Raw genomic sequence first — 144,179 nt, forward strand, 5'->3', positions numbered from 1 at the left:
TGGAGACAGAAAAATAGTTGGGTCCAAGGACAGTCTCTTGAGGAGGGAATGTCCTTCAAGGCAGAAGGCAGCACCTCTTCTCTGAGAGGCTGACAACACTGCATGGACACAACTACCGGTCACACCTCTGGCTACCTTAACGATCCAGGAGGGGGCTGGGCCCAAGAAACAGGTGGCAAACTAACAGTTCAGGGAACCCTGTCCACTTCCTCAAGAGTCACCATCTCAGACTCATCCCAGATCACACCATCAGGCCCTGTACCAGCACGTTGACCAGACCTGCCAGACAGAGTCCAACTCAGCATGGATGTCAACAACTTTATCCACCAAATAGCCAGAATGTTCATCTGCAGCCCTGCAGATGGTCCTGTGGTCCATTCCTACCTAGTGGGGACTGGGTCACCTTAACGAGACCTGCTGGGTAGCTATCAGCAGGTGCAATAAGGGCAGAGAAATATTGACATTTCACCACCCTTATCACCAGAAGGTAATCCCTAATATAAGCTCTTACCAGTGTTCAGCTAGACACTCCCAATCCTTGAAAGCTCACATTGAAGCCTCCAGTTCTTTTTAAGATTGAGATTGTTGACAACTGGCTTTGACGTGAAGGATCTATCTGAGAGTTCATGGGATCTCCACAATTCACCATCAGCAATCATGAAAAGTCATCATAATGTTATTTTTGTTTTCTCATTATATTTTCACAAATTTACATATTATCTTTGATTTCCAAATCAAATTCTACAACATTATTTCAATAGACTAAGGATTAATACTGTTAGAAGTAAAAGGAAGGAATACAAAGTCGATTTATTTGATCAAGGTTAAAACAAGATACGTTGTTATTTCTCGTGAACCATGATGGAGTTTCTGCTGACACCAAGACTGAAAAATGATGCTTTATGAATTTGTCTATCGATAAGAGATGGGATATGGGATGAAGAGATCATTGGTAGTAAACTAAGAGGGGGTGAAGAATTACTAAATTTGTTTATACTCGTTGTGATGAAGGTTGGAAGTCACTTCTTTATATATTTCTTTTTTTTTCTTTCTTTACTAAAATCTTTTTTCTTTTTTTCTTTCTATTTACTATGTTTTTTCTTTTCTTTGAACTTTTCACTCTCTTTCTTTCTTTCTTTCTTTCTTTCTTTCTTTCTTTCTTTCTTTCAGTTTGCATTAGATTTTACTATTGTAATTACAATCCTTAATAAAATTATACATAGATTGATAGATAGATATTATCTTTGATTTCCCCGCATGTAAGACTCATAGCCTTCAGCTTTGAATAACCCACTCCCCTAAACAGGAACACCCTCCTATCTTGCCTGGCAATGTGCAGTCTATGCAGATTATACTGATGTGTTTGGGAAGAAGGATGCACAGAGTTTGCCCTCACATTATTATCTCTGGAGCCCAGATTCCTACAAAGTGCCATTATCCGGTGTCAAATACAGAATTAGCAGGTGTAGAGAAGAAATGTATTAACAAGAACGTACATAAAGACTTTATATGTCCCTCCTTCACCCCTGCCAATGCCTCTAAATTTTTTAATCAAATGATTACCAGTACCTAAATGTCCTAAGTAATAAGGGTCACTATCTTCTTTTCCTCATTTCTGAATTCTTAGAATGGTTGCAAGCACTTTCACGAAAAAGAATATGCTACAATATGCTATGACAAGAATGTGCTATGATGAATGGAGAGAAGACTCTTACAACCTGCAAGATTTAACTATTAACAAAACAAAATAAAATCATGGTCAAACGTTCCTTTGTGATTTCAATATCTCCAAACAAACAGTTCACTCCAGAAGGAATTACAAGGTTGCAGATGTAACTGAATGTGAAATATTTATGACGCAAAATACAAAACATTTGTTATGGCTTCTCTATAAGTTGCTGCTGAAATACTATTCGAAGACCAAACAAGTTAAGGATGTCATGATCAAATGGGTGCAGAACGTAAGTAGGACAGCTGATATGTAATAATGGGTGTATCCATGGAAAACAAACAATTCACTGTGCGTAATATACCACGAGAAAATTGGTACAAGATGTTATCTCCCTGGCACACTGCTCCAGGGATGATTGCTAATAAGGGCAATGCATATTTAGAAAATTGTTGGAGATGTAAAATCAAGATGGAATGTTTTACTCTACCTGAAGGCGGTGTCATAAAGTTCAACTATTCTATTAGATGATCTGCTGCAGGATGAAAAGTCCTAAATGCTGACTCCTGTTTCTACCAGTTATTTTCTGTTAATCCTTTTATACCTTCAAAATGCAATGTTAAGTATTGCCCGGATACTCATCCTTTTCACTGGAAATCACATTTAATCCCTTCATTAGAGGTATCTTAAACTATGGAATTCTTGTCAATATCTGAGATAACCTCATATATGAAAAACAGTCTGATGTTAGTTTGAATTTAATCTGGGAATGGTTGTGGAGTACAATTCTGTGCAAGGTTTGCTGCCATACCAAGGTCTGGGTTCTCTTAAAATAAGGTGTTTAAGCTCTTTAATTATGATTTAAAATTAAGAATTGATTTTAAGAATAGTTAAAATATAATCATTTTGAAAGTGCTAGTGTTAAACTATCATTATTTTTATATTTGTTCTAAGTCAAGTTGATATGTAAAACAATTTTATCCAATGAAACCTTTTGTACTTTCTTTTAATTTATGTTATATTACTATGCAAGCTTTTCCATATACTCTTTGTATTTTGGAATTTTTATGAAACGTTCTTTTTTTCTGTCTTCTTTTCCTTTTACAATAAAAGAAGGAGGAAGAAGAGAAGGAACATTTTTACCAGACTGGATCTCAGAGGAGCTTACAGTCTGATTCACATGAAAGAAGGACAGCAATGTTTAATTACCTTGGATTATTGCTATGGAAAATTTGAATATATAGTAATGTCCCAGAGATTGGTAAATAGTCTATTGTTCTTTCAAAGATTTGTGAATCATATTTCCCTTGATTTTCTTGACAAGTTCTTGATTATTTATTTATTATTTACTTATCATACAGATTTAGATGGCCACCCATCTCACAAAAAGTGACTCTGGGTGACATACAAGAATTAAATAAATCAATAAATATATAAAAAACAATCATTATTAAAAATATAAAACAGCCATTATTAAAAATGGAAACATCCAGGCACAGGAGAGAGTAGATATTAACAATGATGGAGGCATCTTAGAATGTCACCTGTCTGACAGTTTTGTTTATTCAGATGAATTGTTGATTTATTCTGAGATCCTCTCCTCTCTACTGATCAAGTCTGAGCAGTTTTCCAATGCCTCTAAGAATATAGGCACTGGGTTAAGCTAGAAAACTGTGTCTTTGATCTGCTTATATTAGGTTGTTGGGTTATCATTTTCCATGGAAAAGCAAAAAGCTAAAAATGGGAGCCATCACTACCAGAAATGTAACAGATTTGGGGGGCTTTGCTAATGTTTATTGTAAATTTATTCCTATTTTTTCTGCACTGATCACACCATTAACTGATCTTATGAAGATGGGAGTTTCCTTTAAGTAAGTCCCCCAAACCCAACAAGCTTCCTTCTGTTCAAACGTGCATTCACTTTTCTCAGCTCATTTTCTCCATCTCTTTGTTCTATAGGCTGATTATTGTGGTTTCACTTTGGGACCTACGCTTGTACAAAACATTCCAGAAGTTGAGAGCAGCTTCCTCCCCTGTGAATTCCAGCAATATTTACCAGCTGCCCCCCCCCCATGATATTTTTAATGAAGCGTTTTTGGCCCAATAAAAAAGCTTTTCTGTATTGATACCATCTTCTCAAAGGTACTGAATGTCCTATAGATATCTGAGTATACCACAACAATCAGGAACATTTAGAAATCTTTTACAAGTTCACACAGTGCAAGTTAAGGGAAGCACATTATTTTTCTCATGTTAACTTTCTAATCACTTACATTTCTGGCTTGCAGAACAGGCATGTTCTGGTAAGTTGAATGCAGTAGGATTAGAACACTTCAGAAGTTTGTGTCGTAAAACAAGAAGCAAGATAGTCCAGAATGAAGAGGCCCCGAATGGTAAGATGTTTCTCAGAGGGCTCCTGCCAACATAGCAGGGAAAATGTGACTTTCAAGACAGAAGACCTAAGAGGCTATAGCCTACCTGACACTGCTTCAGCAGTGGTCTGGCAACAAGATGGAGGTTTCATTGTGATGACATGTCCTCAGCAAACAATTAGTGAGGCTTTGCATTGTGGTAACTAAACAAAATAAATGAGCCCATTGAAAAGTTAAATCAAGTCTTTCCAGGTTGAGTTTTGCCCTTGGTGAGTTTGTGAACACATTGCATGGGAACAGTACCAAAGTGGTTTCCTATTTCCTTTTTTGAGGACTTTTTTTCAATTTCCTAATTTGGCCTATAGCCTTCATATTCCCCAATAGCCTCCATTCAGTCGGATGTAACTCTGCTTCATTTGCTAGCCCAGAGAAGTCAGTCAGGTGCTGCCACCTGCTGAAGTTATAAAGATATTATCCAGTTGGATTTAAGATTTTGTTTCTCCTTATGGATCATCATAGTTACATGTAACAGTATGTAATTTTTAAGTAATTTAGTAAAAACCCTGAAGATTGTTACTGATGCCGTGAAACAAAGAAATCCTGGCTCTTCCTGCCTTCTGAGCGTTTTCCCCCCCATAAATCAGTCTTGACTCCCAGTAACTACATGGATAAGTCCATGCAATTTTCTAAGCAACATTTTCAGATATTCTTTGCCACTGCTTAGAGAAGATGACTGGCCCAAAGCCATCCAGCTGGCTTCCATATCTAAGATGTAACTAGACTTCAGGTTTCCGTATAACTAGTCCAGTGTCTTAACCATTAGACTAAACTGCTTCTCAGTTCTGAGTGTACATACCTCTTATTTTTGAAGGTAATACGTTCCCCACCAACATCCAAACTGGTGGAATTAATCCCAGAATGAAAACTATACCTTCAATTTCTAATGAATTATCTAAAAGCTGTGGCTGAATTTTCAGGATATGCCTTTGTATGTTGTAAATTTAGCTCTCAGCTTAAAATAATGATACATGGAGGACCCAACACTCTGATTAAGTGGATTTGTTGCATAAATGCAATTGTCTTCTGTGGCATATGTCACTTGTGGAAGGGGGTAATACAAGCACAGTACAAACTGGATTCGACTGAGAAACCAAAATATAAATTCACGTGCTTATGAATTGCAGAATGCAATGTGGTCTATTTTTTGCATATGGGTGAAGATATATATCTGGTCATGGAAGAGCAAGTAATAAGCTTGGGATACAACCCGTAGAAGTTCTTTGCCACTTTTCTGCAGCAGTGTTCTTACTTGTACTGTTGTTAAATTCAAATAACACCCTCTCTGAGTCTCTCCTCCCCGCCTCTCATGCACCCCCACACACCCTCCCCAAGCCTTGCCACGCCTCCCTCACACACCTCCGTGCCCCCCTCTCACCCTTGAGCAGCCCCCCACGCCCTCACATACCTGGCAGCAGCAACTTACCTGTGAAATGCCTGGGACGTGCAACTTCCTGCCGGCTTCCCCATTGACTTGGTTGTGGGAAGCCGGCAGGAAGTTGCCTTGCCTAACAACCATGGGATTCAGTTAATGCATCACATAGTGACAGAAGTTCTGGTCCCAATTGCTGCCATAAGTCGAGGACTACCTGTAATTAATTTATGTAGTTTAGGATGGACTTGAATCTGGGTCTCCAAGGTCCTATCCAATACCTTCACTGTAAATCACACCACTTCAGTGTCCTTTTCATTATGTTTATTTTTCATATATTTTATTGGTTCTTACCAATGTTAGCTGTTCTAAGTGGTTGTTGTTTTGGTGTACAGCTCCCCAACATTTGAAGAGTATCAGGCTGCCAACCTGTTCTTTGGAGAGTAGACTGTGCACAATATTGTTTTAATCTATTCTTGATCAGTTTTCACTGGCTATGGATCAGATAATTACAACTACTCTTACTCTATGACTTTTCTTTATCTCTCCATACATTTCACCTCAGCAAAATGTGAATTACTGCTTGAATTAATTATTCTACATTTCATTAATTTAAGTGAGTTTAAGTGAGAATTTTAATTTATTACTCCCAAATTAAGAGTTCTAGGCAGCTAATCTTAGATTAGTGGAATAACAGTGCACAAATGTGCACATGCATACCAAACCTCTGTATAAAAATTTCAGTCTTCTGATCATATTTGGGTACACGTGTGTATTTGAGAATGGATGATGATTGATTGATTATGTGGCATCAAGCCATTGTCGACTCTTAATGACCACCTTGATAGATTTTCTCCATGATGATCTGTCCCTAACCTCGTCCTTCAGGTCTTCCAGTGGTGCATTCATTGCTATTGTACCTGAGTCTATCCACCTTGCTGCTGGTCATCCTCTTCTTCTCTTTCCTTCCACCTTTTCCAGTATTTCCTTTTCAGTGGAGGAAGAAAGCCCAGATGAGCCGACTTCCCAGCAACCGCTGCTGGCCAGTAAAGAAATTAGCAATTGTTTAAAAAGTTGTACGCCACCCAGAGTCGCTTGTGTGAGATGGGCGGCTATATAAATGTGATATATAAAAATAAATAAATAAATAAATAAATAAATAAATAAATAGAACCTTCTCCAGAGAGCTAGGTCTTTGCATTTGTGCCTAGAGTGAGAACTCTGGGTTGATTTGTTCAATGATCCATTTGTTTGTTTACTTGACTGTCCACAGTATTCTCAGGAGCCTTCACCACCAAAGTTCAAAAGTGTCAATGCTGTTCCTATCTTGCTTCTTCAAAGTCCAATTTTTGCTTCCACAGAGTGTCACAGGGAATACCATGGCTTGCACAATTCTGATATTTGTAGGTATAGATATATCACGGCATTTAAATATCTTTTCCAAGGCCTTCATGGCTGCTCTACCAAGCGCTGGTCTGACCAAATACAGTTCTGAGTATTGTCAGAACTGCGTCAAGATGATGCTCACCATCTTCTGTGCAGAAGGTAATAGGACTAGCTGTTGAATTTTAAGTGCTACAAGACAATCTCCTCTCTTACATCTGAAAATAATTTACTGTTACATGCTACTTATTGCTCATAGGCACCTGCTCATAGTCTACCCAAACAAATGCTGCTGGCATTGGCAGAACAATGAATGGGCTGTAGAGCGTTCAAGAGTTTGTGGCTTTGGCTGGCTATTCCTCTGTATTTCCATTCAATCAAGCCAGCAACTTGCAAACATTGTTTCTGCCTGGGCCTGGGCCTGGGCCTGGGCCTGGGGAGGGTGGGGGGGATGGTACTGGTAGAGAAGAATTCAGCTGCTGCCTGCATGAAAGTGATTCCCTCATTTTACTAAATGGTAGGGTACCCATTTGTGTTTATTTAAATGAGGGATTATATTTCATCAATGTTTTGTGTTAAATCTTGGGCTTTTTTTTCTTCAACATGTATTTAAAAGAATTGCTAATATTCTGCTAATAATGATTTGATAATAAAACAGCCTACGAATGTGCTATAAAGTAAATGTATGTAAGTGCAGAGAGAGAGAGAGAGAGAGAGTTATATGGTCAACCACTTGCCAAGCAATTCTGGATGGCTAACAAGTGTTAAAAACATTCATACCAGAAAATGATAAAAATAAAATATAGCAAAGTAAATTGAAATAAACTTCAAGATAGGAAAGAACACAGTAGGGAAACTGGAGGAAAGGTAGGTCTAAAGTAACTGAGAGGGCTGAAGATAACATTTTGAGATGAATAACACTGATCCAATATTCAAGACTGCTGAACTCCTGACCTGCTTTACATGCTGTGCTAAATCATGGTTTGTCTAACCATAGGCCACAACTGATTTTGTAAAACACACTAACCCTCAGTGGATTGGGTTCTCACAGCACATTCAATCAAAACCAAAGAAGCATATTGTTGCTTAGTGCAGGGTGTGAACCCAGCCATCAGGTTCCTGTGTAGTTCTACATTATTCACAGACACAGCCATACTATCTATTGCCTACTACTCTTCCCAACCAAAACTGGGGCAGTGAACCAAACCATAGATAGTTCCCAAACATTTTACAAAAAAGGAAGTGCCAACAATTCTAGAGGAATGTGTTTCTACCCTAATGCTTTAGTATCTAAACAAAAGACTATTTAAAGTCCTGTGTGCAAACCTTGGAGCACCTGTGTTTCACTGTCACTGAATGGTCTACAAGGTTAGGGAATGCTGGTGACAAAGTAATTATCATACTGATTTAGTGAGCTAATACAGAACAGTGTTTTATTACATGACAAAAAGGAGGCAGGATCCACATCAGCAATAACAGCTGTCAGTGTATACTGCTTGAGCAATGTAAAGCATGTAAGTCATGCTGGGAAGTGTTTATGTTGAAAAGCTGAGTTTAAAAAGACTCTCTTCAAACCTTGGGGATGGGAATGTCTCCAAATAAATTAAAACAGGGTAATAAAACACTGTAATTAGCACTATAATTAGCACTGTAACATACATTCTCTGTGACCTACCCCTGAAAATCTGTCTTTGGACAGGTGTGTACATCATAGGATGGTCCATTTCACAACAGGAAAAACAAAATTGCAGTTTGAAGCAAAGGCCTATTACACCCCAGTTATGGATATGAGTGAATGTGAGTAAGGATTTCCTGATGGAAAATGTTCTGGTTAGTCATATCTCACTGCTGGATAGGCAGAGTAGTTGAGAATGGAGTTCTCTTAAGTGCAGAATGTCCAACATCAACATCCACCACTGTGATCCTATCCTACTGATACTACCGGTAATGCCTGTGAACTGCTTATCATGTTTGTGAGGCAACCGTGGACTACATAACCTAAATCAGTCTTCCTCAATATGATTCTAAAATAGAAGATGATATCAGCAATTTGGGGAACCTCCAACCCAGTCCAGTGAAGTACAAAAACAGAAATGCAGGTGAATGGAATAGTGTATTTAGAAAAAAGAGATCTATCTATCTATCTATCTATCTATCTATCTATCTATCTATCTATCTATCTATCTATCTATCTATCTATCTCACAGATGTTATTTGTCTGTTTTCTCATGAGTATTCTGGACAGCCTCTCAGTAATGGCCTTGACAAAGAGCAACCCCCTCAAATACAGAAATTATTTTGAGATAGTCCAGGTGACCCATTAGTCACCTTCAAATTATAACTTCATGGTTTATCCTAGAAGGATATTGTTGATAAGAAGCAGACTGTCACATGAAAACTAGCAAGACGTTATCCAAGTATTGTTTGAAAGACATTTCAAGGTCCCATGCTTTCTGCAATGCTTGCAGATGAACTGATAATTTCTGCCTAGATGCTCTGCAGATTGATGTGAAAATACTGTATCAGAATAAGCACAGAGGCATTCTGCAAGGGAATTATACCAATTCACACCTTTCCTCCAAAGCATGATGTCCTTGAAATGGCAAACTCAGCCATGTTTTAGCCACTGTTATGAAAATAATTATCTAGAAAACCTTTACTATTCAAACTGAAGTACTATTTATAGGAAAACTCTGAAAGCCAAGCAACTGAAAAATATAGCATTTTATCTCAAGAAAATACACTTGGGAGTTGTTCATAAAATCACTCAACGATCATGGGTACATCCTTAACATTATTTACTCACTTTTTCAGTAACTTACTTTGATGTCAGTTTGATGGTCCTGCTGTGGCATATCATCCTCACTTTCCTATGAACCTCCAACAATAAAGTAAAAATGGAAGAATAGCTTCATGGAGTTGAGCAAACTAACAACACCAGTAGATGTATCTGCATTTCAATTCCACAATTATCCATTAGATATTCTCCCATGTTAACTACCAAACAAGCATCAAGAAATGCATGGTGATGGCCAAATCTCATGATGCCATTCTGCTCAGTCTTCTTATTGCTCCTATATACTATGCACAAGCACACAACCTCACTTGTTAGATGCCTCAAGATGTTTTAGTAGATCTAAAACAATACTTAAGGTCTTAAGGGAGGAAAAAGACTTGGAGTTCTTTGCAGAAGTCTAAAACAGAGCTAGAACATGATATGTGTGAGAAGGAAATTGAGAGAGATGGTGAGAATGAGAAAAAGAGAACATTCTTGGAGAGGAGAGAGTTTGTCCCTAATGTTAGATTTTTGTAAGAGAACTAACAGGAGCCTTTACAGGGAATCAGAAACAATCTTGTCACTCTATCTGGATGCAAATTCTCTACCCTGGAAAAAATATTGTAGTACAAGATCTACAGCCCTGATAACTGTGTCTTTCACTATGAAAACAGCTCCAGTGATTAAGATAGGGATATCAGATCCCACAGCCTTTCTTGGCCTGGTGCCTTCAAAATTATTTACACCCCTAATTCTGAATCAACGGGGCTTGGTGATTGGGAATTAGGAAGCTGAAGCCCAAGAAATCTGGAGACTCATCTAGCTAACATTTGTAAAAGAAGAAAAAGAATAGACTAACAGAATCATTGAAGAATAGATTACTGTTTTTGTTTTTCTATGACTCCTGGGTACCTATGAATCACAACAACGTAGAGTAAAAGGTTATATCTTTCTCACCCATTGCATCATTCTACCCTGTTATATTTCTGCCTATCATGAACTCCAGAAAGGCAAAAAAGAAAAAAAAATCCTAAGAACAGAATATAGCAAATCCAAGTGGAATGGCTAGCTTTTCAAGAATTCCTATCATTGCTTTAGACAAAATTCACATGGTTGGAAACATCTGCTTTTTTTCTTTATGGTTAATTATGCCTCTAACTACTATCCTCTCATGACCATCTACATTAAAATTATAAAACTAAAATTAATTAAAAATTAAAAGTAAGCTAACGAATAAAACTACCAACAATTAAAAATGTGTTAAAATGTGATTTTAAGGCCTTTTTAAATATTTGAAATAAGGTCAGTTCTCTCCATTTAATAGGAAATGTATCTCTACGAAAAGGGCTGTTATTTTCCCCCAAAGGTATTGAGTGACTTCTTAATTAATTACAGAGAGAAGAAAAATGGAAACAAAGAAACTGCCTTGATCTCCTTTAGGAATGACAGGATATAAATCCAGCAAGCATGCAAACAAGCTGTTGCTCATTAGGGAAGTGTAATTGTTGAAGTATAATTAAGAAAGAGGGTGGTCACCTAGATAATATTTTTATGGCTTTTGACACTCACTTGGAAAGGCAATGGTGTCAGATCTAGGCTAGAAAAGTCCAGTGAGAGTAAATCAATCAGATCTAGGCAGGTGACATAGGTAGGTGGGTAAATTAGGCCCAGGAACCAAAGTCAAAGCAAGGATCATTTGGTGAAAATGCAGTATTTATGCTAGACATTGCCTGGGTTACAGAACAGCCTTATCTAAAGTGTGGTTGGCTGAGTGGTTATGCAAATTCACCCAATGTGGGCAACTGATGTTTCAGTGCATTATACAAACCGAGAAAATTGGATAAAATTGAATAAATCATAGTTAACTGAGAGCTGATGTCATGCAAACTGCCAAATTTAAGGTTGAAGACCTCTAGACAGAAGGCACTGGGAAACAGTATCTTAGGTAGATCCAAGTGAGTTCTGATGATTGAAGCTATTGCTGCTGGAAAAACAGAAGTTAGCTGTCTCAGTAACTTACTGAAGCCAAGTGAAGCCTTAGTTAAGAAGCACAATCTGTAATGTGATCAGTTTCACTTCCTATGGAGGAGCTGCCTCAATAAGCCTTTGTCAATGTTGCAGTATTAACCTTCTGCAAGATTGGAAAAATGGGGCATCTGGTGGAACCATGAACAAAGGATGACACTATCACCTCTGGATAGGAAGTTCCTAAAAATGAAACTGCCTAGCATTCCCCTAAGGAAGCATCACCATCTTCATCATTATCTTTTGCTGCACCTCGATCAGTCCAAAGACCCACCATCATGATTGTGAACAGGGAAATAGTGAATGCTGCATAGCTGGAGGATGGATGGATGGATGGAGCATTAGAGCTGGGGAATGGGTAAAAACAGGTGAGTGAGATATGGTTGGATAATTGTGAGAGACAGAAAATAATCTGGGGTAAAAAGTAAGTGAACTAGAAGTTGGTATAAGGGTGGGCTGGTAGGAAAAGAAGAAGGCTGGGAAACCATTTGTGGTCCCCACAATTTGTCAGTCCTGAGCATTTCTAAATATTTTAAGTAATAAAAGAAGAGAAATATGACTTATATAGTCAATAAGTAGGAGATAATTAAAATGAGGAAAAGTAGGAAGGAGATTTATGAATACTAGAAATCTATTTGCAAGTTAAAGACCAAAGGCCACAGAAGACAAGAAAGTATGGTCAAGAAGATGGATGAAATTAGAAGATACCATCAGAAAACTTCAAAAATAGGCTTAAGTAACAGAAAGACAGGAAAAGGAAAAGAAACAAATGACCAGTGCAAGCAAGCAGGTCTCATAGTCATTCTAATACAGAAATGCTCCTTTGCTGGGAAGTCTTGCAGATACAGTAGATCTTCATTTCTTATACCTGAAATATCTTCTTGTCACAAAGGCATTTTCATGAAGCTTTAAATTGTTGTTGCTGATCTCTTTCATCAGATATCAGTAGGCAAGTAACCTAAGAGTTTCTGAAGACTGGCCTGAAATTAGGAATGGGACTTTCCAGGTGTTGCTAAACTACAATTCACAATGTCATTGCTATTGGCCACATGGCTGAAACATCTGAAATCCAACTTTCCTACTCCCATTTTATGCCATATGTTTTAGGATGATGATAGGTGGCCTAGAATAATCCGCACCCTCTAGGATGCTATAGCCCTCCAGGATGCTATATACTACCTTTGTGTTTATTTCTCAGGTAATCTTTGTTTTTATTCTGGGAAAATGGATAAATGTTCAAACAAAACACTGGACTATAATCACTCACTACTTCTAATAATATCTCTGGGATCTATGTGGACCAAAAAGCATTCTTGCAAATAAGATGATGGCAGAGGCTGCTGGTTTGCTTTATAGCATGCTCGTGTCAATTTTTAAAATCGTAATGGAATGAATCTAAAGAAAATAAGATAGAATGATGAGCCAAAGGAAGGCTCATCAGGATACTGGTTCCCACAAGTGCCACTTTTAGGCAGAGGGTGGCTTTTCTTTGCTAATATATGCTGTTGACAAGACCAGCCCAAGATATTTTACTCTCGGAGTCAAAGGTAAGTTGGTACTCCTTGCCACATAGAGAAGCCACGTGGACTAGCAACTGAACATTTGTCTCAACACCAGTGATGGGGAAAGAACAGCTTTCTGCAACACACCTCCGGATGCAGAATAGATTGAATGGCAGACATAACTCTCTTCTAACATCACATAGACACTTGACATTCCCCAGCATCTGCTGCTAGAGGCACTAACCTCACTTTGCCTAATGGCCAAGCCAGGCTGAGCAGTTATCAGGCATGTAAACTCTGACCTTATATATTTTTGAATAGAGTGGCATAGGACAAAATATAATTTATGAACTCTTCACTCGCTCTTGTGAGCTAGTCACTTGTATGGCATAAGTATCCATTAGCATATGTTGAACTAATGAACAGTTGTCTCTGCATTTGGACTGCATGTGTTCTTGAAGTCTTGAAGGCAGATGAGAAATGCTTCGAGCAAGTAAATAAATACTACTGAAAAAAAGACCCTTAATATATATGGGGCTTTGGATTGTGTCACATATTTACAGCATCCTAGTAATGGTTTTGTGATTGTGCAACGTCTTTCCTGCTAGTGATCACTAAGGTATGTCTCTGAAACAAATAAGATGACGTTTATCCTCATAACTTTCTTTAACTGCATTCTTCTAGGCACCTCCATCCTGCCTGGGATTCCTTTCGTTGTTATGATGACATAACCAGGGCTTCAAAACCACTACGTAATGCGATATGAAGCTCTTGTAGAGAAGGTGTGAAATGACATACAAAAGGCAAAGAATGATTCATACACCAACCAGTCTTCAGAACATGGCATATCCATGGCTTGTGCATATAACCAGCACAAATAATTTGGAGTCTGTATGTTCATTAAAAATATCTGTGGCAAGAAAACCAGTGTGTGCAGCAGGATCTGGAATCAGGTAGTTATAAGTTGGATTCAAATACAATTCATTGCATTTGGCTCCTAGTGAAATCAGTGAGACAGACCATGATAAATCTTGTCCTATGGATTTCAGACAGTTAGGGTTGATCTCTGCTTGTGAATAAGCCCTCTGATAAAACAGTGTAATCCTTGGATTAGTACTCAGTTGTTAGAATATGAATTTTTTATGTTTCCAGTGAAGTGATTGTGATTCTTAACTCTTCTTGCACAGTTTAAGCCTTCCTTAACTACAAACTTCCACTGAGACCGAGGTGATACTGTAAATAATAAAAGTTCACGATTGCAGTATAAAGGAGGAAATAAAATATCCAGAAATATCTATAGAGCAGTTTTTGAAGATGCTCATGTACTCGATGCTGCTGGCAACCACTTGTTGCACTGCCCATGTTACAAGAACAGTGTGCTTGAGATACAGTGGGGCAAAAAAGTATTTAGTCAGCCACCAATTGTGTAAGTTCTCCCACTTAAAAAGATGAGAGAGGCCTGTAATTTTCATCATAAGTATACCTCAACTATGAGAGACAAAATGGGGGGGGGAAATCCAGAAAATCACATTGTCTGATTTTTAAAGAATTTATTTGCAAATCATGGTGGAAAATAAGTATTTGGTCAATATCAAAAGTTCATCTCAATACTTTGTTATATATCCTTTGTTGGCAATGACAGAGGTCAAACATTTTCTGTAAGTCTTCACAAGGTTTTCACACACTGTTGCTGGTATTTTGGCCCATTCCTCCATGCAGATCTCCTCTAGAGCAGTGATGTTTTGGGGCTGTCGCTGGGCAACACGGACTTTCAACTCCCTCCAAAGGTTTTCCATGGGGTTGAGATCTGGAGACTGGCTAGGCCACTTCAGGACCTTGAAATGCTTCTTACAAAGCCACTCCTTCGTTGCCCGGGCGGTGTGTTTGGGATCATTGTCATGCTGAAAGACCCAGCCACGTTTCATCTTCAATGCCCTTGCTGATGGAAGGAGGTGTTCACTCAAAATCTCACAATACATGGCCCCATTCATTCTTTCTTTTACACGGATCAGTCGTCCTGGTCCCTTTGCAGAAAAACAGCCCCAAAGCATGATGTTTCCACCCCCATGCTTCACAGTAGGTATGGTGTTCTTTGGATGCAACTCAGCATTCTCTCTCCTCCAAACACAACGAGTCGAGTTTAGACCAAAACGTTCTACTTTGGTTTCATCTGACCATATGACATTCTCCCAATCCTCTTCTGGATCATCCAAATGCTCTCTAGCAAACTTCAGAGGGCCCGGACATGTACTGGCTTAAGCAGGGGGACACGTCTGGCACTGCAGGATTTGAGTCCCTGGCGGTGTAGTGTGTTACTGATGGTAGCCTTTGTTACTTTGGTCCCAGCTCTCTGCAGGTCATTCACTAGGTCCCCCCATGTGGTTCTGGGATTTTTGCTCACCGTTCTTGTGATCATTTTGACCCCACGGGGTGAGGTCTTGCATGGAGCCCCAGATCGAGGGAGATTATCAGTGGTCTTATATGTCTTCCATTTTCTAATTATTGCTCCCACAGTTGATTTCTTCACATCAAGCTGCTTGCCTATTGCAGATTCAGTCTTCCCAGCCTGGTGCAGGTCTGCAATTTTGTTTCTGGTGTCCTTCGACCATAGTATGGTCTTGGCCATAGTGGAGTTTGGAGTGTGACTGTCTGAGGTTGTGGACAGGTGTCTTTTATACTGATAACAAGGTCAAACAGGTGCCATTACTACAGGTAACAAGTGGAGGACAGAGGAGCCTCTTAAAGAAGTAGTTACAGGTCTGTGAGAGCCAGACATCTTGCTTGTTTGTAGGTGACCAAATACTTATTTTCCACCATGATTTGCAAATAAATTCTTTAAAAATCAGACAATGTGATTTTCTGGATTTCCCCCCCCCCATTTTGTCTCTCATAGTTGAGGTATACCTATGATGAAAATTACAGGCCTCTCTCATCTTTTTAAGTGGGAGAACTTGCCCAATTGGTGGCTGACTAAATACTTTTTTGCCCCACTGTATACACCGAGGTAATTGCCATCTGGGAGATGGGCTGAAGTTACAAAGCCCATGCCAGACATTCAGGTTCATGTAGGATCACTGCTTGAGATCTTGTCACATTAGTGCTATGCTAAAATGTTTTATATTTTGATCTTATTCTCCTTCACTTCTAGGGAACTGAAATTGCCATTGATTCTTCTTTGATGAAGACCATTCTGGTGAATTTTTCAAGGATGAGGCTGAAAGATCTTTGCACTTGTAGGATGACTAAGAGGTGTATGTAAGAGGTCTTGCTTTCATAATGCAGTCAGGTCTTCAGCAATCTGAGATTCCCTGACTTCCCATATTTCCATTATATCTTAAATGAGACACCTACCACAGGGTTTCTTCTGATCAGCAAGCAAAGGTGGCCAGGGAGATGGGAAACCGATGCCTAACAAATATAATAATATTAACAACTATCATGATCATAAAGCAAGACCAACAACTCCATCAAAAGAAGCTTTAAAGCAACCTGAGAATGAAGCAGAATAACAGAGGCATTTTTTTTTACAAGGGAAGAGCTCATTCTGGAAATGGAAGGACTAATTTCAGCAGAATAATTGAAAGAGGAAACAGTAGAATGTTTCTTTAGAAAGCATTTGTTCTGTTGGCCTTCTTTGTTCCTTGTTTAGTGCACAAGCACTAAGCTGATGTTTGGGAGCACTCTTAACACATGTCTTATTTTAGAGTTCAAAATTATAAATCACCTTTAATAAACACTTGAAATGTTTAGCTGTGCTACTTACTGAGATGTTTACTGGAGTGTTTTAGCACAAAGGTTCTTGTGTCAGTGTTTATCCTTCACCAATAGGCTTCATTTAGCTGCTAGCGTAGTGCAAAAGACACCTGAGGCTGTATCATGATGATTATGCCATTGACTAGGCATGCTGCTGTGGTATTTAAGAAACCACAAATCTTGTCAATCAAACAAAGATCTAAAGGTTTACTGGCTGTCTCTTCAGATCTCCACTGTGTCAGGACACAAACATTCCTTAGACACTTTTAGCATTATTGCTTCACCACAATCATCCACTGTGTCACCATCTACTAGCCACTAATCTCGGTATAGTAGTAAATCTATTAAGTATGTTTAGTAAATATACCTAAGCCTTCTCACTGTTTTGGACAAAGAGTCAAAAGAGTCACCCATGAGCTGTAATCAACCTACTACCTTAGAGCTTATAGGATATCTATAAACAAATGAAAATGGTCCTGATTCTGCCCTAAAGCAAGGAACAGTAGTTGGAATTTCTGACTTTCTAGATACAGATAGTCCTTGTTTAGCAACTGCCTTAGATAGTAACTGCCTTAGATAGTGACTTTTCACAAATACAACAGTAATAACAGTAATAATAGTAAAAAAAAATCATTTTCTGACCAATGCACACACTTATGCCCAATTTTTTGTGCCTGACAACAATGCATGGCAAAGTGAGAGTAACGCTGGCATTGCTGCACAAGAGAACTTTATCTAAGTGAAATGGCAGCAACCAGCAAACTTTGCAGCATCTGTCTCTCATTTTCTCTGTGTCAATTGGTTTGCTTAGCGACCATGTTGCTTAGCGACCATTTTGCCGGAACCAATTATGGTTGCTAAATGAGAACTACCTGTATTGATGAACTACAACCCCCATCATACCGAGCTACAATGCCGAGTGGTGAGTGATGAAGGGACTTATCACTCATCAATATTTGGAAAGCCATGATTTTCTGGTCTTTGAAAGACACCATTCACTTTCTAAGTCTCCCAAATTAATAAGCAAAGCTTTGGAAACCTGAAAAAAATAGATGCAGGACCAGCTCTATTTGATATTCTAGGAAGACAATCTACATCAGCATGATTTGTACTCTCATCTGTAACTTGGTATTGTACAGCTGCATGTCTGTCCATCTTTCTTACAGTGCAATGGCAGCAACATTTTGTCATGCTTTGCTCTGCTGCATGTGTGAAGGTTAGTGAAGGATAGCTGCTCATTTTTTCAGAGGAAAAAGTCTCATCAGCTCTTTCTCCTCTAATGTGATGCCAGCATCTTCATACCCTCTCACCACCTTTTACAAATTCCTGATGCCTGGAGCTGCTACATTTGAGAATCAAGATAATGTCACCATTATGTTTATTGTACATTTCCACATATTATTATAGATTTTAGATAAATAAACAGCGGGCTGAAGCGCAAAGAGATGCAATGATAAAATATATTGTGTGTTATCAGCGGTTTTTCTGGAAACTCACAGAAATTTAAGACAAGAGATAGTGATGCTGGAAGGTCTCCTAATCAGGCAGAACTTAACTGATGGTTGTCACATTCAATATGAACTTTTTCTACCCATATAACTTCTACCTTTTTTTAGTCTTTCTTACCTACCAAATATATGTGTCTCCTCCAAAGGAAATTACTGTATTTAGGCCTAAACGTTTTTCTCAAACAAGAGTGCCATTAGGAAATAAAACATGCATGTTGAATCAATATATAAAAGGGAACATCCTGAGACTGTATAGCCAAGGATGCTCTTCCGTCTAACATCTGTGAGTTGATTGTGGATATCTGCAGGAAGGAAGTGTTGGGCTGCAGCCTTAACATAATCCACAGCTGCAGGAGGTTCTGGATGATGGAGACTCTTTTGTATATAGAACAGAACACGCAAGTCTTCCTTACTGCGGGGGCTTGAAATAAACACATGGTTATCATGGATGGGAGCAAGTGGGTGCACACCATGTTAGGATCAGGGGTAAGTGTTGTGGCCCTCATTTCATTCATACAGCAATGCAACAAATTATTGTTGCTTCTGAATAAGGTGAACATTCTGCTTTTCTATCTTTAATATTAATATACCTGATATGTGACTTGCATTCTATCAAATAAGTAACAAAAAGGGCAAAAATTGAAATAGCTTACTCTGTTGAATGAAAACACTGTCTTTTATATTCTCTCTAGCATAAAAGGACAAGTTATTGGCACCATTCACAGGTAAACTGTTACCCATTTAAAGCCTATATCTTCTTTATCTGGTAAATCCTATAGGTAAATCATGGTGACAGGCTTGCCCTGCTGCATTTGTTAATTTGTAAGCACATGCTATGGCATTGTATCAGTGAAATGTTCCAAAAATCTTATTTTTGCCATGAAGCACTATTGTATAGCTCTAGAATAATCTGTGCCACCCAAGACTTGCAGGAGTCTGCTAGAAATATAAAGTTGTTGAACATAAGAATTTGCTTGCAGAATTGAGATACTGACTCAAATAAGTCAATCAAATCACCTGCTGCAGGAGAAAGCAAGCAAGCACAAACCTTTTTTATTTTCATCTGGGGGGAGGGCTTAGCAGTTAGACTTTGAGGAATGCATTCTACAAGTCTTTACAATCTTTATTAAAACTAAGATGGCATATACTTTTAGTTTTTTTTAATAATATCCTATCTGTTCTAGGGAAAAAAGGTTCAGTTAAAATCTCACATATCTTTATGTAGAACATTGATTTGTAAATGAAATTACTACCTTAAACATTTCCATCTGGGTATGTATTTGTCTGACAGAAAGTATATATATTTTAGTAATTTATTTCTTTGAATGCAGAAACTGAAGTTTGTTGTCTGCCATTCACAGCAATATTCACTGTTGTGTTTAAGGTGATGTCCAATTGTGACTAATGAGCTAAATTATCTACAGACTTCAAGACTGGTCTCTGATTTGTGATATCTCCAAGGAATGTTAGTTTTCCCGATCTGAATAGAGTGAATTTAATGACACACTGAATAAAGATTACTGCAGCTGACCATTCATTTTATTGAACATTGGTATCCCACACACAAAGGTTAGTTTTTAGTCATCCCTGAACTCATTAACATTTAAAGCTGATCATCATTGCTTAATTGACATAATTTTTTTACATGCATTTTTTCCAACCTTAAGCTCAGATTCTCTGAAAGTCAGACTCTTGCAAAGTTGCCCAGGTTACTGTATTTTGCCCTAAACCTTCCTTTTCTGTTCTTTCAATGCCCCATAACAAAAGCACATGATGGGTGGTACATCAAGGTCAGGGGTGTGTTTGAAAGTGACATCAACAAAAGGAGACAATAAAAGGGCTCCTTAGCTACTTAGAAGTTCTATTTTAAAGTTACATTTAAGGAGTCTTCTAGACCAATTAAGCAGACTTCAAATCAACTTCTGCTTGCTGAGACTTATCTAAAGGAAGAACCAATTTAAAAAGCTATTTGGTAAGAAAACTATACTTTATTTTGATATATATACATACATACATACACACACACACACACACACATATATATGTATATAAAATTATGCAGTCAATATATAGTTAGATAATATGTGACAGTGTTTGAATTATTCATCTAAACAGCTGCTTTTAAAGTGCATATAGCAAGCTACATTTCATCAAGGGAAGATCTGTTGGCTGGCTGATTGCAACAAATTGGATAAAAGAAATGTGTATAGGAATATGAAATATTCTAATTATATTTATGTTTAGGTTATAATAGTAAAAATAATGTACCATACAGATATTGTAAATGGCTTAATATTTTATTTAGCATTGCCATAGCACCTTTGTAAAAAGTTTAAGTTTATTATTCATTTCACTGATAATTAATCAAAATTAGCATTGGAATTTAAAATTAGATTCAGAATTGGGCTTAAGCTACATTTTACTTCTTGAATCCTTATCAGCTTTTCTGTTCTCCCCTGAGAAACTCAAACAGCTTTGTCAACAAAATTTCTAGTGATAATGGTTTTATGATGGTATAAGTGCTTTCAAGGACAGATTTTTGATGTCTACATATTTTCCTGAGGAGAAAAAGAAAATGCAATGCCTCCTCCATCTAGGATAGGGACATTATGAAAGGGGGAAAAAAGGTGTTGTGCTTTCATTTACACCACAATGAATTTCTAAATGATGGGAGATTTATGTTAAGGACAAAATCGGTTTGACTCTGATCCAGTCACATTGAGAACTCCCAGTCATTGATTCAGTAACAATGTTTAGGCAGGACAGGCAAGTTCCAGGTCATGGGCCAAATCTAGCTATCCTACCTGGTTTATGCAGCCCTTCTACCACCAACAGCTGCTTAATAGTTAATCAAAAGCTTATTTTTTTTCCAGCTGAAATCAAAGTTACTTCAGTTATCTTGTTCTTTCATGCCTGTGATCTGATTTTGATTAATGTACTTTATAGATAAGAGGTTAAATACAGTATGTCAAATTGTTCATTAATTGGATTGAGAAATGGAAGTTTTTAAGATTAAAATTAATAGGCCAGAGTGGCAGATGGCAAATGCTTCTATATATCCAAGAAGATGCATGCAGTATTCATCATATGATTTTGAACTTCCTCTTTTGGATGTTTCCCTTTACTCCCATTTTCATTCATACTGGATTAAAATGTCAGACAACCATCTCTTAAGCCATATTAATCGTGTACAGGTAGTCCCCGGGTTAACACTCAGTTTAAGGATGGTCCATAGTTAAGAATGGAGCCTATTATAGCAAAATTCAAGTTAAATACACAATGGTTTGATTTAATTATATAATACTACCTATACAGTATTATACAATAATACTGTTCTGGCTTACATACCAATTCGACTTAATTGGGACCTTGGGAACAGAACTCATTCTTAAACTGGGGACTACATGTACCTGGAAACACATCAAGAGGCAGATAGCCAGCTCTGTCCAGTTAACATGAGGTGGATTAACACAGCTGTTGAAGCAACTATATGACTGTATTACCATATTTTAAACCACAAGATCTATTTAATCCATATAATCAAGAGATTCATTTTGGATCTATGAACACTAATTTTACCAAAACCAAGGTAATCCCTTATTGGCAGTAAATAAAAAGTTTTTTTCTTTGCCAAAAAAGAAATAAATTGTTCTTCAGTAAATGCATAAGTAATTCAGTAGAACAAAATGGGGTGATATCTGCTAACTTTCAGTAAGACTGAACTGGACACTTCTATCCATAATTATCAGTGATAACAACATATAGGTGTTGCAGATAAATAATGGGAACCTTATTAACTCCATACTTTGTATATTTCCTGAAGACAACTGAATGACTGTTGTTGGAAAGAGAGTGGGAGAGGAGATGTATCTATGGTTTGATACAGCAGGATAGGATTTGTTTATTAAAAGTATTCTGGCATTATGATCTTCACTGTATAAATGATTTCATCAGAATTAGTGGGTTGTCCATCTCTTAATTAAGGAATGGACATGGAATGGTTTCCCTTTTGTATGTGGATCACTACATGATGCAGATCTGTGCCAATGTAGAGAAGCCCATCAGAGCAAATTAGGATATACATAGCAGGGATTTGGGGAAGAGAAAGTCCCATGACCTGAGTGAAAGACTGCTTGAATCACATTTGTTATTGTTCAAATATGAATATAAAAATAGGCCTGGTGGATCAAGCCAAGGCCTATTCTAGTCCAGCGTTTTGCTCCTCACAGTGATGAACCAGATGCCTGTAGGGTATATGATCCTAGGAGATGGAGATGTACCCTTCTCCTACCTTTGTTCCCTTGCAACTGATATTTGAAGGCATATTCCTTCCCCCCCCCCTCAAAATTGAAGGTAACATTGCATCATCAAGATTTATCAAGAGCTATTAGACATATCATCCATGAATTCATCCAACTCCCTTTTAGAGCCTTCCAAATGGCCATCGGGACTTCTGAGTTAATTATGCATTGTGTGAAATACTTTCTTTTGTCAGTTTTAAATCTCTTTCTGATTGGGGATGACCTCTGATCCTAATGATTTCAGAGAGAGAGGAAAAATTCTCCTTGTCTTCTTTCTCCATCCCATGCATGATTCTGCACACTCTGCTCATGTTCCCCCTCAATCTCCTTTTTATTAGATGAGACATTCTAGGCTTTTCTCATAAGGAAGGTATTCAAGCCCTCTGATAATTTTGGTTGACCATTTCTTCTCTTTTTCCAACTCTATTATATCCTTTTCCAAATTTAGTGAACAGAAGTCTACACAGTATTGCAAAGTTATTATTAATAGATTTATATCCCATCTTTATTTTGTACAACATAAAGCAATGTCCTGCCTCCTATTTTCCCCATAACAACCCCATGGGATGATGTGGGCTGAGAGAACAACTGGCCCAAAGTCACCCAGCCAGCTTCCATGCCTATAGGAGGACTAGGGCTCAGTCTCCCAGTTTCTAGTCTAGCATCTTAACCATATGCCAAACTGGCTCTCAGAAATGGACTTAATAATGGAATAGAGATAATTTTCTAGACGGTGGTCCTTGTCATACTTGCTGCACTTCCAAATCCATTTGGATGGGGTGGTATTGCGTGTTACTACTAAATTACTAAACCAGTTAAAAGGACTTCATATCTACTTAACGTGGAAATTACAGGAGGTAAACAGGAAAGGACCGTTCTTTGATATGGAATAGGAATATGAGTAAGAACCATTTATACTGTCTGGATCAATCTAAATTATTGGTAACAATACAAATACTGTACATTGTTATGTTTTAAAAAAAAGACAGAGGCACTAAGGCAGGGAAATCTAAAAGCTTAGTAAATGTAAGACAAACATTTGTGACTAATTTGACTCCTGATTCTATCCTTTCTTCAAACTGCATGAAGAAACATGATTCCCCTTTTATAAATAATTTTCCACCATTTCTGTGATTATTTTGATAATTATACTGTTCACAATAATTTCATCCATGAAAATATACATTGACTTTTCTTTCAGTTAATATGACTTCAGCCAGGGAAATGACTAAATCTGCATTCATTTTATATGCGATCTGTTTCTTCATAAATTCTGATGGAAAAGCTGTGATGTAAGTATATTACTAAGCCATATCTTTTCTGGGAGACTGACAAATGTCAATAAGCAACAAAAACAGAGTTTGATCTCTGGTGTTCAGTTACAGCAGTTAATTTACTTAGCGCTATTTTTCACCTTTAAAGCCCTTTATGGTGTAGTACTGGACACAATTTTGCCAGAATCATATGTGCTTGTCTAGGCCTACCACCCAGTGTCTTTGCTAAAAAACTTTCCTTATGAAAAGTGGAAGGGTGGGGTGGACAGCAGGCCATCTCCATCATAGGCCTCAAGCTCTTAAGTATGCTCTCCTAGAGGTACTATGGCCCCGTCTTTATATCCCATAAGGCACTTAAAACTGTACTCTTTCAACATGTGTTCAGCTCAAAGTATTCTTGAGCATGTAAATATATTGCTCTTTTTATTTACTATTGTTTCTATTTTGCTTTGTGTTCATTGGCCAAAGTCTTGATTGGGCCACCGTGTAAGTAAATAAGTAAATAAACAGCATTCTGAGTCCCACAGTGACCCATCAGATAGATACATTCTGAAAGTTCATATAGAAATGAAATAGCTGTCCTGTTATTTTTCCCTAGCAGCTAGTATTTTAAGCATGTTGCTTGCAGAATTACCACTTTTCATCTGTTGAATAACTTTAAGTGATTTTTCAGAAAACTTTTCCATTCTGTTAAGAACTGAATCCCCCTCTCCCATCAAACCTATCAGTTTTCTGAACTTAAAAAAACACACAACTAATTACACATACAGTGTAACTATGCGGAACTAAAGATCAGTTTACCACTCTATGAGGTTATTTTTTGTCTTGTCTCCTCTTTCTTCATTACAGGAAGAGATCTGTAAGTGAAGTGCAGATTATGCATGACTTGGGGGAACATCTACATTCTGCAGACAGGCAAAACTGGCTCCTTGAGAAACTGCAAACTGTGCATCATGAGCCTGAGGCTATTGAAGAAACTAAGCCCCGTGAAGTGAGGAGTTGGAGACTGCACCCTGATCACGTGAAGCCAAAGATGCAGAAGAAACCAAAGGCTTGGAACAAAGGTTATAAAGATATCACCTTCAAAACCAAACCACAGTGAAAGTATCATAGTTCTCTTTCCAACTCAGTAGTAGTGAGCAATTAGGGCATTTTATTTATTATTTATAAAACAACGATGTCTAAGAGGATATCTGCATAATGTTCCTTGTTGGAAACTGGATGTACTTATTCTGTGCATTTTATTTTCATTGCCAATAGTCAGTGGATCCCTTGTCCTACACTGTTTCTTCAGTTGTCTATGTAACTTACAGGATGAATTGTGAGATCACATTGAGTAGTCTACATTACTAGCTGTTGGGGTTTCTGAAGGCTACATGAGAAAGGCCTTTTCCTGGTGAATTTTTTATTGCTTTGGATGCTTCATTTCCAGATTTAGCATATTAACACATCATCGTAATAAAGGAATTCTGGTAAAAGTAATAAATAGATTCTGGTAATGCTATTTAGGTTGATCTCCAGAAGTTGACAGTACTAGAAAGATACGGTTCTAGTAGGAGCAACTGGGAACTTGTCCTTGGAGTTGCCTTAGGCTAAATGCCTTAGCCACTTTTAAAATCCTAATCCTCACATAATGAAAATAATTTAAGGGTTAGATTCAAATACCTATTTTATCTCATGGGAACATGTTATTTCATAATATTGAAATCTGAAACACCACTTGGATATGGAGGAACATGCAGTGGTACATGCATATTTCTTCATACTTTTACATTAGAAATTACAATTACTTCTCCAGCAATGACATGATTGGGTAGCCCCTGATCATCCAAACAACCAGTTGCACAATCCTATAAAAGAACTTTAAAGTAACATGCTTGGAATCTGATACCTTAATCTTGAATGTATTTCCCTAGAAGGCAATTTGTGTCAAGAAAAAACAATTGTATAACTCTATGCAGAATCATAGCTTGGAGTTGTGATCCTACACATAATCATTTGGTAGCTGTCTCACATAAGTTAGTGGAACTTACTGTGGAATGTGGAATGCATGGGCTAAAGCACACAAAGAGCCATAAAACGTGCTGGTCACTGCATCCATTCCAGATGAAATATGCTAGCTTTTTTAACATCAGAATCATACTCTATATTGGTTTATCCAATATGGTCTCTCCTATCTTTTTCTTAGATTTGGCATCTCAGACATTCTACAAAAGTTGGTTAATAAATGATAAATAATAATGTAAAAATATGTTCACCATTTTTAGTCTAGAAGTGAATGTGGGAATAATAATCTGATAATCATTATGCTGGATGTGCAGTTGATGTTCTGGCTTCTTAAAAGTCTCTGGGAAAGCTTTTAACTGAGACTCAGAATATTGTTTTGTATCTTTACTGACCAGATCTTGCAAAGAGGCATTACTCTAATACAGACCCTTGAACCTGCAGAGATCTACATTGTATTCAGTAGCATTCCATGTGGGAACAGGGTTCAGAGATGAGATATTGTGTGTTTATGGAAGCAAGACTTTTAAAATGCACCTTTTATTTATTCTTTTGCTGTATGTTCACATCTACCTTACACAAATTCAGTTTAATTCCTTTATATCTGTATCTTGCTAATGCCTTGTCAAATAAATGGACCAAAAGCTGTTGGACAGTAGTAGTTGAAAAGCACAACTCTTCAGTATTTCTGTCATTATTTATATGATCCATCTTCTAATACAGGATAATGAAATAATTTAGTTGAATTCAGAATAAATCCCTATACATCTAACTAAAAACACTAACAAAATCCTATCGCTATTTGCCTATGACATACCGAACCACAAACAATCCAGGATTTGGCCCAATGTGCTCTGTAAACATGGCCTGTTAGTTAATGAATGATTCAGTGTATGGAAACCCAGAAAATTGGGTTAATTCAGTAAAACATTATTAATCATGTGTATGTATGGTGTATGAATGTAGTCACTGTGCCATTCAAACTAGAAATTTTGGTTCCTGTTTACTCTGTGATCTACAACAGACTTTATGGACAGCATTTAGCAAAAAAGATATCTAATATGGGAGTGTTTAAGATTGGACACCAGGGAGATACAAAACCCAGTTAAAAGGTGTCCAGGAGTGGGCTGTAGGAAGTGCGCTACACAAATGTAATCATAGAAAGATTATATAAAACACTATGATCAGAAATACTTCTATCTTATTATTTGGGCCACTAGAGGGAGTTATAAAAACTCAAAAAGTAAAGTGTTCTCTCAAATATTTTATTTCTACTTCAGCAAGTAGATCAAATGGCTGGACTTAGGCAAGAGAAAGTAGCTGGCTTGATCTGAAGGAAACTGGTCAGCAGTGACACAGTGGAAAAATCTGTATTTCAAAAAGTACTTCCTCTTAAATTTAATCACACCCAAATTCAGATTCAAAGTTGGCAAAGCAATTTCTAAACAGAATATTTATGCATTTATTACATTTATTGACCAATTTTGTACTGAAGAACCCAAGACAGTTTGTAGTTGAAAAGAATGGTTGGGTTCATGGAACACACAGTTCTGAAATGTGGTTGTCTAGTTTGTTTGTGGTTGTGTTTGCATGAAACTTGCCCCTCAGGTAAATCATTGAGTGCATCATCTTCACTTGTTCTTGCGCTTCCCCCAACCTAGAACAGATTGTTAATTTAAGTTTACTGTCACCCACTGGGGGAGATGGGCAGCATCTAAATTTAATAAATTTATATGCTGCCCATCTTAAATTTAATAAATAAGTTATTGTAACATTTTTCTAGAGCCTCTGAATAGAGGCATGGCTAAAGCAACCCTGCCAATTGACTGCCCTGTCCCTCTCCTCCTTCCTCCATGAGTGTGCTGGAGAGTAAAATGGGCTAAAAAGCCTTGTCGCACTTCAGATGTAGTAGCTCCAACCTGATAAGGGGCCCTTGGCTTTGTATCATTTTGTAGTGTCTGAAAAACAGCAGAAAAATGATTGCCTGACAAGTTTCAAAAATACTGTGTTCAAGATAGCTGCTCCTGATATAGCTGTGGTAGCTCTGGGATATTTCAAGGACCAATTCACCAAATATGCTTAACAATTTCATTTAAAGGTTCAGAATGTTATCCAAATCTGGAAACATGATTAATTTCTGGATCAGGCCACAAATACCCTCAAATAATCCCAGGCTGTTAATTACCTAATGGAGTGAGGCCTTGTTGTATAAAGGTCTTGAGACAAACAGCCCAGTTGGCACAGGGTTACCTCAAGCACTGTACTGTGGTTTTATTTTGAATTTTAACAGCATTAAGGTAAAATGGGGACAGAAGCAAGCAGTTCCATCTTGGTAGGCCCGACTTTGATTTCAAGACTCTTTTAAACCAATTTAAAAGAAAACAAACACTAGGAACTATGATTGTAGCTGCAAAGACAGGTAGGCTACTACACAACCTAGCTACACATAACCTGTGAAGCAAAATAAAACGATAATACAATATGGAGGCCGTGGTGCTCTCTAAGCTTGGCTGTTTGCTTGCAGATGTTTCATTACCCAGCTAGGTAACAACATCAGTGCTCCTGAGTGTGGTGTTTGCTCTCTGTTTATATATGCAATAGCTTGCCTTGCCACTGTTGGTGGGAGTGTGGTTTTCTCCTTGGTAGTTCTTTGATTACAGTATTGTTTTCTGCTTGATTGTCTGGTATTAACACCAGACAATCAAGCAGAAATCAATAATGGAGACTTATAAATTAGGTGAATGTGGGGTTCCCTATTTTTTAGCCCAGTGGTCCATGTAACCACGTGAATATTGTAAGTGTGCTTGGTAAATGGACTCCTGGCTTGTTTTTCCTTCAAGCCAAGCACCATGCTCTCCACGTCCAGCCCAAAAGCTTGAATGGATTCAGTGACCAAGTGCAAGATTCCAATCTATAATCTGAACCAATGCCCAGGGAACTTGAGGTTTCTTTTTAAACAGACACTAAAGAATCAGTGCTTATTAATGGCAGCCCGGGCTCCCTTTCGTTAAACGGCGGAACCACCATCTGCCGCAGGTGCTTTCATTTGAATGTCCCCATTCCGCAGCAGATTGATTTCTTTCTTGCACCTATAATTTTTTTATCAACTACAGGTATCTCTGGTGTAGATTCTAGTTTGGAAGAAGCTATGATGATCTCCGTCTAAGGCGCTGGGGAGCTGCATGTGCCTTTTACCCACCATAGGAGTGGCGCTGAAACTGAAGGTAAGGCCAGGCCGTCCACCCTGAGCCACAGCTGACGGGTCTCGAAGACCCGTTGTCTGCGTACGTGCCAGAAGGAGGCGACGCTGCTACAACTGGGAGGGGCGGAAGCGAGGACGCCCCTGGTACCCTCGAATTCCAGGTTCTTCTGAAGCACGAGGGCAGCGAGAAGGAACAGGTCGTTGCCGCGGGACCCCAAGCCCGCCCTCCCCTTCCGCCAACTTCAGCCGAGTCTCACGCACACAGCGATCGGCTGGTTCCCCTAAGTAAGCGGTTCGGTTTCCTCTTACCCTCCCCTTTCTCGTCGAAGTATCGCGAGCGTTCGGACGTCAGAATAGAGTACTCTGCTTCTCGCGGGAGCTGAGCGGACGGTTGACTGGGCCTAGCCATTGTAGTAGTAGTAGTAGTAATAGCAATAGCGGCCGCCTCCGGGAGAGAGTGAGTCGGTTGAGCCCCGACGTCGATCGCGACAGGTGAGGTGAAGGAGCAGGGATGCGGGTGGCAGACCGCTAATTGCCTCGCGATAAGAAAAATCGGCGCAATGTTGTGTTCGGGAAGCCTCTCTTGGTGGGTGAGAGCGAAGTGGTAGCCATAGCCTCCGGTTCCTTTGCCCGTAAAAGGGAGATTGAGTGGCAAGGGAGAGTCGAAGCTACCGGGGCCCCTAAAAGATGGACGCCGGGTGTCTGGATGGTGGAGCCGTGTTGCAGGGGCCGGGGGTTTTAAAATAAGCCACCTTTATTGATGACATGCGGGGTGTAGGCGGGGAACTGAAGGATATTTGGTGGTGGGTCTGTTCTTTCGATAACATCCAGACGTCTATGTTGTGGGTGCGTGCGCTTTCTATTGATGGGAAGCTCGCTCGAGTGGAACAGCCAAATTGTGGGAGAAACTACAGTTTTGAAAACTATGTAACTCTTGGGACTTCTAGTAGTTTAAGGGGAGTGGGCACCAACAAGTAGGGAGTCGCTGAGGGTAGGTTTCTTCGACCGGAGATCTCAGGAGGATTAGTACATGGGAGAGTTTTTTTAAGATTACGAGCTGGGCTATGAGGATGCTTGTTGGATGGCATTGTGGAAAATGGTATCGGCCTAGTGTGCCAGGTACAATATGCAGGTACTGCTCCGACGTGGACAAGTGTGGGAAGGATGACGGGGTGTGTGTGTGTGATGGTTTTGAGGGGACTCTGCTAACGGCAATTTGAGGCTGGGCGCTGCTTTTTTTTAGATACGATAGGGCAGAGGGAGATGATAAGGTGAACGATTTCTCTTGGGGCAAACGTGGACTAAGCCGTTACCGAGGAAGAAAAATAGGCAATTTGGCGCCGAGGGTGAAGATTTCCTGTTAACCTCCACGCATTTGGTAATCGTAATTCGCTTTGGAGGGCTTGTGTGCGTGGCAGTTCCTGCTAAAATTGCTTTGTCATGACTCATTCATTCTATTTTGCGCAATTCTGTAGTGTGGGCTAATATTTGTACTTTTTGTTGTTTTTAGAGCTAATGAAGTGATGATCCTATTAAGTGTATCACGTTTTGCCACAAGCCTGTAATGTGCTGTATTGTTCCAATGCTTTTAATGGAACATTCATTGGAAAGTTTGGATTATATTTAGATAGTAAGTTGCAGTGTGAATGAAGCAATCATAATTTGCCTTGTGGTGAACGTCTTATTTTTGGAGTTTGGATGGCTGCCTTGTAGTTTATTCCAACACTTGGTATCCATAGAGAAGGTTTTCAATATGTTTAATGTTTGCCTTCATAAGTTGTATTGTATTATATTCATACTGTAAGCCTCAGTTTATCTTAACTGTGGGAATTACACTATGAATATAATAAAAAGAGAGTCTCAAATTATATTATCCATATTTGTAAAAGAAAATCCAGTACATTCTAATGGTTCTACCTGGCATCATTTTTCCAGTTTATCATGTATTTTGTGATCCTTGAGTAATAATTGTAACTCTGTATTTTATTAATTTAAATTTTAGTGTTTTGAATAATATTTTTAAAGCATTGGTTAGGAGTCTAGCGATTATACTTTAATAAAAGTTTGAGTAGGGGAAATTTCCAGTTACAGTTTTTTACCATTCCAGAATCAGCTTTCCAGGGCTGCTGATCCTTAAAGAATCTGAGGGAGTGTGAGGAATTTCCCCTTCCCTCTTTCATTAGTGAAAACCGTTTTACGGAGAGTCACATTGGATATTACCTGTTCTTTTGACACCACCTATACCTTTATAAAGCTTTTAACAAATGTAACTTTACTCCTTGAGTAGATTAAAAAATAGTCCTTTGGCTGATATTGTCTAATAAAAGTTGCTTGTTACTCATTTAATAGTATAACAACTATGAATATATGAATAGTATAATTCTTTTTAAATATTTTTTTTTGTTTAGTACTAATTCATTAGTGGGTTTGCTTGAATTGATAATTCTTAAAAATTCAGTATTTTTCTTTTATTATTCCAGAGATTCAGACTAATCATTAAAATTGTACAATTTATCAGAAAAGATATAAGATTATAATTCTTAATATACAAAAACAAATGTCTTGTCATACTTTGTTTAAAGTATTTTAAAATACTTAGGTAACTATGTTTCAGTGAGCAATCCTTTATCTTCTAAATTATAAATTACTTGTAAAATGTACATTTTCATTGTAATTATGTAGAAATAATCCTTATATTTTTCACAATAAGTGAAAATATAAATATAAAAATATAAATATAAAAAACCCCTGTATTTTTCAATTTTCCTTTAAAGGCTCTCAGTTATTTAGATATTAGTGACCATTACACTACTGTAGTATGATCCCATTATTCTATTTGATCCTTCTGCCTTATTTTGGGTGATGTTTGTTGAACATAATTTGTACAAATTCTAATTCTCCTTATCTGATACATCTTAGTTACAATCATAGACATTTGCCCACTAAAGTCAGATTGACCAGTTTCCTGCTGTGGTTTATACTGGGTTTATACTTATTTGCCTTTAATCTGTAATTGATTTTTTGTTTTATTTGGTAATGAAGCGAGGGGCTCTAACAAGAGAATTCCTGATTCTTACATAACTGCAACTACTGCTTTGAATAATCACTTTATCAATTGTAATAGTATTATAAGGAATATATGCCCATCTAATCTACTCTTTACTCATCAGCAGGACATATTAAAATCCAATTTGAAGAGTCTAAAACATACAGATTTGTAGTTAATTGTAAATAGCCTTCCTTCTAAGAGCTGTGGTGTTTGCCATTGTTTGTGTATATTTCACTTAATCAGAACACAAAGTTAACCTGTTGGTATTGCCTTTATTTGATCTAAAATATGATATACGTCTTTTACATTTGAAGGCTGTTATGTTAGGGTTGTTTGTTATCATTGAACAGGCCTATATGCCTGAGTTTTGAAACATTTCCTTCTTAGCTTCCCCAGATGTTTCCCTATCAGATTGGCTTACTCTGGCATTTTATCTGAGCAGATAGACAGACATCTGGGGAGTTGGACAAATTTAAAAACAAAACAATACACAGCAACTCACTGTTAGCGTTTTCTAAGACTGCCTACGGGGACTATGAAACATCTAGGAGTGCATTCTAAGAAATAAAGGTAATTTTAAAGTCTGGTGCTTTGCTTAACAGCATGCCAGCTCCCTCTTTAATTTTATTTAAAATATATATATTTTTAAATAGAATGGAATAGGGTTTGGATTGGCAAGTGCCAAAGGCAGTCTTTAGAAGAATATTTGTACCTAGCTGCCATGTTAAGGGGTTTGTGAAACCCTCCAATGCGAAATAAACTGACTATGGCTGATGTTTTCAAGGATATTATTTTCCATGGGAAAGAACAAGAGTAAGGCCCTTTTGCTAATATTGAACAAGACTAATTTCTCACGCAGACATGGTTTTTGTCAAATAGTGATGATGATTGAGTATATTTTTGTGCATCTGCTTAGATTTCTCAATGCCCTTAATAAACTAGCTAGATTCTCTGTAGTAAACCAGAATGGGCTCTGTTTGGTTTTGAACTAACCAGTTATAGTTTATTTTAAAAATCATGGTTATATACTCCATGGTTTAGTGCAGCTGATATGGAACTATGGTTATGCAAATAAAGCCTTGTTTAGGGTTAGTAGGTGAATTCAGGTAGAAGTAATTTTTAAACCAGGATATTCTATTTGTAGCTTCTACTTGTAATGATCAGCTTATGTTATTAGTTTTGGATTGATATTTTTTGAAACATTTCAAGGGTTTAAACATTGTAAATCCTTAAGTTTATTTTAAAATAAAGTTTTTAACAATATTGAATGGAATTTCATTTTAATTAATCTCTGTTAAGAAGTGTCAGAGTAATACACCATATTCCTTCTTGTAATTCCTTAAAGATTGGTGAAATTATATTCCTGATTGCAAAGTAGCCTTCCAGTTGGCTAGACATAGCTGAAGTTCTTGTAAAAATCTTCCTTTGTTACAGCTCCCCTCTATTCATGTATGTTAAGGGGTCAACAGTTTTAATTTCCATTGTTAGATACTATCCCAATAGTATCTACAGTCAGAATTTTGACGAAATCTAAGGCTGAGGTCATAGTCATGCTAAGCAATGGTTTATATATCCATGGCTTAGCAAATAAATCATAATTGTTTGGGTATAGGCAATATGCCAAGCCATAAACCCTGGTTTATAGTCAAAGAATCTGGGTAAAGACAACATACTTAAACCACCACCATATAAATTATACAAACTATGCTTTAACCTTAAATTATGCTGCTAAGTAGTGGTATATTTGCAAACTCCACTTTTTAGTAATTAACAAAGAACAAATAAAAAGATGCTACTACCGCAATAGAGTTGCAGTTATTCAGATTAAAACTATATTCATATGTATTGTTCAACATCCTTTAAAACATGCCATCTTAGAACTTTCATTGCCACCCCACTTCTTAAACATCCTTCCCGTTAAAACTAAAGTGCTCTTGGTATTTTGACACACAGCCTAGATGTACTGCATTTATTAGGATGCTTTTAACATACTGCTTACAGTTGTAATTTTTAGAATGAAATGTAGATAGTTAAGGAAAGATTGGTTCCTCATCAAATTTAGTTTTCTGTGCTGTTAAAATTAATTTTTTTTAAATGTCTTTGGATATTCAAAAATTGTGTAAAAATAATTATAGATCAACGTATTGGAGACTCAGGTGGTATATCAGTATAGCTTCACATTTCTGAAAGCTTGTTTCTGGTCTTTTTCCATGTGGTGGTTCTTCTGAGAATCTTGTATGTGTGTATGTTTGATGCTTCATGTTGCTTCTACTTGTTCCCCTTTTCCTTTAACTCATGTGAATTCCGACCTTTTAGCAAGGAACTAGACAACCTGTGACCTGTTGGGTCATTGTTTCAGAGATATTTCCTTACCTAAACAGAGACTTGTGACTTGCTGCTGGCTTCCCCATTGACTTTGCTTGTGGGAAGCTGGCAGGGAGCATCAGAAATCTGCCTGCCTGCCTTCCTGTCTGTCTTTCTTTCTACATATAATATAGGCTTGTGCCATTTGCCCTCCCCTCACGAACCTCAGGAGCCCCATGAAGCCTCCTCCTCAACTGACCCGTGGAACTGCCTGCCACTTTGCTGGTAGGAGGTGGAACAAAGGGAGCCACAGACTGCAAGGAAAACTGCACTCCTGCTCCTCATTCTGGTGTGTCCCCAAGGGCCCCCTCCCTCGAGGGAGGAAGAGGGCTCACATGCCAACCGCCAGCACCCCCCAGCCAGCTCTACCTCACCAGCGTGCATCCAAGTCACTCCCTTGTCCTTCCCTCAATGCCCATCACCATTAAGAGAGTTCAAATTTCGGTTTTGGTTCTAAAGCAGCCAATTGCCATTCGCCCCTCAGGCCTTGCTGCCAGCCGATTGGGCACAGGGGACAGAGGGAGGTGGGAAAGAGGGTAGGGATATGCCCATGATGATCAAGTGACTAGGGCTGACCATGATGGCGCAGCAGCACAACAGTGCTGAAGCAGCCACACATTTCCCAAATTTCAATCTCACGGGAGTAATGGGTCCCTGATTTTGGACACATTCTGTAATTTAGCCCATCTGAGATACCTTGGTTCAAAAATTGTTGCCCTATGACACACTGTTTCACCCAGTTGAAGGTTACAGACACGAGAGTTTTAGTAGCATATAGATGAATAAGACTGACCACGGGTATGTGCTCATGTTCTACATTAGCATTGTTATACATTGTTGGTGAAGGGTGGTAAAGCTGCTGACTTTTCTGTCTTTATTGTATCTGCAACCTCCCGTGGCTTTGTTTAAAATAGCCTACTCCCTACTGGGCCTGGCGCAATATGGTTCATGGGGTCACGAAGAGTCGGACACGACTTAACGACTAAACAACAACAACAACAACTCCCTACTGGGGAGAAATAGTGGAGATGACACTTCAACTGGCCACTGTGACACTTTTGCCAAATAATTCAAGGATAAAATTGCTTATATTAATTTTGAGCTTGATGCTTCTTCAACAGATTTTGGTGTGACAATAGAGATATATTTTATAATGTTATCTGGGATTAGTTTGAACTTCTGGAAACTTGTGGGTTCTCTCTACTGTGAAAGTTGGTATGTATGATCTGGGGCAGTGCCCTTCCTGGATCCTTCCGGCAATGAGGAGGTATGTGAATGGCTGGATCCAAGAGATAGTTAATGTTTCTTTGAGAGATGACATGATCCCATCTGTCTTGGAAAATGTGGTGATGGTCACTCTATTGAAGAAAGCCTTGTTGGACAATTATTGCCTTATCTCCAACCTCCCTTTCTTGGGGAGGGCTGTTCAGATGGTATTGGTGACTCAGCTATGAAGGACCCTTAATTAAGTAGTTTATCTAGATTATTTTCAATACAGATTCTCTCAGGAGCTTTTGGTACCACCTATCATGATATCCAAGTGGACTGCCTTTTGGATAAAGGGTTGAAGGTACCTTTCTCCAAATGTTCTGCTCTTACCTTAGTGGGTTGTTTCAGCTGGTACTGGTGGGTAAGAAGTAGTCAGGGTGACAGTTGCTTCAGCCCATCTATATGAAGCTACTGAGAGAGGTCATATATTGGTTTGGGGTGAGGTATCTTGAGTACACTGATGATAGTCATCTTTTCATTGGTGCTCCAAGCCTGGCTGGAGATGCTGTGGAAGTCTAACCCTCTTTGTGGAGGTTGTGATGGGTATAAACAAGCTTAAATTTAATCCCAACATGGTGGAATTTCTGTTTTTCAGAAACAACATGGTTTCATGATGGCTACAGCGTTAGCTCTGGATAGGGTCGCCAACTTCATGCTGTGTTACATCTGTGAGCTGATGCTCATGTAACAATGGTTTCCATTGTTCTTCTCATGCACGACTGTTTATATCCTGCTCCAGAAGTTCTAATAACTTTTATGCAGATTGGGATATGCAGAAGAGAAATATGGCAGGTATTCTGCCAAGAGGCACAATTGAATATAACTCCATATATTCAAAATTTTCTCAGCATTTGTGAGTGCTACATACAGAGAATATTTTCATTTAGCTCAGAACTCACATTTTTCAAGTTTCTGCACAGTTGCATTCTGATTCATAGATGATCCTCTATTGTTTCCCTGTGTACTTGTAGCTGTTTCTAGGATTTTTTAAATTTTAAAATCTGAGTTTGGATTCTGGATATCTACTTACATATAATGGAAGTGTGTGAATATGCTAATGCTTTTCTTTGAACATGTAAATAAGGAATAGTTTAATGTTAGAGGCTTCCCAATCCCACTCCACCCTTAGACTTTAACTAAAATTGATTTACATCTTCCAGATCTGCGCTTTTCAGTGACATCAAGTTCCTGTAGATTGTCTCCTGTGGCCTGCTGGTGGGTCAGGAGGCTGATTTGCAGCCCCTAACCTAGTAGTACCTGCCCACCTCAGTCTGTGGTAACAGGATATGGCTTTTTAATTTGCCAGCCATATTTGGAGACTCCGTGGTTTAGGCCTTGGGCCTTTTGCATATTGAGCTATGTTCCCTCACTTGTTTAGCATACCTTGGAGAGCTGTTTTATTTGCACCCTGAGACCTGAATAAACCAGACAGATCATAAGTTTTAAAAAGATTAGTATGGCATAGATGTAGGACAGTAGTTGTGTGGCTGTTCTGTGAAAGCTTTGGCAGTTGTACAATTGAGAAATAGTTATGGTTGTTTTAATAAATCATAGATAGGTGCTGCATCCATGTGCATTCCATAGCATTTCTTCCAAATTGAATCCAGAGCTTTGCCGAAGTCATAATATAGACACAAACATATATACAGCTATCATTTTGTAAATATGTTGCACTTATTTTGAAAATCACACAAATTACATTCTGCTTGCTAGGATTAGACTAGAAACTTTGTTTTCTTTGTTTTCCTGACCTGTTCTTTGAAATTAAAACCCTAGACTTTTCTTTGCACTGGTGTTAATTGAAACATTATACTGGTGAAAGAAACACTGTGCTTAGAATAGTTAAAGTATCTCTCGCTTACTTTGCACATGCAGTTTCTTGACATAAAATTCTCTTGGCAGTTGTCTTTCTCTCCTGTGTTTTAAACAAATGGCACAGGACTTTTATTAAGAATCTTTTGGTGTGAATTCCTGTCCAGACAAATTACTATATGCTGAATGAATTCTAATGTTTCTGCTGCACTGAAAGCCTAAAAAATGAGGCATGAAAGATAGGTGACAGAAGAAACATTTCAGATGCTTTATTAGTTTATTAAAATCTGACAAGCAGGCAGGGCTAGAAATAGCTTCACAGATGGCACTTGGCAGTATACCAGGCAGCTCTTTCCTTATGCGTTCCGTACGCTATCTATCAAATATGCCAGCCAATGGCGGCTTAGAAAAAAGGAAATGGTAAGCATCAATTCAGCTTACTGGAGGCTGCGAGGTCAGACGTCAGTGCTGCACTGTGCATGGCTGAGTCAGTGGCTGTGAGAAAATGAATTAATATCTTGGGGGCTTACCTCTCTGAGCACTTAATGGACTGAAAAGCTGTAACAGGATTGTTACCCTTGAGATGGAGAAGAAAAGAGGATGCTAGAAAGTGAGGCTAATAATGCCATGGACTATTGAGAAGAGAATGGAAATAACAAATATGCTGAACTTAGCAAGTAATGCCAGAGGATGCCGAACTGGCTTCTAAACCTGCAGCCTGGAGAGGAGCAGATTTCCTTTGTACTTTGTTTTCAACATTTTCTCCCTGTTTTTGTGTTCCTACCCTTTTCCACACAAAAAGCAGGTGCGTATCTGTTAACAGTTTGATACAGTTAGCAGTATTTAACTGAGAAGGGAATATGTAAAGGAGATGAATAGTTCTTTGTGTAACTGATCTCTTGAAATATCTATATGGTAAAGAGAAGTTGTATGACTCTGGATCTAAAGAAAAGGCTATAATATAAATAGCAATGTTATTGGTGGGACTTTGGGATGCATTGCTTAATTGAGCAAAAATAGAAATGATATAAAACAATGTATCAAAAGGGGCTATCTTTAAAGTTTTTATTATTGTTTAGCATTAGTCAGATTACTACTTTTTTCCTATTTGATGGTCTTCTAGGCCAAGGTAACATTTATAGTTTCAAATCCACTCTGATCGCTTTAATAAAGAAGTTAAAAGGTGGTTCATGAGAGTAAGATGCAAGTTAGGTTGTATCAATCCTTACATTTCTCAGCAGTGTGAAAATGGATCACATCTTTTTACAAAGATTACTTTTAAGATTCTCTTAATAATATGCTTTTTTCCAATTGTTATAGGAGGTGCTTATTTTATTGATTTGATTATTTTAGAATAAATAACAGTTTCATAATACAGGAACTACTTCATGAGAGTATCTCTAAAGTTATATGTGTTATATGTGTATTTTATCAAGATGTTTCTGGCATATGTGATTGGCTGACCAGTAAATTGGTATCAGCAAGCCACATTACAGATTGCTGTATGGAAATAGCTTGAATCAGCTGTCACCCAGAAACAATCTGAAGAGTGCGCTATATAATAACAACATTGTATTATAACAATAATATATAGAAGTTGAACAGCCTATCACCCATTCAGGTTGGACTTAGGAAGAAATCTGTACTACAGATGCTTGTGTTGTTATAGTATTATAATGGAGGCTTATAAAGTGTTCTGTCTGGATTTATAGTTGACATGGGTTTTCTGCGGGGAAAAAAGCAAAAAACTGAAATCTGATGTAGCAAAACAGTCTGTTTAATAAACAAAACCAAAATGTGGCATATAATTTAACATGTTTTATAAATGTCTCAAAGGTTTGCTTTACTCATTAAACAAAATGTGATGGAATTAAAATATTTGAGGAGAATGGGAAAATCACAGCCCATTTACTGGGATGTGAATGTTCAAATAAACCAAAATTTTACTTGGCAGTATTTTTTCTTGGAATGAAATGTCCTTAAACACAAATCACTTTTTACAGACTATTTTAAAAAATGAAGAAAAAATAAAGACATTAGTAGCAGTTGACTAATAGGAATTTGGCAAAAGAAAGGAATTATGCTAGATAAGATCAAAACATAATGGGGAGGGGAAGTTGAATAATGCAGCTGGTTGAACTTTACATTATAATGCTGCTGATTCAGTGTTATTTTGTAAAAGTTTCCTGTGTATTTTTCATATATACACACACATTTTATAACTTTTAGAAAGTTAGAATTATTTAATTTCCAAAATGAAAGTTAAATAGATTCACTTTGAAGGCTTAGTTTAGTCATTCTCACCAAAACAGCAAGCTTTTCCATTCTCATTACTATTTAAACCTTTTGTTTTTAAACTGATAATGACAATGTTTGAGCAAATGTCTCCCCTTGTAATAAACATTTCTCTTTCCCTTGCAAATTTACCCAAATCTATTCTGGGTATATTGCTTAGAATCCTGAGCAGATTTGGAGGGAAGGGTCTGCAGACAATAGAAAACCCATTCCCTTAATGATTGCCATTCAATTGGCTGAAGAGAACATCAAGTACAAACCTTCATACTATTGTTTTTGAGAAAATCTTTGTAGCATGATTACTATCTCTCTAGAGTTTTTGTCACTTGAGTAGGAAGCATTTTATCTGAGTCATCAGGCATGCTTCCTGTAGCATGTGTTTACCGGAGATATATCCAAGTATTAATATGCATGAACTTGGCTTGTGTTTGGAATTGCTGAAGAGGATTGTGTTTCATTATGTGGGTTTTGTAAGATTGCTGTTGAGCTAAACTGACCTTTCTGGAATGAACAAAAGCTGAGCGTTTCTTCAAATGCTGTGGCAAGCAGATTTTTGCTCCTATAATTGAAGCTTCCAATTTTTTATTTCTGTATCAGTTTTCTCTGTCCTAGAGCACCTAGAACTAATTAGGTGGATAGAGAGATGGAAATAAAAAGGGGAAATCACTCACTACCTATTAGATTGGTGGACAGCTCCAACTGGATTTCATATAGAAATAGGTGCAAAATACTTACTTGGTGAAAGTATTTTATTTCCATTGGCTAAATTGCAAGGTTTTTATGTTATCTTTTTATTCCCTGTTCTAGAGTTTGAGATATTTTTTTCTCCAACTAACACTTTTCCTTAAGCAGCTTATAAGTTTGGAAATGACTTCAGAAAAGCAGTTTAGCATTCAGGAAAGGGATGAGAAATAATAAAATATGAGTTTTTCAGTATACTTTCCCATTTTCTGTCTCTATTTTCAGTAGGATATAGGGTGCATTTTTATAATGTGAAATTTCTGTAATGTGCTTTATTTGTGGTTTGCTAGTTAAGAACAAATTCCACTTTCCCAAGATCTTGTCGTTCTTAATTTTAGGCATATTTCATCCATGCATCTATCCACACAGAACATGTAAAGCCACTGGAGTGAAAATAACTTTAAAATACAGAAGCAGGAATATATGCTAGTTAGATAAAAATATTGCTATTGCAGGGGGGAAAACTTCTTTTATGTGGGAGACAAATAAGTTCCTGAATAAATGTGTCATCTTTATATCTGTAAAAATATAACTTATTTTTATTGTTTCTGAAGAGATGTGATAACTTTCCCAACTTTTTAAATCTAAATTTCCATGTTCAACTTGTATAATATATACAAATTCATATTGTAGTTATATTCTGGTTATTGTTGCTATATTTTAGCTTAGTTCTTTTGATAGAAGAACTTCAGTCCTGTTAATGAAATTGTAAAAACTAAGAATCCATTTTAATAAATTAGAAAATATGTATTACATATGTGTTTTACTATAGGCTAAGCAATCAGTTAGTGAAAGCTTTGATTTGAAGGAATACATACCCATTTGTCTAACTTATCAGTTATAACAGATATTATCAGTGCTTTCCAATATAGGTTTAGCTATACTAATATATAAAATTAATTCCTTACTAATGGATCAAAATTTAACCTGTAATTTTCTGAAGAGCTGCTGTAAAAGATTACAGCGATCTGGCATCTGCATGTTATACCAAAGAATGTTTCCTACTTCTTTTTGACATTTCCAAGAGCAGTTAGTTATATGAACTATTAAAGTTTTGGAGGGTGATATTCTTTATTGTTAGTTAAAAGAAGGATTTTTCCCCCTTACTGCCTAATGTAACATTGTTTTTAAAATTCCAAATGTATTCCCTGATGCTAAATATACTATTTTTCTACTGAGACCTTATTGTTATTGATTTCATTTTTTAAACTCCATTCAGTTTTAAAATGAACACTGGAAAAGTCTTAAAATTTAAGCAAAAGGAAATTTTTAGTGTCATCAACAAAATCTTTTCGGATGTAGTTTTGGCCCATTAGAGCTCTGAAAAGTATGTGATCAATTAAAATGAAATTTAAAAATAGCTGTTTATATACACCGCTGTGTACATATCATGTATTCTGCTTTTAATTCTGGTTTGTGTATTTTAGATCCGTTTCTTTTGTTCAGAGTTTAAAAACTCCCATGTACATTTAATTGGTTTTTAGAGAATATAATTTGTACTACTTCTATAAACCTGCAAACCTTTTTTATGGATGATCAGTTGAATATTTTTATGAATCTATTCAGTTATCCAAAAAAGAGAGTTTTGCTTGATGTTGCCAGCGTTGCAGTTGTAGGGCCCACAAGCAAGGGCCATTAAACTTAACAGGACTTGGACCTGAAAACATACACATAACACTAAATAGCAAGGAAAATTCAGTGTTCACCAGTAACATTTTAAAAATTGCTCATTTGTTTTTATTACCATAGGTAATTTATGTAATTTTGTCTTCATTCTCAGATAATTTTACTTTAATACAAGGAATGTTATATTAGCTTTAACATATTGGTTTAACATAGATAAATACTTCTATAACTTTGTTTACTTTTGTTATTTTAAATTTGTAGATAAATATTTTAACATCAGTTTCTGTTTTCTCTTCATATCCCCGTTCCCTGATCTATTTAAAGCAATGCAGGATGAAGATAGGGGTGAGGAGTTTGGAGTTCAACTTGCTACCAGTGACTTGCCTACCCCCCCTTTTTTTTTAATTGCAGAAAAATCTGTAGTTCTGTGTATCTATAGACAATTGGAACTGTAGTGATATTGATCCCAAAGTCTGATGCATTCAGTATAATAGAGATGCTCAGTAGGATAAAAATTGTGCTGATTCTGCTCTATACAGCAGTTCTGAATTTAATTAGTTATTTTCTAAATGGATCTGTTCTCTAAATAAGTTCACTTTCTCAGAAGTGGCTTTTCCTTTTGGTCCTGAATTATACTGTTCTGACTGTTTTGGATATTATTGTAACCAATTTCAGTATTTTTGAAACATAGTGCTTAGGTTAGATTGGCCTTGCCAAAACTTCATGCCCTCCACTTGTTGGCTTCCTGCATGTCTGTAGGTCCTCAGTTGTAGAGGCCCACAGGATGTCACAAGAATATATAGTTTTTGATCCCTACAATATTGTATAAAGGAAAGATTCAGTCTTCATAGAAGAAGCTAGATAAGATGTAAATTCTGAAAAGTTTATGACACCTGAATTTAAAGTTTCCTGAAATAGTCAAAAGCCTCAAACATAGAAATAATCTAGATTTGATTTGCTGCTGATGTCACAATTGCCTCAACTGAGAATGGAGCCAGAGGTTATAGCAAAAGAATGTGACCTAGAAGCCAAGTACATTTCCTTCAGTGCTTGTGTTTGAAAGGCAATATAGTACTGTATTTTTTGGCTACCCTTCTTATTGTGTTTGTTGGTTTAATAGTTTGTTGCCAGGCCAAATACAATGTTACCAATAGAAGCGAATATGTGTAGCTCAGGGTTGAACTGTGGAGTCCTTGGGGTTCTCTGAGCTTGGTTGTTTTCTTGCAAACGTTTCATTACCTGGCTAGGTAACATCTTCAGTGCTAGAATGGAATGGGGTTTACTCTCTGTTTATATACCGTGGCATGCCCTGCCAGTGTTGGTGAGGGTGTGGGCTTTGTTTTGTTTTGTTTTTTCCCTCTGGTAGTTCCTTGATTAAGGTTGTTTACTGCTTGATTGTATGTCTGGTGGTAATCTTGGTGTTAATCTCTGCTTATCTGGGTGATGATTGCTGGTGAGATGTTCTGGTCTTTTGTTTTCCTTTCTATTGTCTCTTTTGAATAGCATGTTGATGTTGTTTATCTCTGTGTGCCTGTTGATGGCTGCCTTGTCTGAATACCAAGCTTCCAGGAATTCCCTCACATTTTTGATTTAGCTTGGTCTAAGATGCTGACAGTTTCCCAGTTGAAACTATGGTTAAGTCCGTCCGCGTGTTATGAGATTAAGGACTTTTCATCATGTCTTCTAACTGCTAGTTGGTGTTTATGGATGCGCTCTGCAAGCCTTCTGCTTGTCTATCCTACATAGTGGTTGTTACAGTCCTTACACTGTATGTTGTAGATGACTCCTGTTTTTTTCACCTTGGGCTACGGGGTCTTTTGGTTTGCTTAAGATGTTTTGAAGGGCTTTAGTTGGTTTGTGTGCTACAGAGATGCCATATAGTTTTAATAGTCTGTTGGTAGTTTCTGAGACATTTCTGATGTATGGCAGTGTGATCCTTTTCATAGCTTGTGTTGGTTGTGTTGTAGGTTGAGTGGTCAGGTACTTTTTGATAAAGTTGTGTGGATATCCATTTTTTGGGAAGATGTTATATAGGTGGTCTGTTTCCTTTTTCTGCTGTTCTGGGTTGCTGCAGTGCGTTTGTGCTAGCTTGAATAATGTTCTTACACAGCTCCTCTTGTGGGAGGTTGAGTTGTTACTTTGGTAATGGAGTACGTGATTAATGTGGGTTGTCTTCCAAAAGACTTGGGTTTCTAATTTACTGTTGTTTCCTCTGCTGATGAGGATATCCAGGAAGGGTAGCATGTTGTTGTTTTCTTCCTCTCTGGTGAATTTTATTCCTTTGAAGATGATGTTGATGGTTTCATGTGTCTTGTCTAGTTGTTCCTTTTTTATTATAACAAAGGTGTCATCTACATACCGGATCCATACTTTAGATTGTATGTGTGGAAGCGCTATAGTTTCTAGGCGTTGCATTATAATCTCTGCTATGAGTCCTCACAGTGGTGATCCCATGGGTGTGCCTCTGATTTGTTGGTATATTTGTCCATCAAACTGAAAATAGGTAGTGAGGCAGAGGTTGATGAGGTCCATGATTTTGGTTATTTTGATCTGGGTGTATTTGGTTAGGTTGGGTGTGTTGTGTAGTACTGCTGATATGGATTCTTTCGCTCGTTCTAGGTTTATGGATGTAAAGAGTGCTGTGACATCAAATGACACCATAATTTCATCTTCATCTATGTGTACATCTTTGATTTTCTGGAGGCACTGTAGTGAGGAGTTGATAGAATATTCACTCTTCTCTGTGAGATGTCCAAGCTTTTTTGTCAGTTCTTTTGCTATGTTGTATGTTGGAGTCCCTGGTAAAGATACAGTTACAAAATACAAATACAATTTTAATTGCCTAGTTGGTTAGCATTTTACTTTCATATTAAGCAACTAGTAAAAATTTCAGTTCTGTGTAGTTTTAATTTTTTCAAATAGAGCAGTTTGAGATTTCTGTGGAAAAGGGAAGGAATTAAAAGAATATGAATCTCAAATTTTGAATTAAACTTGACATGTTTCATAATGTAAAATGTATTTAAATTACATGATTTATATGATACCTCAACCATAAAACTTTCTGTGGCTTGCATATTTAAAACATCTATAAAACTATAAAAATCTCAAAACAGTTAAAAGGTAAATAAGCCTGGTTGATAACAGGTGGCAACAGGGTCTACAATAAATTAATATTTGAAACACTGGAGAAAGACGATTATTTTTATTTCTTTTCTAGGGAAGGAGCCATCCGTATATGGTTGGTGGTCAAGCTGTTTTATAGGAAAGACAAATTTCTTGGTCCCTGCTCCCATAGCTCCATAAGGGTTGAAGATATACCACATGCAATCACCATTCACATGTTAGGACAGATTCTATTAGGAGCATATAGTCTCATAGGTAGTAATCAACATTTGAATTTTCCCCAGAAACCTATTGGTAGCTAGTTCACTGGTTAAAAATGAGGTATTATTTTGTGAATCGGTCTTCATCCGTTTGTGCATGGACTAACACATTCTGTACGAACTCAAGTATCTTAATCAAAAAGGAAACTCATGACCCTGGATGTTGCAATAGTTGAGATGTGATGAGGCGTGAGTTCCTGACAGCCTTCAGACATCTGATCAGGACCCATTGCATTTCCGGTTTGGCTCATTTTGTTTCCGAGGCATTTCCTAGCCCATTATGTACATGTTGTCAAGGTGCCATGAAAAGGTGAAAATCTTGCCATATAGATATGACTTTCCCAAAAGCAGTGTGCCTCTTTCTAAACTCTTCAGAAAGGAGGTTAATATTAGAATACTACTGATATTAGAAAAATAAACATTCACAATTAAGATCTGTTTTATATTGACTGCTATTTAAATATTCTAAATGCTATCTCAACATGATCACTTGTCTTCTAGTACTTCATCTCGTCTTGTTAAGAGTGATTGCAGAAAAATGAGTCTTCATGGGGCTAGTGGTGGCCACGAAAGGTCAAGAGACAGAAGAAGGTCAAGTGATAGATCACGTGACTCATCCCATGAACGTCTTGAGTCTCAGCTCACTCCATGCATCAGAAATGTTACTTCGCCAACAAGACAACATCAAGGAGGTATATCATGAGATAACTATATCTGTTTAAAATAAGTTTTTACTAGAAAGTAAGTACCTTTGCCAAAGATCACAACTTTTCACTTGAAGTTAAATCTAGGGTTCTTTGTGTCACAAATCTAAAATGTGAAAGCACAAAAATTAATGTTCAGAATCTCATTGGGAATGTAAATACTCATTCTCCATTTTATAGCTGTAATTTGTGTGAAAGTAAACATTAAAGAGCAGATTACTTAAGCCTTGTGTACAGAAATGTTTGGGTACAATGTTACATGTGTATGTTGTGTTTGGTATGCTCAGCTGAGGCCTAAGCATGGAAACTGGTTCTATGGCATTCTTCAGCCTGTGATCTTCCAGATGTTTTGGATACTGGCAATCCTTTTGTGATGGAGAATGTAATCCAAACTATCTGGCACCAAATTAGGGAAAACTGGTCTATGGTATCTCAAAATTTAGAATAATTTAAAAGTCTCATCCCATTGCTGGATTATACTAGTTATTCCCTCTTGTATTATTCACCTCTTCCACTCCATCCTCAGTAGTCAGTGTAGCAATAGGCAGAGAAAGCTAGGAAACTGCTGCCTTTCTCTGTCACATCATGAGATGGTACACTGAGTTTCTACTACCACCAAACTAAAATCCAAAGATAAGTTTGGCTTAATATAGAAAAAATGTTGCCTTTGTAATGTGCTTTTGAGATATAATGTGTTCTGATACTGCAATTCATTTTAAAATATTTGTATTGCTTTTCATTGCAGAACGTGAGAAGGATCATAGCTCATCTCGACCAAGCAGCCCTCGTCCTCAGAAAGCTTCTCCGAATGGTTCCACTAGCAGCCTAGGAAACAGTAGTAGAAACAGCAGCCAGTCAAGTTCGGATGGGAGTTGCAAGAATGCTGGAGAAATGGTTTTTGTGTACGAGAACGCAAAAGAGGGAGCTCGGAATATAAGAACTTCAGAGAGAGTAACACTTATAGTGGACAATACTCGATTTGTTGTAGATCCTTCTGTTTTTACTGCACAGCCAAATACAATGTTGGGCAGGTTGGCATTACTTTTTATTGCATATATATCATCAGGTGTCTGGCTGAATTATGACTAAGAACAAATGTCTTAGTATTGTGAAATATTTTTGATCACACACTTTGTTGCTTCTGTCAGACAAACATTTCAGGTGCAGTTAGTCTCCATTAGTCTGTATTACTGTATTTTTCATGAAGTATAACTTAGCTGTTGGGTAGTTTATTTTTACACAAGTCTATCCTTGGTTCAGTTTATTGGAAATAAAACACCTCATGACTTTTTTCTTCAATAGTTATTTTTCAAATAACACCTTTGTTAATTTGAAATTACCTAGTGTGAAGTTTTTCAATGAAGTATCCAATTCATTATGGAGTAGCGTAGGTGGTAATGAGGATGCGTACATTGACGGCACATTCATCTATAGTAAGAGACCTTTTTTCATACAATGGCCACTCTTGGCCTTTGAATGATATGCTAGGAACCTCATTTGAAAGAATAGAAGGGGCAGAGAAGGGAAGGCAAGAAGTAACTAAACAAAACAGCTGATTTAATTTACATTTAAACTTAAGTAAACTTTAACACTGTTATTACAGTTACATATTTAATAACGTCACTGTCATGTTAAGCATAACAATTGGGCAACTTTTGAGAGGCTCTGGCAGCCATGGCCAAAGTCTGGGGAGGGGTGTGGTATTGGATGTGATATGAGGCTTAATGTAGTGCATTATCAGTATGCAGTATCCTACTACTTTGAAACATGTCAGCTCAACATTAATTGTTAATCTTCCAAAAAGCAGAGCTATTTTAGTGTGGGGAACACATTTTTTTAAAATTACTGTTTTGGCTTCTATAGAGTCTGAAGAATAGCTACTGGTGTGCATGGATGAAAAAGTTTTGTCCCTCTTTGTAGCAGTTAAATTTAAGAGTCGAATTGAATTACTCATCAATTTCCACCCAAATTATTGTTAAAAGTTGCAAAACAAATCTATGAAGCCTGTCAATAAGACTTCTGTCATTGACTGTTTTAAGTTTAGAGATGGATGTTTTTAAATCATACTTTGCATGTATTAAAATACGTTAAACATCTCAAATTTTCTTTGGAAATATGGACATAGTCGCTTGCAAAGTCTGCAAGTCCCTAACGGTGCATATTCTGAATTTCCTATAATTATTTCTAAAGTTTCAGCAAATTTAATTCAAACCCTGATGAATTGTGTACATTTAAAATGGATTTTGAGTAACATGGGTTTTTTTTCTATATATAGGATGTTTGGTTCAGGAAGGGAACATAATTTCACACGGCCCAATGAAAAAGGAGAATATGAAGTGGCTGAAGGAATTGGTTCCACTGTTTTTCGTGCTATCCTGGTGAGATCTCGTAAGATTCTGTTCTTCCCATGTTCACCATTTCACATTTATGAGATTAAAAAGTAGGAAATCATTTCTATAAAAGCTTACTATAAACATCTGTAATTTATTTAAACAGTATTGTGAGTACTACCAATAGTAGTATCAACTGATAATTATGCAATTTTTCAAAATCTTGTAAAATCCAGGGATAAAGAATTTGGCTATAAGTCTGTGATTTTCAAATTTCTCTGTTCAGGGAACTCATCTCATCTGAATGTTAAAGGATTCTCAGCTTGAGATACTGGCCATTCCTATTGGGCTTACCATCTATGTGCTATTGTCTGGAAAATGGCAGTGCATTGTTGGGGAAAGCCAGCAATAGTGGGCAAGCTATTTTTCATGAAATGTGTTTATAATTACTAATATATTATTAATATATTACTTGAGAAGACTTTTAAGTGCCCAAGAAAACAGCAGGGTTCCTCAATTCCTGAATCATGTTATTTGTAAATATGGGAGTAGAAGATGAAGTTGAGAGACAAAAAGAATGATGTTAAACCTTTGGCAGATAACATTTCTGAGGGGAGAAACATTTCCTAAGATTCATTAGGCATACGTTTTTATGGAGTTAGCAAAGCAATTTGAATTGCACTCAGAATTTAATTGGTGTCCATTATGTTCCAGTTCTACAGTAGTCTCTTTTCAGTCTTCATATGGCAGGAGAGAGATTGCTTCATTCTGCAACGCTACTGGATACCCAGTTTTGTTTGCAGCAACAGAAAAACATGCAAGGATTTGGAAAAATGTAGGGCTTATTCTATAAGAATTAAATGTTTTCTCACAAATCAGTTTGTTTTCTTTTTTAATTTAAGGATTACTACAAGACTGGCGTGATACGTTGCCCTGATGGAATATCTATTCCTGAACTACGAGAAGCGTGTGACTATCTCTGTATTTCTTTTGATTATAGTACTATCAAATGTAGAGACCTCAGTAAGTATAACATTGCTGTTAACTTCACATACTGTATGTACATTTTTAAGATGCTGTTTTCTGACTATAAACTATTTTAAGAGTAGCATTTGAGCATTTTATCAATTTTAACATTATAAAATAGATTTTAGTTTGGGCTGGTGATTGTGTTTAGTAATATATACTGTAGTTACTCTTGTTAAATGCATAGAGGCTTTATTTATAAAACTCTATTTCAGTCACAGACCAGCATAATATAACATAAAACAATTTACAACCAGCAACAGCATATATCTGGACTGTAAAATGGGGGAAAAATACTTAAAGAATTAGCATTACTATTACAAATGTCTAATATTATTAGATATTTGTAGTGACTATATAGAAGAAAGAAGATGAAATGTAAAATATATTTTAAAAAAATAGATGTAAGAACTAAAAAAAATTACAACAGAAGCTATCTAAGCTGTGGAATATAGAGCTAAAACTTAGCATTAATAGCACAAAAGTATGAACATTGTAATTCTAAAAACTAGCTGTAAGAATCAATAATATTAAGACTACCAGAGCTGTTAAAAAGGGATTGTAGTCTAATAGAGGCATAGCTTGAACTCTGTGACCTGTAAAACTTTCAGTTAGTGGAGAGGTTAGAGCATTTCCAATCTACATATGCTGAAGGAGAACCTGTTCGGTAGACTCAGCTTCCCTAAACTTTCAGAGACCTAAATGTTCCAAGCATAGGATTTTCCTATATCTTTCCTCCAGAACAGCCAAAGGAAGAATATTGCACTGTGCAAAAGTAGTGCCCCTTCTATGTTGGGGACACTTCTAAAATACACTGCAGGTGCTTCTGTATGGCTGCGCTGTTGATACTAGGGTTGGAGCACTGCTTTGATCATCCTGCTGGTGGTGGTGGTGATGATGATGATGATGATTATTATTATTATTATTATTTTCCTGCGGCTATGTGTGTGTATGTAGGTAGATAGGTAGGTAGATAGTCAGTCAGTCAGTCACCCAGCTCAAGGCGGTGAACATACCTAATGCTCCTACCTCCTATTTTTCACACAACAACAACAACGCTGTGAGGTGAGTTGGGTTGAGAAAGAGTGAGTGGCCCAAAGCCCGAGCTGGCTTTCATGCCTAAGGGAAGCTTAGAACTCAGTCTCCTGGTTTCTAGGTCAGCACTTTAACTACTGCATCAAATTGGCTCTCGGTATTTGCTGCTTCATCACAGAGCTAGCCTGATCAAATCTCAAAGATAGTAAATAAAGAGGGAATAGAGTCCTAGACCATCTAATTTCTCTACCAGGGATTGCTTCCAAACAGACTGGAATCCATCCTCCAAAGTTAAAGAGGTTGGACCTAGTAGGCAAAAATATATTTTTAGCTAGTATTTTAATATTAATATCCATATTTTAGCCTCTACTCACAGCAGCCTCTAGATGTAGGGTAGCATTTGTGACACAGTGGGGGACCTGGGACACTGAGTTTAAAAATTTAGATTAGACTTGCTCCGGAGGGCCAAAGTCAGATATGGACCCAGTGTCCCCGGAGAGCATCTATGCCAGTGTTGTTGCTTTAAATAACCTCAGGGCAGCAGGTAAATTACTAGCCTATTTTGTTTGGTATATTAAGGGTGGCAGATACAATTCTTTAAGCTCTTTGGGTAGTATAGGCGGTATGATACTTCTTACTACTAGAAGAATGAAAAATAGTTAGAGGATGTTACCTGCTCAAATAAGTACCTGACTATTTGCTAGGCATGACTTTTGGGGTGCCTGCAGAACTAATGATTTTGGTCTTGGTGTGTTAATTCTTGTGTTGCATTATTTTGGTGCAGCTTATTTAACTTTATAGACAAGTCAGAGATGCTTTATAAACATCAGCAGTTCGATATTTTCTTGTTTCAAGTCCAGAACCTAGAAAATACCAAGGTAACATATTTAAAACATTTGAGCATAATTTAGCAGTTACAAGAACCATGAGATGTTGCACCTTTGTTTTGCCAAAGGTGGTAATACTTTTATTGAATCACGTAATAGTGGCTCATTTAACATTCAGCTCGGTATTTTTCTGAACAGATAGTAATGAATTTGATGGCATTGATTTCAGGTGCTCTCATGCATGAATTATCAAATGATGGTGCTCGGAAACAGTTTGAATTTTACCTTGAAGAAATGATACTGCCATTGATGGTAGCCAGTGCTCAGAGTGGGGAAAGAGAGTGCCACATTGTAGTGCTCACTGATGATGATGTTGTTGATTGGGATGAAGAGTACCCACCTCAAATGGGAGAAGAATATTCACAAAGTAAGTCAGTTGGTTCTCCTTCAGTTGAATTTGGCTTTGAGACCTGGGCTTAGTTAATTAATTAATCAGGCAGCTGTGCTGCCTCATTTCCAAAGAACAAACCATGAACTTAAAGCAACCTTCAGTTCTTCAGTAAACCTACAGTGAAAAGTACTCATTCACAAATTGAATTGTAAAGAAAAGAAGCATAAATGTCTCATTCTCTTTTCTAGATAATTAATTGAATCATGCATTTTTAAAATACATGTACTGCATCAATATTGAGCAGGGATGATCAGCTTTCAATAGATTAAGGGCTGCATCAGGCTTTGTGCGGTATGTTGAAGGCTGTACTCCAAAAATAGGTAATGTCAGGGACTATTCTGGGAGGGGGATTCAGGAATTCAAAATGGTTCTGTAAGCATCTTCAAGCTTAATGTATCCATTTTGCTTCTTTAGCTCCCCCCCCCCGATACAATAAAAAGAGTCTAAATTTTTGGCCCTACTCATACTGGGTATTGAGGACGCACAAAAAGGATTCAGTTGGGTCTCTTGGGCAATACTTTTTTTTACTCCTACTGTACTACATCATAGTTTCTTACATTTTAAACTCCTTATGAGAAATATAAGTGGCAATGTGTTGTAGAAGCTTTTTTAGAATGCAAATTTCAAGGTTCATATATCAGACTTTAAGCTAATGCAGTCATCTCTGTTTTATGAAACAGAGGTACAAGGATGTTTATGCATGCTAGCACCAACTCCAAATCCATATGTGCTTTGGCTCTACCTCTGATCACTCTATGTTGAGCAGACATGCATGATTTAGTAGACATACCTAATTTTTTTTCTGGCAATTGAGTACATTGTTTATGCAAGGTTCCCCTGTCAAATCTGTCATTTGGAGAATTGTAAATATATTTGGTTTATGATCACATATTCCACTTGAGTGTGCAAGGTTGCAGGCGTAGTCAGTGTGCAGGAGGCATATTGGACTGGACTACCATGCTTGGGTCACTCCTCAATCCTGTAATACCTGGATTCTTAGATAATATAAATAATACTGTGCATATTTTAAGATTGGTTCAGAATGCATTAGTTGTTTTATTTACCATTATTGTGTACTGGTGAAATGTATCTATAGCTTATTCACTTCATGAAATATGTTTTCTCTCCAGTTATTTATAGCACAAAGTTGTATAGGTTCTTCAAGTATATTGAGAACAGAGATGTGGCCAAATCAGTACTGAAGGAAAGGGGTCTTAAGAAGATTCGATTAGGTATAGAAGGTAAGATGATTTGATATTGTCTAATCCAACATGTAGTGAAAAACTAACATGTAGACATTTATGATCTAAAACCACAGTGGAATAAGAGGGAGTACAGGTAGTCCTTGATTAACTATGGCAGTTGGGACTGGAATTTGTCACTAAATGATGTGGTCATAAAGCATGACGTCACTTAACCATGCCACTTAGTGACTGCAGTTCCGGCACTTCTGGTTGCTGTCATTAAGCAAATCCCACACCATCATTAAGCGCGAGGTCACATGGTTGCCATTTGCGACCTCCTGCCAGCTTCCCCATTGACTTTGCTTGTCAGAAGCCAGCAGTGAAGGTCGCAAATGGTGATCATGTGACTGCAGGGATGCTGCAGCCTTGAGGACTTACTTGAGGGTAAGTACCCCTTGTTCAGCACTGTTGTAAGTTTAAACAATTGCTGAATGAGTGGTTGTTAAACGAGGACCACCTGTAATAACTAGAACGTAGTGACTTCAAAAAAAGAAATAGGCCTTGGCAGCCACTAACCGTGTTGTCCTTTTTTCAATACCATGTTTTATCTTGGTAAACTATAGTTATGCTTAAGTTTAAGGCTTATTCTTATACAGAACATAGCTTGAAATTTCAGCATAGAACATATGGTGTATCTCTTGTGATGTGAATGTACTTACAAAAGGGATTTGAAATTACAGAGTGTCAACAAAACTGCAGTGAAAAGGGGGAAGAAGGAATGATTACAGAATGACACACCTTAAAATATGCTGAGTAAATAAAATAGTTTGTTGAAAAGAAAGTTGTATTCTATCTCAGAGTCCTCAGATGTTGAATGAAATTATAAATTTTATTGGTTATTTCTTTTAGGTTACCCTACGTACAAAGAAAAAGTTAAGAAGCGACCTGGTGGGAGACCAGAGGTAATCTATAATTATGTCCAAAGACCTTTCATAAGGATGTCATGGGAGAAGGAAGAAGGGAAAAGTCGTCATGTTGACTTCCAGTGTGTGAAAAGTAAATCAATTACCAACCTAGCAGCAGCTGCAGCAGACATTCCCCAGGACCAGCTGGTGGTGATGCACCCCACTCCCCAGGTGGATGAGCTAGATATTCTACCAATTCATCCTCAGCCCAGCAACAGTGATATGGATCCTGAAGGACAGAACTTGCCACTCTGATCCAAACTGTTGGTTAAACAAAAGCATGCTATTATAAAAAAATTGAAGATGCTGTAATGAGCTCATACTGCACTGCAATTCCAGCTTCTCTCCATTGTGTAATGAACATAAAATGTTTCAGGATATTGCAGTATGGACTTAACAAAGACCAAAGTGGGATCTGATTATGGTTTGTAGGAGTACATATGTAACATCATGAGGTTCAGTTACATACCTGCATTTGTTTCCCAGTAAGTAGCTTTTGTGGTATTGGTTGTATGGTGGACTGTTCTTAGCCTCAAACTTATCAAAAACAGCAGGATTTGGAAGTTATGGTTTATTCAGTATTTTGGTACTCAGTGGGCAAAATGCAGACTTAAAATTGATAGTGGCACTTTATAAATGGTGGACAAAAAATATTCTCAAAGCCATTTTTATAGTCTGGGTGCACTATGTTGACTCTAACAGAGTGCTTCTTTCAGAGACTTTCTATTCAGCAAAATGTAAATAGTTTGTTCTGAATAGAGGTAATAGCTTACTTAACTTGTTCTCTTATGAATGAGCACAATGTTCTTGCCACTGGGACTTTTGGGTTGTGATCCAACAGCCTACTTTTTTCAGATTTATCCAGTGAATGTTTTTTTTTTCATGATTTGATGTGAGCCATGTTGAAGGGTCAGGAACAACTGATATGGGCTTTATCTTTTAAACAGATGCCTTATCTTAAATCTGTTCACAGAAATATTTATTTACTGAGAGGTTTTTCATATGTTGTCATGGAATAGAAAAATGCAAATTGTTCATTCTTCACTTAATAACTGATTGTAAACTCAAGTTTTTCATTCAAATAAAATTTCCATTATTTTAATATTAGCAGTAATATAATTTATTCATTCTTCTGAAATGGGTAGTTAACAAAAGAATCTAAGTTCTTTACATCTCACACAAAAAATCATCAGGTCATCTTTCCCTCAGACCATTTACTATGAAGAGGCTTACTTTCTCCATGATTCTCCATTTTCTAGGACTTTTTTTTTTTTTGGAAAACTAGTTAGGCAAAATAAGGCAATTCATGAGATTTTGGAAATTCTCATGATACAGCTGATTGGGCCTGCTTTTGACTAGAATTGACTTCATCCAGTCTTTTATACAATTAAACTAATAACTTTGGATTGGTTGACAGCATCAATTAACCCTTCTTGATATTTGTATAACGTATTAATGTAATCTTCATTTGTTGGGAACAGGGCCATTGTCTTTAATAAAAATAAAATGAGCTGGCAGAATTTATCTAATTTTGCCACAATACTAAACTATTCAAAAAGGTTGAGGTTTAGAAGTGTATATGAATAGGAAACTTAAGTACACTAGAGGCCTCTTCATAATGCCTATACAGTACTTCTGAAATAATTTGGAAAAGATGCTTCAGAGCATGTGGGATCATGAATATAAGGTCTGCAACACCTTAAAGCAACCATATAATCCTTGGAAAAGAAGTGATTGTTTTAAAGAGTTATTGATAGGTGCTATGATGAAGCATTGCATAGCTCTGTTATACACACTTCCTGTAATTTATAATAATTAGGTAATTAGTATTCAGAATTACATAAAATAGCATACATGTGAGCATAATTAAAAGTTTAATTTAAGCAGCAAGAAAGACATGCATTCTCTTGTCTAACTGATGTCTGATATTTTGCATGTCTTGAATTTTTCTGTTCAGAATGGATGTTACACACTTAATTTGACTATATAGTGTGAACACGATTCATTGTTCCCCCATATGATAATTGAATACTGATGACCAGTAATTTTTTATGTGGATGTATAGAACCAAAAAGTTAGAAGGAATGTTGAAGGAAATCTAATCTAGCTCCCTGCTCAGTGCAAAACCTATTGGGGCATCTCTGATACCCATCCAGTCTCTGAAGGAGAACTTACCACTTCATGTGGCAGTCCATTCCACTGGTTGACAGTTCATACAGTCAAGAAGTTCCTCCTGATATCTAGATGTCTACTTCCTTGTAGCTTTAACCCATTGGTTCTGGTTGTGCCTTCTGTGACAATCTATTAAGTCCACTCCCTCTGCATGACAATTCTTCAGATATTTGAAGACCATCATATGTACTCCTATTTTTTTTTCCTATAGGCTAAACATATCCAGATCTTTTAATCATTCCTCATAGAGCTTGGTTCCCAGACTCTTTACCATCTTAGTGGCTTCTTCTGAACTTGTTCCAATTTTTCATTGTCCTTTCTTCAATTTTGCTGTCTAGAATTGGTCACAGTACTCCAGATAGATCTGGCTAGGACAGAGTAGAATGGAATATTTACTTTCCATGACTTGGATTCTATGCTCCTATTTATGCATCCCAAGATAGCACGTGCTGTTTTAGCAGTTGTATCACATTGCTGACCCATGTTTAACTTTAGTTGACAAGGACACCCAGATCCTTTTCACATGTACTACTACTAGTCTCCTGCATCTTACGTTTGTGCTTCACATTTTTCCTGCCTAGATGCAGAGCTTTACATTTCTTCATTAAAGATCCATTCTATTCATATTAGCTCACTGTTCAAGCCTGTCTTGATCATTTTAAGCTCGCTCTCCTCTGAAGTATTAGCCATGCATCTCAGCTTTATATCATCTGCAAACTTGATGAGAGTCCCATTAACTCCCTCACCCAAGTCATTGATAAAAATATTGAACAGCCCTGAATGGCTCCACTTGATAATTTCCTCCAAGCTGAAGTAGAATAATTAATGAGCACCGTTCGGGTGCAGCCATTCAGCCAATTATGTATAAGTCCATCTAACAGCATCATTTATCCATGTAGTTACAATTTTAAGAATATGTGTATGTATTCCCCAATCTAGTAAGCTAGTTTATCAAAGAAAAAAAAAATTGACATGATTGGTGACAAACCCATGCTTGTTCTTTTTAACTGTAGCATGCCTGTCCAGATGCTCATAGACATGCTGCTTGATGACCTATTTGAGATCCTTGCCTAGTGTAGACATTAAAGTCTGTAGTTTCCCAAGTTGTCGTCATCTTCCTGCTTGAAGATGTAGATAACATTTGCTCTCCTCCAGTATTGCTCAAAGGTTACTGAGAGTGGTTCTGTAGTCACCTCTGGTTGGTTCTTCAGTATTCTGGGACATAATCCATGTGACTCTGGAGACTCAAATTCATTTAAATTAGTTAAGTTCTCTATTACCCTCCCCCCCCCCAATATAACGATGACCAGCTAAGGTTCCAATGATCATATAAAAGAAGACAGAAGCAGAAATTAAGAAGTTGTGCTTTCTTATTCTCTCCCATTACCACCTCTTTGAGATGGCCCTACACTCTTTGGCTTTGTTTTTATTTCTAACATACCCAAAGAACCCTTTGGTTTTGGTTTCTCTTTCTCGTTCTGAACTTTAGCCTTTCTGAAAAGTTCCTACAGTTTTTGGATACTACTTTGTATTCTTGTTTTCTTCCTCCTGTCTCCTGTATGTACCCTTTTCAGTATTTTAGAGAGCTCTGCATGCATCTGTGGTGGTCTCGTAAAGTTCTTCCCTTTTTCCTTCAGTATCTTGTTTCACTGAATTTTCCATTCAACACTGGAGTTCATCAAAATCTGCTCTTCTGAAGTCCAGTATGCAGGCCTGACTTTTCTCAGTTATTCCTCTGGATATCACAAATTCAAGAACAATGTGATCACTTTACCCCAAGGTGCAAGTTTCCTTCACTTCAACCAATTCCTCCCTATTACTGAGGGCTAGGGTCCAGGACACTAGACTCTTGTTCTTTTTTACACTTTCTGACATCATATAATCAGGCTGCACACTGGGTAACACCCATCAATATGATGTAACTTCTTTCTCAAGGTAGCTCTGAGGTTTCTTCAATCCATGGGGGCCCAAGTGTCTTTTACAATGTTCTGTTGCTGTGGTTTGCCCAGGTGGCTGTTCTTCTTCCTCTAGGAGCGCCTGGGACCAGTGATCCTTTTGCTTTTTCGTGTCATTGTTTCACGTGCTTGCTTGTGCCAGAGGGTCTCCCCCTCCCCTGCAATTGATTATTTCTCTGTTCCTTCTGGAGAGCTTCAACTATTCAGTCAAGAAACTTCTATCTTTTCTAATGCCTTTTAGTATTGCAACTTTCTTCTCCAGTCCTGTCACTTTTGCTTCTAATAAGGAAACACACTTGCAGGAGGTGTAGTTTGGATGTTCCCAGGCAGGAAGACAAACAATACATATTCTTTGCAAGTCACGATGATGCTTCCCTTGTGGCTTGGAGTCTTCCCTGCCAACTTCCATAGCTAAACCCATGCAAATCTTTCCTGTTGCTTGTTCTGGTTACAAGCTTTCAGAAGCTGCCTTTCTAGATGAAGACTACCCTGGACTGACAGAAGGAAATGGAAAAGAAGAAAGAGAAAGAGCATCTCTCCCCCTTGACTTGGCCTGCCCAAATTCCTGTCTCCTTGCTTGGTGAGCTTGCTTTCTCATAACTGGGTTGTTTATATATCCCCTTGAGCTGCCTCAGCTAGGTCAGCAAGAATAAGGGTCCAGTCAGACATAATGGTCAATCGCTCAGGAAATTATCAGCAATCAAACAACACTCAGGAAAACACCTGCAGCAGCAAACAATCCACAGTCTCCCTCTCCTGCCTCTTTCAATTCCCTTTGCTCTTCTTTCACTCACCCACATCTATAGCATTTCAATAAGGAGATTAATGAACTATGAATATTAACTAATATTCTAATAATTATCAATATTAACTATGCTGTGTTTCACTATGGGTCCATTTCAAAACCATCATGTTTGTGGTATGCCTCGGGTATTCTGCTGTTTTTAGTAGGACAGTTTCTCTTAACTTCTAGGATGAGACTGCAACTGGTTCATTGAGCAATCTATATTTTCCATATACCACCATACATTCCTACCTACCTTCTCTGTTCTGTAGCTTATTTTCATACTCTTACTCTATCTGGTATAGGAAGAAACAGGAGCAGAGCAAGCAAGACAAGGTCCAAGCTCTTGCAACATGATGGATGGATGGATGGATGGATGGATGGATGGATGGAAGGATGGAAGGAAGGAAGGAAGGAAGGAAGGAAGGAAGGAAGGAAGGAAGGAAGGAAGGAAGGAAGGAAGGAAGGAAGGAAGGAAGGAAGGAAGGATTCCTGTTTAAAGTTTACCTAATTCAGATATTTCAAATATCCCTATGGTGATACAGATATATGGGTTGAATACAATATACCCACTCAAATTGCAGCTGATAGGTTACATTGCATATAGTAAGACTATATTCATTCTGGATTTGGCTAACTAGGTAAGTCAACCACGTTGCATTAAAAAGCTAAGGCTAGCTATTCTTTTTAATATCATGAACTTCATCTAGAAGCTTACTTTACAAATAACTCCAATTTAGAACAAGAGAAAACATTTTATTTTAAAAATATTTAACTGTCTAATACATTACACTTCAACAATATTTATAGTAAAGGATCTTACAAGAAACAGTTTTGATATATTAGTATAAGAAATATTCCTTATCCACATGGGGACCTTCTCTGTAGTGTAAAAACACCATATAGCTGAAATGACCATTTGCATATAAAAGCTACCAGTGATGCTAGTGCTTAATTTGCACAGTGATGTTTTTTAAAAAAAAGTCAACACAAAAACAGTACCCAAAATATACAATTAATGCAAGCTATACACAACTAACAAGAAATATAGGAACACCATTGCAAATTGATCTCCACTTGGTCAGAAATTACACATGGGAGAAGTATGACTGTTCTCTTGATATGGCTTATGAAATTAAAACACCAAAGCAATTCAGCAAGCTTCACAGATTGGAGAACTCCACCAATAATGCACTTTGAGATATTCTGATGTCAAAGCTTGTGAGCAGCATCTACAAGGGCCACGGTAAGTCACTAAAGTCAACTGGGCCACCGAGACCTGCATCTGCTTCCAAAAGGCTCATGATAACTGCCATTGCTGCCTCATCATTGCTGGGGCTGCTGGATCCTTGGTCATTGTCTATCATATCAATGCCTATATGTGAGTTTTCACCTGAAAAGACAAAAGAAAAATTAAAGCTTATAGTAGTTCTATTTGTAATCTAATTTTCATAGTTGAGAGCAATGTTCAGTTGCATACTATGTTGTTGAGCCCTCTTATTTAACAGCTGTCTTTATCTCTGTCAAATGTATACAATAAAAGGAAACACCCATATAATATAGTGTAACTGACGACACTGTAAATAACTAAAATTGGGACAAGTACTGCTGGTTACTGTTTAGACTGCCTTAAGACTTTTTCTGGGGGATGAGGTGGATTGAAACAGAAAAAAATCTTAACCTTTATTCTGTTTTATTACTTAAGAGTTGATAATATCAAATACCAATATATTTAAAATATTATGAATATTTAAGATATTAATCTTACATTTCAGTAACTTAGAAAATGACTAGGTATGCTACAAAAGTTGTAGAATTTCTCATAAGAAATAATGTTGGAATTAAACAGAAAACATCTTCCAACAAAATTACCCTCAAAGATTCCAGGGTTTTATTAATCCAATATTACATTCTACAATATGCTCATATTGTATGATATGAGCATATTTTATATATATATATATATATATCTCTTTCCTTAGAACTTTTGTTCTAGCTCTTTCATGGCAGGATTTAGCCTTAATTAGAATTTCACCTAACTATACAATGAAAGGGCTCCTGTTCTTCATTTTAATCTTCTACCTTTCATGGATTTGCCTACCAAGAATGGAGTTGTTGTCAGAATATGGATATCCTGGATTGTCTTGTATCTGGCCGGACAATATACTGGCAGGAGGAATGTCTGATGTTCCACCATTCAAAATCTGAAAGAAAATGAAAACAAAATAAAAGGCTTTATATTCAGTCCATTGTATACACTTGATCCTGTTGGGAACTATAGAAGTCTAGCATAAAGGAAACTCTTCAATGCTATCTATACATAATGATTTCAGAATATTTCTATATGTAAAATTTACCTACGTTAGATATCCATGCAACTTCCTGAATAATTTTGTAGGTTCACCTGTCAAGTAGTGGCAAAGATGACCTACTCAAGCAGAATACTTTCCTATACTGCTATGGCTACAAGTTTAATCATTCCAGAGATTTCTAACTTAGGATCCAAATTTTTGGTGAATCTTAGCCACACCCTATGTTTCATAGTTAGTAACATCCTATTCACAATGTGAAAAATCCCATGTGATTATTATTTTCCTTCTTATCAAAACCTTGTGTTGAGAAATAAAATTGATTCATGGTGTTACAAAGCTTCACATGCACATGCTTGCTGTAATAATATCATACTTCAAAAACAATGCTGTCATCAATATCACTCCTATACATGCCCCAAACAATGACACTACATTCCATGGTGCTCTATGTAAACAAAATGAAACCAGATAATTACACCATTTATCAAAACCAACATGTGACTACATAAGGTAGCGTGCACTGCCTTTTTAATTTCTGGGTAGTAGGAATCATGTCTGGGCTACATTTTTTTTAATGGAAGAATGGATTAATTTTTTTATATGTAATGTTACAGTACATTCTTATATACTATAAAGCAAACAGAAAAGGTAGAAGAAAACAAATTACAGGTAGTCCTCACTTAACGACTGTTAAATGACGGTTCGAAGTTATGATGGCCTCATAAAAAGTGCTTTGCAACCTGTTTGTGCACTTATGACCATCACAAACCATCCCAACCCCCCCACAGTTACACGATCGCAATTTGCAACCATTTTTACGATGGTCATTAAGCAAATCACCATTGTCATTAAGCAAATCACTATGATCATTAAGCGAATCACAAAGTCATTAAGCAAATTTTGGCAAAAAACATCCATCAGAGAAGCTGGATTTGTTTAACAACCACGTGATTCGCTTAATAAACATGTGATTATTTAGCGTTATTGCTTAATGACCCCCATAAAGAAGGTCATAAAATTGGGTCTGGTCACGTGGTGACTTGCTTAATGACCGCCCCACTTAACAACCAATTTTCTGGTCCCTATTGCGGATGTTAAATGAGGACTACCTGTATTACAATGGTAGAGTCAGGTTGGATCAAGCTGGAAAAAACACAAACATTAAAACAATATTAAAAACACTATAGGCAGTCCTCACGACCATAATTAGGACTGGAATTTAGGTCGCTAAGCGATGTGGTCATTTAAGCGAATCATCATGTGACTGGACCTGATTTTATGACCTTTTTGTGGCAGTCATTAAGCGAATCACCATGGTTGTTAAGCAAATCACGCGGTCATTAAGTGAATCACATGGTTCCCCATTGATTTTGCTTGCTGGAAACCAGCTGAGAAGGTCGCAAATGGAAATCACATAACCCCAGGATGCTGCAACCGTTGTAAGTGTGAGCTGGTTGCCAAGTGCCTGGATTGCGATCATGTGAGCATGGGGGTGCTGTGACAGTTGTAACTTTGGGTATCGTAAGTCATTTTTTTTAGTGCCATCGTAACTAACAGTCACTAAACAGTCATTAAGTGAGGACTACTTGTACAAGGAAGTAGATATTGTAATCATCATGATCATCTATTTTCTGCAAAATATAATGAATTCTTTAGAGTTCCATAAGCACTTAATGAGCCCTTCCTATAATCAACATGGGTTGTCTTGTCCTTGCAGATCTAGACTTGGATCTATTTTGGCTTGTGAAAATTAGATAGCTGTATCATTAGAAAATTCATGTTTGTGACTGCCATAATGCCAAAATTGCTATATTTTGCCCCCTTTTTTAAAATCTAAAACCTTACGCTAGATACCCACTAGTACAGGGGTCTATTCAGATCTATTGGTAAATTTTGGATGACAATGTACAAGTAGCTTCTGACTGATAATTATACAGCAGTGAGCAACAACTGAAAAGCTTCTTTTTCCAATGTTAGACACCCTGGTTCTTAGGCATTCTGTATATTATAGGACTATCTGCCTATATCTAGTTCCACTGAACAGTTGCTAAGAAACTGATAGATCCACAGCCCCAGTTTTCTGGATCTTTGCCACTCAGAGTTGAAGCCTTCTTTAATGATACCCACAAAGAAAATAACATGATCAACAGTAACATACTGTTTCTACTCAGAGCCAGGATACCATTAATCACAATGTGCTTATGATCCTGCCTCAAATGTATTTAATAAGCCCTTCAGATTTGTGCATGGGTACTTGTCATTATAAATCAATTAATGGATTCTCAAATTTGTTACCTATTATTGAAGTATTGGTCAGTAAAGGAAACATTATTTCTATGATAAGCATTTATTAGTGCACATAGTTTTGTATAATAAAAGTAGTTTTGTTCCTTTTGAATGATGAAGGCTGTTAAATCTTTTAAACAACTTTTTAACTCCACTTAGAATTATCACATTATTATGCCAGTCTATACATTCATTTCAACAGACTGCAAATGCTACAACACATTCATTTTACAGATTTGTTATAACGGCTTGGATTAATTTAAATGGTAGATTCTGATGATGTGGCTTGGTTATTTTGAACCCTTTAAAATTCTACCACCTCACCTTTTTGCCTCCTGGTGATGATGTATCAGGGGGAGGTGTGCTGGTCATGTTCAATGGGCTAGAGCCACAACTTGAAGGGGAAGATCCTCTTATCCTGTTATACCAACAATAGCCAAATTACAAAAGGCATAAAAAAATAAAGTCATCCTAAAAATACATATTATGGCAACTCCAAAATTATAATCTGAAACCCTATATATGTGTTTAGTTTGGAGTTTACACACAATTAAGGAGTTGTCATTTGTATATTATGTTTAGCAAAATATTCCAGTACATCATAATCTCAATTTCTAGAGTACATGGTTCTTCCTCACATCATGTTCATGGTGGGACAGTTAAAGTATTCTTGTCAAGTTTTATGATTTAGTTTTTGATTTTTTCCTCCTGAAGAACATGGCTCTGATTTGTTATGTATATGCCTGGATAGGGCAAAAACAAAATAAAAATGGCAAACACATACTACATTTCCGCATGTTCCATCTACTTTGCCCATCTGGGATTACTATGATTTGGAAGACTGTATGTTGACTATTGTTCAGCATAATCAAGGAAACTATATTGTGTTATTTGATTAAACCCCTTTTACAGTTACTGCTTACTTACACAGATTATTGTGAATAAATTACCCTAAAATACTACACTGTACAAAGAAACATACATAAACAGTTACACTTGTTGTTCATGGAAAGGAATCAGCTGACCATTCAAAAATCAGTTTATTGGATTTATACTCCATATTTCTGTGAAAGGAAGATGTTAAAAATAGGAATAAAATATAACTTTCTCTAACAAATTAAGTAACATGTACTTAATGATTTTAAAATATGAGCTTTTCCTTACCTATGGATCTCCATGATTTCTTCAGCAATCATCCTTCCAATTTTACCAGCACCAGCTCTTGTTCCACCTGGAATACCAGGAACTGTGGGAAGGGCCCTTTTTGGACCACCTTAAAAAGATTTTAAAAAAAGAAAGGAAAGTGCAACTAAATAAAATGGAAAGAGAAAGGATACAAATGCTAGTATATACTTGATAATAGATGGAGTCAGAAGAGAGAACTGCAATCTACACATTTATTCTGAACACTCATACTTCTACATGTCAAATACCATTTGTAATATTCTATTGTAATTTCCTTTTTGTGTCCTTCCTTTGTTTTCAATTTCATCTTATTTCAGTAAACACTAATTTCAATGCAGTAAAGTTGTTCTAACATTATATGAAGAGCAAGGTAATGTACACCTATGTCTAAAGTGTGTTTTTTAATGTATTTCATGGTCACAGCATGCATTCCTATTGAAAGCCTGACCCCTATTAATCTTGATTCTTGAGGGCTGTTGAATGTATTTGTATGCATGGCCTTTTCCATCATGAGAGAAATCTCTTTCAAAACTCAAATTAAGTTCTTCCAGGGATAAAAGTGCTTCCACCTCTGGAAAAGAGGTAATTTCTGCTTCCTGTTACAACTCTTATGTTAACTGTATTCAATTTTCATTAAATGGCAATGAAATGAAATCATTTTTTTTTTGGTCTTGATCCTACCCACCACTTTTTGTAGCAAAGCCCCTGGTGTACTCCTGAGAGGTTAAGTGCAGATCCCAACCTAAAACAAAGTGTAGCCCTATTGCATAGGATTTAAAAGACTGCCCTGGGGTACAAAGTTAATTAATGGGCTTTTCTAGCCAAGCTTACAGCATATCACTGTAGGCTTACAGGGTATTGCAAGCCTCTTGCAGGAGGAAATCACTGAAGATGGGGAACTTTTGGCATATCTTCTCTACTGTTAAGATACATACAACTGAGAAATGCAAGCCTTACTGATCACAATTAGAAAGTCTCCCTCAATATTCTTGACTATCTTCTCATGCACCTATCACACTACCAAGGTCTAGACATACTCCTTAAATTCCTCAGCAACTCCAAATAGTTGGGCTATGTTTGGGAGAATCTTCTGCTCCTCCTTCAATATGATGTTGCAGAGGTTACTCCTCCTGATTCCAAATCATCACATAACCTCAACATACTATATCTAGGTATGCCCAGCCATTTTATATAACTAAGTACAAAGTAGGCAAAGTTAGGATATACTATAGCTCATTATTGCTAATTGCTTCAGCCTGAAGAAAAAGTTTCTTGTGGCATTAATCAGAAGGCCCAAACAGCAGATAATCCACAGTTAATAGTAAAACATGAAACCTGAATCTATCCATGTAAAGAAAGCTAAATACTTTATCTATGTGCTTTGCATCTCAAGTGTCTTTTTGTTGCTATATCAACAAGCTGCTAACTTAAGACAGTACTTCCTGAGAAGCTACAAAACCTTTCTTTCACTGAACTCTTGGATCAGATTGAAAAACAGTTATTAGTTATCATCTGAATTGCTACATATTAGGTTTAACCAATAACAAAGGGACATAAATAAATAGACCAGTACTATTTAACAATACAATGGCTGAATCTACATGCAGACCCTTGGACAGATGCTTAAAACTTCTCTGGGTTCCTAGCTGGCTTCATACGCTGAACTTCCTTAATTATTAAAGGAAGAATAATTATTGATCCATTTAAGGATCTTAACATGGAAAGGGAAGAAAAGAGAACTATTTCCACTATATACTGTTAGGATACAATTGAAAGTTATGGTCACTGAGATTATTTTTATTTTATATCTTTTTTTTTATTTTATATCTATCTCTACAATAATGTTTTGCATTTTCACACATGGATCCTGGACCAGGGAGATATTTCAAGTTCTTTTTTCTCCAGAGAACCCAGAACATTGCTGAGTCCAGAAGAGAGAAAATCTTGCTAGTATGCATCTCTGTTTGTCTGAATCAAAGGCCAGTATGTGTGTCCTTCCTTCTGTCAAAAGGTTATACGTGATGATGATCAAGATAATGGTTCTGGTCACCATGCTTTTAACTTCATCATGTGCTAAAGAGAAATGATATTATACCAGGAGAGCATGGGGCTTTTGGTGGAAAACATCCACCACCCTGATATTTCACTTTATACTCCACATAATGTAAACTCATTTTTATTTTTGGATTAGGGACCAATTTGGGCTGTAATCTACATTGCTCAATGTTCTTGACATTTCTTAGCTCCTTGAATCTTCACCTCCTTGACATTTCTTCAGCTCTGTGAATGTGAAGAAACACTTAGATACAGGCCTGAAATATGTACTAAGCGTAACAGGTTGCGCTAAGCTGAATAAGCAAATCCAAAGAAGTTTGTTAACAATTCGAAACAAAACAGTCCTCTAATTACCTTCTCCTGCTTGGAGTACACTGTCCATGCTGTGTGGTGAAGCTGCAAGCTGTGGAAAAGACACATCTCCACCATCAAGCATATTAGCACTGGGGATTCAGAAGAAACACAAATGTATCATTTTATGTTGCTAGTTACTTAGCATAACAAAATAATTTATTGTCAACTTCATTACTGTACAACATATAAACTGTCTGTGGATACTTATCAAAGTGAAACAAGCAAACACCAACAGACACACACTTGGTGTATTCCCTATCTTGACATATAGAAAGCAGAGTCAACTATATTTTTTCACCAACAAAAGAAAAATACTTACGAAACCACTGTGTTAGTTGAGACAATATATTCTACTTCTTTGGTCCAAGGGTTCATGAAACTGAACCAACAACTCCTCAATGTAATAAAAGATCCATCTTTGACTTTAAACTTGTAACAATTAGTACTAATTTTTTCTCTTGATTGTAAAACTGAAAGAAAGGGAAAAGGATCAAGTTTGTACAGTTTTCTTGTATGTATTACAATTATAATGGTAAAGTCAAGTTATTTTTTTTTCAAGATTCCTAGATCATTTTTCTATCCAAGTTCTAGGTTTGGGGGGGAAAATCTGAACTATTTGGCTACTTTACAGATAACATTTTACCTTGTCGATGACATTCTGCAAGATGTCCTATATCATCTTGATGAAAATATTCATAACATGATGTACCTAGAAGCTCTTGTGGTAAATATGCCAAAATTGCGGTCGCCCTAAAACAGAGAAATGCTTCAGTGTTTTTACTTAATTACAAAGAAGTTGGTATAAAAGTAGAAGCGAAATTAATTTGCTATCTTCTTGTGCCTTTAAGAGATATTTAATTTACAGAAATCAGGATGTGACTTCTTGGGAGATTAACATTATCCTTCAGACAATGTCCATAAATTAGGCTGTTATTGTGTTATAGTCCATAAGAAAGTCAACAATTCTTTAATAAAACCCAATTCATTATAACCCTTGTGAAGTCATAAATTATTACAACAGTTATGCCTGAAGAAAATCAAACTGCATCTAGAATGTAAAAATCCAAATGCACCTAACATCTCAATATTTTTGAAAGCGAAATTCAAATTGAGAGAACTTCTCTATAATTAACAGCAGACATAACAAATACAAATGACTGAACTTACAGCTCAATATGAGAACCATTTCAGACAACACAAAAAAGTTAAAAACTAAATCTGATTATCTATCTATCCATCCATCCATCCAATTCGCCCTCCCTCCCTAACACAGATGGCATAAGTGCAAAACTGTTGAAATTGCATTAAAATATGTAACTGCAGATTGGGGTTTGGTTACTGACAAAATTTAATCTTTAAAATTCTCAAGATAATCCCCCCCACGCACACATATCTGTATACATACAGATAGTTAATAGTGCCATACACTGTCTTGTATATATCCATGAAATATGTTTCCCTACCTTTAATTTGCATGCTGTATTTTGCTACTAGTGATAATGTCTTTTTTGTTGCCATTACACTAGACATTTTTATAAGCAAATATTCTTTTGGCAAGAATATTCTATAACTAAAGCTTTAGATACCAATTTTTTAGCAACTATATTTCAGACCATTCCAATCAATGTTGCCAAGTATTTTTAACCTAGCTATCAGCCTAAAAAAGAAGTTACTTATACAATTATATAAAGTTTAAATAAACATCTGTCTTCCATTAAATCTTGATTATTTCTCTCAACTGGCAACTTGTACAATATTAGATTAATTCTCATTTGGTGGTATAGGATACCACCACCCAATAGTTACATATAAATACTATGGCAATTGTAGATATATTCCTTTTTTTAAAAAAAATTGCCACATAGTATTTACACAATTGAAAGTATTAGCAACCAAAAGTTCACCCAGCAATTCTGCAGCGTACATAAAGTTAAGAATGCAATGTAGGACAAGAAATTCTTACACAAGAATGCATGAGTTATGAGAGGAAGGGCTCCAAAATGAACATGGTGTTCAATGCCTATAAAGACATTGCCAGCCATTTCAATGGGAGAGCAGCATACATATGGGCTTTAAATAGCATTTTATTACAATATTAAGAGAGTTTTAAATTTAAACTAGTATTTTATAATCCAAATTTTATCCTGAGATGTATCTTTACTATGTTGTGACAATAAACCAAAAATCATTCATGGCAAATGCATCAAATAGCTATATCATATAATATAACTGTAGCTGTGAAAATGCCAGCGTGACAAAACCATACAATTTTGTCATACAATAGCATTGCCTAGAGCAGCTTCTAAATTGATCCCTCTTGAAAAGTCTGACTAGGCAAAATTCACTGTTTCATTTCCCTATCATTTCATTATAATTTGGTAAAACTAATCTACAACTTCATCATTCAACACAGGGTCATTAGGAAGATGGGTCAGCAAGTATAAGTAATTTTCCAATTTGCTGACTAGACCGAGGAGCATTTTGCTTGATTGGAGAAAGCCAAGAGTGCCTTCTGCTTACCCTCCATATTCTATAAAGCTGAGAAAAGTTCAGAAGAGAGAAGGGCAGGTAGGTCTGTCTAGCAACATCTAAGGAGGAAATACCAATGATCTCTAAGCATTCTCTGGGCAATGAACTCTAACATATGCTAAAACCCAAGTAGCTGATTTAGCTAGGCTGACCACATTGATTTTAATTGGAATTCCTTGTTTGTGGCTGTTGTCTTCCTTTGTTCTCTTGTACTCCCTTTTCCCCAATAAACTTTTTATGCCTATGGATTAGTTTAACATTGGAATTTCATTGGTTTAACAAAGGAATCTCTCATTAAAAGCTTCCTCATGAGTAACACAACATAGGTACATAGTTTCAGGATGAGTATAAGGTTTGTATTTCTGGGTTTTTGGTGGGACAATCCAAAGCACTTTTCGCTCTACTTTTTTTCCCTATGGCTATGCTGGAAGGAGAAGTTCTCAGAGGAAGAGCTCAGAATTTCAGCATGACTGGTGACAACCTACTGTAATTACTGGGAGCCTCTGAAATAAGGGGTCTGTCAGTGAGGTTTTAAATTATCTTCCCTCCCAGTACATACACACACACCTTTCTTCAAAATAACCTCAGCTTCTGCCAATCTAGAATTAGGTTGCATATTTTGGCATACAATATTTATTATTTTTCTTCTGTTTTTACAAAACACCATTTCCAGTACTCTCCGGCTTAATACACCTACTGAAAATTAATTATAGTGGATGCAACAAATTCAGCAGCCCCCTTGCATTCTCATGTGATCAGTTCCTCTTCCTTCCCCTTTGTAAAATTTGTCAATAGATCCTTCTACTTCCTCCTACATAATTATAGAGCAAAAGAAATCAAAGGAACCATTTTTAAACCTATTAAGTGCATTTTTACAACCTAATTGAAAACCGTGATCTTGTATCTCTGGGCAAGGAGCTCTCATGACTCCTCTGATCAGGCCTATGTCAGCTGATGCTGCACTTTGGTTTCTTATACTATGTTGGAAGTTGGGCAGGGGAAAGTTCACATCAGCATAGCAAAGGAAGATTGAGGATTGCACCAGTATTTCCATTTGGACATTACCATCATCATCATTCAATCGACTGTCAATATTCTTGAGCATTTTTTTTTCAAGCTTACATTTTATGCTACAAAGAGTAAACAAATTAGGATGCTCAGTACTGTTGCTCCCAACAAGCCACCTAATAGCTACCTCAAAAGATTAAGAACTATTATCCTCATAGCAAGAATTAAATGCTGTTCTTACCTCTGATCTACAAATACAAATTTGCCATCGATTGCATGTCGAGAAACATATTCTGTTGGTTTAACCCTGATTTCTCCATTTAATGGTTGAGGAACTACATGAGGATGCAACCGTCCAATTGCAACAAGACAGCTTAAATTACAGCCTTCGTTATCAGGCTCATTGTCTTCATCTAGTCCCATCTTTGTTGGTGGCCAGCTTTTTAAATATCCTGTGCTGTGGATAGTACAAAAGCTTTTGCGATCTGCTACAAAAGAAAATAAGGTTAAATAAATAAACAAATAAATAAATTCACAGCTTGGAAGCAAGGGAAACTGCATGTTGTAAACCAGTATCTGGAGACAGAGATGGGGTGGATGAGGGCTGATAAACTGAGACTGATTCCTGATGAGACAGAAATGTTGGGGATAGGTGGTTCCTGGGTATGGAAATTGAACTCCTCTGCCTTTTTTGAATTGGGTAAAGAAGAAATATATAGTTTGGGAAGTCTGCTTAGACACATTATCATCACTGGAGGCCCAAGTGTCCTCTGAGGCTGTAACCAGCCTATTACCATCTGTAACAGATGTATCAACTATGCCTTTTGCTGGACAGGCACTCCCTAACTACAGTAGTTCACACATATTTAGACTCCTGGTGTAGTGATTAAGGCACCAGGCTAGAAACTGGGAGACCCTGAGTTCTAGTCTTGCCTTAGGCACAAAGCCAGCTGGGTGACCCTGGGCCAGTCGCTCTCTCTCAGCCCTTGGAAGGAGGCGATGGCAAATCTCTTATGAAAAACCTTGCCAAGAAAACTGCAGGGATTAGTCCAGGCAGTCGCCAGGAGTCAAGACTGACTTGAAGGCACCAAAAAAAAAAAAAAAAAAAAAGACACTTTAATCAGGACTGTCCTTAACACTTGATTAGGTTGCCATGCTAGATTGTTCTGAAGCAAGCTGCCAATTAGCAACCAAACCAGGAACAAACCACAATAGTTGACAGATTGCCCTAGCAGATCAATTGCTAGGATTAAAGGGGGATGACTTCTTGCGTGTGCCCAGAACCAGAGTGTCATATTCTGATTGTGATCAGGCATTCTCAGGGTACTGGCTTCACTCTGGAATGTGTTCCCTACATGATCTGTGAGGTACCAACAAGAATATTTTTAGATGCCTGTTGAAGACCTACCTCTTCACTCAGGTCTTCTTTGTAGTAAATGATGGAATAATGGCTTTTATTTTGCTGTTTATTTCCTTGTACCCCATACATTTTAAATTGAATCCTATGTTTATACCATTTTCACCTGCATTGCATTTTGTGTTTTGACATGTTGTTTTACTTAAAAAACAAACTGCACGCTATAATTATTATTGAATTCAGTATAAGCAAATTTATTTAAATTGGGATCATTTTAAGTTCTATTCATAAACCTAATGTTTTTCTTACCCATATCAGCAAGGAAAACCTGCTATCCTGCCATTCAAATAAAAGTTACATGGTTATAGCTATATTCTGCTTTTAAATTTTTAATAAGTTGACATTTTGCTCTCAATAAATAGCATTTGAAAGACCACAAAATGTTTTTATAGGACATGAAGGAAAACTACTGTTTTCCCCAACAGTTTTTCTTCATTCCAAATGCAGGCTTGGATAAATCACCACAGGATCAGAAGATGAATCCCATTTTCCAAATAACTATAACATCAAATAACCAAATATAATCTTGATTTTGCTGAATTCAATGACACAACCATCCAAAGATTCCTGGCCTTGTGAAATATGTGACTCCAACTGAGACTGTAAAAGACAACTTTCTACCCTATTTCTTTGTATACAACCTTGCAGCACCTAATGCCACTTAGACCTTCATAATACCTTTCTTTTTAGAACAGGTAGAAGGAAAGTCTTTGTCTTCTACTTTCACTGAGGGTCTGTTGCATTTCATCCTACAAAAGAATGAACGTCTTGCTCCAGAGCACAGTCGTGATGGCCCAGGTGTTATATCTGTTTTAACTGGAAGTCCAGCTGCATGAAGAGAAAAAGCATAATTCCAAATTGTTGACTCTGTCTGACCCAAGCTTTCTTTTTCAAGTCTACAAACTTTGATGAGCAGTTTATGTTTAACTGTGTCTGAGTTGTGTTACATTTTAATGGGAGGCAAAAACAAAAAACAAAAAAACAACAACCTACAGGCCCCTCTCCTAGCCCTAATACTCTTCACCATAGTACCAATAATTTCAGTGAATGGATGAAGCGGTTCATTCTCCATTTTGTAGAGGACATAAATAGGGAGACCAGGGAGAAAAAAAAAAGTAGAGCTGGAATTCATAAATGGAATTCATCAGAGAGAAATTCAAAGTTATGTATGAATAAAGAGCACCAGCATGAAATTGGAACTTATCTGGCTTGGTAGCAAAATATTTCTAAAGGATCTCAAGATTGGACTTGATCACTTCACTCGGCAGTATCATGTGACTGCCAAAAATGTTTAGTATGATTTTAGGCTGCATTAAGAGCCCAGATAGCAAATTCATCTGAGCACTGGGCACAGTTCTGTGTGATATACATTCAGGCGAATAATAAATTGAAATGGCAATAAAAATTATCAGCATTATGGAAAAGTCATCTGATTTGGAAAAAATGGAAGTTAGCAGATATACTTAGATTGAAAAAGCGTATCTTCAAGACTCTCTTGAAATATTTGAATGGCTGTCACACCGAAGAAGGCAAAGACTTGTCCTCTGCAGCCTCAGAAGAGAAGATTAGTTCTAATACATTAAACTATAACTAAACTTAAACTGTAAAGTACTGTCATCTTGTAGGACCTGTAAGGTGCTACTTCTCTGTAGCTGTGCTGTCCTGTGGGAACAGTGTTCTCCTCAGGTCCACATGGTCCCAACCCTGTCAGACTTTTGAACACTGTAAAAACATGAAATCTCTTTCAGAAGGTCCTGAGGTATGGTGTAATAATTCACTTCCTGATGTTTTTTTTGATCATTGGGAATTTGTTACCTTTCCCCATTGTGTGGTATGTATTCTAATTCTCAGTTTGTTCTCTCTATTGTTTTTATTTGCTTTTTTTTTTTACTTCAACCGTAAGCTACCTAGAATTATTTAGGTGACTGAGGTTGCATGCAAATTGATAAATAAAACTATAGCCATACTTGTCATTCACATGTCAGTGATGCACATGGGACATACAAGGAAAGAGTGTGCCTTATTTCCCTAAAATAGCTTGTGAAAGAGATACACATATGTTATGCTAAAAAAACAAATTAACAATATGAGTAGTGTGACAATGATCTAAAGGTAGATAATTTTCCCATTGTTGGGACCCTGGCAGGAGGGGTTTATCCCTTCCTCAGGAACATGCTGCTTTTTAGGGGGAAGAGAAAGAGAGAAACGAATAAGAAAAAGGAAAAAAAAAAAAAAAAGGAAGATGTCAAATCATACACAGAGGTCAAAGTAACATCAACAAATATCTGGAGAAATCCACAACTCTAGTTATATCAAAACAGTAGTGTAACCAAAGATCAACTCTCTCTTTCTCTCTCATATTGTTGAATGTTATATACAACCTCCCATATAAAACGAACTATACAAGCTATGAGAAAAATAATTGAAAGTTTAAAATATTAATAATTATAATAATTATAAATATTAATAACAGAAAGCTACAGAATTATTATAGGACTACTGTCTACAAAGAGTCCCAAGATGATTCATAACTAATATTGCCATACATTCTCCTAAACATGGACCTTGAGCTTGTCTGAAGGTTCTAGCAGAGGAGCAGAGCTAACGTATACCCTTGATCCAAGAATGGGACACTCTTCTTATTTGAGATTGCTTAACTCTTCCACCCAGGGTGCAGCTTCAGGAGGGGCATGCATGAAGCAGTGAGGGAGGGATACCTGCCTAGCCAGCCAAATCAGCCAAATCAATCCTGGCGATCAGTGGGGTGTCAAATGTTGCAGCCAGATCACCCTCACATCCAATAATATTAATTCTAAAACTACAGCTAACATAATATTAATAATGATATCTTAAATGACTGTTTACAGTCTTTTGTAATCGAGAAAATATAAAAGCCTCAAATTTTTAAAAATAACTATCTACTGTTATAAAATTAATGAAGTATTTTATTCTGTACTATCCGAAAATAAAATAAAAATAAAATAAAAGGGCAAAAAGTTACTCTAAAATTGGATGAACTCTCCAAGTACTCACTTTTTGCATCTATGAGCCTTTCTCGTGGGGCAGTATCTGAAGAAGAGAGCTGTTCCTTAACTTTGGCAATATCTTTAGGATGTAGGTAATCAAACAGACTCTGGCCAATCAGATCATTCTATCAATACAAAATACATACAACTAGTACAGTCATTAAAACATGCTGTGATGCTTTCAGCAAAGAAAAGTATTAGCAGCTCTTTGTTTCACTGTTTTCCCACTGTTTCTTCAAAGCAGTGGGAAAATGAAGTATGATTGCTTAATATATTAACTGATTAAATGTAACAGGTTTCATACCTGAGAACAGGGAGATATATTTATTTGATTTTTATTCAATTTTAAGGCCGCCCAATTCCATAGTGATTAAAAGAAAGCAAAATATATCAAGAAGAAAAAGAAGACAGCTCACCAGAAACAAACAAAAAAACCAACCCTCCCCCCAAAAAAACAAAAACCCAAGCAACCAATAAGCAACCAAAGGGGCTCATCTCCCATCCTAGCTCAGAGCTGGAAGAACAACCAGCTCTTAAGCAATTTGCTAAAGGTCTTTTCAATCCATAAAATATAGATAATCATGATTATTTAAGCATACTGTATATCTGATTATATACACAATTACATTTAGAGTCATACTCCAAATGATGCTAAACTATAACTTCTAGCATTTCTCCCAATAAGCTATACTAGATGCGTCTGTTGAAAACTCTAGTTAAACACTTTCCATTCCTGATTTCTTCAAACAACATTTTTTATTTCTCTTTTATCTTCCATTTTTTCTCCCAAATCATGCAACAGACAACAACAACAACAAAATACCTGACTATAATTGAGGATTTTGAAGACTGATTCTGAAACAAAAAGTATCTTCCCTCTGTCACAACCCACAACGAAGAGAAAGCCATCTGCTGCCTAATGGGATACAAATAATAATAATAATAATGTCTTATTTACATATTTTTGGAACTAATTATAATTTTAAATGCAACTGAATTACACGTTTTTTCTCTGAAGATAACAAGATTAACACATGATAATAAAATGCTAATGCAGATCTGCTGACTTTTTCACTGTCTCAGCAGTGCTAAAAAACAAAAAGGCAGTATAACATGGTGTCATAGCTAAATATCTAATTGAAAATATATAATCCAGTGACCTTAAAATATATTGATTTAAAAATGAAACAGCAAAAATAGCTTTTCTCTCTTTTTTTAGGGTTCCCATGGGAATTTTTTTTTTTTTTAAATGAGAGGAAGATTAGGCAATCCATTCTTCCTCCTCTTTCTGTTGTAAATCTTTGCAGATTATTAAAGGCTGCCAGGAGTAGTTCCAATGTGTGTCTAGAAAGGCCACAGAAACAGAGGAGGCAAAAATGCCTAATTTTAATTATATGATTGCTAAAAGGGTATTCTAGGAAAGAGAGAAAAAAAGTATTTTTTTTAGGAATAGGTCACTTTAATTCAAAGCATCCTCCAAATTGTTATTTTTGTGAACTGTCATTCTGTATGTTTTGGAAGAGTTTATATGCCATAATCACAGATACAAAGCACAACAATGAAACTATGGCTTCAAATAACCTAGAGTCTGTACACTGTGGACCTGCTGAGGGATTTACTCAACTTCTTCCAACCCAACCCCTTCCATATCTGTTGTATTTCAGTGGCCCATCAACACTAGGCAACATAGCACTGGGCTAACTGTCTGAAGACTATGGTAGTCCAACAGATCATTTGTCTTATTAGGAAGAGCGGATCAATCTTCCATGAGAAAGTGACAGGGGCTCACTCATTTGGAAAGCGAAGACAGCCATGCTGGTCATAAGGAAAACAAAAACAAAATATAAATGACAGTAGTGTAATATTACCATTAGGCCAACTCAAGGATTCAAAATGATCTGTATGTGTTTGGCTGCCTCAACACTGAGGATGGTTGCTTTGCATTCTGCAAAAACCCCTTCAGATGCTTTGCACAGCTATAATAAGAGCCTCTCTGCTTATGATACAAAAAAGCAAACTTATTAACATTGATGTGCTAAAACAAGGGCAGCGTAGATTTTCCAGTAAAGTGGGATTTTAAATTAATAGCCAATAAACTGACTGGGTGGTAGAAGGTTGTTGCACACTTTGAAAAGGATCTCAAAGAAATGCTTTGGAACTGGGGCAAGCACAGCACCTATTCTACTACTCATCAGTGCAGTCAGATTGCTCGTTCATGAGTAGCAGAGAGATGCTGTATTAGCATAAGTTCCAAAGCACTTGTTCCAAATCATTTCAAGGTGTGTACAGCACAGCAGGAATGAAAAAGTATCAAATAATTCAGAATCTGTTAAATTTATAAATTGGTTTCCAGACTAGAGTTGCTAACACAGGACGTTATGTTGACATGACTGACACAACCCTTCAGGTAGGGTTGCTTTGCTGGCCCCACATGCTTCACAAACCAACCCTTTAAATAGTTTGCCCTCTCCTTGCCCTTATGCTGACAAGACAACTGATGAAAAGGTGACCAAGGTTTTTTGCTTAGAGCATCCACCTGCTACTTTGAAAGAAACTAGTCAGTGTGTCTGGTAAAAGAAAATCGTCTCTTTCATCACCCCTTATATACATTCATGCATCCGAAGCTTAAACATACCCTAAGAATTAGATGCTTTAATTCATCATCTGAGAGAAAAGCAGGTTTGTAGTTTGCCTCAGTGTATGGATTTGTAGCACCTTAAGCCAAAAGAAAAATATTTTAAGTAAACATTCAATCATACTATGTGGAACATATGTTAAACTCCCATGTATGCAACTATTTTCAGTATCTTAAGCTATTTTCAGTATTCTCTGCTTGAAATTCTAAAATAGATTTGATATTGTCAACAGTCACCGAGCTACACTTTAATTCTGTTTAAGTTTGCAATCAATGTATCCAATAATACCACGATCAACTGTCATGTTTATTTTGTGCTTTTCAGCAACAGGAAACCATTACTAGCTAATCTGAAACTCACAGAAAACAGCAGCTAAGAACATTTTCTCAGTCACAAACTCCTTAGCTATCTTCAGGCATACCTCCATTCTCCCAGTAGCTTTTAGCAAGAGGGCAACAATAATGTTACCCTCCTTACTGTAGCCTTGCAAGTATTCCTGAAACAACATCCAAAGTGCTTTGATTACTCAAAAGCACTCAAAAATTTGTCAGTACCTAAAGCCCATATATGGAATCATTCTACTCACACATTTATTTTAAACTTACCTCGTAAAGTCTTCATGTGCTGAACTGCCATTCTCAGAACAGTAAGTTTATCTAGCTTCCTGGACATAGCATTGCATGTTGGCACTAAAGAAGCCAATTCATCAATAAAGCTGTTCATCTTATCACGTCGCCGTTTTTCAATCTGACTGTGAGCCTCTCTAAACAATCATGAAATAAAAATCACGAAATTTTCAGTAGTCAGTGTTATACTGCAAGCCTTATCTACAGTACTTGTACGTAGAGTGTGATTATGAATATGGACAGTTTCTATACATAAATCTTTATTTATTAGCTGCTCATTGGAGTTGGGCAGCTAATAAATTTAAATAAATAAATAATTTGCATTGGGCTCATGATCAAAAGTTTGATCAGGTCTGAAACAAATTACATGGGGAAAAAAAGCCTTGTATAACTTTGGATTTCCAACAGCATTCTCAAATAATCAGGAGCAGATATTACATACTGCAAGATGAATATTAATAAATTCATGCCAAATTGTAGCACATCTATTAATTGTATAAATCACTTCTTAAACTGTGACATAATATTTTTTGTAGTTAATTCAACTCCTTTTTTCAAATTCTAAGACTTATTTTAAGATTGCCATCTAAAGTTTGGACACATTAAAGAGGCTATCTGTAAAGCAGGATGTCAATGCAAGTTATTCTATGAGCTGATGACTGAAGACTGTTGTGTCCAATAGCTAAATGTAAGTACAGATAGTCCTCAACTTAGAACCACAATTGGGACTGGAACTTCAGTCACTAAATTATGTGGTCATTAAGTGAGTCGCTCCCAACTTTACGACCTTTTTTGTCACAATCATTAAGTGAATCACCCAGTTGTTAAGTTAATCTGGCTTTCCCCATTGACTTTGCTTGTTGGAAGTCCCCTGGGAAGGTTGCAAATGGTGATCACATGCCCCGGGACACTGCAACTGTCATAAATACATGCTGTTTGCCAAGTGCCCAAATTTTGATCACATGACCGTGGGGATGCTGTGACAGTCATAAGTGCGAGACTGGTCATAAGTCACTTTTTTCAGCGCCATCATAATTTCAACAGTCATTAAATAAGTGGTCATAAGTCAAGGACTACCTGTACAGTGTTTTTTTTTAATATAGTAATATATTCTAATATTGTCTAAAAATAAAAATTAGTACCGATGAATGTCAAAACTTTGTAATAAGAAAACAAGCATGTAAACTCCATTTAGGAATGGGTCTAAAAAAACTGCATTTATCACAACTTCTGCTTAGTGTTAAAAATATTGTCATTACTTTACCTTGCATTTTTTATTCTGCCCTGTTGGTCTGTATATTCCAACCTAGTGGGAAGCAAAGTGACAAAAGTCAAGTCTGATAGCAATGTTCTATTTATCATGTAGCAGGAGAAAGAAGGGATCAAAGAAAATCACATTCAAAGCCTCCTTGAATATGTGGCACTAGATGCAATGTCATTGATGTCATTTCAATTTCAGAAGGATCACCATGTGTATTCTCTCACCAAGGTTACCATTTCTTTCTCACTGGGTACTCTATTAAGGTTTGATACTCCAGTAGGGTTAATCTGCGCCTTTGAACATTCCTAGATTCCCAGAGATCCTATGTATATTCCACATGGAGCAAAACCATCCTTTCATCTCCTACTTCAGAATAATCAAAACTTTATATTTTCCAAAATCCAATCAATTTGTCAATGATGAACAAATAAATACCTTCCATGTTGATCATCCTTATCTGTATCCATGCCTTCTCTATAAAATCAAAACAAAAGAAAAATCAACATGACATTGAATGAAGTAAAAATTATAACTTCTTATACCATGTTGATAAAACACATTCATACCATTAGAACCAGATGTAATGACATCGTGAATATATAAATTATAGTGGGAAATAAGCTGTTGAGGGGCCATGTACAGGCATTTACTCCCAAAATGGCTAAACCTGACCATACTGTTTTATACTATGATGCACCCCTTTTAATAATAATAAAAAAAAGAAAACCAAGTTTAGCAGAAGAGATCAACAAGGATCAAATAAATAGTAATGTTGATGGCTACCACAAAAAACAGCAAGGTTATCTCTAATTCTTGGCTTCCTCTAAGTAGTATCTTTTGTTTTGCACCAATGCAGTGCAATACGTCTGCCTTCTCCCACCATCAACAGCCATCAATGCTGGATTGTTGTTGGGGATGGTATATATAAAACAAAGCAAGGGTTTGTTTTGCCCCCCAAAAAATCTCATAATGAGGCATATATTCCATTACTATTTGAAGCAGCAGGTGCATTTTACTAAAACAGAAATAATGTGTGCACCAATATATAGTACTCATTCAGTTGAGAGTGAGTACCAGATGTGTAGAACTTTCTGCTCTCTAATTCATAAAACATTTAAGTTTTCCCATTGACTGTTCATAAAAAAATAGCAAATGATGAAACAGAGATAATCCAAAACTATGTAGGCATACCAAAGGCATGGCTAAAAATGGGAAGACCCAGAAAAAAATGGAAAAAGTTTTGGTAGGTTTTCCTGTCCCCACCCCCTGAGCAGGGAGAAGTGAAAACCAAGAAGTGGAAATTCTCCCTTCCTCAGCCCCTCACATCTGTAGCTTTGGCATGCCTAGAGTGATTTTATGTTATTATCATCAGAGTATGAAACACACATATATAGTATATTATATATATTGCTAGAAGAACAAAATTTTCATAATTCATGTGAGATTAGCTATCAGTTTTTCTAGTCCCAGGGGAAATATACAATTTGATTTTTTGTTTGAATGATAGGTTCTACAGATGTTTATCTTTCTCTCCTGTCAGTGTTGAGACACTGTGGTGTTATGTAGCACGAAGGACAACTGTGGGTAAAGGTTTAGTCATATAAACCTATGCATTAAATTGCCAATAATCATTTATAGATTATATTACTAATATATAAAATGTTTTAAAATGCAGAATTATTTATTCCTTTCTATTCATTAATACTCACCAAACCCCAAGATTCCAACAACCTAAAAAATGGTTTTATAAACTTGTTTCTTTGAAATTCCTTCCTTGTTATATCATATTACTCTATAAGGGTTTAAAGTAGGTAAGCAGTGATGTAAGAAAGGGGAAAAGACAACATTCCAAAATTGACCGTTGCTCAAAAACACTAAATGTAACTGATTTGGGATAGATTTTTCAACAATTAAACTGGAACTCTTGAACTGTTCAAGGGATCCCCTATCTCTAGCCCAGATGGACATAACCTGAGACTCTCAAGACTATATGTGATCACCTAAAATTCTGGTGTAGCCTCTAGAGAATTGACATGTTAGTTCTTAATGTTAGTTAGTTCTTAATGTAACAGAAATAAATTAGTAAATATTCATTTATGTAATTCATTGAACCACTTTTATCCCACCTATTTTTAAATTTAACTTAGTCCATATCCTGTCGACTTTTTGGAATATGGACTTAAAACTAAATATAGTTCTCAGTCTGGAAAAGACTGCATATCTCTGGTCTACGGCAAGTATTAGAAAAACTGGAGGCGGGGGGGACTGAAAGAAGCAATCATTCTTGTTTAAAAAGCCAAGGGCCACAAAAAAAATTGGCATGGCCATGGAAAACAAAATGGGGGCAAAATGGATGTAGGATAGAGTAGAAATTAAATACATGGCTAAATGTTCTGCTCTCAACAGTGTCTATCAGCAGTGATTTATTAACCTCTCTTTTTAATCCTAAATCTTTTGGCAAACTATTCAGAACATAAGAAAAAGAGAAAACATATTTCCAAGAGATTTGTCTCATTTACAGAACCAATGTGAATGAAACATTGGAGGTTATATTAAACCTTACAGGGCTATGTGTGATCCCCAAGTTGCAGGTTCAGCATTTTCTAAATGAGGTTATGGTTTAGAGACTATTAGGAGCACAAAGCTAACAGTTCAACTGCAATCTATACTTGCTTAAACTGAAACTTTTCCTATCAGTTGTATATGCTCCCAAATACTTGTTTTTTAAAGATATTGTATCAGGATTATAAAATTTAGTGCTATTCAATCTATTTCACATTGTTCTTGCTTTGAGGCATTTTTAAATAGACAATTCTATAACAGGATTCCCCCACCGTCACACAATTTTTATACTTACTCAAAAGAAAACCCATCGAGCCTGAAAAGAGATAAATTATACATTATACTATTAATAAAAATGTCTATCTACATACTGTCCATTCATTTTAATTTCCACTGTTAGCTGCAAAACTGCACTCTGGAGAAAGATACTTATTAAGCAATCCTAGCGGTATTCATATGCACACCTAAAAAATATGTATGAATGCAATGCTCCTTGCAGTCAGTGAATTATGGAAATATTTTTCATTTTTGCTGTATTTGTTCCAGCTTTGAAAAAAGTACAACTGGAATAGTGATGAATCTTGAATTTTACTTTTAACTATCTTCAATATATAAGTAAAGTTTCTTCTTAAGTAGTCCTTTTCATATTTTTTGTTCTTTAATACAGACATTTGGGACCGGGACTTCTTAGTCTGCAAAGCAAGCCACTTATACATGAGCACACATTCACTTTGCTATGTTGTGGACTAACAGATCCATGCTGGCACTTTATGCAGGTTGAAAAAGACCTCATCTGTTTTGCTGAAAGTAAAGTGCACATGTCAAAACAGAAGGCACAGCTGAAGGGTGATACGGGCTGGAAACACTTACTGGTAATCAGTAGAACTTCCTTTCCTTTTTCTGTTACAATCCATTCCTGAAGAGTTAAGAGAACTAGAGATCAAATCAGTGGGACCAGGTGACATAAAATCACTGATCGTAGAAGAAATGTCCATCCTTTGGTCAGCCATTGGATTGCCTAGAATTATTAAGGGGAAAAAGAGAATGGAAGTTTGGCTTACTGATGGACTACATCACAAAAAACGTTGTTTGATATAGTTACATAGTCCTTTCTACTCTAATGCTCTGTTAATTTATTATTTCATCTGATAGCATTCCTATGCATCAAGCAGGAAAGCAATGTTCTTAGCCTGCTAGAAGGAACAGATAAGAAGGTCCCATGCTATATCATGCTACCCAAGATGTTCTTGGGGAGCTCACAAATAAGACAAGACAGAGAAAGCTATTATTTATTTGTCCCAAAGGCTCTAAATATAGTAATTTGATTGTGGCTAACTGCTAATGATAGATCTGTAATTTATAACACTGTAATGCCAATTGATAGTTGGCTGACCCAGGGCCCATTAATAGTTCGTAACTGACCTTGGGAAGCACATATTCCACATAAGTCAAAATCCAATTCTCTTGCTCTTGGGACAACTGCTGAATATTGACGTAGTTTGTAAAAAAAACAACAAAAAATCAGGTGAACCTAGTAAGAGCTATGTTATGCTTTCTATGCAATACGTTAGCTATCACAATATTTGTTAATGTTATGTCTTTCACAATATTATGAGATCCAGGGTAGTGTCATGGTTAAATGGACTGGACTAGAAACCAGGTGACTGTGAGTTCTAGTCCTGCCTTAGTCATGGAAGCCAGCTGGATGACTTTGGGCCACTTTCCCTAACCCTAGGAAGAAGACAATGAAAGACTTATGAAAAATGTTGCCAAAAAAATGGTGTGGATTTGTCTATGGAGTTGCCAAGAGTCAAATCTGACTCAAAGGCACAAATAAATAAACAAAAGTATCAGTTGATAAACTGAAGCTAGGATAACAGGATTATGGTATGAAACAAGTAATTCAGGATTTTAGCTACTTATGAATTTACCAGAGTTGAAGTAGCATAACATGCTCATATTCCTAACAAATGTGCCTGTAGCTCTTGGAATGCACTGGGTAATTATTTGATGTCTCTAATTAAGAAATAAGAGAAGAAATTGAGAGAATTAATTTGGAAAAAAAAAGCACACAATTCATAAGAGAAAGAAACAAACAGGAAAAAATTAAAAATAACTTTAAAAGTTCTAAACAAATTTAAAGGGGCAAAAGTGGGGCAATACAATTGATTTTAATTACAGTTTCGTCTAACATCTGAAATAAGAACACTTAGGTTTCTCTTTTTGTGACAGATAAGATGATTATACAACAGTGCTTAAGTCTTGGTGGCTTTGCTTACCTGTAAAAGCTTGATCTCTGTAATCCTAGATTCACTCTGCAAAGATGTGCTGTTCTACTGTTGCCAATGGCAAAGCAACCCAGTTACCTTAACTGTCCTTTCATTTCCTCCAGTCTTGCTAGTCAACACTTTCAAGGTGCCTGTGTGCTAAGAAAACAAATATCATGCTGTCAATTTACTACTACCCAATCACTGGATATAGTCTTTAAACAAACAAAATAGAATTTCTCTGGATAAATTAAAGCAGTCCATATGATCAAAAGTACAACAAAACCCTTGGTCTAGTTAAAAGGAGCCTCAGTTAAGGCTCTTATTGTACATGCATTTCACAGATCCATGTTAAATTACAGAGTTGCTTACATATTGGTTGCTTTTGCTGACCTGAAACTATGCTAGTAAAACCTTTTACTTACTCACTAGTCTCTAGCTGGGCACTTTCGACAGCCAGAAAAAGAAAAAAAAAGAAAAAGACTATCATGCTTACAAAACCTGTTAATGGAGGAGATTTTGTTTTGCATTACAGATGAGATCTGGGCATAGAAGAACTGGGTCTCTATCTTAGGTAGGTATTTGTAGGATCTCTCTGCTCATATTGGAGTTACGTGAAGTGACTCACTACACGGAGTTAAAGGCATAATATACAGAGCTGCAGTCTTCATCAATACAAAGAGGTTTTCTTCTCTATTGCTTCACCTAGTAGCATCCCACAAAATCTGCAGTAAGGGAATGACTGTTCTTCTGGATGGGCTGCAGGCAATCCCCCTTCTTCCTGACCATCAACAGAGGAAATCATCCAAGATAACCTAGTATTTTATGAAGTAGATGCATTTATTCAAACAATATTCTCAGACTCTTGCTGAGAAGCAACAGGTCCATGACTTTTTCCTAAAGGATGCTTTCAAGAGCATGTTTTTCTCATATTTTAGTGTATTTAGTGTATAGAGTATCATGATGTCACATAATCAATCAATGTATTTTATATATATACATAAAACAAGTTATATGAAATGCTGCCTGCAACTCATTTTAATGTAAAATAAAACTGCAGAGTGCCAGCCCAATTTAATTTTTTTTAAAAAAATCTTAGATGTGAAGAAACATGAGTTACTTATATATTGTATATTTAATGGATTTATAAGGCCACCCAACTCAAACAATGTGACTCCAGGTGGCCTACAACAAAAATAAACCATAAACAGAAGATATAAAATCTTTGCTTGAAAATCCCAGTTTTCCCCATCCAGTACCGTTGAGAATGGTTTTAAAAAGATAAAAGCAGGATTACTAAAATTCTCAAATTAAATGTTTCCTATTACTACCTGGGAGGCCTTCTAAGTGCCAAAAACACTTGTATAAATTATTTTTAGAGGTAGCCTTGGGCACCAGTTTTTAAAAGATTAGCATTCCGTGCCTTGCATAATGCACATTTCACATACACACGCCCTGGTAGCTCAGTAACTTCATATGAATATTGTAAAGAAACCTGCAATGTTAACTAACTGCATTCCATATTTATACTGAGACAAAATCTAAAGAACATCCATTAAAATACGATCTACCCTTACTGCCAATACTATTTTCCACTACTTTTACTACCCTTTAACATGTTTAAGTCTAATTGTTCATTAGATTTTCTAATTGATTTATTTTGTTAGATTGTTAGATTGTTCATTAGATTTTATCATATTGTATTTTAATATAAGTACAATTGCTGCTGCCAAGAAGTACAAATTGAGCCTGTTAGCCTGACATTCTTAAGCTTTTGTTTACTTGATATACCAATAAAGTAATTATATATACTGAACTGGATCCAAATCTTTTGTTCCATGAAGAAAAGGGCTCCAATCTGCATAAATAAGCCCAACCCAGAAGATCTTTAAATCAATTATTTTCAAAGACTGAAACAGGAAGAACAATTTATTCCTAATTCTTTTTCCTCTGTAGGACCCTAAGCCACTCCATATTGTCCTATCAAGTTGCTCAGTACAGGAAGTCCTCAGTTAACGACCATTCATTCAGCAACTGTTCAAAGTTATGGTTGTACTGAACGAATGGTTGTTACGCCCAGTCCCCAAAGTTACGGCCATTGCAGTGCCCCCACAGTCACATGATCAAAATTCATGCTCTTGGCAGCGCGCCCGCACTTACAACCACAAGGGCACTTCAATTCCCCACCCACCTATCTCCTCCCCACCCACAGCATGGGAAGAAGGCCTGGTGCAGCCAGCAGCTGCCTTGCAAAGGGCCAGACCAGACACACCTTGTCAGCAGCGGGAAGAAGACGGTGAAGGTCAACTGGGGGTGGCAGGGCCAGCAGGACCAGTGGAGCACAGAGAGGCAGGGCCAGCGATCATGTGACCACAAGACACTGCAACTGGTCCTAAATGTGAGCTGGTTGCCAAGCGCCCAAATTGCGATCACGTGACTGCAGGGTGGTGCGATGATTTGCAATGGTCGTAAGTGTAAGTACAGGTCATAAAGCACTTTTTCTGAGGCCGTCATAACTTCAGACTGTCATTAAACAAATGGTTGTTAAATGAGGACTACCTGTATTTTATTTTTAGCTCAAAGTGAAAACAATATATTTTTAAAAATCCAATTTAGAAAGGTAGGTTTAAAAAGCATTCTTGCCATAACTATAAATCTATAAACTGTTTATAATCTCTGCTATAATTCATTTTAAATGACAAGGCAACAACTGTCCTTTTTATTGTAATATAATGAGATGCTGTCAATAGATTTCTTTCTCTTGTTTCTTGAAGCACTATAAAAATACTCTGAAAATGAGGTAACAGTTGCCTGCTGTAACAGACTGCAAACACACACTAGAGTTTTTCATGTTGTGACCAAAGCTTGTTGCCAAGATACTTCCAAGGACATTCTCACATGAGGACTCTGCTATTTTCTCTTCAGTATTTCATCTTAAGCATTATTTTTTTTTGAGAGAGAGAAATGGTAAAATAAAGGGCCAAGACCTAATATACAGTATGCTCATATATGCTCTCTTCCCCCTCCTCCTTACCCACATAGAAGACAGCCTGTATCTTGATTTGGGGCTTCTCTTTACGGATTGCCTCTTGTCACAGAATCAGCTTAATCATGCAGCAAATCAGATCATAAGCATCAAAACACCTCACTGAGCAAATCAAGGTCAGAACTACAACCACAACCATAAACAGCCTGCCAAGACTCTCTCTAAGAAGCAGAATTTCAACAGGCAATGCATACACCTCCCCGCCTGCCTACAACAGCGTTCTTAATCCACATCCAACAAAGCCAAATTCTCAAGCCCACGAACCATGAAAACAATATTTGTCAAATACTATACCAACAGTGTCTGCAGGACAGCTTTTCAGATAAGGAATTCAAAAGCAATGAAGGATATGCAGGCTTTCACTGCACGCACTGACATGAAGATGAAAAGCTGCAAATATACAGTATGGATCTTTGTTCTCCATATGTTTGAAAGTGTCTCTTGAGTTGAAAATGGTTAAGAAAAGCTTTTCTCGGTCAGAGCAAAGGTTCGGAGGCCTGTTTCCCATGATGGACTTCAGGTAGCTCTTGTTTAACTACAGTAATTGGGACCGGAATTTCTATCGCTAAGTGATGCAGTCGTAAAGCGCAACGTCACACTACCGTATCACTTAGTGATGGCAATCCTGGCAGACCCATTGCCATTGTTAAGTGAAAGTTGTGGATCATTAAGTGAGGACCTCAGGTGACTGCGACTTGCAATTTCCTGCCAGCTTCCTACAAGCAAAGTTAATGCTTGTAGGAAGCTGGCAGGAAATTGCAAGTCGCAGTCACCTGAGGTCCTCACTTTGCAGTTCTGGGCAGCTTGCAAGCAGGTCATAAGGAGGGTGAGTACTATGGAATGAGGAAGGGGGAGGGGTTGCTGCAGTGTGATCACATGCTACGGAATACAAGATCCTTGGGATCTCATATTCTATAGCATGGTTCCTTGGGAGAAAAAGCAGCAGGAACAACTTGCAACCTTCCCTGCCAGCTTCCCCACTGACTTTGCTCATGGGAAGCTGGCAGGAAAGGTTGAAAATGGTGATCACGTGATTGTGGGACTCTGTAACCATTGTGTGAGCTGGCTGCCAAGTGCCCGGATTGCGATCACGTGACCACGGGGGTGGTACGATGGCCGGAACTTCAAGGACCAATCAATCGGTCACTGAATGAGTGGCTGTTAACCAAGGACTACCTATATAGAAAACAGGCAAGCAGGGCTGAAAGATAATAGCCTCTTGTACTCATATCCAATTTACTATTCAAACATCTAGCCAGAAATATCCACAGAATCAATTGTCAAAACGATGAAAGATCATCATCCCATTGCAATGCAAGCTTCATCCTTTCGGGACATGCGTGCAACATTATGAAGCACATACAAAAAGGGCAGAGTATTTGCATGATGATGGCATGATGCCGCTTTCATCATTTATGCCCCCCACCCCCAGCTTCTGTATATAGCATACAGCCACCATGAATAACAGCTATTCCACCACAGGGAGGTATTATACAAACATACTGCTATTATTTTTACTTCAGACATATTTTTGAAACTTGATATTTAATTTTTTTTTTTTAATAGGGCTGTTTTTAAAACAATTCAACTCAAGAGAAGGACATTGAGCAGGATGGGAAAAAATATGCTCTTCCACAGTGGTAGTAAAACTCTGATGGTAACCATTGGAACAAACCTTGTATAGGGTGAGGACACCATCATGTAATTTCCAATTCTATGAAGAAATTCCCATATTATATAAAAACTTTGAAGAAAAAAAATATTACATTTTAACTTTTGCAAGTTTCCAGCCATAGATGTTAGATTGATGGATGCAAGCAAAACGTATGGAAGAGAGTGAGTAAATCTCTGTCATTTCTTTAGTGGCTGTAAGCCATTCTTTAACATTTTATCTAAATTAAATCCAATACATATACATTTAGAATTTTTTGATACAGTAAAAGTATACAAAACAAAACAAACAAAAAAGATAGAAAGGAAAAGGAAAAAAAAGAGAAATTCTAAGAGAAAAAAATAGAGTTACTCCTTCTGTCCTTCTTTGTATCAGATAATTATCATCTTATTCTTTTCCCCATCCTCTTTGGCCCTTTTTAATCCCCAAATCCAGAAATCATCCATTCAGTCTTTTTATTCTTTGAACAAAAAGTCCATATAATATAGGGTTTCCAGTTTTTCAAAAAAGCCTTTGTCATTTTTTCCCAGACCAAATTGGTCAGCTTCACTGTTTCTGGAGTTAATTTTATAATCTTCCATTGTAGATATTTCATTATTTTTCCATTTTTTTGCATACAATAATCTTGCCACACATTATTTGGAATATTTTGGATTGTATAAATTATTTTAGCATGTAAGGACCGTTATTAAAATTTTTCACTTAAAATTTTTTACTGATATTTCTGACTCTTCTCATTGTGTTCCATACTGATTATCTTTATTTCTTTGTGTAGCAATACAGATTTATGAAGGCTATCTAAAACTCAATCAAGAAAGAGGGAACACAAGCTCCTATACTCAGTCCAGATTTGGAAGAATTGAAATATTTGAAGCAGACAATACAGCTTATAAAATGGCCAAGGATGATTACATGCTCTATTAATCCCCAAAGAAGACAGTTCTGAATTTAAGGCAATCCTCTATCCAAAGAGAGATTAAAGGTTAAAAATACATACAAAAATCCTGTGTACTGCCTAGTTTTACTTCTTTGTCCTCTAAAGCTGCCAATCTCCACTGAAACCAATCCTGGAGTCCCCCAACCACAATAATAAATGTGTGGGTGGGTGGATGGATGGATGGATGGATGGATGGATGGATGGATGGACATACTTGCTCTGTAACAAGTCCCATGAACCGCAGTACACACTCTGGTAAATATGTAATCCTGTTGGGAATAGCTGTTTAGCCCAGTTTACCTCAGATAAGAGGTGGGAATTGAGGGGGAAATTCTGTACTATTGAGCAGTTTCTATTTTTAATAAGGAAACGAATTGTTGGAGACTTCTATGCTAGACTGGAACACAAGAAACTTATGCATGCTTACTCTGTAGTAAGTCCACTGATTTTAGGGACTCTTACTTTGAAGTAAATAAATATGTTTAACACTTCTAATTCAGTTCCGTCAGTATGCTAAGCTTATTTTCTTCTCCTTTCCCTCTTGAGAGAACCATGGTGGCTTCTCTCCCTTCTTCTACCTTGATTTCAGATGCTTTATTTGCATCTCCCACCCATTCTCTGGCTTTCAACAGCATTTTCCAGTAAAAGTAAGAAAACAGCCCTTCTCCCAATTTACAGAACTGGGGAAATTTCATTTTCCTTGTGGGGAAATATGATGGTAACTCTGATTCAGCATTTCCCAATTTTGGATTTCCAAATATTGTTGAGTTACCACCATTCCTACCTAGTAGTTGTGTTCACTGTGAAATATGAAAATTGTTATCTGACAAAGCTGGGAACAGCAGCTTTAGTCCTTTATATTCTAAGAAATTTTCATCAAAGCCATTCCTCTAATGGCCTATAACTCTTCATCTAATGGACTTAATTCTAACTGAAGGCCTTCAGAATATTCTGACTTCTTGTTCTCATATTTAATTGAGAACAAAATACTGGTACACTAAACACTGGTACTTTAAAAAGATGTACCACATTTTGGGAAAGATATGAACAAGACTAAACGCATGTTGGTGTGGTTAAGGGGAACAATCATGAAATTTATGCAAGGCAATAAATCTGCACTCAACTTTGTTTCAGAATAACAAAATTATGCCCTCAGCACATCTTATAAATATTAGGAAGCAAAATGTTAAACCATTATTATTTAATGTTCAATTCTAGATAGCATTTCATAGCTATAGTATAGTATAGTGGCATGATTTGGGATCATTTGTTTTCATTCTACCTTACCTGTGCAAACCCAATACTGAAGTTGGTACTAGAATTGCTGTTGCCTCTTTCTTAAGCTAGAACATTAAGAACTCATAAAATGTGTAGAAAAGGTGGACTTATGAAATCAGGAACATTTCTTACATATAGCAGTAGCCAGTTACCTTAAACATGAATGCATTAAACATGAGTGTTTGTTTGTTTTTCTGCTTGGCCATACAAAGCACTGTTAAGTAGGCAAGGCACATCAATGGCTTCTATGAAAAAAATCAGAATATTCTGTTATAATCAGTAAATCTTTGCTTGATTGCCCATGATAAGGGACATAGATCAAATACATGGCAAATGTGCCATTTGATTGCTTTTCCACAAATACAGGAATTGGTTTCATCAATATTGAGTTTCTTCACATAAATAGAGAAAAGCCTCCTTTTAGTCAAGGCCAGCTTGCGGTGCGGACAAGCCCGGATAAAGGATCTTCCATGACTGTTCACAAGCCTTCTTCTGAGATAGCTGATATAGTATGATTGCCTCACAGGATGCAGTCCTGTGAAATATATGTCATGTGATTGATAAAATAAATACTCTTGTGGCACATAACAATTATGTGGAACAAGGCCTAAGACAGACAGGTCAACAAAATGTTTAAAGAATATCAGCATAAGTGCTCTTATCTACATATTCGTGAGAAGATACTTCAATAACTGTCGCCATTTACTATATGCATTTTTCTTTAAATATGGAAAATATTTTATCTATTTTGTGATTTCTCTTCTGAACGTTTGTTTCTCCTTATTTCCCAAAACTAAACATATCAATCATGAAGGTGAATGACCATACTGCATTAATTTGCACTACAAATGGAACAACCAAGATATTTTTCTTTAGGTAATACTTCATCAACAAAATGTCATATTCAATCTGACTTGATGGATGAGTAATTGCAAATTATTTTTTTAACTGTGGGGAAAGACAAAAAGAAAAATGTGTAAACGGCATGCAACTCCCCTCTATTTTTTTTTAAATAGTTAACAAAACTAAAGCTTTAAAAAAGGGTAAAGATTTTTTCCTTTGTTCCAGGTTTCTTATACACAATTATAATTAGAAAATGGACCTGCAGTAAGTAAACTGTCCTGTATCTAGTGATAAAAAATATTTTTCATTTTCAAGGCATCAGAAACATATTTCTAGCCCCCTTATTGGCAATAATTATAATTTTCTTTTATAGATCTATCTGTGGAATCCTTGGTTCTTTGAGGTTGGTTGTTTTCTTGCAAATGTTTCGTTACCCGGCTAGGTAACATCTTCAGTGCTTGCTGAATGGGGCTTGCTCTGTTTATATACCATGGCATGCCCTGCCAATGTTGGTGGGGGTGGGGGTTTTGTTTTATTTTTTCCTCTGGTAGTTCCTTGATTAGGGTATTGTTTACTGCTGTTTGTATGTCTGGTGATAATCTTGGTGTTAATCTCTGCTTATCTGGGTGATGATTGCTGGTGAGGAGACATGATGAAAACTCTTTAATTTCACAACACATGGACAGACTTAACCATAGTTTCAACTGGGAAACTGTCAGCATCTTAGACCAAGCTAAATCCAAAAGTGCGAGCTTGGAAGCTTGGTATTCAGACAAGGCAGCCATCAACAGGCACACAGAGATAAACAACACCTACACACTATTCAAAAGAGACAATAGAAAGGAAAACAAAAGACCAGAACATCTCCTCACCAGCAATCATCACCCAGATAAGCAGAGATTAACACCAAGATTATCACCAGACATACAATCAGCAGTAAACAATACCCTAATCAAGGAGCTACCAGAGGAAAAAATAAAACAAAACAAAAACCCCCACCCCACCCCCACCAACACTGGCAGGGCATGCCACAGTATATAAACAGAGAGCAAACCCCATCCCATTCTAGCACTGAAGATGTTACCTAGCCGGGTAACGAAATGTTTGCAAGAAAACAACCAAGCTCAGAGAACCCCAAGGACTCCACAGTTCAACCCTGAGCTACACAAATTCACTTCTATTAGATCTATCTGTGCTTGATAACATCCCAGTATTCACATTAAAAAGCTCTTTTGGAGCAACCCAGTAATAGAACTGAGCACCAATTAAGCAAAAAAGGGGCAACCCCATACTAACCCCCTAAAATTGTTCCAAAAGTTGGGACACTTTCCAAAGCGAATTTTAGGAAAGCAGAGAGAAGAGAAAGAATCTGTATGTAAAGTGGGTTCAGTTCAAACTATGTCAGTTCCTTTTAAAGAGCTGAGTTTTAATACCTAAAGTTAAAAAGAAATCTAGAAGTCTAATAATGCTATCCAACTAGCCAATCATTCCCTAAAAGGTAGCTCTAACGAATTCTGGAATATTAACAACAAACACAGATGAGATAATATAAGTAATGACTAAATTGAGATTTGTGATCTAACTTTTCAAAAATTACATATCAGTTCATCATTCCAGTTCATGTACAGAAACAAGATGGCCCATTGTCCAGACATAGTCCAAAACCTCTGGAGAGTACCAGTTATTTTGGCTTTCCTGTTTGTGTACATTCCAAACTTTTGAAACAACATTCATTATCTATAAAAAAATGCTGCATTATAGTTATGAATCATGAGTCTTTGTAAACATCAAAACAGTAGCCCATTTTCATTTACTGGAAAGCTTCCTGAAATAAAGGGTGTGCAAAAATATTTTATTTCAAGCATAAAAGTTTGCAAAAACCCCTTTTGAGTACAAAGCTGTTGAGTTGTTCCAAACATTTTGGCAGTGTTTTGAGCCAAAAGTTTCATGCTCAAAATGGTTTGAAAGTTTTGTGCACTCCTAATTTAAAATATGGCAATTTAAAAATTAATATAGGATTTTATAGCAATAGTAATAATATAAACACAAATGTTCTATTGCTCAACATTTTACTACTGTACATTACTTCTAAATTGCCAAGTCTATTGATCCAAAGATACAGTCCTTCATGCAGTTTTCAAATCTGGCCTGGAGGAGTCTCCACGGCAGATTTTGAGGGATGATGAGAAGTTGCAGTTACAGAAGAAGCCAAAGGTATGGCAGAAAGCAAGGCTGCAAACTATGCTCATTTGTTTTAAAGAAAGTCCCACTAACTCAGCAGAAGTTTGCTTTTGAGTAAGTATGCACAGAATTGCAGCCTTATGTGACAATATTTTTCTGTGTACGCAATTAATTATATGGACTTATGATAAAGTTAGCAACCTGTTAGCCTATTGTAATTTCCCTTTCTTGAATTTTTTAGCAGATACATGGTAAAACTCTTTTCCCTATATAACCCTTTGTCCAAGCATTAATAAACCTATTACAAGTTACTACTTGATAAATTACTATCTATTATTCATTCCACTGCAATGTTAAATAAAAACATTTTCAATATAAGCAGTACTAATGAAAATACATCTCCAAAGTTGCCCATTTCTACATTGTAGATGATCATGCTTCTAAATTCAGTTTTTAAAAAATCTTCAGCTATATATCTAATATGTTTTGCCTGATTATTATAAATGGAAATGCATTACGTGTATGCATATTAGTGTATACTTCCTGTTCTGAATACTTAAGAGAATTTTGTCCATCTCCTATTATGAGTGGTTATAATAGAGTACGGGTAGTCCCCGGATTAAGAACGCCTGGTATACGGACAATCCATAGTTAAGAACAGAGCCTACTATAGCAAAATCTGAGTTAAATACACAATGATTAAAGTTAAATACACAATGGTTTGAGTTAATTACACAATACTACTTATGCAATATTATACAAAAATACCGTTCCGGCTTATAAATTCAACTTAAGGACAGACCTTGGGAATGGAACTCGTTCTTAAACTGGGGACTACCTGTATTTCTTATCTAGCATTTGGGAAGGATTTCAAAAAATATCAGTTGGACAATGTGAGCCACTGCTAGAAATTGTCTTAGGCAAGGAAGCTTGCAATTTTAAAGGGACCATACACAGAAAAATGTTAGGGTGCCCCACATCAGAACTCTCTGTATAACAGTGAATTTGGAGATTTCTTCTTCTAAAGCTAATTTTCAAGCAGTAATCTGAAACTGTGATTTCTACGAAACCTATCTCTCTTGTAAGCCTAGCTGTTAGCTGCCATATATTGTGGTACACAATCAAATCTAAACAAGAGATAAGGTTACATGCATGGCCAATCATATTGTTACTGACTACCTTCAAAAGCTGTGTAAGGCATTGCTCTACACACATTACCAGCTAAGCAAACTATGCTTCATAATATTTATGGCATAAAAGTGCAGAACTGAAAAACAGCTTAGAATATAAATAATTTAAACAAATAGTAAGAAAGAAGAATTTATACTGTGGATTCACGATCCAGCATTCCACACAAAATACGTAGGACAGAAAAAGTTCACGGCTTAACAAGAAGCAGAATTTTTTATAATTCTTTTCTCTCCATTGTTCAGGAGCTTGTCAAATACTAATATAGTTACTACTAAGATTCCTAAGACAGGTTTTCTGAGAGAAAAAAAAAAGGTATCATTGCCAGGTTTTCTGCAATTTCTCCCTCAGCCTTTGTTTTTTTTTACTGTCCTATTTACATGCTTCTTTATAAAACAGCAAAATCTCCACTTGGCTCTTACCCAGACTGATTTTTAAAACAGATCTAATATTTTGCCCCAAATGCTCCAAACTCTATGGATTTAGCTCAGCTTGCGCTGCTCCTTATTTGCCTTATTTGTTGCTCCTTTTTTTGTTTGACCTAATCCCTAATCAGCATAATGCTTCCTCAATATCCAACACTTCATACAGCTATTTCTTCCTCATGTTTGTATCTCCCCTGTGCTGCTTTGGAAATATAGCACTGAAGAAAAAGCACAATGAGAATACCAAATAGGTAACACTGTATCAGAGAACTCACTACATTGCAAGAAGAACAGTACCAAAATAAATCCATCAGGAAACAGAGTTCTGCATACTTACTAATTCAACAATTTGTCATAAACATTCCGTATTTCATACATAATCCATGTTCCATGTGTGAACACAATTATCAGGATTCTCCATAAGAGAAAAAAAGAGATAAAAGCAGAGCTATACCACAGCAAACAAATTTGTACATTTCCACAGTGCATACTATGTTAGCTATGGAGCTGTGTGTACTAGATCAAGCATTACAATTAGCAAAGGCCTTATCATCTTTATTTTTATTGGCTTAAGCAAAGAAAGAATGGTATTTTTTAAGAGACAGAGCAACATTACTTGCATATATGCTTATCAAGTACTAAAGCACACGAAACAGAAAGGTGAAGCTTATTCACAGACTAATCTTAAATACAGTACATTGTACAATTCAGACTACGTCTACTTGGAAGAAAATCTTCAGATTTCAACTGGAGCTGACCCCAAATAGATTATATGTCCTTTCTTGAAGATTACTACAAGTCTCATTATCCCGAGTGAGGGTAATAGGAACAATGTTTATCCTGGCTTGGAATAATGGGAATTTTAGCTCCAACAAATCTAAAATGTATCATATGACAAGGTTGCAATGGAAGGCCCATGAAATTCTGGCAATGGAAAACTATCAATTTGCTTAAAATGCTGCTCTGAGTTCTTTGAAGGAAAGATCAAACAAAGCACCATATCTAATGAGTCAAAATTACTTTGACTTATTTACTTGCCTACCTTTCTCTTCCTTGTGCTTTAACTGAGACCATATTTTTCACAAATCCTCCAGGAATTACTTATTTAATGTCAATATACATTCACTGTAGCTTCACTGAGTTGTTAATGAAGTCACAAGAACTTTAGAATTGGTTATGCCATTCATTGATAATATTGTTTGCTTCAGGACAAGCCCACTGGCTTAGTTCCTACTAGAAATCAACTAGGACACTACAGTGTGACATCAAACCAATATCACAAGTTGTTCCAGCTTGTGCAGCTGACTTGGAAACATCTTAGGGCTGCTGAAATTCTTAATACCAAGCTTCTCAAATAGCATGAGGTTGAAAAGGTTATAATGTTTATGTACAGCACCTAAAACTTGTTACAGTTGTATGTGAAAAAAGATGAGCTAGAAGTAGCTTGTTGTTTTAATGCAAAAAATAAAAAATATGTTCTCCTTTAAATTTAAAGCAAATTTAGAAATATTTTTGCTCTATGTCATTCTAGGTAGTGTAAGGTAAAGGGTCCTCTGAGGTACCAGTTTATCTCTGGTGACTACACGAATACATCTAGATAGTTTTCTTGGCAACAGTGAGGGTATGGCCCACTATGGCCTTCTTCTGGAAAATTTTTTAAAATTTCCTATTCTGGCCTTCAGCACTGGGATTGCATGGTGGATTAAAATCATAACTAGGCCTGACCCTGTTTTTTCAACTGTAGCTAACACCCCTTCAACAAATAAATAAATAAACCAAACAATAACAAAATCAACCAACCCTCCACCCCCCACCCAAAACATTGGTCTTTTTTGACACAGCAACCACAGATACCTGCCAGAAGTTGAATCTGTGACTTTCTACATGTGACCTATGCGTTCTGACTTGCAGTGGCTCTTCATAATCTATGACAGATTTTATAAAAGATTAGTTCAGTAGTGGAATACAAACAACTATTAACACCAACAGAAAAATATAATAATGGTAATACAGTGACAAAAGAATCTAGATACATTGGTGGTGATTAAACATGACAAAAAAGAAAGAAAAAAGGGTGAAAAACTAGTTAAAGGAAAACTCGGTGATTTTCCAAGATTGGGTTTTCCAACTTTTTGTTCCACAGTTCAGATATGTAACTGATGCTAACCTTCATCCTGTTTTTAATTCCTTATAAATTTGTATTGGTGGTTCTGCTTCAAATATTTCATCTCTTAAGGATCCTAGGACTTCAAGTACCTCTCAGGCTGCTCATCTCAGCCATACTGTTGAGTCAAGACATGTTTCAATTGTATATATTGCCAAACAAATGTTATAGGTATATAATATTCAGAATGCACTATCTCAATGTCTTTAAGACACAATCATGATAAATCAATAGATTTAAAGTATTTATCCCTTGTTTGGCCCAGATGTTCCAGCAAAACACCTTCAAGTTTCAGTTATTTCAAAATGACAATGACAGAAGTAAACAATGGATAACCATGATATCTTTGTCTGCATGCTCCATCTGATTTTATTCCTTAAGATTTTAATTACATGAGAAAGTAAATGGTAAGCTAGCCTGCTGTAAAGTATCATTTCTGCCTACAAGAATGCCCTCCGTAAAACCCATAAGCATTCTTGAAAAGAAAAACGGGGGTGGCGGGGGCTGCAATCCAGTTCTATCTTTGAAAGTAGGCCCATCTGCCCAGAAAGAGGACATTCTGAGGGAGTGATATGGAAGAACCAGTTTGCCTTCTGGTAACTAGATCTTTGGCCAATTCCTGCTCAGCAGTCATTTCATGAAAGCATCTAGTCTCTCCAAATTCCAAATGGGTGGACCAGCTCAAAAAGTGTGCTTATCCCTGGTCTAGGATCTAAAAAAATAGCTAATTCAACTACCCAGAACTTTGGCTAAAGTCAGGTCACGAAAACAATAAAGCCCAACTGCTCAACCAACAAATCCTTCTCTATAATTGTATAATCTAAATAAACCAAAAGTTGTTCTCTGAATGTTATCTCACCTTTGTAAAATGGCATGCGGGTCATAATAACTATCCACTGACATTTTAAGAGATAAGTACTGAAGAAGAAAGCACACAATGAGAAACAACAACTAGGTTTTGGAATTCTGTATGTAAAAAAAGAGTTAAACCTCAATGACAGCTTAATCATGTTAAGTGTGTACCTACAGACAACCAGCTTCTGGGGGTGTGAGAAATTACTGATTTTTTCCCATTTACCTCAGTAGGTGGTTAGCTTTTCCTCTCATTTTGTATATGTGGAGGAGTTATCATTTAATCTTCTAAAATATGTCCATTTATATACTGTATTTTCTTCAGTTCTAAGCAGAACTTTGAACTACGTTGGGGGCTACTTTATACTGTTCTCTATAGAACGATTACCTTTTATGTAAGGGGATAAGCTCATTAATGCAGTACCTTTTTTCCTATTCTCCTCACATAATAGCCCATAACTTAGTGGTTGTTAGCAGAATAGATGAAGTACTTCCAAAATATATTAGCTACACTCAGAGTAAAGAGATACCTTTTCATGCAAACTTCCCATCACACACTGCAATCTGATATATTTCTACTCAGAAGTAGCATATATTTTTACTCTAGCAGGCACAAAAAAACTGTAGCCTTAATTGCTATTGTATATAATCAGCCACTTCTGTTATCTGACAGGGCCTGACAAGTTGGCCTGCCCCAGGCAACTGATGGACCCCGCTGGGTCCCAAAGGGAGCTTGGGGCTTTTCCCAAGGATCTGTCATGCATTTCGTCTGAGGCCTTGGCTCCAGCCTGGCACAAGCATATGACTAAGGCCCTGAACCATATTGCTCCTATGCAGCCTCTCTCTGCACACCAATCCTGGGGTCCTCTTCAGTTTTCTGACGAGTGCTGGGAGATGAAGTGCCAGAAGTGATGCCTGGAGCACAGTTGGAGAAAGACAAAGAGTGAATCCAACCGAATACAAGTGGGAGCCCATATTCGGGCCTACATCATGGTGATAAGGGTGGTGAAAAGTTGCTATTCCTCCATCCTTATTGCATCTGCTGATAGCTGCCCAATTGCCTTGTTTAGGGTGATCTGTTCCCTATGGGGGAGAGGAGCTGGATCACAGGATCATCTGCAGGGCCATGGTGAGGAATATTTATGCTACCTGGTTGACAAAATCACTCAGATTCACTCAGAGGTGGACTCTGGCTGGGCAAGCCTAAGTGAGTTGCCCAGAGACAGTCTTGTGATGTTATGTGACTGAGTTTGATCCTATTATGTCCGAGGAAGTGGACAAGGTCCTTCTGTCTGTTAGCGCAGCCATCTGTTTGTTAGACCCTGGCCTTCCTGGGTTATTATTAAGGCAGCCTGAGAGGTGGCTACAGGGTGGGTTCATATGGGGGTTTCAGCCTCTTTGAGAGAGGTGGTGGTCCCACCAGACTTGAAGGAAGCAGTGGTACACCCCCTCCTCAAGAGGTCATCATTAGACCCTTCCCTGTTAGAGAATTATCGGCCAGTTTCCAATCTTCCCTTCTTGGGGAAGGTTGTGGAAAAGGCAGTTGGACGAGAGTTATGGAGGATCTTGGAGAAAACATATTATCTGGAGCCGTTTCAATCTGGTTTCAGACTGAGTACAGAGACAGCGCTGGTCATACTTGTTGATGACCTTTGGCAGAGCCAGCATGAGGGTGGTGCATCCATCCTAGTGCTTCTTGATCTCACAGTGGCTTTCAATACTGTTGACCACAATATCCTTCTAGACTGGCTGCGGGGGTTAGGAGTGGGAGGCATTGTGCGTTGGTGGTTCACATCCTTCCTCTATGGTTCTAGTTGGCATTGACGGGGGGAGAGATCACTTCTGCAGCCTCTCATGTGGGGTGCCTCAAGGCTCAACTCTCCCTTCTCCTATTCAACATGTACATGAGACCATTGGGTGAAGTCATCCACCAGTCTGGGGTTCTGTATCATCAGTATGCTGATGATACCTAGCTCTGCATATCAACACCGAGCTGCACGAGTGAAGCTGTCAATGTACTGACTCAGTGTCTTGAGACTGTTTGGGTCTGGATAGGGTGGAACAGACTTTGGCTCAGTCCTAACATGATTAACTGTGGCTGTTTGAACCCCCAGGGTTGGGGATGTTACCACTGGTGGTCTTGGATGGGGCTGTCCTTCCCCTTTTAAGACTAGTGTGCAATGTGGGGGTCCTCCTGGACTCACAGCTACTGCTTGAAGACAGTTTTAAGAATGTCTAGTGAAACATATTAATTGCATTCTAACTCTAGTTGTACTTCTTTTTTTTTTTTAAAAAAAAAAACCCTTAGGTGACATGGTTTGGGCTCAACATACTTGCATCTTTCTCATAGAGCTGACAAAAAGCTGACCAAAACAATCTTAGTCCTAGATTATCTTTCAGTACATAATTTCAACAATCCCACCTGTTCTAAATCATGAATGTTTTATGAAGTAATGTAAAGTTTTAGCTAAGCTAAAGTTTGATAGTTTAAGTAACTGTATTATCTTTACTTGCTATACTTCATTTTAACTTATAAACCCAGAGTTTGAGCAGGTACTCAGATTAATTAAATCTGTTGTTTAGAAGTAATACAGCTACTACAACTAATAGGTTAGTCATAATGTCAAGGTTAACTTCTTTTATTTGCACCTAGTCTTGAACACACTTCCTTGAAAGCAATTAATACTAATTTCAATACTGGTATCTCTCTGATGACCAGTTCATAGCACAGGTATGACGAACATGTTGTATGGGATCCAGGTATCTAGGTAAAGTGTTCTAAAGCAGTGTTTTAGCTGCAGAAATATTGTATTTTCTAAGCATTCAGATCAAAATATTTTGTTGCTATGAAAATGTTCTTCCTCTGAACAAGCATATTCATAAATACTGTGACTATTATGTGGGAAGTAGATGCACAGCTCAAGTGCTTACTGGGTATTGTCAGCAAGATCAGTAATGAGACCAATGCACCTGGCCCAACAACCACACTACTTTTGAAATACAAGCTAGCTTTTTTTCCCCTTTAAAAAGTAGCCACCTCTTAATTGCTTCTCATATGCTTGGCATTTTAAAAACTAGATTTTGTGGGTCATTATCTTTAACAGAGTCATGTACATTTTTATTCAAAATTAAACCTCAGTTAAATTCACTGGGCAATTAAGTATATAGAGTTACAATAACAGTATTCTTGCTTGATATATGGTATACAGCCAAAGCTAAGGCAACCAACACTGTTTATAAAATAAATAATCAAACAGCAGCTTGATTACTTCCACTGAAAGGAAATCCCACCAGCCTCCATACATTATGTGGACTCAGGATATCATATGTCTTATTAACATTATTTTTGTGCTTAGAGAAGTCCTTGCTTCCAAGTGAAATTGGATTCCTAACTATGTGTGTTGGGATTTAATTGCATTTGAGAGTCCTCCTAAAATTCTTTGTCTGAGCAACTAGTAAGCGAGATAGACAAGGACATATCTTGTAATGACTGTCTCTAAAATTCACATTGTTATATGTTTTGCCCCCAGAAGTGAAGCTCTTAGGTACGGTATATCAATAATCAATCAAAACAACTTCTTGGACTGGAATTATGTTCTATTCCCACAGTAGCAGCAGTTATGGAACATTTAACAAAGATTTACCTAAGAATTGAAACTACCATTCTACCTACATGTAATTAAGACGTTGTCATTGTTGTTGCCCTGAGTATTCATGTATGTGAAAGAAAACATGTCTAAAAGGGCTCTAACATAAAAGAGCAGACAGAGCCCAGTGTGTTATTTAGATACCCAGATGTAACAGAACTTTTGGAATGTGAGAAAGAAAAGAGAATATTTCAAAACATAGCAAACAAAGAGGAAATGGATGTTTCAGTCTTATCTCTTTAAAAATAGATACTAGTCCTTAAAAACTCTGGGAGAAAGAAGTTCAAACTACTGATGATGTTACCTAGTTGGGTAATGAAATGCCTGTAAGCAAATAACCAAGCTCAGAGAGCACTAAGGACTCCAAAGTTCAAACTATTCAGACAGCAAGATTAGATTTCACATTATCATAATGTTATCTTAACCTTTAAAAGGTCATCTTGTCAATAAATTTCAGGATGCAATCCTTAAGTAAGGAAGTAAGGCTCATTAAATACAGTAGGACTTCCTTTCAAACACATAAAGGATTGCATTGTTAGGCATATATTATGACAGAAACTTCATCAATAGTAATGCAATTTTTTTTTTCTTTCCATTCTAGATATTTTAATCCCCTCAAATTTCTTGAAATACCATAATGGAATGTCTGAGGTTTTACATTTTAAACCAAATTCATTCAGGCTTTATTTCAGCATGAGGCTGAAATGAGGTAAACTTCTTATGCTGAAAAATATCATGAAATATATAATTACGCATCAAGATCTGTATTAAAAGAGTGATGGAATATTGGCTAAACGTAGATAAAATGTGTCAGATCTTTTAAAAAATGTGATTGCAGTAGGCACTCACTAAAAGCAAGAATAACACATAAAGCGCACATGCATTCTTCATTACACTGTTACAGCATCTAATTCGGTGTAAAATGTTATCAATTATAAGTATTATGAGTCTTACTTATAAATCCAAACCACAGAAGACTACCTTAATATGTAGCTGACATCTCTTTTCATAGAAAAAGGTTTAAAGCATCAGAATCCAGAAAAGGGACTGGTATGTCCAATTACCAGAAAGTTAGGTCCTGATGAAAATCAACAGGACTTCATTCTAAGTACTATAAACAGATTTCTTTCCTAGGAAAACAGGACCCATTCATCTCTACTTTCTCCTTGACTCTCCGCCTATTTGCCTAACATGCTTAAGAATTAACTCATAACATTTGTCGGAGTTTCCACGCAGAAACATTAAAGCAAAAAGATCATTACAGCTTTCCTAGAAGCTGAGTTTCCAGCAACTCTGTTTCCAAAAATAAAGAAAAGAGGAAAGAAGAAGAGCAAGCAAGAAAAGCGGGGGGGAAACAGAGTTCTGATGTCGGTTCCATCCCAGGTTCACTGGACCGGATTTTTGTTTGAAAAAAGTCCCGTCAAACAAACGCCACGAACTGCCACTGCAGGGCTACAGGTTTTTTAAGGACAACCCTATGTAAATAAACGCTGTTCCCTGCTCTCCAATCAAGAGGAAGAGCATCTAATTTCACTTCCACTTCTCTCCTGAGCAAATGCCCCACGATATAACCTAGACGAAAGGGAGAATTATTTTTGCCTAAGTATAGATCCTCTTCCATTCCCGCACCTCTCCTGAGCGGGCGCCCCGATAACAGCGCCAGAGACCCCAAGGAGGAAAAGTCTCCCCAGTCATCCCCAGGAGGAAAGGGGGAGGCGAGGATGGCAGCAGGAGCCCCCCACAGCCCCGCCGCACCTGAAACCTTACCCTGAAACCTGAAACCATTTCTCGTGCCCTCGGTTCTCCCGTCCGTAGGCGCGCACCCACCCGTCCAGCTCTACTCAGATCCATAAACAATGTGTCCATTACAGCCCAGCGCTCGCTCGCGTCCTCCGCCCACCTGTACAGGGAGAAGACCGAAGCAGAACGCAGCCGGCGCGGGAACACCCCCGGCAGAGGCCCCCTCCCCAGCCTGCCGGGGACGTTCCAGAAGAGGAATCCCCTTCCTCGCGCGCGGGCATCAAAGGGGAATCTCCTCCACCATCTCTCCTCTCCTCTCCTCTCCTCTCCTTCAACGCCGCCGCCCCGACCCTTCCTGCCAGCCCGACTGCAGGTAGCAGCCCTCCCTCACCTCCGAGTCCTCACCGTGCTTAGAAAAGGGGGGTGTCGTCCGTGGCCTCCCCCCACAGCGGCTCGCCAGCGTAGCCAAAAAAACGACGCCCGGCACAAGCAACCCCTATACCTGACCTACTTTCCGCCTGGCTTGCCGCTGAACGTCGCACCACTAACCTACTTTCCAGCCAATGGCTTCTCCCCCCGCATCAAGCCCCTGCCCGCCTCTTGGCCAATCGCGGAGCAGGGTTTGCGCCTGCTGCCCAATACCCTTCCAAAGAGGATGCTTATTTCCCGCCCTCCATCCAGCCAACCAATCCGAACCGTGCGGCTGAAGAGTAAACGAGTGAGATCGAGGATAACACTCTTGTTGTGCCCGCCTGCTTAAAGGACTCTTAGTTGCGAGTGGGGAAGAGCGAGAGAGCGCTGTGGCGCGGGTGTGCGTGCGCACTCGCTCCCGCGCTCCCGCCCTGTTGTTGCTACTGCGAGCTGTTGCGTAAGTGGCTGCTTGGAACGGGTGAGACCCGGATGTAAAGGTTCTGGGCGACCCGCGGAGTCCGTGTTTGCCGGGTGATGCCCTCCAGCAGCGCCGAGCAGTGCAGGGATGCCGACATCTGCTGCTGCGTACATTTGCTCCTTGCGGGGTGGGGACGGATAGTCCGCTCCTTCCCTCTCCGCCCAACCCTCGTTTTTCCCGCTTTTTGCTTGTGCGTTGCCGCTTTCTCTCCCCAAGCACTATTTACCTGAGACAGGTCCTGCCACCACTGTTATTAAATGCGGGTAGCAGCACCTAACTGTTTGGCTGATCTCAAAAAGCGAAGCAGGGTTGGATATGGTTAGTAACTGGATGGGAGACCACCAGGAAATCCCAGGCCACTAGGCTAGACTAGTCGAAGAACATTCCGGAAGAAGGCAATGTAGGGATACAATTTGGCTTTGCTGTCAAAAAATTCACATTTTAGACTCTGGTAATAGACTGTAACTAGAAGGAGACTTTAGCTTTTTCAAAGCTTTGGGGTAAAAAATGGTAGGGAAAGTCAGTGATATCTCTGGCACCATAGAGCATCTCTGACTGATTTGCAGTAGACCAGCAAATGATTTCTGACTCATCTTTTTTAACTATAGGAGCAACAGAAAGTTATCCTTCCAAATCATACTACTGAAACGAAGATGTCTTGGGATATTAAGCTTTCTTTAATATATTTTGCACCAACCTCTGGTGCCCTAGTTAAAAAAAAAGAAAATCCTACAAACCAGAAGTCTGCCTAACCCTGGATTAAAGGATACTTATCAAACTCAAGTTTTATAGTCTGTTATGTGTAGCCTCCTCCCACTCATTCCTTCGGCTTCTCCAAATATGCACTCTATAAAAATGTTTCCAGCATCCCCCATTTCTGTCTTGATTAATTCTCAGCCTGCTACAAGAAACATACAGAAAAATCCTGTATCTGGGAAGACGTGACACCTAATAAAAATGGCTTTCTTCATTGCTGACCTCCAGTGCAGAGAGAGTTCCATCTGCCAACAGCCTGAGTGCCATTCAGCTCTTCCTGGCAAAGAACACCCCCCACCAGTCTCAAAAGAAGGAGGGGAGAAAGTGCTCAGCACAGCTCTGTAATAGTACACAGATAGACAGAAGAAAACTTTAATGTGAAAAAATGTATAGCAGTGAACTGTGAAGATAATTTTATAGTTCTATACTATCTTAAAAGCAAATGTTCTTTTAACAAACCTATTTTGTGTCTTACTTACTGAGTTATTTGACAAAATTATGCTCTGTTGCCTCATTTCTTGTATGGACTTATCCTCATTTGCTGTTTAACTACAATTTACCAAGTAAAACAATCTCTCTTAAACTGAAGTTCCACTGGTTGACTTTCATAATGAAATTTATAAATGATTTTTTCCCCCAACAACATGCCCCCCCCAATTCTTCTTCAATATTAATACCTCACTGGAAGTGTTCACATGACAGCCCCATAAATTTATAACCAGTCAGGGCCATGCTGCCTGGCGACCTGCATGAAGAAATAAATACTCAGTAGTTAACAACATACATTCAAATGGATCACTGTTTCCTAGGTTGCCACATGTCAATGAGAAGAGTCACCTGGAGTGAGCAGATACATTTGCTAATCTAATATCTTTCTGGGAACATTAAAATTACATGACAAGTCATATGCATTGTCACGTAATTTGAACGTCCCCATTAAGATATTAATATAGGAGAGAGGCTAAAGGAAAGAATCTTTTAGATAATAATCAGGAACCATCGAACAAAAGCTGAGCCTGAAACAATCTGTGGCCTCCAAGTTGTGTGCATGTCTGGAATTTTAGTTTTTTTGCAGTTCCCTTTGATCACACCACTGAATTTCAAAAGAATATTGGCTGTGGGATTTCACATAATTTTGAGCCATGGAAACAGTAGGAAAAAAATGTTATTAGTGTTCCATACAAAAGAGAGGGGCAAATAGGAAAAGTCCAGTCTCGCATGTATGAAGTAACCTGCCCATTTCACATTATTGTCTGCCCCTTGCACAAATGTGAAGTATGATCCATGTCTAAAATAAAACTTCTTTGTTAGTTAATCAACGCTATGCAAAATTATATAATCTCATGAAAGTAAAGTAATGTTTTGTAATCATTTAGGATCTTTAAGGAAACAATAAGAAAAACACAATGATGCTATTGTAAGGAAAGTAACTGTAAATCAGAAAAGTTCCACTACTGTTACTTCTTCACTTTGAAATCAATGGCAACGTTTTGTACAATTTCTATTTTATTTTATTTATTTATTTTGGCCTAAAACTTCTCTATCTTAAAACACTCTGTGCTATTCTGTTACTTTTCTGTTCTCTATCATTTTAAGTGACTCCAGCAACGATTACTGAATGTTGAAAGAACATTTCTAAAGCATAGCAAAATGACAGGAAATTGGAGGTACTACATTTACACAATTGGGACTTGCAATAAAATGCATTGTGCAGCGCTGTTGTTCGATGATTCAGTCAGCTGTGGCCTTTCTTTTCTCTGCCCACTGAGCATATTCAGTCCTAATTTACATGTTCTGCGTTTCCTTGCTTCCCCTTTAAATTTTAATGGAAGGGGTTCTCCCCATATGTTCTTCCCTCCCATCCTCTAAGTGTGACAATCTTCCACTGTGCCAGTTCACCAATTCTCTTGTGTGTGGATTGTGCCATTTTAATTCTATAGTCTGATCCCGTAGCCAATTTGGGCTTGGAGAATGAGAATATTTCAGCATACAGAAACTACTTCATGCTTCTGCCATCTTCATAATTTTAGGCATCATGGTCTAAGATGCTAATAGTATCTTGTGATTTTTAGGGTGCTTTTGGACAAGGCTTTTATTGCGCAATCATCTGTAATATTCATAGAATTATATGGCAGCAGGGGTGAGCCTCCAATGCTTTTTTTCCCCCATATTAAAACAAAAAAGAGGTTAATGAGATACCCTAGTTCAGTGTTATCCAAACTTGGCGGCTTTAAGAGGAGTGGACTTCAACTCCCAGAATTCCCCAGCCAGCATGGCTGGCTGGGGAATTCTGGGAGTTAAAGTCCACTCGTCTTAAAGCAGTCAAGTTTGGACAACACTGCCCTAGTTACATGATGCCTATGAAGTGGCAGTCCTAGAAGCTCTTCGTCTGCAAGTCCCAATCTCACAGCTCTGTGGCAGCATATCTCTGGTTCTTCCTCATAACAAACTGCTGGAAGATTTTCCCAAAGTCATCGCCACTGCCACAGTAGTAACTGCATCCACCCCCTCACACTTCCAGAGTCGCAACTTGAGTTGCCACGGCAACATCAACCCCCACGAAATGCCTTAGAATAAGTACTGCAATGCCTAAAAATGACATCATGCTGCCTGACTGTAGCATCAAGTCAGTATAGTGAAGGCACCGAAAGATAAGGCTGACAAAACAACAGGCCTGAAAACCAGCCATGGATGACACCTAAGCAACAGAATGCACGTATGATGTCCCACGTCCTTCCATAATTTTATTCTTTTCCCTTAAAACCATTATCTCTAATGGCTGCCATATCGTTTCCTAACGTTGAAATTTCTACAACTTCAGTGTTGCCCTCTCTACCAGCCATATCTGACAGTACTGATGGTCTACTTGCTAGATATTCCTATACGTAGCTGCTGCATTGTTACCCAACATTACTTGGCATTATTACTTGTGTCAATTATTCTGATTCTGGATTTCCGTGCACAATAATGTTAAACTTCCTTAATTAAGGGCTCACCGTCTTAGTAGGTGACATCACCTGTCTGACCTTGGCTGATCTCAGAAGGCTAAAGAGGGCTGGGCCTGTTTAGGACTTGGAAGGAAGATCTCCAGGGCCTCAGGTTAGAGTGAGGAAAAAACATCAGGAGGAGACAATGGCAAATAGTTTGTATGCTGCTGCTCTGTCCATGAAGTCATAAGCTGTTGCCCTCGTCTTGAAAGAGACTTTACAACTTTCTACCATCAGAGTACATGAAAGACACATAACCAGTATTAAGTACACTCTTTCACATTAATATGAGAAATAAATCTCTTAATCTGTTTCCTTCGAATAAAACAAAAACATAACATTTATTTGGTAATACAGGTTTATACTGAGCCAGACTACTGGCCCCTCTGATTCCTAATGGTTGAAACTGACTGGCAGCAGCTCACTGTTTTCAGTGAAAAGTTTTTTCTACTGTTTCTGAAGATGCCAGTGATTAAACCTGGGTCCTTTGGATGAAAAGCAAATGATGTGTTATGGTACTAAGTTACTCCTTTTGGCCCTCTCCAGCAAGCCCTTTCTTTGCTTCGATGACTTCATCTTCTAGATCTTTTCATTATCTTGTTTAATTCATCAAGCCTATTGGAAATATACACTTGTTTCTTTCTGTCTTACACCTTTGGCATTTATCCTTTATTAATTTGTATAACACATTTGTAGCTCACCTTTTCTCTAAGAAGTTCAAAGCACTGTACACAATGCCATCCTATCTTCACAGAAACTCTTAAATGTAGGACAGGGACTGAATTTACACATCATACTAAGCCATAATGGAGTTTGTCTGGTTTTAGTGCAGTATGCTTTATGAACCCACCGTCTATGGTTTATAAACTGTAGATGATTGGATCGTGTGATGCATGAACCTAGCCAACTAATGCTTATTCAACAAATGTTTGGTTCATTAAACCGTGGCTTAATGTAACATGTGAAGTGGGTGACCTACATAATTGAATAAGGATTTTAACTCAAATCTCCCAAGAACAAGTTGACAATTCTGTTCACATTTGTTCACATATGCATTATAATGGGGAAACGTGGACATACAGGATAGATGATCAAACCAGCCATGCTCTATATCTTACAGCCTGAAATATCTTGATATTCAATGTTGTACTGATCTATCTGACACACAAGAAGCTGCCCCATACATTTCAATGCCAGGGAACACTTTGTACACTGTGTATTCCAAACATTCTCTGCTTTGTGTTTTGGAGACAGTAAGAAACTCAGGAAAAAAATAACTAGAATATTCTTGAGAGGGACCACTTATCTGTACTCTCAGTTGTCTAAATTACAGCTAGGAAATGGCATACATACTCTGTCAACAGACTCCTCCAGAAAATTTATACTGTAGGCATGAAATACCTTGAGGGAGAAATGTGAACGCAGTACAGAAACTACTGGAATGAATTTCATCCTATGACTAAAAAGAAAACAAAATGGAGAATGTAAGTCTCTCTTTTCATCCCAGGAGGTAGTTGTTTCTCGACTGTTAGATGTTAAAGTTTTAGTATGTAGAGATGATTGCTACAAAACTGTGGAATCTGAATGCTATGAATTACAGACAGTAGTGCCCTTGTGAAAGATGTTTTGACCTGTGTCGTTATAGAAATGTTGTGGAATGTTATAGGAATACTGTAATATAATAGATGGATGGATGGATGGATGGATGGATGGATGGATGGATGGATGGATGGATGGATGGATAAATCTACACATTAATTATAGACAGAGGGTTTCTTTTTTAACAATATTTAAAGTGTTCAGTTGGGATATTTACAGCCAGTTGCCATACAATTAGTGCTGTTTTGATTATGGGTGGTGGTGTTGTTTTTTCCTTCTTCCCAATATTATCATATGATTATTTTATTTCTGGGAAACAACCCATTCACGACAGAAGTAAACCTCTAGGGATATGGAAGCAGTATAAGTTAAATTCAAAGAAAATAATGTTTCCCCTGTTATTGAAGTCAATGGGATTCAAAAGGTCTTGATTGTACCCTCATTGTTCTAAGCAGCATGCCAGGGAATTGGTACCATTCCACCCAAGGGTGCATGTTTAATAACTGGCCAGTGCAGAACAAAGAGGCACCCTGTATTTATCAGCCTTGTATGGAGATGGGTAGGAAGTACTTAGAGAAGCATTCCAGGGGGATTATTCATCTCTATTTGTGAATCAGACTGTAGTTAAGAAGGGAGTTTCCAAAAAGTGTTGAACAGTCCTTTGTAACTTGACCTCACCAATATAAGCAGCAGAGTCATTCATCCTGGAAAACTTGGAAAGCCTCCTTAGGTATTGTGCACAAACTCAAGAAATAAATTAATTCAATCTTCTTTTACAGTTTATTTTACTTTTTTTAAATTGAACTTAATTCAAGTTTAACTTTTACAAAAGGGACTGGCACAAAATGTTGCGTGAAGTGCTCTCTGTACAGGATTCTAGCTGCTCCATTACATTTTTTACGTTTTTCTTGATCCATACCTTCCAGCTGTTCATATGCATTCTGTGCCATACTATTGGCTTCAGGGTTACGTCCCCTAACTTTGTGTGCTTGTGTGTATGAGCCCACGCTCATTTCCCCCAAATCAGTTGGTATTATATTCTTGCTAGTAGGTGGTACTATTTTAACTTTGTAAGAACCAAGACTCAAAAGAGTTGAAATCACTATTAACATGTATGAGAAAACATTATTTTGAATTACATCAGCTGCAGCTTTATGGTCACCTTTCCCCATCTTTCAGTTCTACAGATGGCAACAGTTTATGGCTGAAGAAAGGAGAAAACAACCAGCACATAATATGCAAACTTCTAAATATCATTATAAAACATAGCATTTACAATTTCACATTTGAAATAGAACAATAAACCATCACTATAACCAGAATATTATGAACTTGCTAACTGGCATTTCAGATTCCCGTTGATTTGTTACTGTGGGCGTAGTTTCCTGAATAGGAGCATAACTACAGTAAAAGTAATAATCTTATTGTTTTAATGGGATAAAAGAGAGATTGTTAACTTAGAAACCTGTTCTTGACATTTTTGTGAGTCAAGTGCTTTGGTAAAATTTAAATAATGATTGCCAGTTCTACAATGTGATTTCATGTTGAAATTATGCTTTATTTGAAGATTCGTGCATAATAATACTTCTTGACTAAAAAAAAAAGCATTCCCAATTAGGGTGACACAGTGTAAATTTTATATTTAGTATCTATAAATAAATCAAAACTTTTGTTGTCTATTTGATTTTTTAGTTGCAATTGTTTTCAAAACCCTCCACTGCAAATAATTCTGTTACTCATAAAAATGGTCTCTGTATATGTATATAAGAGAGTGAAAGAGAGAGACTGATATATTTTCAAGTTCTTTCAATACTTGGAAAAAGTGTTGGTTCTGCAGTAATCAAATACTTATTTGTGGGTCTGCCTTTCCCTAAGGATATCTGCTCATCCTACCAGATCAGATAGGGTTGGCACACTCCTAGTCCCTTCCCTGAAACGTTACCATCTAGTGAGACCTTGGAAACCTGCCTTTTCCATGGCTCTCCCTACCTTCTAGAACACCCTCCCTCCAGTGATTCAGCAGGCCTCTACTCTTTTAACCTTCTGAAGAGCACTCAAGACTTGGTTTTCCCCCCAAACACTGGAAGAGGGTGAGATTAGTGGGATGAAGTTGTTGTGGGCTACATGGGAAAGTTTAGCTGTGGTGCCAGTGTTTTGGTTTTAATTTTTTTTTTTTAATTGTAGATAGATATTGTTTTATTTTGGGGTTGTGAACTGCCCAGAGTTTAGGTCAAGATGGGCGGCTATATAAATGTTTTAAATATAAATAAATAAATATTGTATGTTGCCCACAGAGAGATTTGTGCTGAAACTGTTGCAAGACTAGCCCAATACATTTCATTGCCCGGACAAAGGGCAAGATGGTATTCCTTCCCTGCCTCCACCATGTTCAACCTACAGCATTCAGACGGGACATTGAGGCTCCATTCAGCAGCAGTGATAAACCAGTATCTCCCATCACATCCAAAGAGAGTGGGTTAGCTGAGAGGAAACACGGCAGGCCAGATGAAACACGTGTCTCTGATATCCAGTCCTGTCCCTCTCTGCCGGTATCTGCTTCTTAGCCCAGTTGGCTTTGCATCTTGGTCTTTCTTCTTTCTGTCAACATAGACTGTGTTTACGCAAAGCAGCTGTAAGTGGTAGGGATGGCTGTTATGCTACACAGTCTGATAAACTATAAGGTAAGTCTTGTAAAGAGGCGGTTAGAAAGCTTATATACCAGAATGACAACTGTTCCATCTTCTCTAGACAGAGAAGACTACAGTGCTCATATGAACTCGTCAATGTGAATGAAGCTAAATGTTTAAATTATCAGATTTCTCTGTTACAAACACAGAAGCAAGGGCCAAATCCTTTTTGTCTGTGACTTCTGTCAGCTTTTGTTATGGGAAAAACACAACCCGTTAAATGTTAAATGAATCATTTGCAGTATAGTGTGTGTATATGCATGAACTAACCCATGCCAGTTTAGTCAAAGTAACTCCCAATAGTCATTAACATTATTAAAACTTCCGACAACAATACTGATTTGGTAGCATAACAAAGCATTTGGTAGTTTGGATAAATTCCAGATAAGGCTTTTATTGTATGATTGAACCTGTTTCATTCAAGGAATTTTAAGGAAGAGGAGATGAGATTCAGATGCTTTTCTCTTCTTTCCTGTGTCATCACATGATGTTCTTGTCCTTTTTCTTAGCCCGGAAAATCCACTTGGGAGGAAAGGATAAAGAGCTGCATAAGACTTTTGTGTAAGGGCTAACTTTGGCAAGGTGGCAATCTGCAGTTCCCAGAGTAGAGAGGACGTTACACAAGTAGATCTAAGTCACTCAAAGTCTCCAAGTGAACCACCAACTCTCAACTAACTTGGAATGGCAGAAGGAAAAAGTCTGAAGCACATTTCCTAAAGGGTGTTCTGCAGCTTGCTACCAGTCCTTGAAAAATATTAAAATAATCACCCAGTACTTGATCTATTGGGGTCACATTATATAGCCTACCCAATAAACCCATAGGTCAAGCTATCCATCCAAAAAAATCTTTCCCTGGCTCCAGACCCATCCCATGTTTTTCCTACCCGCAGGAAATACACCAATTGCTTTCTTTAACTTGCCCCACATCAAGCTGGAATACCACTGGCTGGCCCTGTTACTGAATCATATTAGAGCTTGGCTGTCAAGACAGAACAAATTATGCTGTCATACTTTTGTGTTGTCTCATGGACTGAAGGAACACATGTTAAACTGGCTGTCTGGATGGGTCTTCTGTGGCTCATCATCAAAGAATGGAACCAAGAAGCACACTATCACTGCTCCTGGACAACTGGAAAAATACACTCTATTTTGACCAGTTATATGTTTCCCAACAATTTCTTTATGATGTTTAGAACTCTGAACATACTGGTGTTAATAAGGATCTAGGTTGCTCTAGCCATCCATAAATATTACATTTTCTTGTGCTGATAAGGAAAGATGAGAATCTTGGATAGAAGATTTGCAATTACCCTCACCAAACTGCAGTTTGAAGGTGTGCTGGTTTGCAAATAGATCTGGGAACATTCTTATAGTTACATGGTATAAACCTTTCTAAACCTAATATCATAGTGTCAATTTCTTCTGACTTATGATATCCAAATATGGACTGGTTATCTACTTACTGTTTCTTTAGTTCTTGGATCAAAACTTCTTCTGGTTTCACTCTGGCGATTGTTGTCTAAATTCATTTCCAGTTTTCCTGGGCTGTATTCCACCCATCTTCAGATCTTCTAGTCCACTTTGGCCTTATGAACTGACATTTTAGTTTTTCTTGTTTGATGACATCCTACTGATTCTTCCAGCTTTACTACTCTGACCTCTCATCACTGATATCATCTAGATTCTTTCATTAGAGGCTTCCTTCATGAATCACAGTGCTGACATATTTATCTTTCCTCTAAATATTTTCTGACCTCGAATGAACTTTGGGAACCCTAAAAAGTTGCATATTATTCAGCTGCTTAATCCATAGAAACTTACATAGGAACACTCCAACAGTTTATACCGTCTTGTGATATTTTTCTTGTGCAAAAATAATCAAATATCCAGTTCTATAGAAGATAGATACCAACGTTGCCATGCTTTTTAAACTTTGCAGACTTATTCCAAAGCAGGGAGTGCGGCACTAAAGTCTATCACATTAAGGACTCTTTCACAAAGATTAGTTTCACCCATTTTGCAGCCTGTGATAATGTAAGAATCCTCTCACAAACAAGAGGGCCATGGCAGGCTGAATTTAGCTTAACCCAAAATTCTATCATTAAAATCTGATCAGAGTCAGATTTGGTGTGCAGTCAAATAGTAAGTTTTTTTCTTATTCATCTTCCCTGCCCTCACCAATTTAAAGCAGCAATACGTTTTCCATTTTAAACAATTATGTAGTCATAATTTCTGACTATCATAATTACATATCCAGTAGAAAGAACATAGCCTCAAACACTTATGCAGTCAGGGTGCTGAGGTTTTAAAAAATCAAAGTGTCAATGATAGTAGTGCTGCTCTTAAATGCACAGACACAGTGAAGATGTTTCCCTTGCATTTGCCTTCTTTACCACTGATGTTGTCAATGTTTTGTATGAAGCATTCAGCAGCTAAATTATTCTGTGCAGATTCTGTTTTTCTCTTGTAAAAACTAATCAGATATCTATTTTCCTAAAACCTTCATATTCAGTCTTCATTTTTACTGTTTTCCTTCTATGTATCTTTATTTTTGTAGCTGTTCTGCTACTGTAAGTTACACCATCTGTTAGTAGCAGATGGCATCTAGGCAAAGAGAAATGATGGCAAGGAGTAACTTACAAGTATTCAAAAGCACTTTTGAAGACAATCAGATTAAGATTCCTTCCTTCCTTCCTTCCTTCCTTCCTTCCTTCCTTCCTTCCTTCCTTCCTTCCTTCCTTCCTTCCTTCCTTCCTTCTCATATTGAGAGCAAATGCTTATAAGGACAAGAGCTCATCAGCATTAGAATTTTTTCTCCCCAATAGTTCTGCCCTCCCATCTGTCTTATGATTTTCTTGTCACAGTTGGCTGAGGCTTCCATGGGTTCATTCTAAGATTATTTCAGTTCCTTCCGGTGGACATTTCTTCAAAACCATAGGACTATTTTTGCAACATTTTTCCTCACTTCCACCATTACCCTGGTACAAGAAGAAGATTGAGGGTGGGAAGGGTGACTGTCCCCATTTCTTCTCATTTGATGATGGGAGTGCTTAGTCAGCCATTTCATTTCCTAAATTTCATTGTGCACCAATACATCTGTGAACCCATTTTATTTTAAAACCTATACAGGTACCCATTCATTGACCAGTCTTTTTTAAAAATGGAATATGAAGAGGCCTGCCTCATCTCCTATTTTTGTTGCAATTCTATATTTATTATCTGCAGTATGTACTCCAGTTAAAAATAGTCACAAATGTCACTTTTTAAACTCCTGTTTTTCCCATACTGTAGTTATAACACTTAGCATAGTGAATAGCTTTTGATCAGGTTATAAACAAAGCAAGTACTATGTTGTCTTAACATGTTATTACAGCAATCACTGTAAGCAGAGAATTTGCCCATGGCTTCCTCACAGTGAAGTTGTCCGTGGCTTCCTCACAGCCCCATAGTGAAGCTATCCAAGGGGCTCTCCTTCCAGATCCACAGCAGCTTCATTGCAGGAGTGCTGTTTCCATCCCACTCCTGTGGGAGAAGAAGCAGGGGAAGTAGTTCCTCTGCCATTACTCCATGGGGGGAAGCAGATCTTTTTGGTGCCAGAAGGACTGGCACACACCCCGCCCCCCCTGGGAGAACATGAGCAACAGAAAAATGACCAAAGTGGCATTTTTGCTACCCGTTCTTCAACATCAGGGAGTGATCACTTTGTGGAACTGGAGAACTGACAGAAGAAAGACCCACAGCACCAAAGGAACCAGCAACTTCCTCTTCCCTATTTTCTACTGCAGGCAGAATCCCTACTCTGCTTTGTTGCTGAGGAAGGATGTCTCCATTTTCTTCCTCCTCCTCCTCCTCCTCCTCCTCCTTCTTCCTTTCAGTCAGTTTTTTTTACTCCTGACGACTGCCTAGACCGGTCACTGAAGTTTTCTTGGCAAGGTTCTTTGGAAGACACTTTCCATTGCTTCCTTCCCAGGGTTGAGAAAGAGTGACTGGCCCAAGGTCACCCAGCTGGCTTTGTGTCCAAGGTGGGACTAGAACTCACCATCTCCTGGTTTCTAACCTGGGCCTTAAACCACTGCACCAAACTGGCTCTCAGGCAGAATCCTTACTCTGCTTTGTTTCTGAAGCAGAATAGGGGTTGGAATTCTGGTTGGCCCTTCTTTCAGCCAGCACAGCTTCTGCCCACTTGTTCGCTGCATAGCAGCACTTTTGCACCATGCAAAAGAGCCCTAAAACTTACTAGCCCAACAGTGCCTCCAACAAAGGCTCCAGGATCAGTTCCCCCATGGACAGTTCAACGATGTTATCAGAACTGGGCACTTTGAAAAACAGCTCAGCCAGTTACCTTCATATGAGTCCGGCAGATATTTAAGATGCTTTACCACATTTGAGGCAACAGAGAATTTTGAACTAATGTGTTCTGACATATAAGCTAAGGCAGTCAGTCTTAATCTTAAGGCAATCAAGTTTAGCAAGCACTCTTATTATTTGTGTTATACAGCAGGGTAAAATATCATGCCTCAAACATTACAGGAAGGGGAGAAATTAGACGTAGGCATTCCTGGGGCCCCCAGGATGTTTTGGCATAAAATTTCTGTCTCCTGCCAACCATTTGCCATTCTTAAGGTGAATAGGACTTGCAGTCTAAAACACCTGGAGGTTTTGAACCTTCTGAATTCTTGGCCCTAGTTTGTAGGGAAGGAAGGATTTTCAGGTTACAAAATATCTTGGGGCAATACTGTGTCAACAGACTAAACGGAAAATGCCTAGATTAGAGTCGTTAATGAGATGGGTGGTGACAAATTCGATAAATAAATAAATAAATAAATAATTTATGGGTGTTAGATTTAATCTTAGATTGTATTAAGAGAAGCATAACATCCAGATGAAGAAATTCTTCCACCCAAGATTGTGCTAAGAAAACTGCATCTGGAACAATATATTCTCTTAATAAATAAGAATGTCAAGAGGAAGGTGATTGGGATGGTGAAAGATCTAAAAACCCATTCATATAAGAACTGGTTGAAAGGTATGTTTAGCCTGGGGAAGTGAACATTTAAGAGAAGCATGATAGTTTTTAAATATGTGAACAGATGTCAAATATTTACCAAGGAGAAGGACAAAGTGGTGACAGTGAAGTAGATTTTATTTAAATATTAGAATAAACTTTTGCCTTGGAAAATAATGGTTTCTCTTTCACTGGAGAGGTGGATAGCATTTTTCAGAAATATTGTAGTTGCATCCAGCGCTACAGATCCTGTCCTGAATGGGTGAGGGAGAATGGCCTCCCAAACTCTTGGATGCTATTATTTTACACACAAAAAGATGGAGCTAAAATAGGTAAATACAGGAAATGGGAAGTGGGAATCAAGGGGTCACCGTCTGAAAAGCAGCAAGAAGTGGAGAAGGAGCTACAGAGCTTTGGAAGAACAAAATGAGGTTTACAAGATACACACACACACACAAGTACAGAACAGGAGTTATGCTGGAACAATTCAAACCAAGTACCTACAAGCAGAACAAGTATCTAATAGCATCCTCCAGCTCATATTTCCCAGCACCAGGTGGGTGACAATTGGCACAGACAATTGGCACAACGTTAGCAAAATGCATTCTGTCCTAACTTTCTAAGCCTCGCCAGCTAATGCTTACAGACAGAGTGGAAACTACTAAGCTATAGGAGCCAAAATGGAACAAGATGGAGCTCCCTTGTAATAAACCCCTCAGCCAACTGCAATCATATGTGTAACAAGATGATCAGTTAGTAACTCACATCTCAAACGACAACTTTTTGTTTTTCCAGGATGCATCAACAATAGGGTGTCATTTTCATGTAGACAACTAATCTTCAAAATTTCCCCTTCCACAGAGTTCTCATCTACTGATAATTTCAATCCCTTTGCCATGAAAAACCAGCTTGGGTTTCTACCAGTAGAAGTCAGTCTCCACTTTATAGCTGTTTTGTGAGATTAAAGGCTTTTTATTGTCTGCAAGAGGGACCACCAAAAGGACTCTTTTCTTTGTCCTTTGTCCTTTGTCCACTGACAGAGGTTGCTTTGATATGTGCAAAATTAATTATGCTCCTCTTGCTCTCAGAGAATACCAATAAGGCTTACATTACTAGGCTTTATCTACCACCTTTTCATTTCCATAGTTACTCTTAGTCATCCTCACTGTGTTAAATCTGCTCAAGTGGCACATTGATTATTTCTCTTTTTTTGAACATAATACAGACCTAGCCAATTAGGTTGTACCAAAATGTCATTTTACTCTCTCTAGCTTTTTCTGAAATACTTATTGCCTCCTATTCAATTCACTAACATATCTATCCATTAAATACCGTTAATAAGATGGTGTTTATTTTACAAATAAAATAAACTGCTTTCCCCAACCTGGATCATCCACATATTTTGGAACTGCAGGTATAAGGCAGTGGTGAAGGAGGTGGTCCAGTAGTAATGTATGGCTGTGAGAGCTGGACCATAAAGAAGGCTGAGCGCCGAAGAATTGATGCCTTTGAACTGTGGTGCTGGAGAAGACTCTTGAGAGTCCCCTGGACTGCTAGGAGGTCAAACCAGTCAATCTTAAAGGAAATCAACCCTGATTGCTCATTGGAAGGATCGATAATTAAGCTCAAGCTCAGATACTTTGGTCACCTAATGTGAAGAGAGATCTCTTTGGAGAAGACCCTGATGCTGGGAAAGATTGAAGGCAAAAGGAGAAGAGGACGGCAGAGGATGAGATGGTTAGATAGCATCACTGAAGCAATGAGCATGAAACTGAGCAAACTCAGGGAGGCAGTGAAGAACAGGAAGACCTGGCGCAATATGGTTCATGGGGTCACAAAGAGTCGGACACGACTTAACGACTAAACAACAACAAGGAGGTGGACTAGCACAGAGGAGACCCAGGTTCTAGGACATCCTAGACCATGGAAGATCACTGGGGGACTTTGGGCCACACACTCTTTCTCAGCCTATCCTACCTGACAGGGTTGTTGATGTGGGGAAAAAATAGGAGGGAGTGTATGTCACCTTCTGCTCCTGAAGAAGAGGCAGGATGTAAATCTCATAAATGAATGAATGAATGAATGAATGAATGAATGAATGAATGAATGAATGAACTCCCATCTGTATTGGCTTGGAACTGGGAGTTATAGACCAAGTACTTATGGTGGGAAGTAAGCTTGAGAAGAATTATCTTTTCCTATACTGTGATTGTTTACTACATGTATGTCGCCTAACTTCACTTTTGTGAATAAGCCCAAAATAGACTAAGATATATATGCAAATTTCCTGATAATCATTATAACCAAGAGAGGAAAGAAATGTGTGTTTCTACATATACTGTACTTATATACATACAGTATATACAAAATCTTGCAGTTGCAGTGGATGTGACAGTCCCTTACATCTATAATTTTGTATGTTTAGTTAATGCAACAAGTGATAGCAGAACTGCAGAAGCCATGGCAAGCTTGACTCCTGGCAGTGGTGATTAGCGGAAAGGCTTCAGAGAGGGGGCTGAACTCAATCCTCTGTCATCCCATGGACCAAATTAGTGGGCCAGAGATGCCCCATTCCTGATTTAGTTAGTCTTGCAGAATGTAAAACCAGTCTAATTCTTTTGAGGCCACAAGGTGATCCATGGGATCTTTCAAAACTGTGGAGTCCAAAACTGTGGAATCTTTCAAAACTATTTCATCCCTAGATATGTGTGGAAAAAGAACATCATTAACTTTTCAGTTACTTTTCCCACATCCACAGCTGGCCACAAATCTTGATGTTAATGTAGGACAAAGTTTTTATTCCTAACAACATCCCTCATGTATAGAAGCTGTAGACTATAGCAAAGATGTCTTCCTCAAGTCTTAATAAGGGATCACAACCAATGTGGATTGAGCTATGTAAGAAAGCAGGAACAGGAGCCATAATAATGATTTTAGGTGAGTAGCAGTGGTGTGTACCTTATGCATGAAAAAGAGACACATCTTTGAAAACAACCAGTTTTCCCTTGCTATTATCTAGTGGTCATCTGCATTTTTGCAGCCCAAATCTAAGAAATCTAACTGTAAACATATATTGCATAGCTGGGAAAGGCTCAGGGGAAAAAAAAAAGAATGTTCAAAAAGCTGAAGCAGCGCCCCTCTTTGGAAAAGTAAGAGTATCTTTGGAACTTTTAGCTTCAAAAAAGGAAATAACAGAGGGCATGCTAAGAGTCTGTTCAAATGCAGAGATGGAAAAAGTGGATAGGGAACAACTTTTGTTCCTTTCTCGTAATTCCAGAACTTTTGATGGAAGACTCAGGACAGATTAAAAAAAGGATTTCATATTACACAGGGTTGGGCAAGCCATAGCTGCATGTGGGCCCTGGACATCCCAAGACCACATAGCTGAAATTCAGTGGCAAACTTCCAAAGGCAAGATTTCCTGTCAGGTTTCAGAGGCAAACAAAACAAATTGCTTAAACCATTTGGCACATCCACATGAGTTTTAGAAACTGAAATATAAAGACCCCATCTCCAAATGCCAGCCTTGTTCACTCATGACATTCTTGCTCTGCCCATGTAGGCCTTTTATTGGCCAAATTACAGAAACACAAATGCAGAAGATTGCCACCCCAACAGTGGGCAGAAGAACTCAGAATCATATGATGTGAGGGCCACCATTTGGGTGGCTGTACAAAGGGGTGAGATAAATTAATGACAGGTAAGGCTATCAATGATTTTTAATCCTATAAAAGCAATCTGTCTTTTATAATCAGTTGCTGGGCAATAGGAACAAGAGGAGGTACAGTGGCTGATAACCTGTGTATGAGCTTTCCAGAGGTAATTGCTTCCCTACTGTAGGAATAAAGAGCTGGACTAGAAAGCCATTTTGGCTGATGCAGCAAGGTGTTTCTGACGTCTTTCATATTATTATTATGTGGCTTTTAGAAAGCTGTTGCTGACTGGAAAGGAAAAAAAAATGTGTAAGAGTTTGGAATGGCCTGGCCTCTTTGACAACAAAAGCTAGCTCTTTCCCCAGCAAAAGGATGGAATTTATTCCATTCTAGAGGTTAGAGTCAACGAGCACATTAGGGAACCATCTGGAGGTACAGAAGTTAGAGTCCTTCCCTAGAGTCCTGAGTTGGACCTATGGCAGAGAGTGATGCTCAGAATCATCTTAGATGCAGAATTATGTAGATTATGAGCTCTGGTGTTCATATTTCAGCTGAACCACCTATAAAAATTTCTTCTGATAGCTGTTGGAAAATAATGGATTTCATCCTCTAAAGCTGTGAAGTTGAATGATCTCCATGGTAAGGTAGATAGAGTAGAAAGTAATAGGAAGTTATCAGGAGCTAAGCTCAACTTAAAAGAGCTTTTACTTTAGAAATTCCATTTAGAAATTGCACATAGTGACAGGACTTATTGAATGAACATGGACCAATCAAACCCTCTCAGCCTGCCCTACCTAACTGAACTGTTATGAGAACCAAATGAGATAGGGACCTGCTCTAAGAAGAATCACATCACCTTTGAGGCTGTCGGTTAGCTAATACACAGAAACACAGAGTGGGGCTCTAGGAGAAGTGGGAAAGGGAGATGGTTGCTGATTCAGTTGTGTGATACATTGCAATGTCTGTATGTTTATGTGAAGTTGTTGGTTCATATGGTTGGTAGAAAGGAATAGGAGAGTTGGGGGATGGACAGCAGATATGTCAGTTAGAGTGTCCTTGCACAGATTGCTGGTTTATTGGGCCCAGGTTGGCTTGAGGTTGAGTTAGGCAGGGATAGGGATTGCAAAATATCATGGTTGGGGATGGGATCAGCCATTTCTGTGGTAAGATAAGATGCAACTTGTGGATTCATAGGGAGGAAAGGGGAGTTTCTAGGACAGGGTGGAAGCTATACTTCCTTCGCAGAATAAGAGCAGGGGGATTGTTCATATCCCAAAGGTAGGAGTTTCAAGGATGTCTTTCTTGAAGAAATGGGGCCCTTTTGGTTAGCCCCAGAATACCTAGATGTAAAGTCCTTCTCAAGGATCTCCCAATCTTCTTTTAAAGACGTATCTTCTAGAAGAAAAGGCATCATAGGAAAAGAAGACTATACGTAAATATACCACCTGGTCCCACTGTGGGAAAAAGGTACAAAGTGGCATGAAGTTCTCTTTGCCTGCATTACTAACCACCCCCCTATCTGACCAACAACTGCAGTACAATCTATGCATTTTTTTCTTTTAATTTGCGCTAACATCTGTTTGAATTATCTACAGTGACATAAAGCTCACTATATCTGAGTATTGCCATCTTATCAGGTGTATTAAACTGATAATGGCTTAAGATTAAGAATGATTAAATTATTGGGATAGCTGATGATAGTAGCCAATGCTAATCTTCATCCAGTAGAATAGTCATTTACTGCCATCTGGTGTACAGAACTGGGAATAACATAATTCAAAATCCTCTAAATCAGTGTTTTTTAAACTTTTTTCTTTTGTACCTCTTCCCACTTTTAAAAACTATGGAGGGCCCCAAAAGACCTTTTGTTTGTATGGGTTATATTTATAGATATTTACTGTATTAAAAATTAAAATGGATGCATTTTCTGCCTCTACCACTTCTCATGTTTGTTTGATGGGATTTTAATATTGTATTATTATTCAACATAGGCTGGCAAATAGTTTTGATTCTGAAGACCCCTGAGAGGGTCTTGGAGGACCACCAAGGGTCCTAGGACCACACTTTAAGAAAAACTGCTCTAAATATTTGCTCCTCATGTACTTCAATCTAATTATCTGTTCAGAAGAAACTCAGTGGATGGAAAATGGTATGTGAACATGCTACCTGTGTTCAGGAAGAAAGAAAGAGACTGCTCAACACCAAGGTACTCAGATTATCTGTCACTACAAGATCAAGATTTTTTTTTTCTACTTATCCCACTATCCCTGAACTTTCCATGCAAGTTCATGCAAATACAACAGAGGGAGTAATGACTTGTATGTTATCAAAGCTTGCACAATCAAATGTCCTTCCGCACTGAACTGCAAACCACATTTTTGCCTGTGTTGTACAAATCCAATGTCTGTAGATAGTTTACAGTTTAGTGTATCATACAAACAAAGGAAATCCAGCTGACTGAGTAAGTTATGATTCCATTAACCATGGATATATTGTGCCAACACAGTGAACAGGAAGCAAAGCTCCAATGACAATTTGATTCAAGAGAAGAACTGTTGCTCTGCATGAAAACACTTCACTACCTTCTTCTTTCCCTCTTTTTTCAAGAGCAACCAGAACACTGTTTGGTTGAGATCAGAAAGGTCTATCTTTGGTCAAGGATTCTGGAAAAATAGGGAAAAGTATAAAATAAATTATGTTCATATGGGTTTTTGTAATAAAGCAGGGACAGGTCCAAGTTGAACTTGACTCCCAATGATTTCATGAACAAGTCCACAGAGTTATCCTGGCAACAGTACATACATAAGTGGGTTGCCATTGACTTCTTCTATGATGATTTTCCAACATTACATACATAAGCGGGTTGCCATTGACTTCTTCTATGATGATTTTCCAACTAGCCTACAGCCCTGAGGTTCCCTGATGGTTTCCAATCCAAGTACTAATTAGGCTGACTCTGTATAGATGTTTGAGATCAGTCAAGGTTGATTGGGTGCTTAGTTGGGTGATACATAACATGCATGTCAACATTTAATATGTTTAGGATTTTTTTAAAAAAGAAAATAAGCTTTAGTAGGTTGGCAGGATTGAGATTGGCGTACCTATTTTTAAAAGACTATTCCAAGGGTCACAGTCTCAACAAATATCACCCCCCAATGTATGCTTTTTGTATACATTAAATAAAGCACAAGAGGGCAGAGTTGTATAAGCACAGCATTGTAAGCTTTACAATACAATCCTGTACACAGCTACTCAGAAGATCTTGTTAAATGAGACTTATTCTCAGGAAGATGTATTTGCTAGATTGGTACAAATGCCACATGCTAAGAGGTCTTTATTCTCTAGCATATTTCTGTATCATATCATGTTGGAATATACCCTCATCCAAAAACTGTTGAATGAGTATCTCATTATATTGTAGCTGATGATCTGTCTACATGAAGCTGCCTCTGAAGATCACCCAGAAGCCACACTTGATCCAGCATGTAGTGGCCTGTGTGTTGGCTGGGTAGATGTATGCACATTACAGTGGTGCTATAGACCCTGTGCTGGCTCCCTATAAATTTTCAAGAACAATTCGACGTGCTGGTTTTAACCTATAAAGCCACATATTTCTTGTGGTGCTGGCTACCAGCTTGGCTGGCTTCAAAAAATGGTGGGACTGATTCATGGAAGTCACACAACAGCCTCTGAAGACCACGTGCCCGGAGACTAGTAGACTTCCTTGAGCAGTTGGTTGGCCGCTGTGAGAACAGACCGCTGGACTAAATGGGCCAGGGGTCCAATCCAGCAGGGCACTGCTTATGTTCTTATGTTGATATGAGGTTCTCCTCTGATGGGATTCAACCTGCCCGATTCAGAAATCTCAGAAGAAACGGCAGTTGGTTTTGCATTATTGCAAGGAAGGGGAGTGGGTGAGGCTGGCATGAGCTGTTTCTCTGTGCATGTGCCTGCTGTATGGAATACTCCCTTCCAGAAATTCAGTTGATGCCAAGGCCTTTGGCTTTCCATATATTTATAAAACTTTGTTTTGTAGAGCTTTTGGAGGTTGAAGTAATGCCACCGGTTCTTTGAACTTGTAGAGGGGTTTTTGTTATTGTTTTTTTTTTTATCACTCCTATGATTTATTGTACGATGGGTTTTTTATTATTAGATGTTTGTATTGCAACCCACCAAGATACTTTTTTGACTGCAGCAAAGATAAATCAAATAAATAAATGTTCTAGTTGTAGCTTTACTGTACATCCACAGTTCCTTAATAGCCACTCTTCTGGATGCTTGAATAGAAATGTTTTATTTAAATAAACTTTTATAATAGTAATCATAGTAATTTCTGTACTTGGGTATCTATTGACAATACACTGAATTCTGAAATTAAAAAAAAGTTCAGTGAGATGGATTATGCTTTTCAGGAAAACTAAAGCACATATTTTAAAATACTTTTTCTTGAAAATTATAAAAAATAAAATGATTCATTGTTTCTTTGCAAGCTTAGGATGTTACTAAATTCAAGCATTGGCTTGAAAAAAACCCCTCATTTTGTAGAATAGCCTTTCTCCACTTGGGGGCCCACCACGGGCATGGACCAGGAGTCAGAATTCTGAGCAATGGCCATGCTTATTTTTATTGTGTCAGGCTAATTAGAATAAAAATAGGAAATGTACATACATAAACAGAGTTAACAAAATCATACAACATTACAGTTCATCCCCTTATCTCAAAAATGGAGCAGGAAAAAAGGATCTAGATAGGAAAAACTCTCAAAACAATAAAAAAAAAAATACAACAAAATGGCTTGAAAGCCTTCTTCCTTGCCCCTTTGTCAAAATAAACAAACAAATATTAAGATGTTGACAGATATATTAGCAATCCATTGCTGCAAGCCAGATGTAGATTACCTTTCCAATATTGTCTATTAATTGAAAGATCCACACTTCCTGATGTCTTGGGAGATCCTTAATAATAGGGTATAGCCAAGCAGTACATATACATGCTTTATCAGCAATGATTATTCTAAAGTCACGTTAACAATTATTTTTATTTCAGCTGAAAGTATAGCGATAATAGGATAAAATCCAATCCATATTTGTTAATGTTACAGTTTCTAAACTGTATTCCCAGCTGTGAGGTAATTACAATCCATCTTTATTAAACATTATCTGAAGTGTCCAGTATATGTGAAATAGAATTTTCTGTGGTGTTAACTTTATTTTAAAATAAAAACAATTTTAACTTCTTCAAAGTAACTTTTCACTGTTCCACAAAGGTGGAACTTTCAAGCGTATTATTTGAACGTTCACAAAAATAATTTACTTTCTATTTCATAACTTCCTTCAGTTTATTGTAAAAGTAGATTGCCAGCTTACAAGCCGCTACTGATTTCTCAAAAGCTTCTGTGGAAATTCAGAGATAATAAAAGCAACAATTATCACATTTAATACTTTATTCAATATTAGCATTTAATATTACAAACAATTAAAGTTTAAATTGCATTAACTGCCAAGAAGTAGACTAGGTCAGATAAATTAAGTCTGATAAAAATTTAAGAAACAATCACAACAGAATTAAGCTGATCTAAAGTAATGCTGTTTTCAGATTTAACCAAAAAGCAGTTTTCTTAGCTATTTTAAAAATCTCATTGCCCCATAAAGCACCAAAGTTACCTATTTCTTTTCTCTCTATATATATTTGCAGCATTAGTCTCAGGTACTGAAACCAGAAATGGCCACACAGAGGAGCTTATGGGAATTGAAGTCCATGTATCTGGACAGTGCTCAGCTTGAGGAACATAGATGTAGAAATCCTCCACCCTAGGGCAGTTGGTGTTCCTGGGATGTGTATGGCATCAGCAAATGCTCCCTGCGTTCAGAGAGGTAGCTCCCTATTCCTGGCATGTGCTATTTGCCATCTCCTAGTGCTGCAAAACCATCACATTTGCTAACATGTTTTCTTTGTCCAAACAGAATATACAACTTCTGGAATACTATATTCCGTGTACTTTATCTGGGCACTTCAGTTATTCTCTTCTTTCCAAATCCAGTCTCAGGATCAAAAACTTTGATAAGGAGTATAGCTTAGATTTGCATCCTAAAGCTATTAGGTTCAATTTCTGACCGTTTGAAAAAAGAGCTGGGAAGAATTCTTATTTGTGTCCTTGAACTACTGCCAACCCCACCCCACCCCACAAAAAACCCACTGATAATAATACTGATCTGGATAGGCCAATGATCTAATTTGGTATAAGGTATAATCTGCTATATAGCATTTGTAGAATTTTATTTGTAGAATTCTATACAGGGTTTTTTTGGTAGACCTTTTATTTGTAGAATTCTATAAAAGGTATAATCTGCTATATAGCATTTGTAGAATTTTTATCAGACTATTGAGAGGAAGCTAGGAAACAATAAAGTTAAGTATTCAGTTACTAAACTGAGAGGACATCCATCAAATTTCACCTTTTATTCCAGAGTTGATTTCAAGAATAGATTCCATCTCAGATTGAGTAGCTTTTCACTGAAATAAGAAAACCTAGGTTTAGCAGATTCTTGGCGAATTAACAAGCTCTATGGACAAAAAGTTTACAGTATAATCCATTGGAACAAGTTTTACAAGAACATTTGAATGTGTGCTCTCACTGTTTTTTGAAAAGTGTAGATCACTCACAGAGTAAGCGAAGTGACAGTGGAAGAAGTCCAGAGCTGTACAAAATGGGAATAGTTTTCCTGTACATCATACTAAAGGCTATTATATGAATGAATAACTGAAGAGTCTATACCAGGAGAAAAAATATCCTGGGAACTGTGCCCACACCTGTGGCATGAAAGAACACATTTTAAGCATAAAAATAATGGGATTAGACCTTGATGATTACTATGTTAGCCTGCACTGGGTTTGAACTGGAGGTAATCATAATGTGGAATGAAATACATGTTTACACACTTTCAGAGGACGCTGACATTTTAAAGCTGAATATAGGGCAATTTTTCCCCTTAAGGGACAATGTTTTGCATTTTTGTTGACCTTTACCTTTGGATGATTTATCATCTGCTTCTGTCCTTAAAGAGGATATTGGTCCAGATTAACCCTAAAACTTTCAAGAGATGTAATACTAGAAGTATTAAAAGGAGGTCCTGAAGAGGAGACGTTCTTCAGAGTCTTCTCCTGAGTACAACAATGGTCAAATTGTCCAAACTGCAAAGGAGATAAAAGAGTATCCTTTATGGAAATACTCAGGGAGGCAAGCTAAGTACCTCCACAAGTCCCAGATTGAAAGGTTAAGGAGTACAGGAGTTATATCCAAAGCACATGGAGGACACCCATTGGCTCCCCTCTGTCTAGATCAGTGTTTCTCAACCTTAGCAACTTTAAGATGTGTAGACTTTGACTCCCAGAATTCCCCAGCCAGCCATGCTGGCTGGAGAATTCTGGGAGTCAAAGTCCACACGTCTTAAAGTTGCCAAGGTTCAGAAACACTGGTCTAGATAGAAGAAGTCCCCACGTCTTAAAGTTGCTAAGGTTGAGAAACACTGATCTAGACAGAGGGGAGCCAATGGATGCCCTCCATGTGCTTTGGATATAACTCCTGTACTCATTAACCTTTCAATCTGGGACTTGTGGAGATACTTAGCTTGCCTCCCTGAATATTTCCATTTTAGCTCTGAATTGTTAGGAAGACTATGGTTCCCTTAAGAAAAGATCTTATCTACAGCACTATTACTGGGGTTGAAATAATAATGGTTAGATGATGGCCAGATATTACAGCCTACTCCCCAGCCCCCTGGAGGTTCCTGCTGCTACTACTAAAGCTCATTGCTGCTTAAAAGAGCCATAGCTAGTCAGAGGAGCTGATGTAAAACTAGATGACCAAGGATTTTGTTCGGGTTAGAGCAACATTATATGTTTTTATTAATTAGAGTTAATTAAAGTTGCTCAGTACTTGCCTGGACACGGTGGCTATATTGTGGAATGGCCCGGGGCACCAGGAAAGTATGCAGCTGTGCTACTTCCCACTTCATTCCTCTACTACTCACCTGGCTATGCTACAAACACACACACACCACACACACACACCAAACAACAATAACAACACAGAAACCTCAACACACTATTTTGATTTAGAATCCCAGGTGTTACACTGTTTATTTCAGCTTGCTTGGAAAGGAGCTATAATAAAAATACATCTTGAATTGAATCTTGGAAAAGAATTCTTGGAAAGCTTTTTCATAAATGTCAACAACATTGTTGAAGAAATGTCAGATGAAAGCAATTACCTTCAGGGAAAATTGACTAGAACAAAAGCAAAGTCTCAAAAATGCTATGACATACAGCTATTTATAAAAATGATTACTTTTGCTGCTTTCCAGATAGCTAAGGGATCTTATAATTGCATTCTTATGTCTATAATTTACAGCAACTAGAAGTAGCTGTAGAATTTACAGGTAAGATTGCTGGGTTTGAATGAATCATGTACTAAAGCTTGTTCTCCAATTTCCCAGAAATTCTGATAGATCTGGATTTTGAGATCTTACATAGTAATGAGTTGCTCAAGGGAACACACAGCATACAGAGAGTCTCTGATAATCTACAGAAGCTTTATGAATTACAGTTGCTTAAGAAGTAGACACACACATACTTCCTTGATCTGCTGTGCCCAGCCAGGTGATGCATGGGGATTGGGGAAGACAGAGTTGCATCTGAATAGGGGGGCTTCCAACCAGTCCCCTCTCCCAGCCTTTCTCTTTCACCTTTGCCAGCTGCATTCTGTCAGATCTTGCAACATGGCAGTTGAACATTCTCAACTCTGGTTTCTCCTTTCAGGTTGGCTTCCTCATCTCTTCATCTTATTTACTCCTGAGCACATGCATGTTCTTTCTAGAATCAAATGTTGGTCATTTTGCCTGTCTACTTCACCCAACATTTTTGTCCTTGTAACAACATCTTCTTTTCCTGAAAAAGAGGCTTCTATTTTTCTGTACCATTTCAGGAGTGCTTTAGAATGTATTTCATTCTTCTTTTAGCGTTGTTCTACTTTATGATGATGAGATGGTAAAGACTACAGCAATTGCAAGTTTCCAGTCACACAGCAGCCTTGCTAGCTGCCTGTGCTTTCTAATCTGAAGTGTTTCTCCCTTGACTATTTGTATGGACTGTGGGTAGCCAAGGAGGCTGATTGTACAACGAAGGGCAGGACTCTTTCAGCAACCACACAATGAAGATCTTACTGCATCTCCACCAGGCAAATGTTGCAACTTTTCCATCTTATTTTTGAGGAGAAACTCAACACGAGTGTCTTTTTCATCAAGCTGAATATGAATGGTTAAAAAGATATAAGAGTATTTTTCAGCCCAGGACTAGTTTCAACACAGAGATTTGTGTTAATACCTTTGAAACAACAGTTAAAACAGGAGGTATGTAGCTATGGCTTTCCTCATCCATTCCTTCGCTCTGATGCAGAAACCAACCTGCCACCACAACAATTAAGATGGAATGGGCAAAAAGGGAAGGGGAAGATACACCTGGAAAAAGTTGGAACTGTTGTGTCCTTTTAAAGCTATTCTCTGGCTCTCCAGGTTACAACTTGACGATGTTATTTATCAGGCTTACTACAAAGTAATTACTTGTGGGGGGGGAGGGTGTTGGAGACCTGTGGTTTAGCTATCCATTGGTATTAAGGATGAGGTAAACAGCAGGGCTTACATCAATAACAGATCTGGAGAAGCAGACGCTGCACATCAAATGCCACAAGGCCAATAGGCTGAAATAATGTGGATTCTTAATTCACTGTAGAGGGAATTGGGAGTTTTGCCTAAGATCATACAATGAAGAATAGAACTAGGCATGAAAAGAGAAATGCCAAAGGAACAGCCATTTTGTTAAAGTAAAAGAATAGCTTATATAGCTCAAATAGCTAACGTAAGATGGAAAATGGAGAAAGTAAAGCAATTTAAGAAGGATGTTTACTTTTGCTTTATTGACTTCAGCAAAACCTTTGGTTGAGCAGTGTTAGGCTTCAGGGTTTCATGACCGTGGTCTAGAGAACAGATTTTCTGATGTTTCACCGGCAGCTGTGGTTGGCATCTTCAAAGGCAGAATACTCAACTATAAGGACCACAGGCAACTAAGCAGGGTCTGACTGAGTTTCTGTCTTTATAGCCAGGTGTCCTGACTTCTGATTGGTCTTTAGCCAAGCTGGTTTCCAATTGGTGCAGGTTGGTGAGGGCTGGCCTATGATTGGTTCATTGTGCCCAATCCTTATTGGTCATTTTGGCAGTGTTGGTTCCTGGTTGGTCCTTTGCTCATGCCAGCTTCTGATTGGCCATTTTTGGAGTGCTGATTCCTGACTGGTTCTTGGTTTGTTCTGGTTTCCAGTTGGTTAGTCTGAGCAGCTGAGTCCTGACTGGGCCCTTGTCCAGGCAGGTTTCTGATTTGCCCATTTTGGGGAGCTGATTCCTGGTTGGTGCTGCTTTTGGAGAGGATCTTGGAGTGATGGAAGGCTTAACTTCTTGCAAACCATAACTAGGCTTAACACTTGCAAACCACTTTGCCTCTGAAGATGCCAGTTACAGTTGCTGGCAAAATGTCACTAAATCTGTCACAATCACTAAACCCTGAAGCCCAACAGATACTGGCTGTGAAAGCATACACCAGCAAAACCTTTGATTGTTTAGATTATGCCAGAATGTGACATTTATTAGAACTAATAGGTGGGCTAGCACATCTGATTATTTATCTGAGAATCTTCATAATGAACAAAGCTCATGTTAATCTGAGTTAATGTGCAATTTTTAAAAAAGACAATGATAATGTGAAGAAGCATGCTTAATGAATTCACAGTTGTCAGTAAAACAGCAAAGGTAGTAGATTTTTTCCCCTCTTAGATATAGATGGACACTATGCTGGAGAAGTAAAGAGATTCCTCATAGCACTGAAACTTAGACAACATCATGAAGGATAAAGACATGATATGGCAGAAAAGATCAGACTAATTAAAGCAATGGCTTTTCCAGGGGTAATGTATGGCCATGAATGCTGGACATTGAGAGAAAGAAGGTAGGTAGATTTGAATTTTGCATTTGGGAAATTATTACAAGGAGAATCATGGCCTCCAAGAAGAATCAAGCAATCTGTTCTGGAAGAAATAAAGATACTGTGTTCTCTCCTGAGGTGATGATTAGCAAGCAGAAATACACATATTTGGGCATGTGATGTGAGCAGATGATGCACTACAAAAAAAAAAAAAGACTATGTTTATCAGGTTTGAAGGAAGTTTGAGCAGAAGACAATGGACAAATGGATGGACAGAATTAGAAATATCACGGGTAGGTGATGCAGGTTGTGCTCAGGACCAGACTGAGATGGAGAGCTTTTATCTACATACTAATGCGGAGTTGGGCTTGATTCAGTGGCACTTAACCAGTCTTATGATGTAGCAATAATGAACAAAGGAGCAATTATTATCTGTGAATATTGTAGGAGGACAGCCACGTTAGTCCATGGCTCTCCTCCTACAATAAAATCAAAAAATCAGAAGGTAGCACCTTTTCCAACTAATGCATTTATTAAAAGGCATAAGCTTTCATGAGCTGGGGCTCACAGAATGTGAGCCATGAATGCTGTAAACAGTTCAGCATTGAAGGCAGCATTTGCTTATCTTCTAAGGGGTGCAGACAAACAGATGGACAAGCACAGCTTGCGTATCTGCTTCCCTGCAATTATGTGAAAGGAACTTCAGATTTAATTGATATGTTAAGACTTTCTCATATGAAAAAAACCTTAAATTTCCTGACATAAGCAGAGAAAAATCTTCTCTCTTGAAATTTCCTAAGCATTTGATGAATGCCTTGTGCCAAACAGATGTAGTAGTACTTGCTGAGAATGCACTCTATTTCTATTAAAGCTTAAAGAAAACATCTTTAATTTTAGGCTTATAAGGCTATAATGTACGAACAATAATATCTCTATTACTGTATTTGTCCTGTTCCTCAAAAACAACAAAGAACTGTACAAGTTTTTTATATGCTAGCGAGAAAAAAACTGACTGCCAGGTTAAATACATTGATCTAATCTATTAGGGTTGCTGTGGCATAAATCCTACCTTTCAATCTGGATCCTCGTCTCATATTCTTATTTATATAAAAGTCTGAGACAGAGCTCTGTCAGGGCACTAAGAAGAACCAAAAATGTCAAAAGCTTTAGTGATCTCACCCCTACATTTTCAGGAGACCTAGTAATTTTAGCATTTTTTAAAATTTTAAATATAATTTAAATTTAATTTAATTTGGGTGCTGCTAGTTCCCTGGAGAGACCTGTGGAAACAAGGTGCTGACCCCAGGAAGAATGTCCTTTCTTGTTTCCACACCAGGACCCCTTCCCTTTCAAGAGAAACAATTTTCTATAAAAGTAACTTCCTTTTTCTATAGTGAAGCATTTTGATGTATGTGAATCCCACGTGTCAAGTATAAATGTGGAAATAAGATATTCCATCCTACAATTAACAATACTCTCACTCATCCATGAAAGGAAACTTTGTGAGGTAACAATGAATTGTGTTGAGCTCAAACCTTTCCATATAAAACTGCACTATCAGATATGCCTTCTGTTTTCCTTTCTGCCTTCATTTTTATCTCTTTGGCCTTTTCTCACCAGCTGCTACCATGAGCAAGATGCAAAGGGCGGTTCTGTACAGAGAAGGGAAAAGGACTGGGCAAGGAATAAATAGGAAAGCTTTAGTCATTCCTCTGTTTATTGCCTCTTGCAAAAAGGGCAATAATTACTAGCAATGAGTATAAACCGAACTAGTTTTACTTTCCACTTCAGGTCTGGTGGTTTTCTGTTCCAGTAGATTTATGTCCAGAGTTGAAATAAAATATTGGGCATATTTTCTGGGCCAATTACTGTAGGAATGGGGGGAGGGAAAATGTTACTTTACTTCTAAATATGTACCAGCTGGCTGAGACTCTTGATTTTTTTCCTTTCTTTTCGCAGCAAAACAAAAACAAAAAGCTATGTGCTCAAAGCAGCATGAGAGGCTTTCTTCAGAGGTTAATTCTTCTTTTCATAACTTCCTGGGATGATCATATGATCACACGATGGCGCAGGATCATTTGACCATTGTGAGAAATACTGCAGAGGAAAATCAGCCACTGTCTGTGATTGTGAGCGCAAGGGGTACTTTTGACGTGGAAAAGAAAGAGACAGTGGCAATCCCCAGTTACATCATGCATTGTCAAAAGTGAGTCAGGCTTTTTTTTCTCTGAAAGACAGATGCTACCTGGACTTCTTTCTTGACCCACTGGGATAAAAAACCAAGTTGGTTCCCAACAGGATCCATGGTAAACTTCTTTTATATCTCCATAGACCTCCTGCTGTATCCCATTTTCCCCATAATTTCTTGCTTCAAGGGCAACACTGCAAATAATGGAAATGCAGAGATTTGTGTTCAGTATCTCCAATAATAAGACATCAGATATTAAGGCTGAGAAGTGCCCTTCCTTGGATATTGGAAGAAAGTTGTTAGTAAGAGTCAATGATATGGAGACCAACATTTGATAATGTGTTCAATGGCCAATCTTTTCCCCAATCCCAAGTATCTGTGAATTTGCCCAGATGTGTAGGTACTCTGCATATGTCCTGATGCCTCCAGCTCTTTTACTGTGTTCATCACTAGGTGCAAAGCTAGGCAGCATAGCTGCTGCATGTGTAATCTCTTTGCAGATGAGGTAGGTCTCATCTAACCTCTCCTTGTTTTTCCTACACTTATCACTGGAGGTTTCATGATGTCCATATATTATAATTCTAATTCTTTCCTGACTTTTTATTTCCTTTGAGTTTCTTCTTCTTTTCAGAACAGTAAAATGAAATCATGCCTGTTTAAGGCAATTAAACTCTTTCAAGGGAGAGAGTAAATATAATCTGCAGTTCATTTTTTCCTTCCCACTTAAATAAGAGATTAAGGCCATTTAATTCTATTAATATGAAATTATAGTAATAACTGGAAGGAAAATGATGTCTTAGGCAGAAGTACCACTGATTTCACCTGCAGTGAGGACTGTATCCTAATGCTCGTTCATACTGGTCAAAGGACATTGTCCACATTAAGGTGATGTTATAAGCTTGTGATTTTAGTTAGTACGGTGGAATGTCCTCACCCTATAGGTGTGGATCTGTGTCTTTCCCTGATTATAAAGCAATTGTATGAAATGGCCTCCTGGCTTTCTCTTGCTAGGGGCCTGTTCACTTTTTGCTTGGCTGAACACAATTTCATGACTTCTTAACTAAGGCATTAAGAAAAGAACTCAGTAGGGATTTACTAGTGATCATTTGAGGATTAAATTAAATGACTTGTCTGTACAATATTTCTCAGCAGATTGGCACATACGGCTCTAATTGCCTTCATGTCTCTTCTCATTTGCTACATTTTTGTGTCACAGCTTTGTTTTCTAAAGCATGACAAGGAGGATGAAAAGTTCTTACTGGACATTAAAGACTTCTCAGAGTTATTTCACTAATTTAGTGTGGCCTAAGGATGCAAACTTTAGTATGAAACTATAGTTTTAATTTGTTATTACTCTTGAAATAAAAATCTAATTTTCAAATGTTTATTACCTAATTTTTTACATATTTTCTCATTTATAATCAGAGTTGTAGGATTGGATGCTTTAAACAGAAGTTATTAACTACTGTTAAAACCAGATTTGCAGATGCAAATATTTTGTTTTTGTTGCTTTAGTTTAAAGGACAAAAGATTTTGGTTCTGCAGTGATAACACCATATGCAAAATGCATATGATCCTATGCATTTTCAAACCAGGTTAAATAAATGACTGCTTAAAGAAAAAAAAGAACCCAAGTTTTATAGGAAAGCAGGATTTGAAATTAGCCATCCAAGTAGCTAATTTATTACCATTTATGGAGCATTAACAACTCTGTTAAATTTGTAATCTTATGATTATTATCCATACAATGGAGTTATGCAATGATCATAATGCTGCTGCAGGTCATTTCTGCTTGCCAGTGTAGCTTCTTAACTTGGAAGCATTAAAATAAGGTGAATTGTAGAATAGATGTTTGAATAGATGAATTACTTTATTATATAATTTCTGTTTCCTCTATATAGGTCCAGCATTACATATAGTCCAGAATATGACAGCATATGATAGTGAAAAAATAATAGCCAAGCAGAAGTATCAACTCAGGTGTGATGAGATTTTCATGCATATGGATAAACACTGCTGAAAAATGTATATGGAAAAATGAATGATTGGTGGTCCATAATATGAGAACTATTATACTGGAGATCTTTCTCCATTTGTCTAGTAAATTTATTATCTTCTGCTTCATGTATAGTTAGCAACAAACTGGACTATAGCTATGTCAAATGTCTCTGACTGATCCTTTGAAAAAAATGCAGAAATCTTTGGTCACTAGCCAAATTGTTAGAATGAGCTTTTCCTTTGATTTTTGTGATGCAGTTGCTTTGAGGTTTAACCCATTTTTATGAGGTTGTTAAATCAGTGCAATTAATTGATGGGAAGTCAGATTCAGAAACAAGCCAGGTAGGACTTTAAAAAAAAAACATTAACTTGAATTAAGCACTCTGCTAAAATATATTTTCTGATTCAGCATGTCATGCTAATATATTTCCTTTTCCTGGACATTTATTTCTGTATCTGAGAAAATAATATGTGAAGACTGAAATATCCTGCTGTTTAATACAGTCCATGTTGACTGAGAAGTTGGTATCTCATTTGCAACTGCAGCTTTGTATGACAAAGGTACGTAATTTGAAGTTGTCATAGTGCTTCCCCGAGTGTCTCCAAAAGTTTTCCCTAAATAATGTGACTGAAGGAAGAAATTCTTGTTTACCGAATAGATGGGGAATCATAGTATTTATTTTATTGAATTATTGTAACATAATTTATATTACATTAAATTATATTTGTGTTCTAGTCCCACCCATTTTATCCAGGCCCTGTCTACATTTTGGAGTGTGTTTTCCCTCTCATGTGTAGAAAGTAAGGTAGATGGCCTTGACAGAAATAGGCAAGAGCTGTTACCCAGGCAAAGGAGGCTGTAACATTTTTAAGCCCAGGGAAATGAGATAATATTTGGAATCTGGGGGTTCAAGCACACACACACCCTGGATTCACCGGGGTATAAGAAACAGGGGAAGTCCTGCACAACCAAACTTGCAAAATTCTGTTATTGTAGCCAATCTCAATATAAGTAATTTTGGCTTTCCTGTGGAATTGATTTTCTGGTCTGGTCTACCTAGTGGGGCTGACATCATGTCACCCAGTGACTAATCTCAATGTTTGGGGAAAGTTACACACTTCCTTTTATGAGAAACATCTGTTTGCCTGTTAGGAATATTTATGATATATTAGCAACTTTTGAAAAGAGGAGACAGCTCAGAAGAAAATTCCCTGAGTAGGGAGAAAACCCGAAGAAGTCTAGAAATACTCAGATGTATAAGTGAATGTAAATGAAACTGAACTTATATTTAAGAAACACTGTTTCTTCTGGGGTATTCAGATCAAGACAGTTCCTTAGGAAATAGAAAAAATATGCCTGTATTATCCAGTGCCTGTATTATTCAGTGGTCACCAAATAAAAATTCAATCAACAGAATGCAAAGCTAAAGAATTAGCATCTGTGAGAAAGTGCTAATTGTAATGCACAAACTACACACTATGGAATATAAATTATAGGGCAGTCTGAACATGTTCTGCCATGTTATAAAATACTGATTACCACAAATGTCAAAACAGATAGTACAGAACAAGTGGATTTAGAATTTAGAAGGTGCATACATTCAAGACTAGAATTTCAATTAATATTATTGTCTGATATTATTTGCATCGCAGGTGCTAATTCAGTGAAACTGACTCCTCAACACCTCATGACTATTTACCATAAGGGGGCAGTAATGTGTAGAGAGTTAAGAGGTGACTATGTCCTTTCTTTGCCTATCACTGTATGAGGATTTGCTAATCTGAGGTTCTGCTTTTCTTCTCAGGTACATATTCACAGAGCACATGCTCTTTGCTAGGGTACAGGTAGGTAGTGCTAGACTTTGCCTATTCATATGGGTTTCCTGTAAATAAATATCTTTTCTGTTTCAGTTAGAAAATCTGCTTCACTAGGCATTGCTTAGGTCAGATTCCCACTCTCAGGAATGCACACACAGAAGCTTCAGCCCTCTGGCAATTTTTTACATTAAAAATGAAAACTAGTTGATGCCAAAGAAGCAGTGAACCATTCTGAATTGTGAATCACCATCAAGCTAGTGGTAGGGAACTTATGTTGAGAGACAAGATGGCCTCCACAAACATTATGCTTTTTAAGAAAGCCCTGTAGTGGTAATTTCTGTTTACGAATAGATTCTGGTTTGCCTTCACACCTGCTTGTACTGGAAAAGCAGCACCCAGAATCCAGCATTAAAATAATGATGGTGTTGCAAATTTATTAGTAATTGTCCACATCCTAATTATTTCATAAATGTACCAGACAGATTCTAGCTTGCTCCTGGCTTGTTCGATATCTCATGTTTATATTAAATTCTGTCTTAGTGTTATATGTGAACATAGCCAGCGTTTAGCTATTCCTTTTACTCTTCACAATCATTTGTGGAAAGAACAATGAACATTAAAAAAGACGAATAAATGAAGGAGGGTTAGAAGGGGACACTGATAATGTCTGGATGCCTACCTCCCCCCCGCTGCCCCCCGCCCTTGGTAAAACTCTGTAATTGAGGCAAGACAAAAAGTTTGCCTGCAGATACTCTCTGAAAGTTGTTCATAACTACTTCAGTACTCTAGTAAAAAATATGCCTTCAGAACTGCTGTGAAGTTATGACTTGAAAGATTCTGTATCAGGTTCCAACCTTCATGCAAAGCCTTGGAAATCCACATAGGAAACTGAACAGTTACAGGATGGATGTCTGATTTTCCTGAAGAAAAGTGGCTCCCAATGTGGTCCAAGATCATGTCAGCCTCCTCCAACTACAGTAGTAGCCTCCAGATATGATGAACTTGGATTCTCAGCCAACGTGGCCCATAGGTTCAAATTAAAATAAAAATATTGCCACTGATGCAATGTCACTGTTAAACAACAAAAATTCTCAGATGTATAAATAATAATACCTATGTTTCTATAATTCAAAAAATAGAAACCCATTTTTACTGCTTTGGAGCAACTGTTAGATGGTAATATATATTTTTTAAAGTTAATCTACTCATTTTTTACACTTAGTTATATTATTTCTTTTAAACCATGTTGGTGTATATCTAAAAGAGCTGAGCTCTGAGATGACTGAAAAAATAATTGAACCAAAACCATAAAACATCATTTTAATTAACCTGCAATTACTTTACAGAATAAGGACAACTATTCAACAGATGCATTTCTTTTGTCCATGTTATGCACATATTCATTCTCTGAAAGTCAATTTTCCCATGCTACGACATGACATTTTTTGACTGCATGCCAAAGAAGAGAGAAGGAACTCCTAAGATATTTTAGCATTTCTACTGATAGGAACTCAAGACATAAAGTTAATCTACATGCAGATGCTCACAGTTGTCTTGAGGAAATATCTTTATGACTTTTTATTATTTTTCCTTGGACGTATTATAGAATCAGTCTTCAGGAAATGCAGGACCGACGATATGAAATAACTAACAAAAAGGCCATGATAATACAATCAGTTATTCACAAGTAATAGGGCTGAATACAGCCCATAATATACCAAGGTCTGCAGTGGGAACCATATTTTCTACTCATCTCTCATGATGGCTGTGCATTATTTTATATTTGACAATAACACAATATCACTTTTACTAGATACTTTAATGGAAAATATCTTCTGTGTCCTTGAAACAAAAGCTAAATATGTTATACGAGTAATAAGTTTGGTTTATTAGAGTTAAATAAAACAGAAAAATAATTTTTGCAGACAACTGAGCACTTTATATCATAGTATAAAGTCACTTTATAGTTGTGATTTCAGTGGCTAAATACACCACCTGATTTCACACATAATGATATATCTGATTTATTTAAATCACTCATAATTGGCTCAGTTTACACTGTGCTAAACCCTAAATCATGATTTACAATTCACAACACATTAAGCCAAAATCAAGCCAAATATCTTATCCCTTAATATTTTATGTGAATCAGGACACTGAAAAGTGATGGAGGGCTCCCCTTTCAGAAAATAATCGGGCCGTATTTGCTTCATATCATGGGTTATACAAGGATAGTTTTACTTTATTTAAATTTTAGGAGATTTATTAGTTTTTAGTTTATGTGAGAGCTATTCTAATTTATTGTTCTGATTTTGTTTTTATATTGTTCTGATTTAGCTTTTTATAATTACTGGGTGTGCGTTTTCCCTTTTGGTCTGATGTTGTACCTTGGCCAGATTTTCAAAAAAATATCAGCAGCCTACAAAATTTAATACAACAAAATTTGAAACATGAGAAAATAAAAATGAGTTTGAAAAAGTGATGCAAGCTGGGCAGCAAAATTATTGTAGTAGTCATGGAGGAATTAAAATATAGAATAATGGCAATTTCTAAAAAAATTGAATGACATGAAAGTAGGATCTAGCAATTCCAGCAAAATAGACAACTCAACCTCATCTTTTTCATAGCTTAACTGAAGATACAAAACTAGGTGAATCCTCTAAAAACAAGGAAGAAATATTGGAATTTTGGGATAACCAAATAAAACACAATGAAAGAGCTATATATAGATTCCTGATCGAGAAAAACAAACAAACCTGAACAAATGGAAAATGCATTTTGGCTCAAACATCTATTCATTTTGCATTCTCAACTTGCCAAACCAAAAAGGGAATTTCAAAATTTTAGAGGTCCAAAAGACCTACTTTGACTAACAAAACAATATTTTAAAAGCTCTAAGGCAAGTAAAACAAATTTCCATATGACTTGATTTGATTACAAAAAAGCATTTGACTCACTAACCCACTGTTGGATTAAAATGTTTGGAAATGTTTGGAATGAATAAGAACATTACAAGCTTTTAAAATAATGCAATGAAAAAAATGGAAGCAACATTGATGTTAAAATCAGAAGAGGAATTTTTCAAGGAGACTATTTGTCTCCCTTGCTTTTTAATAAGGCTTTGATTCCACTGATGATAATTTTGAATAAAACCCCATTGGGCTATGAATTATCCAAGCAAGTTTCAACAAAAGTTTTCCACATGGATGATGTGAAACTATAAACAAAATAATTTAAAGAAATGCAACTGCTTTTAAGTACAGTTTGAATCTTTAGTGATGACATCAAAATGGAATTTGGATTAGACAAGTGCGCAACACTGGTAATTAAAAAAGGAAAAATTAAATTCCCCAATTGGAATTGAAATATGGAATGGCAGTAAATTCAACGCATTGTCAATGGAGGAAAGTGGCAAATATTTGGAGATTTTAGAAGAAAAAAATATCTTGCATGTCCAAATGTAAGAGAAAATCAGTTATGGATATGTAAAATGAATTAGAAGTTTTAAAATCAAGGCTGAATGGTGATAATATAATCAAGGTCATTGTGGGCTGTCCCTGTAATGCATAGTAGACATTGTTGACTGGACACAAAGGTATTTTAGACTGATAGAACTGATAACCTATGACGACATATCATGCATTACATCCCAAAAGTGATACAAATAGTTTGTATTTACCAAAGAAAATTGGTGGTCATGGTTTGTTGAAAGTGAAGCAGATTGTGGAGGATGCAATCAGAACCTTAAATGATCATATAAAAACAAGCAAAGAGAAGATGCTAATAAATGTCTCCATGGAAAACATTTTGAATGTGACAGAATCAAAGCTGGCAGACAAAACTGAACTGAAACTTACAACAGTAAATGAAAAATGGGAAAGATAAATCACGGTAAATACTTGAAATAAATTGAAAGCAAAGTAAATAGTAATAAAGTTTGGCAGCAGCTTCAGATTAGTTCCATCAAGAAGGAAACAGAAGGATTAATATTCAGAGCACAAGAACAAGCACTAACAACGAATGCCATCAAAAGACTTTTTAAAAAAAATGCAAACAACATCAAATGTAGACTATGCAAAGAGAAAGATGAAACTGTTGACCACCTAATAAATAATTGTAGCAAAATTGCTCTGACGGTTTATAACACACGACATAGGATCATGTGGTGAAAACAGTACACTGAAATTTATGAAAATGTATGGATTTGTATTGATTTGACCGTAGCATTGAAAAAGTGCTCCATGTAAAAACATGGACATCATACTACTGTAGTTGAAGAAAAGCAAATTTTACTTATAGATGTGGCAATACCAAATGACAGTAGAGTAACTTAAAAGGAACTGGAAGAGATTGGATCGGGCCTCAGCAATCAAAATGCAGGGAGGGTGGAATAAACTGGCAAAACTTTTCCCCATAGTTATTGGAGCATTAGGTGCAATAATGGTAGAAATGTCAAAACAGCTGAAAAAAATAGAATTATTCAGATTACAAAAAAACAGCTTTGCTTGCAACTATAGACATATGATGGTATTTGGCCAAGTCAGGCTTTTGGGTAAAACTTGAATTGTTCCTAAAGAATCAGTATTTGCTGAGCATTCTTCAGAAGAGAATACATAATGATAAATAACCAGTGCAACATAATATAAAAGAGAGCTCTGTGTAACTTAGTAACCTGTTGAATAACAGCTGCTCAGAGTTCTCTTTATAGCAAAGTTTGGGAACTTGGGTATCTGTCAGGGTTTTAAATGTTTATTCAGTTGTTCAAAATATACAAATAATGGCAATGCAACTATCTTTAGCATGTATGAAATGAACACTCCCTTCTAGACACTAAATATTTCAATTTGTTTTGCATTGTTTTAAATCTGCCCCCCCCCCATTATAGTCTTATATAAATGTTTAGAATA

General features: G+C 37.4%; 3 protein-coding genes across 9 annotated transcripts; 2 read left to right on the plus strand and 1 right to left on the minus strand.

The window, feature by feature from the left end:
- The first annotated feature begins 23,924 nt into the window (after nt 1-23,924).
- PTH (parathyroid hormone) lies at nt 23,925-25,094 on the plus strand. The gene is made up of 2 exons (XM_007439525.1): nt 23,925-24,010; nt 24,842-25,094. The coding sequence occupies exons 1-2, from the start codon at nt 23,925-23,927 to the stop codon at nt 25,092-25,094; spliced, it is 339 nt and encodes a 112-aa protein (XP_007439587.1).
- A 4,446-nt stretch (nt 25,095-29,540) lies between these two features.
- Nucleotides 29,541-55,352, plus strand: BTBD10 (BTB domain containing 10). 2 transcript variants are annotated; one of them, XM_007439523.4, is made up of 8 exons: nt 29,541-29,690; nt 46,239-46,429; nt 47,187-47,472; nt 48,717-48,819; nt 49,674-49,794; nt 51,889-52,086; nt 53,241-53,351; nt 54,204-55,351. In XM_007439523.4, the coding sequence occupies exons 2-8, from the start codon at nt 46,276-46,278 to the stop codon at nt 54,512-54,514; spliced, it is 1,284 nt and encodes a 427-aa protein (XP_007439585.1). In that variant the 5' UTR covers nt 29,541-29,690; nt 46,239-46,275; the 3' UTR covers nt 54,515-55,351. The 2 variants fall into 2 exon arrangements, with proteins under 2 accessions (XP_007439585.1, XP_007439586.1); XM_007439524.4 differs by lacking the exon at nt 29,541-29,690 and adding an exon at nt 38,142-38,497 and having other exon boundaries at nt 54,204-55,352.
- Nucleotides 55,353-59,926: 4,574 nt separating this feature from the next.
- Nucleotides 59,927-105,227, minus strand: BMAL1 (basic helix-loop-helix ARNT like 1). Of its 6 annotated transcripts, none has more exons than XM_088145900.1 (22): nt 105,073-105,227; nt 98,119-98,189; nt 96,602-96,679; nt 84,707-84,853; nt 83,850-83,909; nt 83,298-83,445; nt 82,723-82,743; nt 80,301-80,339; nt 79,869-79,910; nt 78,584-78,741; nt 77,978-78,057; nt 76,166-76,258; nt 75,350-75,467; nt 72,995-73,144; nt 71,141-71,387; nt 68,006-68,112; nt 67,682-67,832; nt 67,363-67,451; nt 64,933-65,041; nt 64,093-64,186; nt 61,272-61,374; nt 59,927-60,563 (listed from the first exon to the last, which is right to left on the minus strand). In XM_088145900.1, exons 6-22 carry the CDS (start codon nt 83,435-83,437, stop codon nt 60,403-60,405), a joined length of 1,902 nt encoding a protein of 633 aa, XP_088002026.1. In that variant the 5' UTR covers nt 83,438-83,445; nt 83,850-83,909; nt 84,707-84,853; nt 96,602-96,679; nt 98,119-98,189; nt 105,073-105,227; the 3' UTR covers nt 59,927-60,402. The 6 variants fall into 6 exon arrangements, with proteins under 6 accessions (XP_088002026.1, XP_088002024.1, XP_088002025.1 ...); XM_088145898.1 differs by lacking the exon at nt 83,850-83,909 and adding an exon at nt 84,359-84,443; XM_088145899.1 differs by lacking the exon at nt 83,850-83,909.
- Nucleotides 105,228-144,179: the final 38,952 nt, after the last annotated feature.

The sequence above is a fragment of the Python bivittatus genome, unplaced genomic scaffold, assembly GCF_059951505.1.
Source record: "Python bivittatus isolate LINGU-HERP-01145 unplaced genomic scaffold, Pbiv_v1 ctg000480_np1212, whole genome shotgun sequence".
Classification (NCBI taxonomy): domain Eukaryota; kingdom Metazoa; phylum Chordata; class Lepidosauria; order Squamata; family Pythonidae; genus Python; species Python bivittatus.

Bases quoted from the DNA above. Each gene is read 5' to 3' on its own strand.
- PTH (XM_007439525.1), top strand. From the start codon at position 23,925: ATGACTTCAGCCAGGGAAATGACTAAATCTGCATTCATTTTATATGCG. The intron at 24,011-24,841 runs GTAAGTATATTA...TCTTCATTACAG, and splicing joins TCTGATGGAAAAGCTGTGAT to GAAGAGATCTGTAAGTGAAG.
- BTBD10 (XM_007439524.4), top strand. From the start codon at position 38,373: ATGCCAGAGGATGCCGAACTGGCTTCTAAACCTGCAGCCTGGAGAGGA. The intron at 47,473-48,716 runs GTTGGCATTACT...TTCTATATATAG, and splicing joins CCAAATACAATGTTGGGCAG to GATGTTTGGTTCAGGAAGGG. The intron at 48,820-49,673 runs GTGAGATCTCGT...TTTTAATTTAAG, and splicing joins CTGTTTTTCGTGCTATCCTG to GATTACTACAAGACTGGCGT.
- BMAL1 (XM_088145898.1), bottom strand. From the start codon at position 84,386: ATGAGCATGTTATGCTACTTCAACTCTG. The intron at 64,187-64,932 runs GTAAGGAAAAGC...TTGGTATAACAG, and splicing joins GAAATCATGGAGATCCATAG to GATAAGAGGATCTTCCCCTT. The intron at 60,564-61,271 runs GTAGGCAAATCC...TTGTCTTTTCAG, and splicing joins TGACAACAACTCCATTCTTG to GTGAAAACTCACATATAGGC.